The following is a 144179-nucleotide window of genomic DNA, read 5'->3' as shown; positions in this document are numbered from 1 at the left end:
TTCAGGCTCTACTACAAAGCCACAGTCATCAAGATAGCATGGTACTGGCACAAAGACAGAAATATAGATTAATGGAACAAAATAGAAAGCCCAGAGATAAATCCACACACATATGTCTTCTCCAACACCACAGTTCAAAAGCATCAATTCTTTGGCACTCAGCCTTCTTCCCAGTCCAACTCTCACATCCATACATGACCACAGGAAAAACCAGAGCCTTGACTAGATGGACCTTAGTCTGCAAAGTAATGTCTCTGCTTCTGAATATGCTATCTAGGTTGGCCATAATTTTTCTTCCAAGCAGTAAGTGTGTTTTAATTTCATGGCTGCAATCACCATCTGCAGTGATTTTGGAGCCCCCCAAAATAGAGTTTGACACTGTTTCCACTGTTTCCCCATCTATTTCCCATGAAGTGATGGGACCAGATGCCATGATCTTCGTTTTCTGAATGTTGAGCTTTAAGCCAACTTTTTCACTTTCCTCTTTCACTTTCATCAAGAGGCTTTTTAGCTCCTCTTCACTTTCTGCCATAAGGGTGGTGTCATCTGCATATCTGAGGTTGTTGATATTTCTCTGGCAATCTTGATTCCAGCTTGTGTTTCTTCCAGTCCAGCCTTTCTCATGATTTACTCTGCATATAAGTTAAATAAGCAGGGTGACAATATACAGCCTTGACATACTCCTTTTCCTATCTGGAACCAGTCTGTTGTTCTATGTCCAGTTCTAACTGTTGCTTCCTGACCTGCATACAGATTTCTCAAGAGGCAGGTCAGATGGTCTGGTATTCCCATCTCTCTCAGAATTTTCCACAGTTTATTGTGATCCACACAGTCAAAGGCTTTGGCATAGTCAAGAAAGCAGAGATCGATGTTTTTCTGGAAATCACTTGCTTTTTCGATGATCCAGTATATGTTGGCAATTTGATCTCTGGTTCCTCTGCGTTTTCTAAAACCAGCATGAACATCAGGGAGTTCACGGTTCACGTATTGCTGAAGCCTGGCTTGGAGAATTTTGAGCATTGCTTTACTAGCATGTGAGATGAGTGTAATTGTGTGGTAGTTTGAGCATTCTTTGGCATTGCCTTTCTTTGGGATTGGAATGAAAACTGACCTTTTCCAGTCCTGTGGCCACTGCTGAGCTTTCCAAAAGTGCTGGCATATTGAGTGCACTTTCAAAGCATCATCTTTCAGGATTTGAAATAGCTCCACTGGAATTCCATCACCTCCACTAGCTTTGTTTGTAGTGATGCTTTCTAAGGCCCAGTTGACTTCACATTCCAGAATGTCTGGCTCTAGATGAGTGATCACACCGTCATGATTATTTGGGTCATGAAGATATTTTTTGTACAGTTCTTCTGTGTATTCTTGCCACCTCTTCTTAATATCTTCTGCTTCTGTTAGGTCCATACCATTTCTGTCCTTTATTGAGCCCATCTTTGTATGAAATGTTCCCTTGGTAGCTCTAATTTCCTTGAAGAGATCTCTAGTCTTTTCCATAGTTATGGTCAATAAATGTGTCAGGGAACAGAGTCCTAATTTAACATTTGTCTAAAGTTCAATCACTAAAATGTGTATTAATATTCCTAAATATAACTTTCATAGTCTAGAATTGCATTTGTTTTTATGATAATACTCTAATGACAGAAAGTGAAGAGGGACGAAAGAGCCTCTTAATGAGGGTGAAAGAGGAGAGTGGAAAAAGTTGGCTTAAAATGCAACATTCAAAAAACGAATATCATGGCATCCAGTGCCATCACTTCATGGCAAGGAGAAGTGAAAAGGTGGAAACAGTGACAGATTTTCTTTTCTTGGACTCCCAAATCCCTGAAGACAGTGACTTCAGCCATGAAATTAAAAGACACTTCTTCCTTGGAAGGGAAGCTATAACAAACTGAGACAGCATATTAAAAATCTGAAACATCACTTTGCCGGCAAAGGTCCAGGTCATCAAAGCTATGGTTTTTCAGGTAGTCATGTAAGATGTGAAAGATGGATTATAGAGAAGGTTGAGCAGAGAAGCACTGATGCTTTTGAGCTGTGGTGCTGGAGAAGAATCTTGAAAGTCCCTTGGACTGCAGAGAGATCAAACCAGGCAATCCTAAAGGAGGGCAACCCTGAATATTCACTGGAAGGACTGATGCTGAAGCTGAAGCCTCAATACTTTGGCCACCATATGCAAAGAGCTGTATCTTTGGAAAAGACCCTGATGCTTGCAAAGATTGAGAGCGGGAAGAGAAGTGGGCAACAGAGGATGTGATGGCTAGATAGCATTGCTCAGTCTGAGCAAACTCTGGGAGATGTTGAAAGACAAGGAAACCGGGCAAGGTTGCAATGAGTCAGACACAATAATACCAAGGGAAAATATAAAGAGTTTCCATTTGTTTTTGAAAATTTTGACCTTGAATGCTAGACTCAACCAAGTTATCAAGCTGTCAATAGACTTAATAAAGTATGCTATATAACATCTTTCCTGGAAAAAAAAAAATCATCATTTGATGCACTTCCTTCCTCTTGGTAACACTTCTTCACTTGCCCAGCAGGACAACGGCCTCTATGGTTTTCCTTCTCCTCAGTGGTGTCTTATCCACAGTCTGTTTTGTTGATCCCTGCAATTCTCCCCAATTTTGCAGTATTGGTGGTACCACCAGGGCTAAGTCCAATGCCCCTTGTCCATCAATATTCTCTCTCTTATGATCTCATTTAGTTCCTTAGTTTTATATGCTATTGAAGTGAAGTGAAGTGAAAGTCACTCAGTCGTTTCTGACTCTTTGTAACCCCAGGGACTGTTGCCAGCCAGGCCCCTCTGTCCATGGAATTCTCCAGGCTAGAACACCGGAGTGGGTAGTCGTTCCCTTCTCCAGGGAATCTTCTCAAGCCAGCCAGGCTTGAACCCAGTCTCCAGTATTGCAGGCAGATTCTTTACCATCTGAGCCACCAGGGAAGCCCAGAATACTGAAGTGGGTAGTCTATCCCTTCTCCAGTGGATTTTCCTGACCCAAGAATTGAATCGGGATTTCCTGTATTGCAGAAGGATTCTTTACCAGTTGCGCTATGTTAACCCCCAGAAACTCAGCTGTAGTCCGGAGTTTTCTCCCTAACTGCAAACTCATGCACTGAGTTATGTCCTAGGAATCTGGAGTTGCGTATCTAATGGATATCTTGATTTCATTCAAATGAATGAATGGAGGTGCTAAAGCATCTCCAAAACTGCTCTATCCAAAGCCTTTCCACATTTCACTTGATAAGTCTCCCTTTCTCCTGTTCCATAACATCTGGACTCACTCTCAGCTGTCCATTATCTCTCATATCCCACACCAGTCTGTCAGCAAATGCTGTTAATTTTGCCTTCAAAATACATCTGTAACCCAAGAACCTCTGATGATCCCCAAGGCTATCACACTGCTTGGAACCTCAATCATCTCCTCCTTATTTTATTATTATTGCACCATAAACTTCATCTTGATTTTTTTTTTTAATTTGGTCCATGCCATGTAGCATGTGGTATCTTAGTTCCTCAGAAGGGATGGAACCCTTATCCTTGTGGTGGGACCACAGATTATTAACACTGGACCCCCAGGGAAGTTCCTAGAGAAGGGAAAGCCTAAAGTAAAATTTCCCCCCTTAAACCCAACTTTGCCCTCCGCAGTCTTTTGTCAACACAGAAACCAAACTGATCCTCTAAATCTAAAAGACAAGCCAGATCAAGTTCTTACTGTGTCCTTCAGCCCCACCTGGGTTTTCCATTCTCTTCAGAGGAAAAGCCTTACAATAACCTACAGGTATTATATGGTCTGACCTTGTCGCCTTGCTGTGTCATTTACTCAGCTCCAGTGGTTTTCACCTTCTCCCTGTTTCTGGAACATACCAGCCATATTTTTATTTTTGTTGGCTCATCGTTCTCCCTAAAACTCTCTTTCATAGGGGGATATTGCCTAACTCTCTTATCTTTTTGATATTCTGTTGGCTAAATCTCTCACCCACTCCTAGTCCTTGCTTGCTATGTCTGATCTTCACCATTTTACTTAGTACAGCAGTCCACACCTCCATCCTTCACATCTTTCACCTTTTCTTACCTTTTTTTTCTGTCCTTCGTACTTATTTGGAGAAGGAAATAGCAACCCCCTCCAGTACTTCTGCCTGGAAAATTCCACAGATGGAGGAGCCTTGTATGCTACAGTCCCTGGTGTCACAAAGAGTCAGACACAACTGAGCGACTTGACTTTCACTTTCATACTTATTACCTTTTACACGTTTACTTATTGTTATTATTTATTGTTACTCTGTTTGAGAATGTAAACTCTATGAAACCTGGGATCTTCATGTATTATCTTCACTGATATATCCCAAGAGACAAAAATATTGGTGTCAATTGTATGTCAATAGCTATTCAATGAATAATTGCTTCTGAACTTCAATGGAACACACGTATATAGTAAGAATATCTACAGAAATGTTGTTCTAAAATATATGTGGAAGATTCAGGGACAAAATTATGGTGGGAAGCTTTGCTCTAGCACACGTTATACTTGTGAGTTTCACTTGATAAAAGATTTACTAGGATCAGTTCAGTTAAACATAGTTCAGTCACTCAGTCATGTCCGACTCTTTGCCACCCCATGAATCCCAGCATGCCAGGCCTCCCTGTCCAACACCATCTTCTGGAGTTCACTCAAACTCACATCCGTAAAGTCGGTGATGCCATCCAGCCATCTCATCCTCTGTCGTCCCCTTCTCCTCCTGCCCCCAATCCGTCCCAGCATCAGAGTCTTTTCCAATGAGTCAACTCTTCGCATGGGTGGCCAAAGTCCTGGAGTTTCAGCTTCAGCATCATTCCATCCAAAGAACACCCAGGGCTGATCTCCTTCAGAATGTACTGGTTGGATCTCCTTGCAGTCCAAGGGACTCTCAAGAGTCTTCTCCAACACCACAGTTCAATAGCATCAATTCTTTGGCATTCAGCTTTCTTCAGAGTCTAACTCTCGCATCCATACATGACCACTGGAAAGACCATAGCCTTGACTAGACGGACCTAGGATATAACAGACCAAACAAATATTTATGAGCTTTGCGAATTGTGCACTTTTATGAGCACAGTTATGAGCAAATTTATGAGCTTTGTGAATTGTGCACCTCATAGAGCATATAATTTCTTTCAAATATAGACTTAAATATTTTGTAATTATTTTAGAAATTACTAAAACAGTTCAAATAAAAACCTCAGTAGTTGGAAGAAAGAAAAATCACTCCTCTAAATATTTCTTGAACTGAGAAGAATTTCAAATGATAAGTACGGAGTACGTCAAGGCTGTATTTTGTCACCCTGCTTATTTAACTTTTATGCAGAGTACATTATGAGAAACTCTGGACTGGAAGAAACACAAGCTGGTATCAAGATTTCTGGGAGGAATATCAATAAACTCAGATATGGAGATGACACCACCTTTATGGCAGAAAGTGCTGAGGAACTAAAAAGCCTCTTGATAAAAGTGAAAGAGGAGAGTGAGAAAGTTGGCTTCAAGCTCAACACTCAGAAAAAGAAGATCATGGAATCCAGTTCCATCACTTCATGGGAAATAGATGGGGTAACAGTGGAAAGAGTGTCAGTCTTTATTTTTTAGGGCTCCAAAATCACTGCAGATGGTGACTACAGCCATGAAATTAAAAGACGCTTACCACTTAGAAGAAAAGTTATGACCAACCTAGACAGTATATTCAAAAGCAGAGACATTACTTTGCCGACTAAGGTCCATCTAGTCAAGGCTATGGTTTTTCCAGTAGTCATGTATGGACGTGAGAGTTGGACTGTGAAGAAGGCTGAGTGCCGAAGAATTGATGCGTTTGAACTGTGGTGTTGGAGAAGACTCTAGAGAGTCCCTTGGACTGCAAGGAGATCCAACCATTGCATTCTAAAGGAGATCAGCCCTGGGGTTTCTTTGGACGGAATGATGCTGAAGCTGAAACTCTAGTACTTCGGCCACCTCATGTGAAGAGTTGACTCATCAGAAAAGACTCTGATGCTGGGAGGGATTGGAGGTAGGAGGAGAAGGGGACTACAGAGGATGAGATGGCTGGATGGCATCACTGACTCGATGGACATGAGTCTGAGCGAACTTCTGGATGAAGGACAGGGAGGCCTGGTGTGCTGCAATTTATGGGGTCGCAAAGAGTTGGATAAGACTGAGTGACTGAACTGAACTGAACCGAGTACTTATATAAAAAATGATAATGTCAGCATAATCTAAATGTGTCCCTTGTGACCTACGTCTACCCAGAACAAACATCACTGTCTCAAATGCTTTTATTATTGATGAGCAAACTAAATTTCTAAGATATCTACATACCTATTTAGCATCACACAGTTCAGTTGGCTGGATTAGGACTTGAACCTACTTATTTTCTCATTTTGTTGAGAAAAGTCAGTAAAGAGACAAGGTTTGTTGAAAAGGAAGTTTGCTTTATTTCAGGGGCCAGCTACCTGGGGCAGCGGGGTGGAGGTGGGGTTGGGGGTGGGGGTGGGGAGACTCGTGTTCAAAGGCTGACTCCTTGTTGCTGACGATCACTTGACAAGGGCTTTTATAGATGGAGGGAAGGTACTACATGCAGGAACAGTGCAGTCAGTTCTGATGGTCATCAAGAAATCCGTCATTGCAGTCTGACCAGTGTCACCTTGATTGTTTCAAAGACCATCCATCTTCAGTTCCAGGGTTGGATTGTTTCCATTTCCTTGAGGCCATTTTTCAGAACTGTGCCAGCTTATGTCATGACTACAGTCTGCTCCTCATGTAGTTCACTTCTCCACTTGGGGTTTCAGGGTATGTAACACAGCTCACAGTATATGGCTCAGAATAACATCTATAGCCTTGGAGGAGGAGCAAAGGGTCCTGGAAGAGGAAGACGATAGGGCTCTGCTCCATTTCAGCCTTGCTTATAAGCTTAGAGGCTGACTTCCAACAGCAAGCCTCCCAGGAACTTCTCAGTGGAAGTTGAAGCAATACTGATTTTCATGATCTAGCAAGAGATGTTATGTTGGTTGAAAACACATTCAAGGGCAGTGCGCACAGACCTCTAATCTCAATGGCAAATGTCAAAGAAACTGGAGGTTTCATTTTAAAATTGATGCTAACATTTAAAGAAACAATCAAACCACGATCCATAATGCAACAATGCGTTTTTATTTTAATGCAATTTTATTGACAATAATATTGACCTTGACTCCTTAAGAAATGAATTCCAAGGTAAAACGAGCAAGAGTAGAGGGACAATTCTTTAATAAAACACACCAAAGTGATGTTGGAGACAAGTAAAGAAAAATCCAAATGGATTCACTTGTGTTAAGCACGATGTCACTAAACCAAGATTTAATTACTGTTTATTCCTAGGTTTCTTTTAAACAGTGACAGTAACCAAATGCAAAGTGTAAACTTTGATTGGCTCCTGCATTGAGGAGGAAAGGGGTTCTAAAAAACATTTTGGAAGGACTAGGATATAAAATATATATTAGAATATATATTAGAATATTTTGATTTCCTTATAAAGTGAAGTTGCTCAGTCGTGTCCGACTCTTTGCGACCCTGTGGACTGTAGCCCACCAGGCTCCTCTGTCCATGGGATTCTCCAGGCAAGAATACTGGAGTGGGTTGCCATTTCCTTCCCCACGGGATTTTGCCCACCCAGGGATTGAACCCAGGTCTCCTGCATTGCAGGCAGACGCTTTAACCTCTGAGCCACCAGGGAATTTTATGTATATATGAAACTTACTAATCATCACATTCAGAAAAAAAGGTAATAGAAAGCAAGTGAGAAGAGGTAAAGGCTATACAGGAAAACTGTAATAATTGTTCAATCTAGGTGAGGAAAGCATTGGTAGTGAACAAACTATTCTTGAACCTTTTTGTGCACATGAAACTGCTTCTACGGTTACAGAAACACTCCTGTGAAAGGAGAGTCCAGAAAGAAATATTTCTCAACATAACATCCTTAAATGCTGGCTCTACGAGGAGAAATGTGAAAATCCCAGAAGGCAAAAATCATGGAGAAAATTCACGCCTTATTTGAGTAGTTAACATTGAAATAAGTGTTGGAAAGTAGAAAAAACCCTGAAGTAGGAAGAAGGGATACTTGCTTCAGAGAAAACCTAGTCTCTAGTCGTGGCTTCATTAATGTCTCATTCTGTGGCCTTACTCAAGTCGGAAATGAGTAGCTGTCATGTGGAACATGAGGGACATATCTGAAGAAAAACTTGGAGAGTGACTTCAGTTAGAATTGGAATTGCCTTTGAAAATTATGCTTATTAGAGGACTTTGCTTAGAAATTTTTAGCCACGTAGCAGTTACCTAATTCTTAAAGTATAACATTGACAATTTCTCATGAATCACAGAGAGTAAATCCAAAGCACATTGTGATTATGCAGCCTTCTAAGTTTATTTTGAAAGGACCCTTACAGATTGTTCTGATAGAGAGTGCAGTTGGATCCATACATCTGGGTGGTTGTATTTGGGTTCTAACCCTGTTAGTGGCTCACCTCCTGTGCTCACATCCTCAGTTGTGTCAGACTGTTTGCAGCTTCATGGAATGTAGTCTCCAGGCACCTCTGTCCATGGAAATTTTGCAGGCAAGAATATTGGGGTGGGTTGCCATTTCCTCCTCCAGGGTGTCTTCCTGACCCAGGGATCAAACCTTCATCTCTTGCATCTTCTGCTTTGGCAGGTGGATTCTTTAGCACCACCACCTGGAGAGACTCAGATCACCTCCTAAATGCTGATGCATCATTCTATGCTGCTTATTATTTGAAGAATGATCCTTTCAGAAAACTGCTCTTGTAACTCAGTCATCCTCCTGAGGTTTCCAGTAATCAGTCACCACATATACGAGCAACACAGACTTTGAACTAACCCCAGTCCAGTAACCATCTTACTCCCATTGCACGAGAGGCCTCAAGCAAGAATCATCTAGGAGAGCTCGTTCAGTAAACAAATTCCATCTGATAATTATGTGTTTGTTGTTCAGGAAATACTTACTGAACAACTACTATGTGCCAAAACCATGCATTGACTTACAATACTACAAAGGTACTTGATCTCATGGAGCTCAAATGGCAATAGTGGTATGCAAAATAACAATAGTAAAATGAGAGATAAATAAATTATCAAATCTCATATGTGATGAAGGAAATAGATAAGCTGTGCAAAAGGACAAAACAGATTAAGCACTTCTTTTTGATATACAATTTTCTTTTCTTTTTTTTACTTTGGTTTTGCTTTGTCGCAAGGGAACAAGCATACTTACACACACACACACACACACACACACACACACACACACACACAACAAAACCCAATAAGCCAACAAGAGGACAGAATGGAGTTTACCAAACACCTGCAGATGCAAACCAGCTGCTGTCAAGGCGTGAATTAAAAACTATGCCCATCACACCTGGTTACTTTAGTTGCTTCAAGAGTTTCTAAATGTTTAGAATTTAAAACTATTTTATAATTAACTCATAATCTTAGATTTTCCTCTCCCACACTGCTTGATAAGAATGTAAAAACTTACTCTTGTTTATCCATACCTGAAACAGAATTTAATTGGCGGCTACTTACACATAATAGATCGGAAAAAAATGGCTTAAAAAAAGCTAGGCTCTTGTGCTATGCTTTATTTTTAATTTTTCCCATGATAATTGATTTTTTTAAAAAAATTGAAATACGGTTACTTTACAATGCTGTGTTAGTTTCCAGCGTACAGCAAAGGGATATACAGTATGTCCTTGCTGTTTATTTTACATGTAATAGTGTATATATGTTAACCATGATACTTGCTTGAACACAGACTGTGTATATGGAGGAGCTCTGTCAATGGGTAGAACATGAAGGTAAAATAGTGGGAAATGAATTTCAAATTCAAATACATGGCCCAGAAAATAAACGGAAGATATGTCACTGGTCCAGTCTCAAGGGTGATTCAATGCAGCATAAACAGACAATTGTTATGCCCTTACTCTTGTAATTGAGTCAGAGACCTCCATTCATTGTTCTATCATGATATTTGTCCAACTTTAGCCAGGAAAGAAGCAGAGCCAGTCTTACAATCATAAAATGATCAGATTATAACATGGCAAAAGTGAAAGGAAAGTGAAAGTGAAGTCGCTCAGTCGTGTCCGACTCTTTGCGACCCCATAGACTGTAGCCTACCAGGCTCCTCTGTCCATGGGATTTTCCAGGCAATAGTACTGGAGTGGATTGCCGTTTCCTTCTCCAGCGGTTCTTCCAAACCCAGGGATGGAACCCAGGTCTCCCACATTGTAGACAGACGCTTTCCTGTCTGAGCCACCAGGAAAGCCCATATAACATGGCAAAGAAGAAGCTAAATCCTGTTTTAGAAAAGTGGGGAGAAGAAGATTAAAAATGATGAGAACCAGGGAGATTTGAGGAAAGTTCAGAAAGAAATGAACCTTCGATTAGCGCTTTCTACAATTCCTAGGCTTTTCCTAGGCAAAGCATCAAAGGGTTATATGAAAGGAATGTGTTATACATATGGGGCAAAAGTGAAATCCTTAAACATCAGGATCCGTTTGGAGAGTGGTCAGGAACCTGCATCTGAAGCATGGGCTCCACAGAGGAAGTGTAAATGGCTGATCCTGGATGACATAATAGGTTGACATGACTTGGCTTTGCAGAGTTTATTGTCAGGAAACGTTGACTCAATACTGCAAACAAAAACAGGTTCTCCTATCTGATATTTTTTTAATCTGTCTATAATATGGTTTAGACTAACCTTCCTCCTGGAATTGCATCTTTATAGTTTGAATTTCAGAGATGACCTCAGCCTTAATATATCCAAGAATGAATTCACATAATTATCTAATAGTGCAATAGCAAACGACAGAGGAAGAACCTAACTTCTTGGGCTTCGTTTCATTGTAAAAGGTTCATACAGATGTGTGCTTTAGGGGTGCTTGATTTCAAATCTCAGAAGTATAGGAGAATGAACTTAGCTTTACCCTGATTTGCTTTAGAAGGTTACTTTGAACGTCATTCCAAGGAGGTAGGAATGTATATTGTCAATTGTGGGAACATTTTTTTCTAAAGTATCTGTTCTTTACAGATCTTTTCCCCCAAAGTATCAAACACTTCAAAAATCTCACTTTTATCATTTATTACTTTGTAATGATACTCTTGTCTAGAATCTGTTTCTAAAAACTGATTAATATTCCCTAAGTAATTGGTACAAAATGAATTATACTTTGAATTTTTGATGTGTTCAAAATTTTATATGAATAATTATTATAAATCAACATGCATGGAAAGCAGAAACTCAAATTTTATTTTGGTCTTTATACTATTATTTGAATTTATATGATTCAGGTTGGCATTGACTTACCAGAGTAAATAGATATCTATTTTTCAGGAATTTTATTATGAGTCTCCTTAAAGGATAAATTCAATATTACCATTTATTTGGTTTCCACAGAAAATTTGCCACGTGTTTTTTGTTAAACAGAATACTCGAGCGATCTATCAGAATAAACATGTCTTTTCTGTAACTTTAGCTTCCCCAACTGTGGAGATGGAAAATAAAAGTCACATTTTCCACGATAGCAATGAAAAGTTTGATTACATATTTCCTATATCATGAACCATAGAAAGAAGTAACAAAAAAAGAAGTAAACATAGAAGAAAAATAAGCATTGAAGAGAAAATCATAATTGAAAAAGACACATGCAGTACAATGTGTACAGCAGCACTATCTGCAGTAGCGAGGACACAGAAACAACCCAAATGTTCATTAGCAGAAGTGTGAATAAGAAGATGTGGTGCATGTCTACAATGGACTATTACTCTGTCATATCAAGGAATGAAGTTGGGTTGCTTGTAGAGAGATGGATGGATCTAGAGACTGTCATATAAAGTGAAGTAAGACAGAAAGAGAAACATAAATTTTGTATTATTGCATACATGTGGAATCTAGAAAAATGGTACTGGTGATCATATTTGCAAAACAGAAGTAGAGACACAGACATAGAGAACAAACGTTTGGACACCAAAGGAGAAAGGGGATGGTGGGAGGAAATGAGGCATTTGATTGACATATACCCACTATTGATACTATGTAGAAAACAGATAACTAATGTGGATATACAGTATGGCAGGGCCCCCAACATCCTGGATCTAATGCCTGATGATCTGATGTAAAACCAGGTGGAGCTGATATAATAATATAGAAGTAAATAAACAAATGAATAATAAAAATCACGTACTTGAATCATCCTGAAACATACCCCCTTCCCTGGTTGGTGGAAAAAATGTCTTCTCAAAATTGGTCCCTGATGCCAAAAAGGTGTAGCACAGTGCATAGCACATGGAACAGTACTTAATGCACTGTTGGAAGGAAGTCCTAAAGGGAGGGGATATATGTATATGTATGGTTGGTTCATTTTACTGTACAGTAAAAACTAATACTGTACCAAAAAGATCTTCATGACCCAGATAACCATGATGGTGTGATCACTCACCTAGAGTTAGACATCCTGGAATGCAAAGTCAAGTGTGCCTTAGGAAATATCGCTATGAACAAAGCTAGTGGAAGTGGTGGATTTCCAGCTGAGCTATTTCAAATCCTAAAAATGATGCTGTGAAAGTGCTGCACTCAATATGCCAGCAAATTTGGACAACTCAGCAGTGGCCACAGGACTGGAAAAGGTCCGTTTTTATTTCAATCCCAAATAAAGGCATGACAAAATTACTCAAACTACCACACAATTGCACTCTTCTCACAATGCTAGCAAAGTAATGCTCAAAATTCTCCAAGCCAGACTTCAATAGCACATGAACCAAGAACTTGCAGATGTTCAAGCTGTATTTAGAAAAGGCAAAGAAACCAGAGATCAAATTGCCAACATCTGTTGCATAATCCAAAAGCAAGAGAATTAGAGAAAAACATCTACTTCGGCTTTATTGACTGTGCCAAAGCGACTTTATTATCTTGGGCTCCCAAATTACTGCAGATGATGGTTGCAGCCATGAAATTAAAAGACTCATGCTCCTTGGAAGAAAAGCTATGATGAACCTTAAAAGAATATGAAAAAGCAGAGATGTTACTTTGCCAATGAAAGTCTGTCTAGTCAAAGCTATGGTTTTTCCAGTAGTTATGTATGAATGTGACAGCTGGCTATAAAGAAAGCTGAGCAGTGAAGAACTGGTGTGGTTTTATTTTAATTGGAGGTTAATTACATTACAATAATGTATTGGTTTTGCCATACATCAACATGTATCTACCACAGGTATACACGTGTTCCCCATCCTGAACCCCCCTCCCTCCTCCCTCCTCGTACCATCCCTCTGGGTCATCTAAGTGCACAAACTGTGGTGTCGTTGAAGATTCTTGATAGTCCCTTGGACTGCAAGGTCAAATCAGTCAATTCTAAAGGTAATCAGTTCTGAAAATTCACTGGAAGGACTATTGCTGAAGATGATAGTCACAATACTTTGGCTATCTGATATGAAAACTGATTCACTGAAAAAAACCATGATGCTGGGAAAGATTGAAGCAGGAGGAGAAGGGAACGACAGAGGATGAAATGGTTGGATGGCATCACTGACTCGATGGACATGAGTTTGAGTAAAATCCGGGAGTTGGTGATGGACAGGGAAGCCTGGTGTGCTGAAGTCCATGGGTTCGCAAAGAGTCAGACATGGCTGAGCAACTGAACTGAACTGAGAAACTAACACAACATTTTAAAGTGATTACACTACAACAAAATTTAATTTAAAAAAAAGCAGGGATAAAATTAAAATGAAAAGAACTTTGCAATGATGGGGAAGAGTTAAGTCCCCTTCTTCAAATTCCTTTAGTAATGGATCTCTGATATAAAAATCCAGAGAATTGATTTTAGTCAGTCCTCTACCACAAAATATAAAAGCAAAACATAGAGGCTGTGGAAGAAGCAGAAGACTTTAGAAATATTGACTAAAACTTTTTGGAGGTGAGATAAGGCAGAGAAGGGGGTGGGTGAAAGCTGCTGGATTAGAAATCATTCCCCTTAGCTGGTTTGGGGTTTTATCCATAGTGCATCACTGTCTCTTAAAATGAGACTTTTCATGAGAGTATAATTATTTTACAATATTGTGTTAGCTTCTGCTGTACAATGAAGTGGATCAGCTATAAGTATATATATGTATCCCCTCCTTCCTGGGCCTCCTGCCTGCCCCCCTCCTCATCAGACTCTTCTAGGTCATCACAGAGCACTGAGCTCAGTTCTCTGTGCTGTATAGTAGCTTCCCACTAGCTATCCATTTTACATATGGTTGTGTACTTATGTCCAAGCTAACACACCGGTCAGAATGACCATCATGAAGAAAATCTACAAACAGGAAATGCTGGAGAGCATGTGGAGGAAATGGAGCCCTCCTGCACTACTGGTGGGAATGCTTGATACAGCCACTATGGAGAATGGTATGGCAGTTCCTTAAAATACTGATAAATAGAACTACCATATGACACACCTATCCGATTCCTCAGCACATGCCCTGAGACATCTTTTCTTTAGGTATATGTTTTCTCAGTTATTTAATGAGGAGGTTAGACATGAACTTTTGTAAAATTCACAAAAATTAGAATCCTCAGTGTGTGTTCACTTTGTACCACAAAATGTACATGGAGCCACTATCACAATATATACAGTTAAAATGACAGAGATCTGAAATGGAAATTAAAGAGATGGAGGGGGATATCTGCTGGGGTCCAGTCCCAGTGGATCTAGGGTGATTCGAAGGGGAGATGGATAGGCGAGGAAAACTTAATTTAATTAGAAATATAAGATTAGATTTGGAAAAAAATGGTGTAGTAGGAAAATGAGTGGAGGAAAGAGGCTGATTAACTTGGTTTATGTGGAAAACCAAAGTTTCAGACAAGGAACTTGCACCATCTATGCTGGGCCACAGGCTCCCGCTTAAATAGCAGAGGGTGCCCCACCTTGGACTCCCTCTCGCATGGGTCTCAGAAGCCCGGGCAAGTAAGTAGACTTGGTGAGCCTCCACGTTCCAAGGGATCGGCCTGAAAAGGAGAGGGAGGGAGAGGGAGCAAGAGAAAGAATTGACACCGGGGAGGCCAGGCTTGTGCAAAAACCCCCTCCAACTTTATTATTCAAAAGGTGTTTATATACCCTAAATTTTACCTAATGGAAGATACAGAGTCATGCAGGGGCAGCAGTCCTGACCCTTTCTGTATATCTTTTTGTATACAAAAGGTCTCAGGTGATTTACATTATCTACTGGCCAAGAGGCTTGTTAACAATTTTTGGCTCTCTTTCTTAATGAATGTTGATCTCCTTTCCCCTGAAGTGTTTTTCTTTAATCTGCATCTCCTTAAAGCACTAAAGTTACATCTCTATAGAACAAAGGTGCAGTGGGTTATAACAAAGAAGGTACTTAACTCAAAGATCTAATGTTGCTACTTGTTTTTTCTATATACCAACTATATCAACAAATAAAAGATATGAAAATTTGGCAGCACCGTTTGGCTCAACAATGAAGCGCTTAATCAGTTTTATTCTAATGATCTTGACATCTCAAAAGCCCCTGCATTTCTAGGATGTTTTAAGCTTCCTGTGCCTCTGATGGTTGGGAGACTGTAAGCAATTCACAAGCTGTAAAAATTCCGGGGGAACCTGTTAGGCAAGCTAGAGAGTTATCAGAGGGGGTTTTAAGCTGAGACATTCTTTTGCAGGAGACTGAAGCCCTGAATTAACTTTTTCCAGAGAGTGTCAGAAAAGTAGAAAAGCACAATACAATAAGGCAGGTGTATTCTTATTTTGGGGGGGTACATGCTCAGGAAATACCAGGGGGAAAACCTGAGGCCTGATTCGCCTTGCCCATCAGGCCTCTGCCACATGACCTTGTCATGGGTGGGATTCCTCACGCTGGCTCCTGGCAGATATCTAGTCAATTGGAGGAACGTATGACTTTACTTCTAACAGGTTTAGTTCTTTTTGGCAGATCCCTCTATATTTTACAGCACAGTAATCAGAAATAAGTTGTGTCCTTGATAGGCAAACACAGCCGTCTTCTTTAACATCACCAGAAATGGGTAATCTGTAGAGCAAAAGAAAAGACTCTCTTTAGTGTTCATGATTTTCTCACATAATTCTCCTCATCCAGCCAGTATTTTCTGTAACTTTCAGGAAACAATGAGATGCTCAGTTACTAAGCACTGGGTAAGTAAACAGTCTAATGGCAGAAAGTGAAGAGGAACTAAAAAGCCTCTGAAAGAGGGTGAAAGAGGAGAGTGAAAAAGTTGGCTTGCAACTCAATATTCAAAAGCTAAGATTTCAGCATACAGTTCCATCACTTCATGGCAAATAGCAGGGGAAAAAATGCAAGCAGTGACAGACTTTGTTTGCTTGGGCTCCAAAATCTTTGTAGACAATGACTAAAGCTCTGAAATTAAAAGACACTTGCTCATGGGAATGGCTACCCACTCCAGTATTCTTGTCTGGAAAATTCCATTTCTGTGGACAGAGGAACCTGGAGGGATATATCCATAGCATGGGAAAGAGTCAGACCGGACTGAGGGACTAACACTTCCACTTTCATTTTCTTTTCACTTGCTCCTTGGAAGGAAAGCTATGACAAACCTAGACAGCATATTCAAAAGCAAAGACATCATTTTGCCAGCAAATGTCAGTATAGTCAAAGCTACGGCTTTTCCATTACTCATGTGCTGATGTGAAATTTATACCATAAAGAGAGTAAGTGCTGAAGGATTGATGCTTTCAAATCGTGATGCTGGAGAAGATTCTTGAGAGTCCCTTGGACTGCATGCAAATCAAGTCAGTCAATCCTAAAAGAAATCAACACTGAATTTTCCTTGGAAGGACTGGTGCTCCAATACTTTGACCACCTGATGGGAAAAGCCAACTCATTGGAAGAGACTCTGATGCTGGGAAAGACTGAGGCCAAAGGAGAAGGGGAAGGCAGAGAATGAGATGGTTAGATAGCATCACTGACTCAAATGGACATGAATTTGAGCAAACTGGGAGACACTGGAGGACAGAGGAACCTAGGGAGCTGCAGTCCATGGGGGCCACAAAGGGTTGGACATGACTTAGCAACTGAACAGTGATAACTACACAGTCAGTCATAAATATAAACTTTTAATAGAAAGCTAATATAAACATCTGGAACTTGTAAGTTCATCTTCACTGGAAGTGAAGCATTCTAAATAGAAATATTATCATGATAGATACAAAATGAAGCTTTGAAAATTGGAAACTGAATCTATTAACATATCACACGAAAAACTTATTGCTTTCACTGAACTTTGATTTTCTTAAATATTTAGGATATAATAATCTAGTATTTGGGGAGGCATCGAGATGATACCTATAGAAGTGTGATCAGGCTTAAACAGAGTATGTGCTCAGGAAATGTAGTAAGTATGTATAGATATGCAGGGTCTGCAGAATTTGAATGTGGCCAGAAAAGGAGGCTCAGTTCATGTTGTATGTAGTGGAAGGTTCCTTTTTTCCCGTTCCAAACAGTTCACGAGTGTCTGCTGTGATCAATGTTCTCTTAGTTCCAAAGATGCAGGAGTGTTGTGGCTTATTGCAGATGTGGTGTGAGTAGCAGTCAAAGAATGGGATGGCAACACAGAACTGGCATGCTAGGATGGGGTATGGGCAAGACGTTCACCTGCTTGTCCTAAATTGAAAGTGAAGTGGTATGGTGGGCAGGGCTCCATCACAGATTTCCTTTGTTCCTTTGTTTCTTTTCTTCATAAGGGCCCCTGGCCCTGAGAAGTCCACCTGATTCCCTCCTAGCGCCTGACAGTCTAGTCACATCAGTATTTCTTTCAAGCGAGTAATAGCAAAAGTCCCCTGTGTTTTATCTCTTTCACCCTTCTGGTCCCCTTCTTCAAACTTCAAGATAACTTTTTAAATGCTCATTTGACTTTTTTCAAAAGACCGTCAGTGACTTCCCAGGCCTTCTTTGACCAGATCTCTGCCTAGTTCTTTAGTATTATCTTCTTAATCCCCAAAACAGTGAAAAAAAAAAATACTGTTTATGTTTTTCATTACTTGAAAACCAGGGTAGAGAACGAAATAAAAGCAGAATCTAACTGCAACTCTTTCTACTATCATATGATACCTTTCAGGGTTACCTGATCACTGTCTTAACCAAAGCATCCTTTCAGTCTTCAGAATAGAATAGAATGTTAATTGAATTTAGTTCATTAACTTTGCCTATATTTCTTCTCATAGACACTACAGAGATTTCTAATTTTATCATAAAGTTTAATAGAATAAACGTAATGACCCAATAAGAAACATACCCACGCAGAAACCAAAGTTAACCCTTTCTATGTTCAGAAAAATAGAAATAAGTTAATATCAGAATTGCATTTATATGTAAATAAAGTAGAGAATATAATCCCTGGAAAACAAATAAAAACCAGAATAGATTTTATGTAACAAAATATATTTGCCTTTTCATACATTTATTCTTGTCCAGGACCCTTTATTTTAAACTGATATTCATTTTTAAGTACTATATTTAAAAATATTATATTTTAGAACATGAGCAAAACAACATAAAAATTTGCTAATTAAAGCAATATGTCTATCAAATTTTTGTAAGTTTCCACATAACAAAGTATTGCTCTGTTTTAGATAAATTTTTACCTGCTCCTGTGTCTTCAATTTTAATGTCTTATTTTTTTGAATGATAAAAAATCAATTTTAACTGTACTTTATACAAATGTAAATAAATCATTCACAGACTCAAAAATCATAACAGGATATCATCTGTTCTGAAACGCTTATCAGAATTTCTTTATAGAGCCTGTGCTCTGCAGCAAGAGAAGCCACTCCAAGGAGAAGCCCACACACTACAGCTAGAGAGTGGCCCCTACTCTGAGCAACTAGAGAAAAGTCTGAGCAGCAGTGAGACCCAGCACTGCCAAAAATAAATACAGAAATAAAAAGTTTAAAGAAATAGCAAATAGCTCTTTTGTGGCTTATGCAGTGTCATTGCATCTCCTCAAACAACTCTCTCTCTACACCACTGATTAAAATAGGCTACAATATTTGTCACAATTTGGCCAATTCTCTCAAATGCCTGGATTCCACAATTAGATATTTACTATACTTTTTTCTTCTCATATTCATATTTCAATGCTGTATGTGGCCTACTTATTTGGTCCCACAGTTTGAAAAGTTCTACTTAAATTCTTTATATTTAATAATATTGGCACAAAAATTCTTTTTCCAATAGCATCCAGCTAGAAATTTCTTTATTTTTAAATTTTGTTATTAGAATTTTTTTTTTGGTGTCCCTCCCAAAGGAGTTGGTTTATCCCCTGTTTCCTAAAACTCCACTGCAATTAAAAATATACATTGTGACAAAGAGTGATGTCTTTTCATATATGGAGATTTTCAACTAACTTCAAAGTCATTCTTCTTCTCAGACTATACTGCTTCTTTTGAAAATTTCTAAACTAAATTAAAACTATAAATCTCAGTCTTCAATAGCAATGATACTATCTTGCCTTGCAAACCTGATACAAATAGAATATTCAAATTAGCTTATCTAATACTTACATATTAGAATTTAAAATGGATCCATTTATCCACTTCCAGTTCTTCTCTGATAATGTAAAATTTAATCCAATCCAAAACAGAATTCCTTCTTTGTTTATCAGGTTTTGTATGAGTCTCTGCAAATGAAACAGAAGAAATGAGTATTGAATCCATTTATCTATTGCTGGTTTGCATTCTTCTATTCATCCTCTGAAACCCAGTTCAAGTATCACTTCCTCACAAAGCCTTTCCTGACACCCCATTGGAGTTAATTATTCCTTACTTGTGATATTTCTATTCCATTCATTTATACATCCAAATATTTATGTTTATATTTTTGTATTCATTAAATAATATTTATTTTGCTTATATGTCCATTTAGTCTCTCAGATTGTAAGCTCCTTGAAGTCAAGGTTAATACTTCCATCTGCATAGAACCCTCGAGACTAGAGCACAAAAATCTTGATATGGTTAGAAGCCAATGCTGAGTGTTATTGAAGTATTTTACTTATTAATAATTATTTACCAATTCTTCATGATCTTGAATAAGCAGTAGACTGGATTCTCTTGTGTAACAGTCAGCTAGACTGTCATTTGAAAGTTTGAAAGTTTCAGTAAAATATAAGCATTTATCTCGGATTTGTTGCCAGTGCATTGGACACCTTAACAGAACTGGTCTCTCTAAAGTAACAAAGAAGAGGGAAAATAAAAATAAAGTAAGAAAGAGGAAGAAAAGAAATGAATGTTATATTTCTAACCTGTCCCCATCCCACTAACACTAACCACACATACACAGTTCAGTTCAGTCACTCAGCAGTGTTCAACTCTTTGTGACCCCATGGACTGCAGCACGCCAGGCCTCCCTGTCCATCAAAAACTCCCAGAGTTTACTCAAACTCACGCCCATTGAGTCGGTAATGCCATTCAACCGTCTTATCCTTTGTCATCCTCTTCTTCTCTGGCCTTCAAACTTTCCCAGCATCAGGGTCTTTTCAAATGAGTCAGTTCTTTGCATCAGGTGGACAAAGTATTGAAGTTTCAGCTTCAATATCAGTCCTTTCAATGAATATTCAGGATTGATTTCCTTTAGGATGGACTGGTTGGATCTCATACAAGTTATTATAAATTCAGGAAAGTCTTTGTCATTGTGAGAACAATTCATGAATTTAATATAACTGAGGGTTTTGAGACCACTGTTCATTCTGCTATTAAAATTTGAAAATTAGTGACCAGCTAAAACACTGACAGACAGAATAACTTGTTCAATTCCACACAAGCAGGTAGTGATAGAGCCAAAACTCTTTTTGAGATTCCTTAAATTCCTTATCATTGCTCTTCCTACTCCATGGACAACTATATCAAATGCTCTTTAAAAAAAGTCTACTTGAAACAACATGTAAAATGTAAAGCAAATAATAATTCGTACCCACAATTAATGGCAAGTATCATGGAGAGAAATTATTTGAAAGTTTCTAATTGCTAAATTATATATTTGCCTAATAATGAGATCTATTGGATAGCATTTTTTAGAGGGATATTCTCATTTTCTTAAAATTTCTCTTCTATACAAATGTATATAATAAATGATCGCATTTTGCTATAGTCTCTCAACAATAGAGTATTAACACACACTGCTTAGTAAGCATAAGGACAAGATCAATATCTTAATGATTAATACAATAAGTATTAACGAATTCATTACATGTTTGTGTTCTATTCATTAGCTTTAGTCAAAGGTTAGCTGTTTGACATATTAAAATCACCAAATATCTCACTTAATGTATATTTTACTTTATGGCTTGGATTTTGACTAATAATTATTGACTCTCCTAGCCTGAGTACTCAGAAGGCAGTATTATCTGGTAGTTAAGGTCATAGGCTCTGACAATAGACCACTGAAGTACAATTCTCAGTGTCACCCCTTAGCACATGTATGACCCCAGATGAATTGCTTAACCTTTCCATGCCTCAGCTTTGTCAAACATAAAATCAGAGTGATAAAACTAATCTTAACACATGGGTTGTAATGAGCCTTAACAAAAATAATACAATGATAACCATCAAATTTTAGCTGTTATTCTTAGAAAATTCAACCACAAAATATACCTGTTGCTTCCTTGCTGTTCTCTTGAGCATCCATGCTGGTTTTTTCTATTGATGTATTTTGTCTTATGAGTATCACTGGTAAATAAAGAAACACCATTAAGAAGATAAAATGCTAAAAGGTGCAATGAAGTGGATATGCTATATTTATCACTTCAGGAAATTGTTATCTTAGTACTATCTCAACAAGCTTGAAATGAACAGAAGATAAGAGCAATAGCAATTTAGTAACAGTGGGTCTGCTTAGAAGACAACATAAACAAACACATAAGTAAACATGGAGTTACTTGCATCTAATATATAAGTAATCTGGAGAAGGGAATGGCAACCCATTCCAGTATTCTTGCCTGGAGAATCCCATGAACAGAGGAGCCTGGAGGGCTATGGTCCCTAAGATCTCAAAGAGTCAGAAATGACTGAAGTGACTTAGCATGCACACACCCACTATATAAGTAAAATCCCAGGTGTTATTTAAATTCTTAAATTGCTTACACTCCTATCTACATGTTCCATTTTCAGAATGAGTATAATAGTGTCTGTCCTATGGGAGACATTGCCTAGGACAATCTAGAATTTAGTAGGCACCTAAGAAACTGTAGGGATGTCCCAGGAAGTCCAGTGGTTAAGACTTCACCTTCCAATGCAGAGGATGCTGGTTTGATACCTGGTGGGGAAGCTAAGATCCCACATGCCTTGGGGCCAAAAAACAAACAAATAACAACAACAACAAGAAAAACCCAGAACATAAAAACAGCAGAAGCAGTATTGTAACATATTCAATAGACTTTAAAAATGGTCCACATTAAAAAAAAAAAAAAAAAACAAAAAACCTCTAAGCAATTATAAACTTATTTTCTTTGTTATTATCAAGCTTTTATCATAATTGCAATTTTTAAAAAAGTTCTTGGAGCACATGTAAATCCCCTATGAAGATTCTCAGAATAATTAGGAAGAGAAATGTGAAAGCCTAAGGTTTGCAAAGTGGATGTGGGCTGGGCACTGTTAGAGCACTCTTTTATAACTGTTTTTATTTCATCAATCTTCCACTAAGTTTGGGGTGGCCAAAGATGTTTAACATACTTTACTATTTATGGCAGAAGGAGAATAAGTAGAACAAGAAATAAATGGTCTTGCATCACTTACCTGAAATACTCAACCCAGTCACAGTCAAGGCAAGAAGTATAATCACAGCACAACCAAATTTCAGGGAAAAGTTGTGCCAACGTGGACCCTGACGAAGATCTGAGACATTAAGAAAACATGCTTGGTTAACTTAGTTGAGTTCATCTGGTACAAAAAGCAAAGGCTGTTTGGCTCACATAAGAAAGAGCTAGATTCAGGTTGGGGGTTAGGGGCAGAAAAGAACATTTATCAGTTATCTTACAGTAGGGTCCTAAGGACTTTCCTGGTGGTCCAGTGGTTAAGAATCTTCCTGCTAATGCAGGGGACACAGGTTCAATCCCTGATCCAGGAAGACCCCACCTACTGTGGCAGGGTAACTGAGCCTGTGGGCCACAAGTATTGAAACTCAAGCACCCTAGAGCCTGTGCTCCACAATAAGAGAAGCCACTGCAATGAGAAGCAACTAAAGAGTTGCTCACTACAACTAGAGAAAGCCCACACAGCAACAAAGATCCAGCACAGCCAAAAATAAATAAAATTAATTAATTGATTAAAAAATAATGTTCCAGAGTGACCTGCAAGTCCATTTATTTCTACTTTAGTTTTTCACAGTCCCCCAGGCGACTGAGTTGTGTGATCCAGTTTTCAGCCAACTACTACAGATCTCTATTGTTAGGATGTTGACATTTGTATAAGATTTAGCCCTTTCTAAAACATCCTTGTAGAGATGGAATTTTAAGATAGCTATATGTGATAAAAGATTAAGGTAGGAAACAGAATGTATTAAATTTTAGATAGTGACACGTGGATAATCATGTGGAGGAGAGAGAGAAAAGATAACACCTAAAGGAGCTCCAAGGTCCCGGGTGTAATCTGAAAATGAGAGAAACCGCACTGGAGAATATTGACCTAGAACTTCTAATGTGATCCTGTGTGACACAGAGCAGCTAAACTTAGTGAGCCTGAGACTTAGTCCTAGGTGAACTTTCCTGACAGCTGTATGGTATTTTACCTTTCTGTCTCTTTTCTTCCTTATTCTTTCCTGCCTTGAAATTTTGAAACATGGAGAAAGTTTCATATAGTCACTATCTTATTTATTACTGAAGGAGAGCAGTGGTTAAGAGCAAAGGCTCTCAAATGTAACAGATTTGTATTTGAGCATGTTGCTTTAAGCCTGTAACCTTCATAAAATACTAACTTCCTCACTTGTGAAACATAACATAAGTTACTTGGTGAGGTTTTGGAAAGGGTTAAATGAAAAAATTCTTCTCAACATGGAGTCTAGTACACAATAACTGTTCATTGAAAATTTATGGAATTGAGAGGAGGGTTTTATGACTCTTCTGAGTTGTTTTTCTGCAACACTTCATGACTTTAGAAATAACGAACTTACAACAAATTGAAGATGCCAGGTAAATTTTCAGTTCACTTCAGGTCAGTCGCTCAGTCGTGTCTGACTCTTTGCGACCCCATGAACCTCAATATGCTAGGCCTTCCTGCCCATCACCAACTCCTGGAGTTTACCCAACCTCATGTCCATTGAGTCGGTGATGCCATCCAAGCATCTCATTCTGTCATCCCCTTCTCCTCCTTTAGTCATCTGGAAATATCCATGCAGGGCTATTTTTTGTTTGAATATAAACAATATGCCAAGGATTTCCTGGTGGTGTGGTGGATAAGAATCTGCCTGCTAATGTAGGGGACTCACGTTCAATCCCTGGTCTGGGAAGATTCTGCCACAATTACTGACCCCATGCTCTACAGCCCACAAGCCCCAGCTGCTGAGATCCCATTCTGCAACTACTGAAGCTGTGATCCATAACAATGAGAAGCCCTTGGACTGCCACGAAGACCCAGTGCAGCCAAAAATAAATAAATACATAAAATTAAAAAAATAATAAACAGTATGCCAAATCATCTCACTCCATTGCTCTAAACCTTTCCTTGGCCTTCTCTCAAGCAGATTTAAGACTGTATATCTGTAAAAGAGTCTACAAGTTCCTGTTCAATCCATTTCCCATTACATCTCTGACTTTATCTCCTGCTGCTTTCAACACAGACATGCTCCATCATTTCACACCCAACCTATGTGCTCCTCCTACAAAAGGACAGGAACATTCTCATCCCAGGGAACTTGCCCTTGCCCTGGTCCATCTTCTAAAAAGCTCTTCTCCAAGGAAACATATCTTTGTCCTTTAATTCTTTCAGGTCTTGGCTCAGATGTCATCTTGTGAGGCAGGCCTTCTTCTACTTGATATCATACCCTCTCTGAAGTTAACTCTCAATTCCATCACAAATAAAAACAGTTTCTCAGGACTTTTCTAGTGGTCCAGTGGTTAAGAATCCACCTGCCAAAGCAGGGGACAGGGATTCTATCCCTGATCTGGGAAGATTCCACATGCTGTGGAACGACTAAGCAGTGCACATCTGGTACCAAGTCTGAGCCCTGCAACAAGAAAAGCCACCACAATGAGAAGCCTGTGTACTACAGCTAGCGAGGAGCCCTTGAATAGCCCACAACTCGATAAAGTCCACAGGCAGCAGCAAAGTCCCAGTGCAGCCATAAATAAATAAATAAAGGATAAAAAAAGCAGAGGGGTGAATATTAGAGTACAAAATATAGATAAAATTTTCTCTCTTGCGTTTAATATTATCTAACCCACATATATGTATATACTTAGTTTTTTGTTTATTTGTATGTCTTCCTAGCAGTATAAAATAAACACACAAAAAAGAAAATATTTTTCAACTATTTTTTTCACTTGTCCTAACCTCAGCACCAGGGCATGCCTGGCACAGGTGCTTATTTTTGGATGAATAGATAGACTCTAGAGGCATTTTGTGAACACTTATCTACTTTTTTAAGAAATCAAGTGCTGGGCCATAAACTAGGTGGCGACTCACATCTCTGGTTTACCTGAATGCCTTTGATATGATCACTGTTCTACAGTTCCCACAATGGCACCCCACTCCAGGACTCTCGTCTGGAAAATCCCATGGACGGAGGAGCCTGGTCAGCTGCAGTCCATGGGGTCGCTAAGAGTCGGAGATGACTGAGCGACTTCACTTTCACTTTTCACTTTCATGCATTGGAGAAGGAAAAGGCAACCCACTCCAGTGTTCTTGCCTGGAGAATCCCAGGGATGGGGGCAGCCTGGTGGGCTGCCGTCTATGGGGTCGCACAGATCGGACACGACTGAAGCGACTTAGCAGCAGCAGCAACACAGTTCCCACAGGCTGAACAGTTCAGCCAAAGAGCTCAGGGGTAGTTTCACAATAATTGTAATAACAGGTCAATCTGTGGAGAAAGAATGTCACCTGCCATTTCAATAGACAAGGGACATTGTGACCATAAAGCCATCAGCCAGGGTAGCTGCCCCGATGTTGAAACCCGAGTGGAATTCAGAGTGAAGGAACACAGGATACTAGCGCTAGATAGTTAAAATGGGCATCACGGGAATGATTTCAGTAAGCCCAGACTCTTGCGTCTTCTCACACATAAGAAAACACTAAAATCATTAACTCGATATGTCTGTTTTTGTGATTAGCAGTCATCTTTTGGTAGTCAACTATATATTTTTTTTTGTTTGCAGCAAAAACTCCTATATGTCCTGGCTTCTCCCTTACCAATGGGAACAGTTCCTCGGAGTTATCTAAGAGGCTGCCTTCCCAGGTATGGTCCTTGATAAAACCACCAAATACAAAATTCTCAACTTATAGGTTATACATTTTTTGCAGTCAAGTGTTTTGTAACCACATATTTTGTTCTGACTTTATTCTGCTTTGTTTTTCAGATTTACTTTTATAATGATATTTTGAGGAATAATGATTATGAGCAGAAGAGACACATTTTCTGACCCCTTTGATTTGGGATCTTAGATCATAGCTTTTGAGGAAAATCTTGCTTTTTCTATATTCATCCTGCCACATCTCCTTTCAACACCATCCTCCTTTCTCTCTACTTTTGCTAGATTTGAATAGGGAACAGAAAGCTTTGCTATTTCCCACCAAAAAATATAGCTTGACCAAACTGTCACTGTAGTTATCAAAATTCTCCAATTTTCCATAACCCCCATTTGAAGGGTCTCGTGAAACTATTTGCTAACCCTAAGACTTTTCAGTCTCCAATTTAGAATGTTGATAACTGAATAGTTTGAAATTATCCCACGTCATCCTGAAAGGATGCAGCACACCTGCTAAGCACACAATGGAATGAATATCAGGTGGCATAAAAATTGCAATAGTAGTAAATTTGGTTTGACATCAGAAGGCAGTACTATATTATGATCATTTTATACATTTTTCTACTTAGTTTCTAGTTTCTTTTCAGCCATGGAATCCATCACCTGTTACCTCTCATTAGAATCCTCATCTCCTTCACTCAGAATACTAGCTCCTCTGACACACAGAAAATTGCCAAATTCAACAAATATCAAGTAGGTTTATCAGGGATATTCTCCTGTGTCTTGTGGCTTATCTCCTTCTAAACTGATACATTTTTAAATTTAAAAAATAATCAGATTGTGAGTATATTCACATCAATCTTGAATATAATTTTCTTTTGGAACATTTTTTCCTTCCCTTTGAAAAGTGGAAGATGTTCATCATTAACATCTTTAACACTTTGTGTTAATTAATTAGCAAAGTGTTAATCATTAACACTTTGTATTCTGAAAGGAATGCTATGGGTGCAAATGCATTGGAACTTAACCAGTATTTTACAGAGAGATTTGAAATAAAGTAGGTTACTATTACAACAAGGTAGCAGAATATTTCTAAAAACATTTCTTTGTTAAAAACAAAAACAAAAAAGGGACTTCCTGGCTGTTCCAGTGATTAAGACTCCATGCTTCCACTGCAGGGAGCACGGGTTTCATCCTTGGTTGGGGAACAAAGATCCTGCATGCCACATGGGATGGCAAAAAATAAAACAAATATTGGATGCTTGGGGCTGGTTCACTGAGACAACCCAGAGGGATGGTACGGGGAGAGATGAGGGAGGAGGGCTCAGGATGGGGAACACATATATACCTGCAGTGGATTCATGTTAATGTATGGCAAAGCCAATACAGTATTGTCAAGTAAAATAAAGTAAAATTAAAAAAAATAAATTTATATTAAAAAAGCCCAAGAACAAAAATAGAAAAACTGCTTTTATTTCCAAATAAAATAAAAATACTCCTTTGTTCACACTTGTAAAATATTTATTCAGGTTCTTTTAGCCAAGGCTCAGTAACAGGAATGATGTTCACTTTTCACAAAAGTATCTTCACAAAAAGAAATCTAAAGGTATGCACTTTTTTCCACACCTGTGATTACCTACAGACAGGCCATGCTATATCAACTTAATACATGACTACTGCTCATCTTCAAAGTCATGATTTAAAGCCACAAATTTACAGGAACATCTAACTATTGGAAGATACACAAATGCCAAAAGGAAAATTAAAGCCACTTACTCTGAAGACAAGATGGAGGTGATGACCTTCCAATGCCAGAATCCCTGGGTAAGTTTAAATCAGCATATGCCACCTGACTCTCCATTGCAAACAGAAGAATGTAGTACTATACTCGTATAAGAGGAAAAATTCCAACTTCTCTGAGGCAAGATCAGCTGAAGGAAGTGACCAATTTAAAAAGTTTTGCTGGTCTCTCTTATAATCAGCACCTAACCACAATGGTTACTGTGGGCTTTGTCTATAAATTAGTGAGGAAGTCCACTTACTGGGTGTCCAGTGTACTTAGACATGTAATATTAGGTTGGCCAAAAAGTTTGTTCAAGTTTTCCATAACATGGAAAACTCCAAAGGAACTTTTTCACTATTTTCAATATCTGCTTTGTTTAGTTAATTGGCCTATTGTTTGACAATATTCTGGAAAGATTGTTTGTTGTCTTTGTAAGTATCTTTTTTCAACAACTTTTTCTGGGCCAGGACCAGAGTGAAGGAAATAAAGCACTCTGATTTGGCTCAAACACACACACACATGCACACACACACACACAGAATCAAGATAAACTATATTTAATGCCAGGTTGTAAAAAGTAAACACTAACACACAAAAAAACTGTAGGACACTTTTCTAAAGCTCTCAAATCTTCCTGAAATATTTGTGCCCCTGGCAAGAGCTGAAAAATGTGGGAAAAGGAGCTGTAAATGTGGAAAAGGTCACTGAGTAATACAACAGAGACAGCAAAGAGCCAAAGATCCAGACTATTCTTAGCTTAAAAGAATGCTTTCAGTGCACTGAGGTTTAACTTCAAGTTAGGAAGCGTGACTATGACCACGAGGAGTCCACAATGGCCATGTTAAAAACAGTTGACTGAGGAAAGAGTATTCTCTTCAACCAGAAGCTTGCAAAATTATGTGAGCTTCAAAAGTACAAACCAGCCAGAAATATAAACCAAAGGAGACTTTTCACTTGTGCATATGCAGTGCAAAACATATTGATGGATGTTTTCATTCGTTACAACCATTTTATAGGACGGAAGAACCTTACTATGCAATCACTATTGTATACATATAAAATGGACTTCCTAGGTGGCTCAGTGGTAAAGAAGCCGCCAGCCAAAGCAGGAGATGCAGGAGACAGGGGTTCGATTCCTGGGACAAGAAAAGCCCCTGGAGAAGGGAGTGGCTACTTACTCCATTGTTCTTGTCTGGACCACCCCATGGACCAGAGGAACCTGGCAGGCTACAGTCCATTGGATCACAAAATGTCAGACACAACTGAGTGACTAACATACCTCAACATAATAAAGACCATTTATGAAAAGCCCACAGCACAGTCAGTGGTGAAAAAAGAAATAAAAGCATTTCTTCTGAGGTCAGGAACAAGCAAGGATATCTGTTCTCACCACTCCTATTCAACACAGGTATGGAAGTTCTAGCCAAACTAATTAGACATGGAAAAGAAATGAAGTCATCAAAGTTGAGAAAAAAGAAGCAAAATTACATCTGTTCAGAGAACACCTTATGTGTAGAAAATCATCAAGACTCCAGACACACACACTCACAAACTATTAGACTAATAAGTGAATTTGCTTAAGTTTCAGAATAAAAAGTCAATACACAGGAATCAGTTGCTATACACTGATTAATGATTTGGAAAGAAAATGAAATTCATTGGCAACAGTATCAAAAAGAATAAACTACTTCAGAAAAAAACCCGATTAAAACTTGTACTGAAAACTGTAGAATATTGCTGAAAGAAATTTAAAAAGACATAACTAAATGAAGAGACATCCCATGTTTGTTACTTGGAAGATTACTATTGTTAACATATGTCTACTAGAACTACCATATGACCAAGCAATTCCAGTCCTGGGTATATGTCACAAAAAAACAAAAACACTAATTTGAAAAGATACATACCCCTCAATGTTTATAGCAGCATTACTTATACAATTGCCAAGATATGGAATAAACCTATGTCTAGGGCTTCCCAGGTGGTGCCAGTTGTAAAGAATCTGCCTGCCAATTCAGAAGACATAACAGATGTGGGTTGGATCCTTAATTTGGGAAGATCCCTGGAGAAGGTCATGGCAACCCGCTCTATTCTTCTTCCCTGGAGAATCCCCATGGATAGCAGAGATGGGCGGGGTATAGTCCATGGGGTCGCAAAGAGTAGGACGCAACTGAGCACCCGTGCATGCACGCACATAGAGTATTGATTGCTACAGTAAAACTTGCGTAGTTGCTCCAAAAACTCAAGTGTTTTTTGCTTTGCAGGTTTTGTTGTTGTTGTTGTTGTTGTTGTTGTTATTGTTGTCTGGTTGGCTGGTTGGTTTTTGTTTGGGGGTTGCTTTTTGTAGTTCAATGTTTTTAAAAACCTGAGTTCATCTACTAACAGTTCCTACCAGGGGGCGCTGCTGGCCTTTCTTTTTTATATCCTTAAACCTTCTGTATACTGAAATCAGAAAGCTCAAGTTATTGGTAAATGCTTCAATCCACATTGTTTCATTTGATACATTAATATCTGCCTTATCCAAGCATTGGATTTTTTTGAATTTACAGAGGAGCCTGTTGGGCTTCTGTCTATGGGGTCGCACAGAGTCGGACACAACTGACGCGACTTAGCAGCAGCAGCAGTAGCCGCTCGGATGAGTAAGGAGCAAGAATGATCATCTGTTTCCTACCTCAAAACCCAGGCTCTTTTTTACAACCTACCGAAACACATTTTGCTCCTGTAATACCTACAAAACCAAGTTATAGAGAGGGAAGAAAAGCTAAAATAAATTTTGCTCAAGGCTGGCAATTATACTGCAAACAGTAGCTCTGCTCCTGGATAGGTAGTTTGTCTAAATTCGAGTGGATGAAAACAATATTTACTGTGTTGCTTATTGTGCCAGGGTACCTCTGAACAAGATTGATGTATATGTATATGGTGACCTGGACAGCCTTGATATTTCTTTAACTTTGTTTACACTTTGTGTTTAGTCATTCAGTCATGTCTGACTCTTTTGTGATGTTATGTACTGCAGCCCGCCAGGCTCTTCTGTCCATAAGGATTCTCCAGGAAAGAACACTGGAGTGGGTTGCCATGCCCTCCTTCAGGGATCTTCCCAACCCAGGGATCTAACCCAAATCTCCTGCATTGAAAGAGGATTCTTTACTGTCTGAGCCACCAAGGAAGCCCATGGATAATGGAGTGGGTAGCCTATCCCTTCTCCAGGGGATCTTCCTGACCCAGAAATCGAACTGGGGTCTCACACATTGCAGGCAAAGTCTTCACCAGCTAAGCTACCAGGGAAGCCCCTTGTTTAAGCTCTGGACAGGTGTTTGCCTAAGTCAAAAGATACCTTCTCCAGGAGATCTTCCCCACCCAGGTATCAAACCCACAATTTCTGCAGTGGCAGGTGGATTCTTCACCAAAGCGCCACCTGGGAAGCCCAACTTTATAGATGGATACCACCATCAGATTAATTATATTATTTGCAGCTGAAGATGGAGAAGCTCTATGGTGGTGGTGGTTTAGTTGTTAAGTGAGTCTTAGTTGCAGCACGCAGGGTCTTTTTTTGTGGCACGGCTATTCTCTAGTTGCAGCCTGAGGGTTTAATTACTCCACAGCATGTGGGATGTTAGTTCCCTGAGCAGTGACTGAATCTGCTTTCCCTGGATTGGTAGGTGAATTCTTAACTACTAAATCACTGGGAAAGTCCCAATTATACTTACCCTTCAGCAAGGGTAGTTGGATGGATAACAATTCTGTTTCAAAGGTTACTGTGGTCATAGCAAAGCAAAAGTAGAGATTTCAGCCTCTCTTTTTCTCTTGATGGCTTCGTGCTTTGATTTGCTCAGCATTGTCTCCAGTGGTTTCTAACGTGCCTTTTTCAGACTTACACTTTAAGTTTAGAGGATTCTGACAGCAAATAATCACTGACCCTTAACTCATGTCACACAGAACACACTAGAGCTCCGTATATGTCGCATGTTTAACTCCCAGTTCTAGTTTAAGGATGAGAGCGGGTTCCTAGGTCACTGAGCTAAAAACATGATAATGCTGACTAAGAGTCAACTGCTCTTTTAAGTTAAGAGACTCCATTTTAGGTTTATGGGGGAAAAAAAAAAGCACTTTTAAGTTCGGGTAAAAAGCAGAAATGCAGAGTTTCCACAGGCATTTCTTCCTCATACACAGTTTCCCCTGTTTTAAACACATTGCATTAGTTTGTTTTATTGGTTAAAGCTGATGAACAAATTTTGCTCCAATATTATGAACTGAAGTCCATAGACTACATTAGGGTTTGCTCTTTATGTTCTATATGCTATGGCAAGCTTGGGCTTTCCTGTTGGCTCAGACAGTAAAGAATTGGCCTGCGAGGCAGGAGGCTGGGGTTCAATCCTGGGTCAGGAAGAGCCTCTGGAAAAAGGAATGGCTATCCACTCCAATATTCTTGCCAGAATTCCTTGGACAGAGAAGCCTGGTGGGCTACTGTCCACGGGGTCGCAAAAAGTCAGACACGACTGAGCAACTAACACTTTCACTTTTATAATGACATGAATTTGATAGGGATAGAGTAAAGGGACAAACAGGGTAATTAAATGGTTAATCCCACTGGGGATTGTAAGTAAAAAAGTATGAGAATGGGAAACCCCTGTATGTTAATGATTGCTTAAAAAAGCAGGTTTGCTTAATTACAAAACCAAGCAGGGTTGTTTAGCAACAAAACCTTGCAAAACAGAAGCATGAGACATCTCTGAAAACAATAGAACAATGACGGCATGAGACCCACATCCCACCTAGTGAGCTCAGTAAGTTAATGGCCCACAGGACAAGCTCTTTGCACATAGGTATGGGGAGGGAGGTGGGAGGGGAGTTCAGGACTGGGAACTCATATACACCCGTGGTGGATTCATGTTGATGTATGGCAAAATCAATACAGTATTGTAAAGTAAAATAAAGTAAAAAAAAAAAAACAAAAACAACACAACAACAACAACAATAAAATAGAAAGGTGACATTCAAAGTGAAAGAGCCTCATGGTACTGAGACTTGAAACAATTTTCCCATAGTGCCATGACTGTCCTGGCTTAACCATGTAGGGACAAGAAAACTCCCCAGCCTGACGTGAAGGCAGAGCTGACTATGGAAGCTTGACATCTACTCAAGAATGAGGGAAAAAGTGGTATTTTCCCCTCCCCATTTTTCCTTTGATTTTTAAAATAAAACTATAGCCCACTAAGTTCTCAGGCACAGCACCCTCTCATCCATCCACTTGTTAACCTCACAAACCTCCTATTCTAATAAATCACTTCTCATCTATCACTTTGCCTCTCACTGGATTCTTTCTGTGCTGAGACATAAAGAACTAGAGATCTTGAGAATCCCCCCAAACACCACCTAGTAGTTTTAAATCCATCATTACAGAATCACAGAGTGTAGTTTCATTGAATAAAAACCCCCTGGCCTCCCCCATTCATCCCTCTCAATCTCTCCACCTTGGCCCTTCAGACATGTCTTTTCAACATCTCCATAGTTTTGCCTTTACGTAAGTGTCAAATTGTTGCAATCTTACAGTATGTAGATTTATCAGATTGCCTTCTTTCACTTAATAACCTGCATAAAAGCTTCTTTTTATGTTTTTTTTTTTCTTCACTTGAGAACTTTTCTTAAAGTCCCGGAACATTATGCCATTGTTTGGAGAGTCTACAGTGTGTTTAGCCATTTATATATTAACAGGCATCTTGGTTGCTTCCAAGTTTTGGCAATCATAATTACAGCTGCTATAAACACACCTGTGTAAGTGTGCATAAACATCAGTTTTCAACTCATTTCTGTAAATGCCCAAAAGTGAGACTGTTGGATCACCTGGCAAGTATATTAATTTCATAAGAAACTGACAAACTGTCTTCTAAAGAGTCAGCTTTTTATTGTCACCACTTGGTGAAACTTCTAAATCACTTCAAGGATCAAAATAATTCACCAGGAAAAAAATTTTTTGTTCGTCAAAGACTGATTTCTGCCATTACTGTCTTGTTTTAAGAATCTGTTTGTAAACTCTGTTCCAACTGGACCAAATCTCACTGTAGCAGATCCTCAGGGTTGAAATCTTATCACCCCACAAAAGTCCAAAAAAGGGTAATGTAGACATTATATATATTATATTATATTATATATATATTATATATATATATATAATATATATATATATATTTGCTGCTGCTGTTGTTTAGTCACTAGTCCAGTTCAGTTCAGTTCAGTCGCTCAGTCGTGTCCGACTCTTTGTGACCCCATGAATTGCAGCACCCCAGGCCTCCCTGTCCATCACCATCTCCCTGAGTTCACTCAGACTCATGTCAACTCTTCACATGAGGTGGCCAAAGTACTGGAGTTGTTTAGTCGCTAAGTTCTGTCCAATTCTTTTGCGACCCCATGGACTTTAGCCCACCAGGCTCCTCTGTCCATGGGATTTCGCCAGCAAGAATATTGGACTGGGTTGCCATTTTCTTCACCAAAGGATCTTCCTGGACTGAGGATTGAACCTGCTTCTCCTGCATTGTCAGGAAGGTTCTTCATCACAGAGCCACCAGGGAAGCCTGATTATGTATTTAAGATCTTTCAAAAATAAAAATGGAGTAACTATAGTTCACACATACAAAATGGAGCCAGATGGCCTTAGGTGGAGGTAGTTTCAGATGCAGTCTTGCATCTGAGAACTTGCAGATGCATCACTGAGAACTTAAACTTTCTGAATTCTATCAAACTCAAGACCATCACCAGACATTTTCAAAATAGTATCTGCAGGCAGTGCCAGGTGCAAACACAGTTTCAAAGTGCCTCCCTCCTACACCTGCAAATGTGTAACCGTTTTGAACCCCAAACAACTCCTGTTTAAACAAGCATTCCTATTTCTTCCCAACTCTAGTCCTAGTTCCTAACAATTTATATGACCTTGTAGTTTTTGGCCTTTATAACCTTTCCTCATTTTGTAGCCTCAGAACATATTAGCCTGGGGTTTTGATCTGTGTATGATCCCCTGAGAACAGTGGTGCTAACAAGCCACAAATCAACACCTTTTAGAGGAGGTTTGTGTGTGGGTGACTACATACAACAGGGTTTCTGTTCTCAGGGGTCTTGGTTACCACAGGTTGAACCTCAGAGAGACAGACAGAGCCTTGTCCCCATCTCTGCTAGGCCAGGGAGACTCGCAGGCTGTGGAGCTTCATGCAGACTTTCTCCTGCTAGGAAGGGACCCAGCCTGGCAGACAGCCTGAGCAGAGGGCTGTCCTCTTAGATCCCCCGTTAGTCCACCAGGTCCCCATCAGGTGTTTGGCAGGTTGGAAAGGAGCCAAAGACCTTTCAACGGCAGGCATACTGTTTACAAGTGTTCTGACTTTCTTTTCTGCCTCAGCATCCTGAGAAATGAAACACAGGAAGTGGGGCCTAACATCTAGGGCGGAGCACGGAAGGTGGAGGGTGGTGGGGAGGGAGCATTATCTAGTACCATCTGCTCTATGGGCGTAATTTCCCACGCCCTGCATCCGGTGTCTCTTAGACCTTGGCAGACAGTTGTAACCTGAATGTGGGAGACAGCCGCGGATGGAGAGGGATGTGGTCACCCCACAGGGAAGCTAGAGGTGCCGGGAGAGGGTGACTGTTGCAGCCCTGAGACGCCGCATCCCCCTGTTTGGCCACCTCTGGTCCAGAGCAAAGCCATAGTGAAAAAGAAACCGCTACCGAGAGGAGAAGAGAAAGAAGAAACTGCCTTCTTGGTCTCAAGTAGGTTGCACTCTCCAGGGCTGTCCCAATACGGGGTGAACATCTGGCCTGGTTGCGTGATTTGAAAAATATTTGACTTGATTTCTCCCCAGATGGCTGTGCACCTAAGCTTCCCTCTTCATAGGAGTTTGCACAACTTTAGTGGGTGACTGGGAGATTCCTTAGGGTGAGCTCTGTGGTCTAGGGATTAAGGGCTTTGAAAGGCTGAGAGGGGGCAGCAGGTGTTCTTAGGGACCTGGTTCAGTCTTTCCCCTTTTTATGTCTCTGTCTGCCTAGCTCCCATGATTGTATCTTAATTGAAAAGTTGAGATCCCTTTGGAGCTGGCCTGAATTATGCTCCTTTCCAGAAACACGAAGGTCCCAGTGTTCTTGGGGAGACTTGTCTTTCCGCTTTGACTGAAGAGCCTTAAGCTTCCCGGGACAGAATAAGGGTGTGTTAAAAAAAAAAAAAAAAAAGTTCCCTTCCTGGTGTCATGCAGGTTAAGTATGTCGCCATTTTCATAATGCATTGCTTTTAGTAACTGAAATTTCAGAAACAAAGACCTGATTGAGAATAAGAGGCATTTTTTTTGGCTGGATTGTTAGAGCCCCAGCTTGGAGACACAGATGCAGGAAGCTCTGAGTTGTGACTGACACACTTAAAAAAAAAGGAGGAAGTTTATTTATTTTTCTAAATGAGAGAAGCCATGGGTTCATTACAGAACTTGTTTCTCAAGCATTAAAACTTCAGTTGATGAGAAGTGAAGTGTGTTAAGCAAGGACTTGTTCCATGAACACAGGAAAGGGAGGGAGGGAGATCTTTAGGGATACAACAAGATTTCTCGGGTACCATGAGGCCACAGAAATCGGCAGGTGTTGCTCTGTCCTTTTTTATGGCACAATACAAAGATACAAAGAAGTTCTAGTCCTTGAATTCTGAAATTGGACCCATGCCTTCCAACTCCATTTTTGTATGCTGACCACTTCATTATAATTATAATGATCACTATTATAATTTCAATTTGTCATTGCTCTTAGCTCTGTCAGGTTTTCGGTGGTACTATAAACCGTGATCTTTTAAAATGTTCCTGTCTTCACTAGACACCAGAGAAGATACTAACCTTGCCTCAGCTATTCTGGAAAATCCATCCAGACCTCTCCCACACAAGACCCAGGTGCCTGCTTCATCCTCTTCATCAGAATTTGCAGAGCTTTTGTTTCTCAGCACCTACCATAGTAGTAACAATCTGCAGATATTTGGTGACTGGATAAGATGCAAAAAACTATGGAAAAAATGAGGCTGCCACTCTGACTAGATATATTACACAGCTGCTACAATAGATAACCTAAATTTTGTTGATAGCACAGTGTATATTTACTTAACACTCATGTAGCTGTGAAATATAGGTGTTTCTAGTTAGAACGCAGCTTTCTTCAACATGGAAATTCAGGGACATAAGTTTCTTTTATCTTGAGGCTGTGCTACCTCTAAGGTCTCCTTGTTGTTGTTGTTGTTGTTGTTGTTGTTTTCACGAACAGAGAAAGACAAAGGTTTTTGTGAAGACATATCTGAGCTTAGGTGACCTCAACCTGCAGGGACTTGAAATAGGACTTTGGTTTCTGGCCAGAGATTGAAGTCTGGCCAAGTGCTGAATCCTGGCCATTAGGATTCGTTTCCAGAAAATGAATTTCCACAGAGAAACAAAAACCAGTGAAACAAGTGAAGCATTTATTAGGAGGGAAAAGAGTACACGTGCATAGGCACACACTGGCAAGTCCAGAGCATCAGGTCCTTGCAGTTCGAATCACTTTTATGCGATTTTCTTCTGGGTTTCCTGTGGCCAAACATCTTGCTTTGGCTGATTCTGAGTCCGTATTTGGTATACATCAGTGTCTTCCCATGTGCGTACCCACATTTCTTAGCCAAGATGGGTTCTAGTGAAGAGGCCTGTGGACAGGTTGACATTACTCCCTTTTTGATCTACAAAGAGCCTTGCTGCAGGTGTATCCTTGGAAAGGTCCTCTGAACCTTGAGAATGAGAAAAGTACTATCTCATATCTGGGCAGGGCTCAGCTCCTCCTCCTCTTTATCTTGGGGTATCTATCCACAGGGGACAAAGTCCAGCTGTACAGCCCCAGGTCCATTTAGCTCCTGCCTCATGTACATTTCCGAAAGCACAAGAGATGACTCTACATATGGCCACCTGATGTGAAGAGTCCAGTCATTGGAAAAGACCCTGATTCTGGGAAAGATTGAAGGCAGGAGGAGAAGGGGATGACAGAGGATGAGATGGTTGGATGACATCACTGATTCAACAGACATGAGTTTGAGCAAGCTCCAGGAGATGGTGAAGGACAGGGAAACCTGGTGTGTTGCAGTCCACGGGGTCACAAAGAGTTGGACATGACTGAGTGACTGAACAACAAAAACATGTACATTTTTGGAAGGTCTGCACCCAGTGACATAGTGACTAGTTGCTAAGTCACGTCCAACTCTTTGTAACCTCGAGGACTGTAGCACACCAGGCTCCTCGGTCCTCCAGTTTCCTCCAGAGTTTGCTCAGATTCATGTTCATTGACTCAGTGATACTATCTGACCATCTGATCCTCTGGCACCCCTTTCCCCTTTTGCTTTCTGAAAAGACCCATCATTGGGGTCTTTTCCAATGAGTAAGTTCTTCACATCAGGTGGCCACAGTATTGTAGCTTCAGCAACAGTCCTTCCAATGAATGTTCAGGACTGATTTGCTTTAGAATTGACTGGTGTGATCTTCTTGCCATCCAAGGGACTCTCAAGAGTCTTATCCAACACCACAGTTCAAATGCATCAGTTCTTTGGTGCTCAGCTTTCTTTATAGTCCAACTCTCACATCCATACATGACTACTGGAAGAAACATAGCTTTGACTAGATGGACCTTTGTTGGCAAAGTAATGTCTCTGCTTTTTAATATGCTGTCTAGGTTGGTCATAGCTTTTCTTCCAAGGAGGAAGCATCTTTGAATTTCATGGCTGCAGTCACCATCTGCAATGATTTTGGAGGCCAAGAAAATAAAGACTGTCACTGATTCCATTGTTTCCCCATCTATTTGCCATGAAATAATGGGACTGGATGCCATAATCTTAGATTTTTGAGTGTTGAATTTTAAGCCAGCTTTTTCACTCACTTTCATCAAGAGGCTCTTTTGCAATGAGAGGTGGAGTCTAAACTGAGAGGTTACTAGTTTCCTTTTCAGCCAAATGTTAACAGAAGTTCCTTTCAATTCACATTTCCTGCTTTGCAACTGCTGAGGAAAGATACCACCAAATCCCTTTTTTCAAACAGAAACATGACAACGACAGAGGTGTCTTTAAAAATCTTAGAGACAGACCCTACCTATAGAGCGAACATGGAGGAGAGGAGATCTGGTAAGGTAAAATTGATAAACTTTGACAAAACAAAACAGGAGTTGGGGAGGGGAGTTCTTATACTACTGATCACTGACAGCATAGTAGCAATTGTGCTTCAGAGGTATCAGTACTTCACAGTTAACCTCCATAGCAGAAGAGATGTTTTGAGGGACTAGAGGTGGGTGAGAGGGCAGGTGTGTAATTGTTACGTTAGTTATTCTGGTACTGGATATGTTACTTAAATATTACTGCCCAGTGAATTATGTTATAGGAGGTTAAGAGAAAAATGGTCTGTGGCTTTTGTTTTCAATTAGTCTTCGTATTTTCTCCAGGTTGCTGGCTACTTGCATTCTGGCAACTCACATTATGATGTTAAATAACAGATGATTATATCCCAGAGTGATGGCAAACAGACACCAACAATTTTGTAATGCATAAACTAATAAAAGTTACCCATACCTCCTATATAGCACAGGGAACTCTGCTCAATATTATGTGACAACCTAAGTGAGAAAAGAATTTGAAAAAGAATAAACACATGTATATGTTTAAAAAAATTAACCATTATGCTGTAGTCTGTTTGAAACTAGTAATAATATATTTGGAATCTGTTATTTGTTAGACACAGAGCTGCAAAGACAAATTGTATTTAGACTCTGCCTGCAGGGCTTCATTACCTCAGGGACAGACAAATTAGTTACTACAATTTGATGTGATTTGTACTACAAGGTATTTAATAAAACCTAGGGAATTGGTGATGGCTTTACTTGTGAAGTGACTTTTGATCTGGGCTTTGAATGAGTCGTCACATTTTCTGGAAGAAATATGAGTAAAAGTCACAATTTTTTGTTAAAAAAAAAAAAAACTAAACAAATATATATTTTCTTACCCTTGGGCACAAAACTGTCCTGAAAAATTTCCTTTTGGAATTAAGGGTAAATGTGATTTTCAGTGATATCATTAAGTGTTCCAGATGAAATCTATTGAGGCTCATTTATGTGTTCAAATGACTTTCCCTTTGTCTCTCCCTCTGGCTTTCTCCAGCTTTCCCAAGTGGTTCAGTAGGTAAAGAATCTTCCTACAATTGAGGAGATGCAGGTTTGATCACTGGTTGGGGAAGATCCTCTGGAGTAGGGCATGGCAACCCACCCCAGTATTCTTGCCTGGAGAATCCCATGGACAGTGGAGCCTGGCGGTCTATAGACCATGCGGTCACAAAGAGTCAGACATGACTGAAGTGACTGAGCATGCATGCACTGTCTCTCTCTTGCTTTATGTCTCTCTCTGTCTCATGGGCTCTGGTGTACTTCTGTGTTCTCTCTCTTGTTTTTCATTCTCTGGACTTTTGATTATAGCACATCTTCAGCTAAGCTTTATATCATCCTATTTAGAATACATTACCAAAGTAGTTTATATAATGTGTCTTACCAGAAATTTTCAGAAGTGATCATAAAAATGAAATGAGCATCTTTTAAACATAACCATTTTAGTTAAATTAAGAGATTTCCTGGTGGCTCAGATAGTATAGAGTCTGCCTGCATGTGGGAAACCTAAGTTTGATCCCTGGGTCAGGAAGATTCCCTGGAGAAGGAAATGGCAACCCACTCCAGTATTCTTGTCTGGAAAATCCCCTAGAAGAGGACACCAATCTCTTCTGTTTATGAGAATCTAAAGGCAAGAATCCTGGAGTGGGTTGCCATGTCCTCCTCCAGGGGATCTTCTGGACCCAGCGATCAAACCTGGGTCTCTAATGTCTCCTGCATTGGCAGGTGGGTTCTTTACTACTAGTGCAACTTGGGAGCTGAGAATTAATTTCTTATTGTTCTCTAAAGAGACTTTGTTTGATAAAATCATGAATAATTATTGACTTTTAAAAAGTTACCTGCAAAAACTGAGACTATTGGTGTATAGATCCTTTGTAATTTAATTTCTGTTTTTTTAAATTTTAATCTTTGATAATTTAAAAGCAGATGTAGAGTTTGAAAGTAGGAATTGGACCTAAATCTATCCACCAGCAAATTCTTTAGCATTTTTAGTTTATATTAAATTTGATGATGAAGAGAAAGAACATAGCTTATGCATGTTTGCTCTTCAGTCCAGTAGAAAGGATACTTTTTATAGCTTTTACTGAACTTCTATTTTCTGCTCAAAATTTGCATTTCCTTCTTTCTTCTTCCATTCTCCCCTCTCTCTGAGCTTAACTTTTTATCTGGGACAATAGGATATTGTAGTTCCTGAAACACAAGGGCTCATGCTTAATGCTTAGTGAAAGCAAAAGTTCTTGCCAAATGTTGATGTCTTACTAGCTAAGCCACGTAGGTGAAACTACTTGAGCAGCGCAAAGGTGAAATCTATTTTCTTTTAAATTTAAACTGTCCCTGTAAGTTAAATAAGTTTTCTAGGACATGAAACTAAAAATTAAAACCAGTAGATCAGTAATTATGCTCCAATTAATATAAATAAATAAATTTAAAAAGCAAGCATCATTCGGTTCAGTTCAGTCACTCAGTCGTGTCCGACTTCTTTGCGACCCCATGAATCGCAGCACATCAGGCCTCCTTGTGCATCTCCAACTCCTGGAGTTGACCCAAACTCATGTGTATCGAGTCAGTGATGGCATCCAGCCATCTCATCGTCTGTCGTCCCCTTCTCCTCCTGCCCCCAATCCCTCCCAGCATCAGGGTTTTTTCCAATGAGTCAACTCTTTGTATGAGGTGGCCAATGCATTGGAGTTTCAGCCTCAGCATCAGTCCTTCCAGTGAACACCCAGGAGTGGTCTCCTTTAGGATGGACTCGTTGGATGTCATATATTAATGCATATGTATGGAATCTAGAAAAATGGTACTGATGAATGCATTTACAGGGCAGGAATGGAGACCCAGGGGAAGGCGAGTAGGACAAACTGAGAGAGTAGCATGGACATATATACACTACCATCTGCAAAATGGATAGCTAGTGGGAAGCAAATTGAATATTCAAATTAGCTTATCTAATACTCACATATTAGAGTTTAAAAAGGATCCATTTATCCACTTCCAGTTCTTCTCTGACAATGTAAAATTTAATCCAATCCAAAACAGAATTTCTTCTTTGTTTATCAGATTTTGTATGAGTCTCTGTAAATGAAACAGAAGAAATGACTGAATATTGAATTTGTTTATCTGTTCCTGGTTTGCATTCTTATGCTCATCCTCTGAAACTATCACTTCTTCTATGAGGCCTTTCCTGACTCCCTGTTGGAGTTAATTAATCCTTATTTGTGATATTTCTATTTGTTCATTTATATATTTATACAAATGTTTATGTTTATATTGTTGTATTCATTACATTATATTTATTTTGTTTTCATGTCTATTTAGTCTCTCAGATTGTGAACTTCTTGAAGTCAAAGTTGATATTTTCATCTGCATAGAACCCTTAAGGCTAAAGCACAAAGATCTTGATGTGGCTAGAAGTCAGTGCTAAGTTGTATTAAGGTATTTTAGTTAATTATTTACCAGTTCTTCCTTATCTTGAATAAGCAGCAGACTGGATTCTCTTGTGGAACAGTCAGCTAGACTGTCATTCCAAGGTTTGGAAGTTTCATGAAAATACAAGCATTTATCTCGGATTTGTTGCCAAGGCATTGAGCACATTAACGGAACTGATCTCTCTAAAGTAAGAAAGAAGGGGGATAATAAAGTAAGAAAGAGGAAGAAGAAATAAATGTAATGTTTCTAACCTGTCCCCACCCCACTAACACTAACGCATGCACTAGTCATCATAAATTCAGGAAAGACTTTGCTCATCACTGTGAGGACAAGTATGTATTTAGAATTTAATATAACTGTGAAGCTTTTGAGACCATTGTTCATTCTGCTACTAAGGTTTGAAAAATAGTGACCAGTTAAAACACTAACAGACAGAATAACTTGTTCAAGTCCACACAAGCAGTTGGTGATAGAGACAAAACTCTTTCTAGGATTCCTTAAATTTCTCACCTGTGCTCTTTCTACTCCATGGACAACAATATCAAAATCATCTAAAAAATACACTTGAAACAATATAACTTGAAAGCAAATAATAATTCATAAGTTTATGGCAAATACCATGGAGAAAAATTATAAAAAATTTCTGATGCTAAATTATATATTTGAATATCCAGTTCAACTCAGTTACTCAGTCTTGTCTGACTCTGTGAACCCATGGATTGAAGCATGGGGGTTCCTTGTCCATCATCAACTCCCAGAGCTAGTTCAAACTCATGTCCATCAAGTCGGTGATGCCATCCAACCATCTCAACCTCTGTCATCCCCTTCTCCTTCTGCCTTCAATCTTTCCCAGCATCAGGGTCTTACTTTGGTCAGGGCTCTGTGATGATCTAGAGGGGTGGGATGGGAGGGTGGGAGGAGGCTCAAGAGGGAGGGGATATATGTATATTATAGCTGATTCATGCTGTTGTATAGCAGAAACCAGCACAACATTGTAAAACAACTATCCTTCAATTAGAAATAAATTTTTTTAAAAAGTCATTCTTTTGGTATACACTTCTAGTTTTGACAAATACATATAGTTGTGTAGCCACATCACAATCATTATAAAGAACAGTTCCACCCGCACCCACACCTTTGTAAACATTGCTTTCCTCCTTTAATAAAAACTGATCTGTTATCTTTTCTTATACTCTTGCTTTAGAAGAATGTCGAGGGGGTCTGACTTTTTTCACTAAGCATCGTGCATTTGAAATTCATCCATATTGTACTGTGTTATCAATAGCGTAGTGTTAAGAAAGAGAGAGATTATTTACAAGGACTCCTGCAATAGGAAGAATGCTCTAAAAAAGGTTCTCATTTTATAAATAGGTCAAGAAGTGGGTTGGACACTTGTGGGGGAAGAGAGCATGAAGTGTAAAGAGTAGATGATATCCTGAAGTTGGCACTTCCCACTTTGTGCCGGGGACACGAACTCATGGTCACACATGAGCTATGATGCATCTCACTTCTCTTTTTAGAGCTGGTTTACATTTTCAGGCAAGCCAGAGTTTGGGAATTTTGAGGGGAGACTGAGCCACACTAAAATTTAGCAAGCCAAAGAAAAACAAGAAATGAGCAATTGTGAATATAAAGTCAAGTTTTTCTTTTCTCCTAGTATCAAATGGTATTTATTTGTCTTTCTATCAGCTGAAGGATATTTGAATTGTTGCCAGTTTTGGTGATGATGAATAAAAAGGTAAAGCGAAAGCCACTCAGTTGTGTCTGACTCTTTGTGACCCCATGGGCTATATAGTCCATTGAATTCTGCAGGCCAGAATCCTGGAGTGGGTAGCCTTTCCCTTCTCCAGGGGATCTTTCCAAGCCAGGGATCGAATTCAGGTCTCCCACATTTACAGGTGGATTCTTTACCAGCTGAACCACGAGGGAAGCCTGATAATGAATAAAGTTAATATAAATATTCAAGTCTAGGTTTTTGTGTAAATGGAAGTTTTCATTCCTCTTGCATAGATACCAAGGGATTCTTACATTGCTAGGGCATATGGTAAGGATATGTTCACCACACCTAACTGCCAAGCTGTTTTCCAAAGTGGCTATATAGTTATATTTCCAACAGTTCATGAGAATTCCATTTGTATCTTTTCTTCCCTGTCACTTAGTTTTGTTATTTTAACTTGCCACTTTGATGCACATATTGTGGCAGCTCACTGTATTTTCTGTTTCCCTAATGACTAGTTATATTGGTTTCTTGATTGGTGGCAGCCAGCAGGGAAGTCACAGGAGCTGCCTAGGGCTGCTAGAGTCAGCAGTCACTGGGGTGAAAGGAGGCCTAGTTCCCAGAAGCCTGCTGGGGACCTGGTGTCACAGGACTCACTTGGGTCACTGGAGCTGGTAGGCACCTGAGAGAGGGGGGCCTTGGTTGGTGAGTCTGCAGGGAGTCACACAGGGCTGCAGGAGTCAGACGGCTGGGAAAGGCAGATCTGGGATGTGTAGTGAAGGCAGGTGCTGTCTTCCTCCCCTTTTCCCACGGGGAATGGGTCTCTCTCTGTGCTGGACTGCCCAGTCCTGAGGGAAGAGTTTCGGGGGCTTGGTCCCCAGGAGTTCACTAGGAGCCAGTGTCACAGGAGCCCCACCTGGAGCTGCTGGAGTTGGCAGGTGCATGGGGAAGACAGGAGCCTGGAGCCCACAGGAAGCTCTGGGTGGAAGCTGTTGAAGGCTGCATTATCTGCCTGGAATTGCTAGAGTACACAGGAGCTGGGATGAGGCAGGGGGCGGGTGTACCTGGCTCTGGGGAAGGTATTTTAATGTGCAGATAATTTTCAAATTGATATTTCTACTGGGAGGAGAGTGGATGTGACTTCTTGAAACATTTTCACTTCTTTCTAATCTCTTTGCCTTTTTAACTTTTGCCTTATTTACTTTTCTTGCCTTATTGGTACTCATAGAAACCCTAGTAAAACGTTAAATTGGATTGGTGAGAACAGGCATCCTTGCCTTGTTCCTGACCTTTGGAGGAAGGCCTTCACTTTTTCACCATTAAGTATCATGTTAGCTGCACTATTTCTATGAAAGAGAAAGTTCAGTTCATAATTTGTTGGGCTTTGTTATTTTGTATGACTGTTACATTTTTCCATATTTTATGTCATACTTACCGACATGGTCATATCCATTTCTCTTCTCTTATTCTGTTAATATGATGAATTATAGTGATTAATTTTCTAATGCTCTTCTCAGAACTTCTATTTGTTATTTAAGGAGGTAAATCTGGATTGTTTATATGTTTCATTTTCATTCTGATTTCTGCTCTTTTCATTTCTTACTCTCTTATTAGCTCTCCAGGGGAAAAAGCTTCAGTTTCTCTTCTCTCTAGTCGCTTTTGGGCTGTGCTCATCTCTCCTGGACATGGACCTTTCGTGAGAGAGTTTGGCAATAGGGGAGGTGAGGTACAGTGGACTTTGCATGTTGATTCTGTGATAAATTTAAGTTTTTCTTTCTAATACCTCCGTGAGATTGAGATTATGACATTTGTATTTACAGGTAAAGATCTCCGAAAGAAATGCCCAGCAATTGGCTCTCCTGTTACACCTGCCAAGCTTTGCTGCTACATCCTGATTATCTTTATCCTTGTGGCTCTAAATGTGGTGACACTTTCCACTCTTGTGGCAGGTGAGTTACCTGTTCTCCAAACCGTACCATGTTCTTTGCACATTCACATTGTCAATAAATATTTATTGAGCTCCACTATGTGCCAGGGTGTGTGAAATGCTTGAGGTGTATCAGTGAACAAAACACTCCTATTCTATTAATAGTAGGAAGATGCAGATGTTATAATATAGGGTAACATATTGAGTTGAATGTAAGTATCCAGGGCAAGCCTCCTTGAGAAAATGACTTTTCAGCAAACTTGAAGGAGATGAAGAAGCCATTGGGTTTGTGGGGAAAGCATTCCAGATGGCAGTAGAATGAAAGGAGGAATCTCCTGGTAGGTTTGAGGAACAGCATGGAGGCTTCTACAGCTGAAGCAAGGTAAGAATGAGGAAGAGTAATGGGCTGAGGGTCAGGGAGCTCACAGCCTAATGAGTCAGGTAAAAACTGTGGCTTTTAATCTGAGTGCAGTGGGGGTATCAGGAAGAGGGAAATTATAGGAGAGAAATGCCATGATCTGAATTCCATTGTAGAATAATATTTTGACTGCTACATTGAGAATCATGTACTGTGTATATTTATTAACATAATAGTTTTCATGGAACATTCTATTCTAAGGCAAATCCTCAATATAATAAAATCACTTGGGAAAAGCAACTGCCGCTAGTTTGTACTCAGCAAGTGATCACAGATCTCAATATTCCATTTCCCCAGAAACCGAAAAGAGTTGTTGTTTTGGCAAGCAGTGAAGTGAAGTGCAAACACATTTCCAAGTATTGAGTTTAACAGTTGGTGTTTTATAAATGACTAAGGCTGATAACATTCTAAGAGGCATTAGAAATGCACTTGAGAATATGTTCCTGGAAGTAAAATGAGAGAAAATTATGTAATTGATGGTGCCAAAATACATAAAAAGGAAAACTGTTCATTTGGAAAAAACAGACAAATTTGGGCTTGGAAAACATTTCTAAGAGTCTGTCTACCTATAGAAAATAGGCCCTGTTCAGATTTTGAGAAGAGCAAAAGATTATTAGCCAAGGCCATGAAAGTACAAGAGTCTAGTTGTTGTTTAGCATGCTCTTCTTCAAACCCCTCATTTTGGAATTCAGTTATACTGTACCTACATATACATGTACACACATGTATATTTGCATATATTAATACATACATATGTAAAAAAAGACTGACCTCAGGATGGTAAGTGGAAAAATAGATAAAATGGAAGGGAAAATTTATTTGTTATGCTTCACTGTGTCTGTCCAACTTTTAGTGAGAAGCAGAGCAACAGACTTACAAGTTCTGCTTGCCGCCTGCCCAGAAGGGTGGATTGGATTTGGGAGTAAGTGTTTTTATTTTTCTGAAGACTCAGAAAATTGGACATTCAGTCAGACATCCTGTACTTCAGTGGGAGCTGTTCTTGCTCAGTTTGAAACGGAGGAGGAGTTGGTAAGGAATATTTTTGGATCATGTTCTTTGTTAAATTCTTAGCCCCTGAGAAGGATATAGGCTGCACAGGGTGACAGCTGAAAGAAGAGGAAGGCTCCCATTCCAGGCAGACTTACGGGCTTGGAGTGCATATTAGTGCCTGATATTTCTTGGGTATGTTCTCTGCCTGGAACTCTGTGAGTCAATTTGGACACACTCTCTCATGTAATCCTCATAGTTAACCTTCAAATTAGATATATTCTTACCATTGTAAAAAAGAAGTATGGTGATCATGTAATTTATCATCCAAGTTGGGACATTTTGGGGAGTGAAAGTGACAATATTATGTTGGAACCACAGGCATAACCTGGGACTTTACCAGTCAAATTGAGATGTGTGATCACTTTAATGTAATTTAGGGTCAGAGACATTTGAGTGATTTAAGCTGAGAACTGGGGACTAGTCTTCTCCCTTCAATGTCTAAGCTTCTCAACCTTACCAGGCTGTCATCCAAAGAGAGAAGGCTGGGGGGAAGAGGACTCAAGGGTAAAATGAAGGAGACATGTGTTTTTGCTTTCTGTGTTTTATAATAGAACTTCCTGCAAAGATACAAAGGCCCTTTTGACCATTGGATTGGCCTTATCGGAGAACCATCACATCATGCTTGGAAGTGGACAGACAACTCTAAACTTGATGCCTCGTAAGTTTTTAGGCTGCCTTCTATTGTAGGAATATGTAGTTATGGGTGTGAGTTGTACTTATGGGAATGTAAATTTAATATCATGGAAGGTTTCAGGTGTAAGAAATAGAAATCCTTTGTATGCTCTTCTGTTTATTAGCAGTGCCTTTGGGAAAAGTTTGCATATCATGTTTTCAATTGAAATCTTTAGCATGAGGATGACATTAGACATAGTTCTGCATTCACTCACTGACTTAAGCTGTGCTGAAATCCATATTTAGAATGTAGAGAGAACAGCTGAGGCACTCCAGGGTCCTATAGTCTTGGAAAGCCAGGGAAGAATTGGTATCTGCAGACCCTCAGTCCACTCTGCCAGCTGCTATGTTTATTACTAAAAGGAAGGTTGTCAGGGACCCAGAGGGAATCCCTCCTGTGATAATTTATCCCTGGAAGAAACTTAGTAACACACCTTTGGTTCTGAACACTTCAGTGAAGATATCTTCACTGTAACCATTACACTGGGACAGACAGAATGAAAAAGGGCAATTGCTTCCCTCAATCAAAGCCAAGCCTGTTTAAGAATTTACTAGTAAGTACATAATTTTATTTTCACACAGGTATAGAACAGGTCAGAAGAACAATGAAAATCATCTTCATTGAAGGCCAATGAAAATAATCAATAATGAACAAAAATAAAATAATAGGGAAGAGTTTTATATGAGCCAAGCTGAGGACTAGGCTGGAAGGCCACCTCCCAGATCACTCTGAGAAACTGCTTCAGAGAAACAGGGTTTCTAGCCCAGTTTTATATTTTATCAGAAGAGAGAACATTAAACAAGTCAGGATCACATTCCTTCAAGATTTCAAATGAAAAAAATTGACCAGCATATACAAGCGGGTCAGTATGGCCTTGGCACCTGGGAAGGGAGTCTTATCACTGAAGGAGGACCAGCACTAGTGTCCCCAGAAGAGAGACATTTAATCTTTATTTTTAACATGGACACTTTTTTACTTCTGGTCAATGTGCACTTTTCTTTAGTCGTTAAAGCAAAACTACAATATATGTTTGATAGGCCACAAACAGGGTATTATAGATGGCCTAAAATTCAAGTTAACTCATGTATAAGCCAGAATGACTTCCCTATATTTCAACATATGAAATTTTTTTTAAATCTCCACCATGGCAGCAGTTCACTTGGCCACAACAGCGAGCACTAAATTACTAGTCAATAGAATAACTGGATTTGGGATGGGCGATGATCAGTTCAGTTCAGTCGCTCAGTCGTGTCCGACTCTTTGTGACCCCATGAATCACAGCACGTCAGGCCTACCTGTCCATCACCAACTCCTGGAGTTCACTCAGACTCACGTCCATCGAGTCTGTGATGTCATCCAGCCATCTCATCCTGGGTCGTCCACTTCTCCTCCTGGCCCCAATCCCTCCCAGCACCAGAGTTTTTTCCAATGAGTCAACTCTTCGTGTGAGTTGGCCAAAGTACTGGAGCTTCAGGTTTAGCATCATTCCTTCCAAAGAAATCCCAGGGTTGATCTCCTTCCGAATGGACTGGTTGGATCTCCCTGCAGTCCGAGGGACTCTCAAGAGTTCTCTCCAATACCACAGTTCAAAAGCATCAATTCTTCGGTGCTCAGCCTTCTTCACAGTCCAACTCTCACATTCATACATGACCACAGGAAAAACCATAGCCTTGACTAGATGGACCTTAGTTGGCAAATTAATGTCTCTGCTCTTGAATATACTGCCTAGGTTGGTCATAACTTTTCTTCTAAGGAGTAAGCATCCTTTAATTTCTTCTGATATTCAAGTAGGGAGTTTGAGAATATAAGGGGAATTAAGTATAGAAATGATGTATATGTACTAAGAAGCCATATGAAGACAGATTTTCACATTTCTCTGGTTCACATTAAAAATACCTGGAGTGGGGGTGTGGAAGAATATGAGGAAGAAAGAATGCAGATGTCCAACCTATGCTTTTTAAAATTTTTGTGTTTGGTTTTAGGTTTGTCGTCAGAGGAAATGGGGAATATGCCTTCCTGAATAACTTTGGAATTACTGCTAGTATCAACAGAGCTATACAGAGAAGATGGATTTGCAGCAAGACAAACAGTAATGTCTCCATACCCTTACATACTTCAAGGCCTTTTTAGGGAATTTCACACACCATTTCCAAGAGATGCATTATAGATTGCTATATACAGTTGCCACTGTATTGCCTCATCTGCCAAAAATTTATCATCAAAATTCATTTATAATATTTGCTAACAGTTAAGAAGTAAGCTATTCTAAAAAAAAAAGAAAAAGAAAAAGAAAAAGAAGTAAGCTATTCTTGAATGATATAGGGATTTGGAAGAGCATAATTCTAAGTGTCAGACTTTATTTTGGGGGGCTCCAAAATCACTGCAGATGGTGATTGCAGCCATGAAATTAAAAGACGCTTACTCCTTGGAAAGAAAGTTATGACCAACCTAGGTAGCATGTTAAAAAGCAGAGTTTGCCAACAAAGGTCCGTCTAGTTAAGGCTGTGGTTTTTCCAGTGGTCATGTATGGATGTGAGAGTTGGACTGTGAAGAAAGCTGAACGCCAAAGAATTGATGCTTTTGAACTGTGGTGTTGGAGAAGACTCCTAAGAGTCACTTGGACTGCAAGGAGATCCAACCAATCCATTCTAAAGGAGATCAGTCCTGGTGTTTATTGGAAGGACTGATGCTAAAGCTGAAACTCCAATACTTTGGCCACCTCATGCGAAGAGTTGACTCATTGGAAAAGCCTCTGGTGCTGTGAGGAACTGGGGACAGGAAGAGAAGGGGACGACAGAGGATGATATGGCTGGATGGCATCACCGACTCTATGGACATGAGTCTGAGTGAACTCTGGGGGTTGGTGATGGACAGCGAGATCTAGCATACTGTGATTCATGGGGTCGCAAAGAGTTGGACACAACAGAGCAACTGAAGTGAACTGAACTGAACTGAATTCTAAGTGTTAAATATTGTATATGCTAAGTTACTTCAGTTGTGTCTGACTCTTTGTGACCCTATGGGCAGTAGCCCATCAGGCTCTTCTGTCCATGGGATTCTCCAGGCAAGAACTCTAGAGTAGGTTCCATGTCCTCCTCCAGGGGTTGAATAATATGAGTTGATACTAATATTTGAACCTCATAACTGTGAATGGATAGAGAAGCCTGACATGCTGCTGTCCATGGGGTCACAAAAATTTGGACATGACTTAGTGACTGAACAACAAAATATGAATGAATTCCTCTTTTGTTAGACAGACAGCACTTTTCTTTGCACAAATGGGACTATAAAAATGACTATGATAGCTGAAGCCATGCAAAATGATAATGAGAAATTTATAACTGACCAACGTAGATAGCATGTTGAAAAGCAGAGACATTACTTTGCCAACTAAGGTCCGTCTAGTCAAGGCTATGGTTTTTCCTGTGGTCATGTATGGATGTGAGAGTTGGACTGTGAAGAAGGCTGAGCACTGAAGAATTGATATTTTTGAACTGTGGGGTTGGAGAAGACTCTTGAGAGTCCCTTGGACTGCAAGGAGATCCAACCAGTCCATTCTGAAGGAGATCAGCCCTGGGATTTCTTTGGAAGGAATGATGCTAAAGCTGAAACTCCAGTACTTTGGCCACCTCATGTGAAGAGTTGACTCATTGGAAATGGCTCTGATGCTGGGAGGGATTGGGGGCAGGAGGAGAAGGGGACGACAGGATGAGATGGCTGGGTGGCATCACTGACTTGATGGACGTGAGTCTGAGTGAACTCCGGAAGTTGGTGATGGACAGGGAGGCCTGGCGTACTGCGATTCATGGTGTCGCAGAGAGTCGGACACGACTGAGCGACTGAAATGAGTTGCTTCTGCTGCTAAGTCACTTCAGTCGTGTCCGACTCTGTGTGACCCCATAGACAGCAGCCCACTAGGCTCCTCTGTCCCTTGGATTCTCCAGGCAAGAATACTGGAGTGGGTTGCCATTTCATTCAAAATTCTCTTACTATCATTTACAAATATATAGGGAAATTTTCAAGAGCACTGAGACTAAGGACTCCCTGGTGGTCCAGTGGCTAAGACTCCATGTTCCCAATTCAAGGGGTCTGGGTTTGACCCCTGGCCAGGGAACTAGCTCCCACGTGCCACAACTAGAAGATCCCATGTGCTGCAACTAAAGATTCCCACATACTGTACAACAAAGTGAATTAGCTGTACAGCAAATGGAATCTTTAGTTGCGGCATGTGGGATTATACTCCAATGGCGGTGGGGGGGGGGGGAACTTTACCACAAAAAGCAAAAAAAATAAAAAAAATCACAGAAATTGGCAAAAAAAAAAAAAAGATTCCACATGTTGCAAGGAAAATTGGAGATCCCACATGCCATGACTAACATGTGATGCAGCCAAATAAATTTTTTAAAAATTACCAAGACTGGAACACATGTATACCTGTGGCAGATTCATGTTGATGTATGGTAAAACCAATACAATATTGTAAAGTAATTAACCTCCAATTAAAATAAATAAATTTATATTAAAAAATTGCCAAGACTAACATTTCTTTTATATTTTGTATTTTAAAACAGTAGTATTAGAAACACTGAAAAAAAAAAAGCTTTTTACACTTATTCTCAGTGTTCATGTTTTTACATGTTTTACAGTGTGCTAAATAAATGTATATAAATATCAATGTTTTATTTTTTACTAGATTTAAAACATCCTGCTTTTATCCCACTTAAATCACGAATAGTTAAATACTTCTACTAATGAAGGCTGTGATACCCAAATCTCAGAACTGTTACATATTATTGAGTTTTAAGAAACAAAATATTTTAAATTTTACAGCATTAGCTACACTGTACTGATGAGTCCCAAAAAGGATGAAATAGCAATTTATAATGCATTCTCTCTTTCTGTGTTATTGGGTTGGCCAAAAAGTTTGTTCCAGTTTTTCCATAAGATTTTATGGAATGGAAAAACCAGAATGAACTTTTTGGTCAATCCAATACTTCCATTTCTCCCATCTCACTTGTATATTTCTTGGTTTCTTCTTTTGTAAAATTTTTGATTTACAGCTATACTCTAATAAAAATTGTTAATTTCAGGTATACAGCAGAGTTAATTAGCTATGCACGTATACGTGTGCACTCTTTTATAGACTATTTCCCCTATAGGAATTCACAGAGTATAGGGTAATGTTCCCTGTGCAATATAGTACATCCTTACCAATCATCTCTTTTGTAGAGAGTTGTGTGTATACGTCAGTCTCAATCTCCCAATTTATCCCTTTCCACTCCTTTACCACCAGGTAACCATAAGTTTGATTTCTACACCTGTGACTCTATTTCTATTTTGTAGATCAGTTCATTTGTACCGTTCTTTCATATGATGTTTGTCTTATCAGTTTCTTCTTGTTGTGCAGTCACCCAGTGATGTCCGACTTTTTGTGACCCCATGGACTGCAGAACTGGAGAAGAAAATGGTAACACACTCCATTATTCTTGCCTGGAGAATCCCATGGACAGAGGAGCCTGATGGGGTCGCAAAGAGTCAGGCACAACTGTAATGACTTGGTTTGGTGTGGCAGGGACTGCAGAACACGAGGCTTTGTAATTCTATGCAGTTTTTGACAATATTTAGTTTTGTATCTATATTTATATATTGTACACCAATATTTTTATACATACTTGAGATTATGTCTTTGTTTTATTTTTTTCTTGTCTTACAATCATTTTGCCTTAGGTTTTCTTAGATGCCTAGACTATATCTAGCTCAATTCTATATTCTATTTTCTTGGTTTCTGCTACTTTTTTTTTTTTATAAAGAAAGCTAAATTTCCACAGAAATCTGGAAGATAAAATAAATTAATGAATAGATTTTGTATTGATAAACTTGATGTGATTAGCTTACAAATGATATTTCAGTCAAATTGTGACCCTAAATGACTTAGTATTCTTTTACATACTAGTTTTCAAACCATGTGTCTAAAGCATGCATTCCATTTTTTAGCTATGAACTTTAAAATTATATAGCCACTCAAAGCAGAGTTTCTTCACATGAAAAATAAATACAATTACTAGTTTCACAGGATAGGCTCCCCTCTAGTTGCAGTATGGGGGCTACTCTCTAGTTGTGGTGTGTGGGCTTCTCATTGCAGTGGCTTCTCTTGTTGCAGAAAGTGGGCCCTAGGGCACCAGGGCTCAATAATTTTGGTACACAGTCTTTGTTGCCCCAAGGCACATGGAATCCTCTCAGACCAGGGATCAGACCTGTGTCCCCTGTCTTGGCAGGCAGATTCTTAACCACTGGTCCACGAGGGAAGACCAATAAATAGTTTTCTCCTATCACTGCTCTATGGAAATAAAATTGAAAAGAACAGCAATTATTCTGGAACATCTAAGAGATGACAAGTCCACTGTCACTTTCCTATCGGCACTAGCAGAAAGTCAAGGAAGAGAATGAATCAGTTTCTAACACATCAGTGGAAATCACTGCTGATTGAATTAATCATTCAAATGTCATGTAGGAACAAGCTTGTAAAATTACACAGAAACACATCTATATCATTTGAGACTTACCCATTCTTCCTCTTTACGTTTATTTTGATTCATTCTTTATCTTATAACCAGAGGGATTATTCCAATCCAAAGTATGATCTGGTCACTCCTTTGAATAAAATATTTTAATGACTTCTCCTTTACTCTCACTATACTACGCAAACTCCTAATAGTAATCACGGTCATATAATATAATTATGTCACTGCCTCCCCCAAATATAAAAAAGAAAAGCCTCCTAGAATTAATGAGTGAACCCAGCAAGATTACAGAATACAAGTCCAAGACACAAAAAATTAATCAGATTTTATATACTAATAGTTAACATGGAAACAAGTGAAAAACACAATAGTATCTATAATCATTCCTAAGAAATGAAATACTTGTGTACAAAATTTAAACATTTTCAGGATATGAATGCCAAAATTTTAAATTGCCAATGAAAAAATGAAACAAAACTAGATAAATGGAGCTGAAGACTGTATTTGTGGATTTGAAGGCTTTGTTGTTGCTGTTCAGTCACTAAGTTGTGTCCAACTCTTTGTGATCCCATGGGCTGCAGCATGCCAGGCTTGCCTGTCCTTCACGGTCTCTCTGAGTTTGCTCAAACTCATGTCCACTGAGTTGGTGATGCCATCCAGCCATCTCATCCTCAGTCACCCCCTTCTCCTGCTGCCCTCAATCTTTCAGAGTATCAGAGTCTTTTTCATTGCCTCAGGTGGCCAAAGTTTGGGGCATCAGCTTCAGCGTCAGTTTTTCCAGTGAATACTCAGGGTTGATCTCCTTTAGGATTGACTAGTTTGATTTCTTCATTGTCCAAGGGACTCTCAAGAGTCTTCTTCAGCACCACAATTCAAAAGCGTCAATTCTTTGGTGTTCATCCTTCATTATGATCCAACTCACATAATTTATACATGACTACTGGAAAAAACATAACTTTCACTATATAGACCTTTGTCGGCAAAGTGATGTCTCTGCTTTTTAATATGCTGTCTAGCTTTCTCAGCTTTTCTTCCAAGGAACAAGTGTCTTTTGATTTCATGGCTGCAGTCACTGTCTGCAGTGATTTTGGAGCCCAAGAAATAAAATTTGCCACTGTTTCCATTTTCTCCACATCTATTTGCCATGAAGTAATGAGATCAGTTGCCAGGATCTTAGTTTCGTGCCAGGATCCAGCATGGGCCATCCCACCCATGACAAGGTCATGCAGAAGAGACCTGATAAGCAAGGCTTAAAGCTCAATATTCAGAAAACAAAGATCATGGCATCCGGTCCCATCACTTCATGGGAAATAGATGGGGAAACAGTGGAAGCAGTGTCAGACTTTATTTTTTTGGGCTCCAAAATCACTGCAGATGGTGACTGAAGCCATGAAATTAAAAGATGCTTACTCCTTGGAAGAAAAAGTTATGACCAACCTAGATAGCATATTCAAAAGCAGACTCCGTCTAGTCAAGGCTATGGTTTTTCCAGTGGTCATGTATGGATGTGAGAGTTGGACTGTGAAGAAGGCTGAGTGCTGAAGAATCGATGCTTTTGAACTGTGGTGTTGGAGAAGACTCTTGAGAGTCCCTTGGACTGCAAGGAGGTCCAACCAGTCCATTCTGAAGGAGATCAGCCCTGGGGTTCCTTTGGAAGGAATGATACTAAAGCTGAAACTCCAGTACTTTGGCCACCTCATGTGAAGAGTTGACTCACTGGGAAAGACTTTGATGCTGGGAAGCATTGGGGGCAGGAGGAGAAGGGGACAACAAAAGATGAGATGGCTGGATGGCATCACTGACTTGATGGATGTGAGTCTGAGTGAACTCAGAATGTAAGTAAGAAATGGAATATAAGAAAAACAAGCGTAGCCTTGAAATTAACCACATCAGACCTTTGACCTAATTGGTTCTTTCTTGTAACTCACTGTACCTTTGCTCCGTGAGAAATGTAACTCTGTTTAGCATTTTCTGAGGCTGACATAGATTAGAACTATAAAGAAAAAACACTTTGAGGGAAAGTAAGTTTTCTGGTTGAGCAGCCTTTATCAAAAGAGGGTCATAAAATGTCCACAGGCCTCCAAGGCCAGAAGGTAATGTACACAACATCATTTGTGGGAAAGGTATGCAGAAAAAATCCTGGCTTCAATAAGGGCAAAACTGCTGGAGTGTTTGGGCTGATTCTGCATGACCTTGTATCTTTCATTTCCCTCTATGTACAAGTCAAGGTATAAAAGTCCCTTTTGAAAATAAAGTTACAGGCCTCACTCACTGAAGCTTTTTCACCCTGTGTCTTTTTTTTTTTTTTTTCTTTCTCTCTCTTACTCTCTTTTTCAGGCTGATCCCTTGGAGCATAGAGGCTCTCTGCATTCACTTATCTACCTGGGTTTCTAAGACCTGTACGGGAAGGCATTCTGCATCTTCACTCCCTCGGGAGACCGAGGAGTGAAGGACTGAACTGAAGGACTCAAGGGGCTCCCTAGACCAGCTCGAGCATCTACCCCCAAACCATAATCTGTCTGTCTTACTATTTTGTGCCTTTCACCAACTCTCCTGACATTAACAGGGGGCTATCCTGTTAGGTAAGTGATGCTTTAGTTTTGTTGCAAAAGCCTGTAATCACAGCCCCTGCTCATAGAGGGATAGCCATGCCTAAGTTTATTGATAGTTGTGTGGTTGGTGTTAATGAGCGGGGTAATAGGCCTAATAGGTTTGTTGACCCAATAAATAGAATTAAGGATATTAACATTAATGCCCATGTTTGTCCTTTGGCATTGTGAATACTTATCATTTGTTTTGACACAAGTTGAAGCATTCATTGTTGGAGGGAGATGAGGCGGTTATTAACTAGTCGATTTGATGTTGGAAATAATAAGCTAGGAAATAAAACAATGAGGGTAACAAGGGGGAGGCCTAGTATTATAGGGGCAATGAAAGAGGCAAATAGATTTTCGTTCATTTTGTTTCTCAAGGGGTGTTTTGTTTTGGTGTTTTGTTGATGTTAATTCTGGGTTGTAGTAGAAATTATGTTTTGAAATTTTTAATTGGAAAATAATAAAGAGGACTAAGAATATTGATAGGATTATTGTAAATCATGTTGATGTGTCTAGCTGTGGCATGTCACCAAGGAGAGTATTGTGCTCTCAGTCTTTAACTTAACAGGTTAACGCTGGCATAACTTCTTGATGATTTTATAGTATTGATGCAGATCATTTTTCAAAATATTTTAGTGGAACTAGTTCAAGAACAATTAGCATAAAGCTATGATTTGATCCACAGATTTCTGAGCATTGGCCATAGTATAAGCCTGGTCAGGTTGATATAAGAGTTGTTTGATTTAAACAACCTGGAATTGTGTCTGTTTTTAGTCCTAAGGAAGGTACAGCCCATGAGTGTAATACGTCTTCTGAGGAGATTAACATTCGAATTGTTATCTCTACAGGTAATACAATTTGGTTATCTATTTCCAGTAGTCATAATTCTCCTGGTTTCAATTCTGATGTTGGAATTATGTAGGAGTCGAAGCTCAAGTCTTCATAGTCTGTATATTCATAGCTTCAGTATCATTGATGTCCTATAGTTTTTACTGTGAGAGATGGGTTATTAATCTCATCTATTATGTACAGAATTCCTAAAGATGGAAGGGCAATTAGAATCAAAATAATGGCTAGTAAAATGGTTCAGATTGTTTCTACTTCTTGTGCATCTATAGTGCTGGTATGAGTTAATTTTGTTGTTAGTATTAGTGAAATAATATAAAGTACTAGTGAGCTGATTAAAAAGACGATTATTAGCGTATGGTCATGGAAATGCAATAGTTCTTCTATAATAGGTGATGTTGCATCTTGAAATCCTAGTTGTATAGGATATGCCATATGAGGTGTACAGGATTTTCACCTGTAATTTAACCTTGACAAGGTTACGTAATGTTTTAACATCTCATTAATTGAGAGAGACATAGTGGCTATGGTGTTGGCTTGAAACCAATAGCAGGGGGTTCGATTCCTTCCTTTCTTATTTTAGGTTAACATATGTAGGTTCTTCAAATGTGCGGTATGGTGGAGGACATCCGTTTGATCACTCTAGGTTTGTTGTGGTTAGGTCTACAGTTAGGACTTCTCATTTAGATGCGACTGCTTCTCAAATACTGAAAATTATTAGTATTACTGCTGTTAGTGAGATAAAGGAGCCTATGGATGAAATAGTATTTCATATTGTGTATGGGTCTGGGTAGTCAGAGTATCGTCGTGGTATACCAGATAGTCCTAAGAAATGCTGTGGGAAGAAAGTTATGTTTACACCTACAAATATTATTGCAAAGTGGATTTTGGCTCATGTAGTGTTAAGGGTATAGCCTGAGAATAGTGGGAATCAATGTACAAACCCTCCTATGATGGCAAATACAGCTCCTATTGATAGTACATAGTGGAAGTGTGTGACTACAGAATATGTGTCGTGAAGGACAATATCAAGGGAAGAGTTGGCTAGGATGATTCCAGTTAGGCCTCCAACTGTAAAAAGGAAGATGAAGCCCAGGGCTCATATTATAGTGGGAGATCATTTGATATTGCCTCCGTGAAGTGTAGCTAATCAACTAAAGACGTTCACTCTGGTTGGAATAGCAATAATCATAGTAGCTGACGTGAAGTAGGCCTGTGTGGCCACATCTATTCCAACTGTAAACATATGATGAGCTCATACAATGAATCCTAGGAATCCAATTGATATTATAGCTCATACTATTCCTATGTACCCAAATGGTTCCTTTTTCCCTGAATAATAGGTCACGATATGAGAAATTATTCCAAACCCAGGTAGAATAAGAATGTATACTTCAGGATGTCCAAAGAATCAGAATAGGTGTTGATACAGGATAGGGTCTCCTCCTCCTGCTGGGTCAAAGAAGGTTGTGTTTAGATTTTGATCTGTTAGTGGTATTGTAATACTGGCCGCTAATATAGGAAGTGAGAAGAATAGTAGTACGGCAGTGATCAGTACAGATCACACGAACAGAGGAGTTTGATATTGTGATATTGCAGGGGGTTTTACGTTAATAATTGTTGTAATAAAATTAATGGCCCCTAGGATTGAGGAAACACCTGCCAGGTGTAAAGAAAAAATGGTTAAGTCTACTGAGGCTCTTGCATGGGCTAGGTTGTCTGCTAGAGGTGGGTATACGGTTCAGCCTGTTCCTGCTCCAGCTTCGGCTATAGAAGATGCTAGAAGTAACAGGTAAGAAGGGGGGAGGAGTCAAAAACTTATGTTGTTTATCCGAGGAAATGCCATATCAGGAGCTCCAGTTATTAGGGGAACTAGTCAGTTGCCGAATCCTCCAATTATAATAGGCCTTACTATAAAGAAAATTATTACGAATGCATGTGAAGTTACAACTACATCGTAGATTTGATCATCTCCAAGTAGGGTTCCGGGTTGGCCTAGTTCAGCGCAAATTTGCAGGCTTAGGGAGGTTCCTACTGTGCCAGCTCAGGCACCAAATAGAAGATATAAGGTACTGATGTCTTTATGGTTAGTTGAAAATAATCAGCGGTTGATGAACATGGGTAAAATGGCTGAGTAAAGCATTAGACTGTAAATCTAAGGACAGAGGTTTGATCCCTCTTTTTACCAAGCCCTGTGGTGAATTAACATATTGAATTGCAAATTCAAAGAAGCTGCTTCAATTCTGCCAGGGCTTTTCTGGCCTTTTTTTTCTCCCAGTGGGAGAAGTAGATTGAAGCCAGTTGTTTAGGGTATTTAGCTGTTAACTAAAGTTTCGTGGGGGTGGAACCCACCAATCTAGTGAGGACTTGGCTTAATTAAAGTGGTTGATTTGCATTCAGTTGATGTAAGATGTGATCTTGCAGTCCTTATCAGGAATTAAGTAAATTATACTTGCTTAGGGCTTTGAAGGCTCTTGGTCTGTTTAACCTAAATTCCTATTCTAGGACTGATAGAATTGGTGTGAGTGGCAGTAGTAGAGTAGATAGTACGACTATTGTTGGTAAGAGGGTTATTTGTTTTGTGGTAGAGAATTGTCATTTTATCTTTATGTTATTTGTGGAGGGGAATATTGTAAGTGCAGTGGAGTATGTAAGTCATATGTAGAAATACAGATTTAGTAGGGCTGTGATTGCTATAAGGGTAGGTAAAATAATATTGTCATTTTTTGTTATTTCTTGGATAATTATTCATTTTGGTATAAATCCTGATAGTGGGGGGAGTCCTCCTATTGATAGGAGGGTAATAAGGACTAGGACTGTTATGATGGGTGCTTTGTTTCATGTATGTGATAGTGATGGGGTAGTTGTGGTTGAGTTAGCTATAAATAGTGTGAATATAGTAGAGGTTATAATAATATAAATGATTAGGTTTAGTAGTATTATGGTGGGGTTACATAGTAAAACTGCTATTATTCAGCCTATGTGGGTGATTGATGAGTAGGCTATGATTTTTCGCAGCTGGTTTAGTCCTCCCCAGCCTCCAATTATAATTGACAGGATTGACAGGGTTAGGATTAGATTTAGGTTAATGGATGGAGAGATCTGGTAGAGTACTGATATAGGTGCTAGTTTTTGCCATGTGAGTAGGATTAGGCCTGGGGATAAGGAGATGTCTTGTGTTACTTCTGGGACTCAGAAGTGGAATGGAGCTATTCCTAGTTTTATGGTAAGGGCTATTGTTATGAGTATAGAGGCTGTTGGGTTGAATAGTTTTATTACAGTCCACCAGCCTGAAAATATTGTTAATAATGCAGCTATTATTAATAGATTGAGGCTGTTGATTGGGTCAGGAAGTATTTGGTTGATGCTTCTGTGGCTCATGGGTTATATTTTTTTGTTATAATAGGAATGATGGTGAGTATATTTATTTCAAATCCGATTCAGATAAGTAGTCACTGGGAGCTAATTATAACGATAATGGTTCCAAACATAATGGTTGCTAGGATGATAATAAAAATGATTGGGTTTATTAGTACAGGAAGGATAAAACCAACATTTTCGGGGTATGGGCCCGATAGCTTAATTAGCTGACCTTACTGTTAGAATTTGGTGTAATTGGGAGCACGAAGAGTTTTGGGTTCTTAGGAGTAGGTTCAATTCCTATAGTTCTAGAAATAAGAGGGTTTAAACCTCTATTATTTACTCTATCAAAGTAACTCTTTTATCAGACATATTTCTTATGTTTGTGGAGGGATGCTTGATAGAAGAATAGGTAGTGATACATGTCATATGCATAGAGCTAGTGTTAGGGGCAGGAAACTTTTTCATAGTAAGTGTATCAGTTAATCATAGTGGAATCAGGGGTAGGATGCTCGGATTCACAGGAAAATGACTGTGAGTAGTAGTGATTTAATGGTGAAGTTGATTGTGTAGACTTCTGGTATATATGGGTTGTGAAATGCTCCTAGGAATAGGGTTGTTGTGAAAATATTTATTATGATGATATTTGCATATTCTGCTATGAAAAATAAGGCAAATGGTCCTGCTGCATATTTTATGTTAAAGCCTGAGACTAGTTCCGATTCTCCTTCGGTAAGGTCAAATGGTGCTCGGTTTGCTTCTGCTAGCATTGAGATAAATCATACTATTGCTAAGGGTCATGCTGGGAAGATTAATCATACTTGTTCTTGTGTAGTACTTAATGTGGAGAGAGTGAAGGATCCATTTATTAGAAGAACTGATAATAAGATGATTACTAGCGTTACTTCATACGAGATTATGCTACTGCCCGTGGGGCTCCGATAAGTGGGTATTTTGAGTTGGAGGCTCAGCCTGATCAAAGGATTGAATATACGGCTAAGCTTGATATGGCTAATATAAATAGGACTCCTAAGTTTATGTTGATGAGGGGGTAGGGGATGGGTAGGGGAATTCATATGGTTAGGGCTAGGCTTAGGGCTAGAATGGGTGCTAAAATAAATATTGAGATTGAGGATGTGGCAGGTCGTAGGGGTTCTTTAATGAAAAGTTTGATTGCATCAGCGATAGGTTGAGGTAGGCCACATGGACCCACAAGATTTGGGCCCTTTCGGAATTGTATGTAGCCTAGGACTTTTCGTTCAACTAGTGTGAGAAAGGCTATGGCTAGAAGAATGGGAATGATTAGTATTAGAATAGTAACTATAAATATTTTGTTAAGGAGAGGATTTGAATCTCTGAATATAAAGGGTTAAGTTTTATGCAATTACTGGGCTCTGCCACCTTAACTAAGCCCTTTTCTAGGTCAGGGTTTATTTGTGAGGTTAATTGAGATGAGGTCATTAATTAGTTTAAGGCGCTTTATTGAAGTTGGCCTTATTGCTCTTGTCCTTTCCTACTGGGAGAAATACATAACAGATAGAAACCGCCCTGGATTACTCCGATCTGAACTCAGATCACGTAGGACTTTAATCGTTGAACAAACGAAACTTTGATAGCGGTTGCACCATCGGGGTGTCCTGATCCAACACCGAGGTCGTAAACCCTATTGTCGATATGGACTCTTGAATAGGATTGCACTGTTATCCCTAGAGTAACTTGTTCCGTTGATCAAATTTTTGGATCAATAAGTGATAGTTTGATTTGACTTGTGGGTCTAGTCTTTAAAATCACTCGGAGGATTTTTTGTTCTCCGAGGTCACCCCAACCAAAACTGCTAGTCCATAAAGAGTATTGTTATCCCCTAATGGTTAAGTCTATTTTCTTTGGGCTAGTTAAAGCTCCACAGGGTCTTCGTCTTGTTTGTTTATTCCCGCCTCTTCACAGGGAGGTCAATTTCACTGATTGATTGGAAGTAAGAGACAGTAAAACCCTCGTGTGGCCATTCATACAAGTCCTTATTTAGAGAACAAATGATTACGCTACCTTTGCATGGTCAGGATACCATGGCTGTTTAACGTTTGTTACAGTATTGGAGGCAGGCAGTGCCTCCAATACTGGGAATGCTGGAGGTGATGTTTCTGGTAAACAAGCGGGGTTTGTGTTTGCCGAGTTCTTTTTACTTCTTTTAATCTTTCCTAGGTGCACTCCTGTGTCGGGTCAACAATGTAATTAATACATTATTTATTGTTGGGTTATTTTTATTTACTGTTAATAGGGTATTATCAGATACTGACTTAAACTTATGCAAGGAGAAAATATTTCTTGTTACTCATATTAACATTATTGCTTCTATTTTATAATAGAATAGTCCAGTATTAGGGCTAGGAGTTAGCTGTTTGTTGTTGGGATTAATATTATTTTTATTGTTGAGCTTTAACGCTTTCTTAATTGATGGCTGCTTTTAGGCCCACTATGGTGTTGTTAGATCTTACTCTCTAGTGAAGGTTGTACCCACTTCTAAAAGGCTGTACCTTTTTAGACTAACTTTTAAAGATACAGTGAGATTTGTTTAGATTTTTGGTATCTTTAAAGCTGAACTAAAATTCATTTTCTGGACAACCAGCTATCACCAGGCTCCTTAGGCGTGTCACCTCTACTTATGGATCTTCTCACTATTTTGCCACATAGATGAGTTGGTTCTAATAAACTGTCCATGAGTAGCTCGTCTGGTTTTGGGTTACTTAGCTAAAATTCGTTTTGTTAAGTTTTTTGCTAGTTAACTCATTATGCAAAAGGTACAAAGGTTAGTCTTTGCTTTTTTGTACTTTGATTTTTTCTTTCATCATTCCCTTGCGGTACTTTCTCTATAGCGCCATACTTAGAATTTCTATCTCCTATATTTTAAATTAGGATAAATGTTTTCTTTTATTTTGGTTGCTTAATTGAAAGATGGGAATTTTGGGCTAGGTATAGTTCAAGATATTCATAGTGTGTGAAATCTTCTAGGTGTAAACTAGATGCTTTACTTAAGCTATATCTTGGTTTGTCCAAGCACACTTTCCAGTATGCTTACCTTGTTACGACTTGTCTCCTCTCATATGGCTGGTGCATGTAAATAGGTTTGAGTGCATCATAGTTACTTGAGGATGATGACGGGCGGTGTGTGCGTGCTTCATGGCCTGATTCAACTAAGCACTCTATTCTTAGTTTACTACTAAATCCTCCTTTGGTCATTAGTTTCATAATAACTTTCGTATTGGGTTTTCTTGAGATAGAAAATGTAGCCCATTTCTTCCCATTCCATAGGTTACACCTTGACCTAACGTTTTTATGTGCTATGGTTGTGCTTACTTTTATTCTTTTTCAGGGTTTGCTGAAGATGGCGGTATATAGACTGTATTAGCAAGGATTGGTGAGGTCTATCAGGCTTTATCGATTATAGAACAGGCTCCTCTAGAAGGGTATAAAGCACCGCCAAGTCCTTTGAGTTTTGGGCTGTTACCGGTAGTACTCTGGCGAATAATTTTGTTTTTATAATTATTTGTGTTTAGGGCTGAGCATAGTGGGGTATCTAATCCCAGTTTGGGTCTTAGCTATAGTGTGTCAGCTGTTATAGAGTTACTTTCGTCATTTATTTTTATTGTAATTATGGCTTTTTACAGTTTAATTAAAATGTAACTCTGTAGCGCTTTCACACGTTTTACGCCGTATTCCTGTTAGCTCGGGTTAACCGTATGACCGCGGTGGCTGGCACGAGATTTACCAACCCTAGTCAATATAACTTAGTCAAACTTTCGTTTATGGCTTAATTTTTGTCACTGCTGTCTCCCGTGGGGGTGTGGTTAAGCAAGGTGTTATGAGCTACAGATGTGTGCTTGCTACCCGCTCCTCTTAGTCTTACTGACTCAGAGGGCATTCTCACCGGGGCGTGGATGCTTGCATGTGTAAGTCTATTGAAAGTTAACAGGAAGGCTGGGACCAACCCTATATGTTTATGGAGTTGATATACTCACCTAGGCATTTTCGGTGCCTTGCTTTAATTTTAAGCTGCATTAACTATGTGTCATGGGGGAGACCCAGGCACTTATATACTTACTTTGGTTGGAGTGCTAATTTGAGTATTGAAGATGTGATAAGTTTAAATAAGTATCTAGGGGGAAGCATGTTGAAAATAATGGTAGGTATTTAAGGGGGAAAAAGAAACCGGGGGGAAAGTAGTAAGGTAATGTACGATACAACATTATATGTCTTGTGACCATTAACTATGATGCTCGTGCCTACCATTATGGTGATGCTCAAGATGCAGTAAGTCCAGCTACAATACATGCTCTGGGTCAGGGCCTCAGATGGCCATAGTTGAGTCCAAGCATCCCCAGAAATTAAAATATACCAAATGTATGACAGCACAGTTATGTGTGAGCATGGGTTGATTAGCCATTAGTCCATTGAGATGGCTTATTTAAGGGGAAAGAATGGGCGATTTTAGATGAGATGGCCCTGAAGAAAGAACCAGATGTCTGATAAAGTTCATTAAATAGTGACTGCCATGATTAATGGGCCCAGAGTGAGAAGAGGGATCCTTGCCAAGTGGGTTGCTGGTTTCACGTGGCATGGTTGTTAAGCTCGTGATCTAATGGACGGGATATGCGTGTTGACAAGAATGGATTTGACTTGGATGCGCTATGTATGATGAACAGTTATATGTCCTATGTACTATCAATAGGTTTCATGTACTTGCTTATATGTGTAGGGTAAATCATGTAATGTACTATATACGTATTATGTCTATATTGCATTAATGTTTATATGCTTGCTTATATGCATGGGGCAAGTCATGTAATGTGGTATATACATACTATGTCTGTGTTACATTAATACTTATGTCCTTACCCGCATGCATGGTAGACCATGTGATGTGCTGTATACATGTTATGTTTTTGTCACATAAACACTATATACGTATATTTCGAGTGGCGCTATGTAATATATGTATGGGAGTGTAAGCATGTACTATTGGGTATACAATCACGTGTGCAGGGTTATGGAGTGTGAAACTTGTGTTGAATTTTTAGAAGCTTTGGTGAATTTAACACTGGGAAGGCCCTTGATGTTTGTGGGGGTATATTGATAGTGCCTCAGGGAATAGTTTAAATATAACTTCAGCTTTGGGTGTTGATAGTGGGACTATAGCTTCGTCCTTGAGTCTTAGGGAGGTTAGTTGTTCTCCTTCTCTGGTTTACAAGACCAGTATATTTAATGTACTACAAAGACTTGTCTTCATTTTAAGAGGTTATTTTCAATAGTGCTAGCCATTGGTATTAGTACTAGAATGAGTAGGAAATATATAATAGATGCTAGTTGTCCGATGATGATATATGGGTGTTCAACTGGTTGTCCTCCAATTCATGTGAGTGTTAGTAGGTCTGCTACTAAAATTCAGACTAGACATTGACTAATTGGCTGGAATATTATGCTTCATTGTTTGGATGTGTGGAGTAGAGGTATAAGCACTAGGATCAGAATTGAGAGGACTAGGGCTAGAACTCCTCCTAGTTTTTTGGGAATTGATCGTAGAATTGCGTATGTGAATAGGAAGTATCATTCAGGTTTGATGTGAGGGGGTGTGTTGAGTGGATTTGCTGGGGTGTAGTTATCTGGATCCCCAAGCAAGTCAGGTGTGAATAGTACTAGGAGTATGAGGGCTAGGACTAACAGTAAGGTGCCTAGAATGTCTTTAATGGTGTAGTAGGGGTGAAATGGGATTTTGTCTGCATCTGATGAGATTCCTGTAGGGTTGTTGGATCCTGTTTCGTGGAGAGAGAGTAGATGGACTATGGTGAGGGCTGCGATGACAAATGGAAGGATAAAGTGAAAGGCAAAAAATCGGGTGAGGGATGCTTTGTCTACTGAGAATCCTCCTCAGATTCACTCGACTAGGTTTGTGCCAATGTATGGGATTGCTGAGAGGAGGTTGGTAATGACTGTTGCTCCTCAAAATGATATTTGTCCTCATGGTAGGACATACCCTGTGAATGCTGTGGCTATTGTTGCAAATAGAAGGATATTTCATGTTTCTAGGAAGGTATATGATCCATAGTATAGGCCTCGTCCTACATGCATGAATAGACAAATGAAAAACATTGATGCTCCATTTGTGTGTATGTACCAGATGATTCAGCTGTAATTAACATCTCGGCAAATGTGAGTGACAGAAGAAAGTGCTGTTATTGTATCAGATGTGTAGTGTGTTGCTATGAATAGGCCTGTTAGGATTTGTAGGATTAGGCAGATGCCTAGGAGAGAGCCAAAATTTCATCATGATGAGATGTTTGATGGGGCCGGGAGATCAATGAATGTGTTATTTACAATTTTTATCAGTGGGTGAGTCTTTCGAATGTTGGTCATTAGTGTTCTTGTAGTTGAATGACAACGATGGTTTTTCATATCATTAGTCGTGGTTAAATTCCATGAGAGAATAATGATAACATACATTGTATTTATTTTGAGTATCATTTTTGTGATTGGTTTTGTAGGGTTTTCTTCAAAACCTTTACCTATTTATGGGGGGTTAGGTTTAATTGTGAGTGGTGGAGTTGGTTGTGGTATTGTATTAAATTTTGGCAGGTCTTTTTTAGGCTTAATGGTTTTCTTAATTTATTTGGGGGGTATGATGGTGGTTTTTGGTTACACAACGTCTATGGCTACTGAGCAGTATCCTGAGATTTGAGTCTCCAATAAGACTGTTTTGGGGGCATTTATTACTGGTTTGTTAATGGAGTTTTTGATAGTCTATTATGTATTGAAGGATGAGGAGGTGGAGATTGTATTTAAATTTAATGGTTTAGGGGATTGGGTTATTTATGACACAGGGGATTCTGGGTTTTTTAGTCAAGAAGCCATAGGAATTGCTGCTTTATATAGCTATGGTACTTGGTTGGTTATTGTGACTGGTTGACCTTTGTTAATTGGTGTTGTAGTTATTATGGAGATTACTCGTGGAAATTAAATAAGATTTTGCTGATGAGGATTGTGACTAGGAAAGAGAGGAAATACAATTTGATTAGGCCCTTTTGGCTTGTAATTATGGTGGATATTTTTATTTGGGTTAGTGAAGTAGTCTTTGGTAAAATATTTTCTAGTCAGATTAGATCTAGAAGGGAAGATGCTGATTTTTGGCTTATTGTTAAATTTATGTAAGGAGTTAGGCAGTGTATGATTGTGGGGTAGTATCCTAACAGGTTGGAGAATTTGAAAATATTTGATGGATAACTAAATTTTAGGTTGCAAGTTATGTTGCTGATTTCTAGTGCTAGGATAAAACCTAAGATTGTAACTGCTAGGGCTGCTATTTTTAGTAGTAGGGTATGGTGATTTGGGGAATTGTTGTTGGAGGAATATTGTTGGAGATAATAAATCCTGCAAAAAGGCTTCCAATTAGCAGGCGTTTGATTGAGTTAATTAGGAAGGGGTTGTTTTCATTGATAATAATGAGGGTTGGGAATCGGGGTTGTCCTAGGAGTGCAAAGAAAATAATACGAGTACGGTAGATGGCGGTGAAAGAGGTGGCGATTAGTGTTATTAAAAGGCCTCAGGCGTTGGTATATGACATGTTGGAGGATTCAATGATTAGATCTTTAGAGTAGAATCCGGTGAGGAAGGGTATTCCTGTTAGTGGGAGACTGCCAATAACGAGGGCTGTTGTAGTAAATGGTATTGCTTTGAATAGGCCTCCTATTTTTCAAATGTCTTGTTCATCATTTAGGCTGTGGATAATAGAACCAGAGCATATAAATAGCATGGCTTTGAAGAAGGCGTGGGTGCAAATGTGGAGAAACGCCAAGTAGGGCTGGTTGATGCCAATTGTTACTATTATAAGGCCTAGTTGGCTGGATGTGGAGAAGGCAACAATCTTTTTAATGTCATTCTGGGTGAGGGTGCGTATTGCTGTGAATAATGTGGTGATAGCTCCTAGGCATGATATAATGGATTGGGTAAATTTATTGTTTTCTGTTAACGGGTGGAAATAGATTAGTAGAAAAATACCCGCTACTACTATTGTGCTTGAGTGAAGTAATGCTGAGACAGGACTTGGGCCTTCTATTGCAGAAGGTAGTCATGGGTGTAGGCCGAATTGTGTGGATTTTCCAGTTGTGCCTAGTACCAGGCCTATGAGGGGTAGATTTGAGTTGTCTGGTTTTAATATGAAGATTTGTTGAAGGCCTCAGGTGTTAAGATTGGCTAGGAATCATGCTATTGCTAGGATAAATTCAATATCGCCAATGTGGTTATACAGAATTGCTTGTAAGCCTGCTGTGTTTGCATCTGCTCACCCATACCATCATCCGATAAGTAAAAATGACATAATTTCAACTCTTCAGCTGATAGATAGTTTAAAGAGGTTATTTGCAGTGACAAGAATGAGTATTGTGATGAGGAATAGAAGTAGATATTTGAAAAATTGGTCGATGTTGGGGTCTGAGTGTATATATCATATTGAGAACTCTATGATGGATCATGTGACAAATAGCGCTACTGGAACAAATATTATTGAGAAGTAGTCTATTTTGAAACTAAGTGATAATTTAAGGGTTTGGGTGGTCAGTCAGTGTCAGTTTGAAATGACTATTTCTTGTCCTGTGTGAATAAATATTATTGTGGGAATTATGCTGGTAATAAAAGCATGAGATGGTTTTTTTTTTACGTAGAGTGGGTAATTAGAAGTTTTGTAGGTGTTGGAGCTTGTTATTATGATGGGTACGGTTAGTAGAAGTAGGGTTGTTAATGTGAAGGAAGAGAATATGTTTATTACTTTTATTTGGAGTTGCACCAATTTTTTGGTTCCTAAGACCAATGGATAACTACCATCCTTTAAAAGTTTGAAAAAGCCATGTTGTTAGATATGGGGGCATAGAATTAGCAGTTCTTGCATACTTTTTCGGTAAATAAGAAAATAATGGGCTTCTGTTGTTAGATTCACAATCTAATGTTTTTTTTTTTTTAAACTATACTTACAGTACAGGGGTCCTACAATAATTTTTGGGTTCAGGGATAGAAGTAGTAGTGGTAGAATGTGTAATGATATGAGTGCATTTTCTTGTGTAAAGGAAGGTGAAATGTTATTGACATGGTGAGTGTATTTACCCCGTTGTGTTGTGATTAGCATATAAAGGAGTATAGGGCAGTAATTACCGTGTTAAGTCCTATTAAAATAATTGTAATATTAGATCATGAGAAGGTTGATATTACTACAAATAATTCTCCAATTAGGTTAATCATTGGGAGTAGAGCCAGGTTAGTTAGGCTCGCTAGGAGTTATCAGGTAGCTATTAGTGGGAGAAATGTTTGTAGGCCATGGGCTAAAATTATTGTTTGGCTGTGGATTCATTCGTAGTTGGAGTTTGCTAGGCAGAAAAGTATGGAGGATGTAAGGCCATGGGCAATTATCAGGGTGGTGGCTCCTATATAGCTTCAAGGTGTTTGGATGAGAATAGGTACAATAACAAGTGCTATGTGGCTGACAGAAGAGTATGTGATGAGAGACTTCAGGCCCATTTGGCGAAGGCAAATTGAGCTAGTCATGATTATGCCTCATAAGGATAGTATGATGAATGGATATGCTATAAAGTCAGTTACTGGATTTCGGAGTAGTGTGACTCGTAGTACGCCGTATCCTCCTAGTTTTAGTAGGACTGCTGCAAGGACTATGGAGCCTGCAATGGGGGCTTCTACATGGGCTTTGGGTAGTCAAAGGTGGAGGCCATATAGTGGTATTTTTACTATGAAAGCTATTATGCATGCTAGTCATATGAAAACATTGGATCAGGAGTTGGGTATTGGTTGCACTCAGTATTGGAGGATTAGGAAGTGTAAGGATTCTACTGTATTTTGAATATAAATTAGTGCTACTAGTAGGGGTAGGGATCCTGCCAGTGTATAAAATAGGAAATAAAGGCCAGCATTTAGGCGTTCTGTTTGGTTTCCTCATCGAGTAATAATAATGAGTGTTGGGACTAGTGTTGCTTCGAATAGGATATAAAAAAAGATTAGTTCTGCAGCAGTGAATGTTATGATTAGAAAGAGTTGTAATAGGGTTAATATAGTGATAAATAGTTTTTTTTTTTCGGATTAGGTTTTCTTTTGACAAGTGATGTTGACTGGCCATTAACATCAAGGGAAGAAGTCATATGGTTAGGATTAGCCGTGGTGTGGATAAAGAGTCAGAGAAGAAGATTAATGCAAAGTTAAGGCTGTTATCACTGAACTGATTTATAAGGTGCAGACTTGTGAGGCTAATTAGTAGGCTATGTAGTGTGGAATTAACTCAGATTATATTATTTTTTGATAGTCAGGTTAGGGGTATAAGTATTACTGTGAGGACAATATATTTTAGCATTGTAGTAGGTTAAGGTTTTGTCAGTACCATATGTGTTTGATACCATTACTAGTAGAGATAGGCCTAGGGCTGCTTCACAGGCTGTGAAAACTAGTAAGATGATGGGTATCATGCTGGCTAAGGTAAAGTGTGAGTTTAGGATTATTAGGGTGGCTATAATGAATAGGGACAATATCATTCCTTCTAGGCATAAAAGGGATGATATTAGGTGGGATTGATATATTAGTAGTCCTACAAGAGATACTGTAAATGCTATTATAATATTTATATATACAAGGGACATGTGGTAATTATGGGCTTAATCATAATCTAATGAGTCGAAATCATTTATTTTGCTTTAAACTAAATACCATATTCTGTTCATTCTAGTCGTGTTTGGGTTCATTCGTAGGCTAGGCTTACAGCTAGTAGGAAAATTAGGAAAAGAGCTATGGTGAGCATTGTGTTTAGGTTAGTTGTTTGTGAGGCTCATGGTAGTGGCAGGAGTAGTGCAATTTCTAGGTCAAATGGGAGGAATGTGATGGCTACCAGAAAAAAATTTTATGGAGAAAGGGAGGCGGGCTGATCCTATGGGGTCAAATCCGCACTCATATGGGCTTGTTTTTTCTGAATATACGTTGAGTTGAGGGAGTCAGAATGTGATAGTGACAAGTAGTGTAGCTAGTGTGAGATTGGTTAGGAGAGCTATTATTAGGTTTATTGTTCTTTTTCAGATTAGACCAAAACTAACTGACTGATTGGAAGTCAGTCGTACTGATTGATACTAAAAGGACATGAGCCTCATCAATAGATAGAAACATAAAGGAAAAGTCATACTACGTCTATGAAATGTCAGTATCAGGCAGCAGCTTCAAAACCAAAGTGGTGACTAGAGGTAAATGGAATTTTAGTTGGCAGAAAAAGCAGACGATTAAGAAAGTGGATCTGATGATGACATGGAGGCCATGGAATCCTGTGGCTACGAAGAATGTTGAACCGTAAACTGCGTCTGAGATGGTAAAGGGTGCTTCATAATACTCTGAGGCTTGTAGTAATGTAAAATATACACCTAGTGCGATGGTGATAAACAGGGCTTGTAGTATGTGGTTACGGTTTCCTTGTATAAGACTATGGTGGGCTCAGGTAATAGAGACTCCTGAGGCCAGAAGAACGGAGGTGTTGAGTAGTGGGACTTCTAGGGGATTAAGTAGGTGAATGCCTGCTGGGGGTCAGCAGCCACCTAGTTCGGGTGTAGGGGCAAGACTTGAGTGATATAATCTTCAGAAAAATCCAGTAAAGAATAAGACTTCGGAAATAATGAAGAGAATTATTCCGTAGCGAAGACCTTTTTGAACAGTTGGAGTATGATGTCCTTGAAAGGTACTCTCTCGGATAACATCTCGTCATCATTGATATATTGTGAGTATGTTTGTTGTTAGGCCGAGCATTAGTAAGGTTGTTGAGTTGAAGTGGAATCATATAATTAGGCCGGATGTTATTAAGAGGGTGGATAGTGCTTCTGTGAGGGGTCAGGGGCTTGGGTTTACTATGTGGTAAGCACGGGTTTGGTGTGTCATTATGTGTTGTCATGCAGGTATAGGCTAACTAGGAGGGTAAACACATAGGCTTGAATAATCGCTACTGCGAATTCGAGAATCATTAGTAGGACTAAAATAATAAATGTAATAAGAGCTGTTGCAGCCTCTGTGAACAGAGCAAGCTCCTTGTCTCTGGGCTTTATTGGCTTTCTGTGTAAACCAAGGAATATCAGCTTTTTTTCTCTCCTCTATTTTCTTATCTACAACATCTCTTCTTTATTTCTCTCTAAATCATTCACCAACACCGTTTCTCTTGAGGGTTCCCCTGGATCCTGCAGGGGCTGGACTGTGGCAGTTTTGTGAATTTTGAGTTTTAGGCCAGCTTTTTCACTTTCCTCTTTCACCTTCATCAAATAGCTCTTTAGTTCCTCTTTGCTTTCTGCCATTAAGGTGGTATCATGTGCATATCTGAGGTTGTCGATATGTCTCCTGGCAGTCTCGACTGCAGCTTGTGTTTCATCCAGTCTGGCATTTTGCCTGATGTACTCAAGTTAAATAAGCTAAGGTGACAATATACAGCCTTGGCATACTCCTTTCCCAATTTTGAACCAGTCCATTGAAGATTTAACTGGTAGTAAAATATTAGTTTTTCTCAAAGTGATCTATAGGTTTTATGAATTATTTTTTCAAAATCCAGCAGGATTTCCATAGACATAGACTATGGACAAACTTATTTCTGAATTCAAATGGAAAGATAATAGGCCCTAGGATAACAAAACAACCTTGAAAAATAAGAGAAAATTGGGAGGAATTATTTTATATGATGTTGAGGCTTACTATATATTTAAGGTCATTATACAATATTGGCAAAGTGCTGAACACATAGATTAATACAACAGAATAGAGAACCAATAAATAGACCCTTGCAAATATGACCAATTAAATTTTCACAAGCGTACCAAAGAAATTCAGAAACTAAATAATTTGGAGGACTTGGGCATCTACTGGCCAAAAATTTAAAAAATGAACTTTGACCTAAACCTTACATTTGAAACCAGTATTAGCCCCCCAAAGGGATGCTAGGCTTAAATCTAAAATAGAAAATTAGAAAACCTTTAGAAAAAAATATAGGATAAAATCTTTTGGATATAGAGCTAGGCAATAAATTCTTGGGCTTCCTTGGTGGGTTAGATGGTAAAGATTCTGCCTGCAATGCAGGAGACCTGGACTCGATCCTTGGGTCAGGAAGATCCCCTGGAGAAGGAGATGACTACCCACTCCAGTATTCTTGCCTGGAGAATTCCATGGACAGAGGAGCCTGGCTGGCTACGGTCCATGGGGGTTGCAACAGTCAGACATGACTGAGCGACTAACAATCTCACTTCAATAAATTCTTAGACCTGACACCAAAAACATGATTCATAAAAGAAAACATTAATAAACTAGACTTCATCAAAACTGTTTTTTGATTTGTGTGTGTGTGTGTGTGTGTGTGTGTGTGTGTGTTTTGCCTGATACCCTGAGGAGAGAATGAAAAGACAAGTTAGAAACTGGGAACAAAATTTGCACAAAGAACCAGTATGTGACAAAGAACTAGTAACTAGAATATAGAAAGAACTCTCAAAACTCAGTAATAAAAAATCCAACTAGAAAATAGATAACTTTTTAAAAAAAGTTTTTTATTTTTTTTAGGTAAGTGTCAGGTTTACAATGAAATTGAGAGAAAGGGATAGTTATTGCATATACGCCCTAAAAAAACCCCACATACATAGCCTCCCTCATTATGAATAATACCCACTAGAATGGTACATTTTTCATGAAGGATGAACCTACACTGACACATTACAATCACACAAACTCCACAGTTTACTTTTGGGTTCATTCTTGCTGTTGTGCATTCTATGGGTTTTGGCAAAATATATCAATGTACCAATATAGGCACAATAACATTTCCACTGTGGTAAAAATCCTTTTGGTTTTTGTCAGTTTAATATCCTTCCATTCCACAACCCCATAATCATCAGTTTTTTAAATTTGTCTCCTGGAGTCAAACAGCATTTTCAGATTGATTTCTTTCATTTAGTAATATGCATTTCAGTATTCTTCAGTATACTTCCAGAACCCCATTAACAGTATGAAAAGGCAAAAAGATATGACACTGAAAGATGAACTCCCTAGGTCAGTAGGTGCCCAATATGCTACTGGAAATCAGTGGAGAAATAACTCCAGAAAGAATGAATGGAAGAAGCCAAAGCAGAAACAACACCCAGTTGTGGATGTGACTGGTGAAAGAAGCAAGGTCCAATGATGTAAAGAGCAATATTGCATAGGAACCTGGATGTTAAGTCCATGAATCAAGGCGAATTGGAAGTGTCAAACAGGAGATGGCAAGAGTGAACATCAACATTCTAGTAATCAGTGAACCAAAAAGGACTGAAATGGGTGAATTTAACTCAGATGACCATTATATCTATTACTGTGGCTGGGAATCCCTTAGAAGAAATGGAGTAGCCATAGTAGTCAACAAAAGAGTTCAAAATGCAGTACTTGGATGCAATCTCAAAAACGACAAAATGATCTCTGTTCCTTTCCAAGGCAAACCATTCAATATCACAGTAATCCAAGTCTATGCCCTGACCAGTAATGCTGAAGAAGCTGAAGTTGAATGGTTCTATGAAGACCTGCAAGACCATTTAGAACTAACACCCCAAAAAAAGATGTCCTTTTCACTATAGGGGACTGGAATACAAAAGCAGGAAGTGAAGAAACACCTGGAGTAACAGACAAATTTGGCCTTAGAGTACAGAATGAAGCAAGGCAAAGGCAAATAGAGTTTGGTCAAAAGAACACATTGGTCATAGAAAACACCCTCTTCCAACAACACAAGAGAAGACTCTACACATGGACATCACCAGATGGCCAACAGTGAAATCAAATTGATTATATTCTTTGCAGCCAAAGATGGAGAAGTTCTATACAGTCAGCAAAAACAAGACCAGGAGCTGACTGGCTCAGACCATAAACTCCTTATTGCCAAATTCAGTCTGAAATTGAAGAAAGTGGGGAAAATCATTAGACTGTTCAGGTATGACCTAAATCAAATCCCTTATGATTATACAGTAGAAGTGAGAAATAGATTTAAGGGACTAGATCTGATAGACAGAGTGCCTGATAAACTGTGGACAGAGGTTCATGACATTGTACACGAGACAGGGATCAAGACCATCCCCAAAAAAAGAAATGAAAAACGGCACAATGGCTGGCTGAGGAGGCATTACAAATAGCTGTGGAAAGAAGAGAAGCAGAAAACAAAGGAGAAAAGGAAAGATATAAGCATCTGGGTGTAGAGTTGCAAAGAACAGCAAGGAGAGATAAGAAAGCCTTCCTCAGCGATCAGTGCAAAGAAATAGAGGAAAACAACAGAATGGGAAAGACTAGAGATCTCTTCAAGAAAATTAGAGATATGAAGGGAACACTTCATGCAAAGATGGGCTCAATAAAGGATGGAAATTGTATGAACCTAATAGAAGCAGAAGATATTAAGAAGATGTGGCAAGAATACACAGAAGAACTGTACAAAAAAAAAGATCTTCACTACCCAGATAATCATGATGGTTAGATCACTCACCTAGAACCAGTCATCCTGGAATGTGAAGTCAAGTGGGCCTTAGGAAGCATCACTATGAACAAAGCTAGTGGAGGTGATGGAATTCCAGTTGAGCTCGTTCAGATCCTAAAAGATGATGCTGTGAAAGTACTGTGCTCAATATGTCAGCAAATTTGGAAAACTCAGCAGTGGCCACAGGACTGGAAAAGGTCAGTTTTCATTCCAATTCCAAAGAAAGGCAATGCCAAAGAATGGTCAAACTACGTCACAGTTGCACTCATCTCATACACTAGTAAAGTAATGTTAAAATTCTCCAAGCCAGGCTTCAGCAATACATGAACTGTGAACCTTCAGATGTTCAAGCTGGTTTTAGAAAAGGCAGAGGAAATAGAAATCAAATTGCCAATATCCTTTGGATCATCGAAAAAGCAAGATAGTTTCAGAAAAACATCTACTTCTGCTTTCTTGACTATGCCAAAAGTGGATCACAAACTGTGGAAAATTCTTCAAGAGATGGGAATACCCGACCACCTGACCTGCCTCTTGAGAAAACTGTATGCAGGTCAGAAAGCAATAGTTAGAACTGGACATGGAACAACAGACTGGTTCCAAATAGGAAAAGGAGTACATCAAGGGTATATATTGTCACCCTGCTTATTTACGTTATATGCAGAGTACATCATGAGAAACACTGGGCTGGAAGAAGCACAATTTAGAATCAAGATTGCTCTGAAAAATATCAATAACCTCAGATAGGCAGATGACACCATCCTTATTGCAGAAAGTGAAGAACTAAAGAGCCTCTTGATGAAAGTGAAGGAGCAGAGTGAAAAACTTGGCTTAAAGCTCAACATTTAGAAAACTAACATCATGGCATCCAGTCCCATCACTTCATGGCAAATAGATGGGGAAACACTGGAAACGGTGGCTGACTTTATTTTGGGGGGTTCCAAAATCACTGCAGATGGTGACTGCAGCCATGAAATTAAAAGATGCTTACTCCTTGGAAGAAAAGTTATGACCAACCTAGATAGTATATTCAAAAGCAGAGACATTACTTTGCCAACTAAGATCTGTCTAGTCAAGGCTATGGTTTTTCCTGTGGTCATGTATGGATGTGAGAGTTGTACCGTAAAGAAGGCTGAGTGCCGAAGAATTAATGCTTTTGAACTGTGGTGTTGGAGAAGATTCTTGAGAGTCCCTTGGCCTGCAAGGAGATCCAACCAGTCCATTCTGAAGGAGATCAGCCCTGGGATTTCTTTGGAAGAAATGATGCTAAAGCTGAAACTCCAGTACTTTGGCCACCTCATGCGAAGAGTTGACTCATTGGAAAAGACTCTGATGCTGGGAGGGATTGGGGGCAGGAGGAAAAGGGGACGACCGAGGATGAGATGGCTGGATGACATCACTGACTCGATGGACGTCAGTCTGAGTGAACTCCGGAAGTTGGTGATGGACAGGGAGGCCTGGCGTGCTGCGATTCATGGGGTCACAAAGAGCTGGACACGACTGAGTGACTGAACTGAACTGAAGATACAAGAATCTGGACTCATTGAAATTATTCCTTTGATAGGCATTTAAACTATGTAGGACCAGTGTCCTAATTTTCTCCTTGAATTTCTATCAGAAAGCACTGCTTTGGGCAACTGTTGTGACTGATAGAGTTATGGCCACTGCATCCTTTGTTTACTGAAATGACAGGTGTCATTCTTTGTCTACTCTAACCAGTATGTTCCTGTTAGTTGGGAAAATCTGAAAGTTTTGAAGTTACCTCCGGGAACTGGGACAAAGGCCAGACCATGGGCAAGAGACATGAGCAGACATTTCCCAGAAGAGGCATAGTAAACATTTTCCAGAAACGACGTGAACAGACATTTCCCAGAAGAGAATATCCATAGAGCAACAACCAAGAATAGATGCTTATGGCCATTAATCACTATAGAAGTAAAAATTGAAACCATATGATAAATAGGTAAAACTTGCCAGAATTTAAAAAAAAAAAAAGAAAGAAAGAAAAGACAATGTGAAATTCTGATGAGGATGCAGAGAAACTGCATTGCTGATGGGAGTATAAAATATTACAGATACTCAGGGAAACAGTTTGACAATTTTTTTTTTAAATTGTGATAAGAATACTTAACAGGAGACCTCCTCTCTTAACAGATTTTTAAATACATAACATAGCATTTTAATCTATAGGTACAATGTTATACAGCAGATACCTAAAATTTATTCATCTCGCATAACTGAAATTTTATGCATGTTTATTAGCAACTCCAGTTTTTCCTTCCCTCCAGTTTCTGGCAACCACCATTCTATCCTTGGAATCTATGAGTCTGATTATTGTAGATACCTCAGGTAACTGGAATCATGCAGTTTGTCCTTCTATGATTGGCTTGTAGAACTGGGGATTCTCCAGGCAAGACTACTGGAGTGGGTTGCTATTTCTTACTCCAGGGGTTCTTTCTGATCCAGGGATCGAACTCATGTCTCTTGGGTCTCCTGCATGGTAGGCAAATTCTTTACCACTGTACCTCCTGGAAAGACCTCTGGCTTTCTTTAATTAACAACAATCTGGGATATCTGGTTCTCTTTAATTAACAACAATTGTTTGACGTTCAGATTACCTGCCCTTTGTTGTAAAACTTCCATTTAACCAGGCTCTTTACTCTCCTCAGAGCAGTTCTCTCAGGGCCACTTGAGAGGTTGCCTCCAAGACTTGAAGTCCTAAAAATTCCCACCAAATAAAACATAACTCTCAACTTTTAGATTGTGAATATTTCTCTAAGGTGACAGCAGGAGGCTCCTTCCTTCTCTTTTTAGCAAGCCTTATTATAACTAAATTTAATTGGGTACCCCTTACTTCCCTGGTGGCTTAGACGGTAAAGTGTCTGCCTACAAAGCGGGAGACCCAGGTTCAATCCCTGGGTTGGGAAGATCTCCTGGAGAAGGAAATGGCAACCCACTCCAGTATTCTTGCCTGGAGAATCCCATGGATGGAGGAGCCTAGTAGGCTACAGTCCATGGGGTTGCAAGGAGTCGGGCATGACTGAGCGCCCTCACTTTCACTTTCACTGTTCTACTCATTTCTGACCTAAGCCCGACTTTCAAATCTTTTAATCACACAACAGCTTGCCTAGCTTGTCGGTTCTTCCCATAGATCAAAGAAGTAGGTATGAAGAATAAGATGACCAGGTCTCTTCTGTAGCTTCCCATTATATGACCTCCCAAACAAACCATGTGACTAACCTGTGATCAAGATAAAGGAACAGGTCTAGAGGAAGATCAGGAAGAGACAGGCCTGTACTCAGTGGAGGATGGTGATGACTCTGATCCACTTCCTCAATGATTAACTGAGGTTACTTCCCCCTTTTTCTTTAAGACTTTCATGGCTAGCAGCATCTTTGGAGGTGGTTCTAAGGGGACTAAGCCCACAGACTTCCCAGATTGTGGGCATTCTGATTAAAGACACCTTGTCACTGTACCAATGTCCATGAGTTTGATTTTTGTAAGCAATGAGCAGTCACCCTCAATTCAGTTGGTAACTTGCTGAGAGCTCTTTCCTGCAAAGAACTCTTTCCTGCCAAAAGATGCTTACAAAAAACACAAACAAACAAACAAAAACCTAGATAAAGCAATATATATATATATATATATATATATATATATATATATATATATATATATATATCCCTTTCAAAATTTCAAGCTCATATGTAGTAAAAAACCTGCCTGCCAATGCAGGAGATATAAGAGACATGGGTTCAGTCCCTGGGTTGGGAAGATCCCCTGGAGGAGGGCATGGAAACCCACTCCAGAATTCTTGCCTGGAAAAGCCCATGGACAGAGGAGCCTGGTGGGCTACAGTGCATTGGGTCACAAAGAGTCAGACATGGCTGAAGCCACTTAGCACATATGATCATATAGTCAGAACCTGCTACCTAATTTGCAAGTGTAAAATAAAAAGATTGGAGTTCTTTGTTTAAAAAATCATTAATAATTTCAAGATATTGATGGCAGGGCATTATGCCAAGTATGAAACCCTTTTTAGCCAGAGAACTGTGCTCCTGAATGGTCTGTATGTCCACATAGCTGATGGTGCATACAGAATCATTTTTATGTCCAGTTCCAGTTCACCATTTTCTGTGAAATTTTAGTATTCTTCCTTCTTGAAGAGTGCACTTTTCTCTGCTACCTAACAAGAGTTGTTTGGCTTAGCAAGAGGCAGGAAATAAATGGACTTAGGGTGGTCATTTATAACTAGCCTTCTTTTTTTAAAAAAATAAATTAATTACTAATTAATTTACAATTACAACTAATTTACAATTACTAATTACTTCACAATATTGTAGTGGTTTTTGCCATACATTGACATGAATCAGCCATGGGTGTACAGGTGTTCCCCATTCTGAACCTCCCTCCCACCTCCCTCCTCATCCCGTCCCTCAGGGTCATCCCAGTGCACCAGCCCTGAGCACCCTGTCTCATGCATCGAACCTGTACTGGCTATCTGTTTCACATATGATAATATACATGTTTCAATGCTGTTCTCTCAAATCATCCCACCCTCACCTTCTCCCACAGAGTCCAAAACAATGTTCTATACATCTGTGTCTCTTTTGCTGTCTCACATATAGGGTCATCATTACCATCTTTCTAAATTCCATATATATGTGTTAGTATACTGTTCACTCTGTATAATAGGTTCCAGTTTCATCCACCTCATTGGAACTGATTCAAATGTATTCTTTTCAATGGCTGAGTAATACTCCATTGCGTATATGTACCACAGCTTTCTTATCCATTCGTCTGCTGATGGACATCTAGGTTGCTTCCATGTCCTAGCTATTATAAACAGTGCTGCGATAAACATTGGGGTACATGTGTCTCTTTCAATTCTGGTTTCCTTGGTGTGTATGCCCAGCGGTGGGATTGCTGGGTCATAAGGCAGTTCTATTTCCAGATTTTAAAGGAATCTCCACACTGTTCTCCATAGTGACTGTACTAGTTTGCCTTCCTATCAACAGTGTAAGAGGGTTCCCTTTTCTCCACACCTTCGTCAGCATTTATTGTTTGTAGACTTTTGGATACTAGCCATTCTGACCAGTGTGAGATATTACCTCATTGTGGTTTTGATTTGCATTTCTCTGATAATGAGTGCTATTGAGCATCTTTTCATATGTTTGTTAGCCATCTGTATGTCTTTGGAGAAAAGTCTGTTTAGTTCTTCGGCCCATTTTTTTGATTGGGTCATTTATTTTTGTGGAATTGAGCTACAGGAGCTGCTTGTATATTTTTGAGATTAAGTCTTTGTCAGTTACTTCATTTGCTATTATTTTCTCCCATTCTGAAGGCTGCCTTTTCACCTTGCTCATAGTTTCCTTCATTGTGCAAAAGCTTTTAAGTTTAATTAGGTCTCATTTGTTTATTTTCGCTTTTATTTCCATTACTTTGGGAGGTGGAGCCTGCTGTGATTTATGTCAGAGAATGTTTTGCCTATGTTTTCCTCTAGGAGTTTTACAGTTTCTGGCCTTACATTTAGATCTTTAATCCATTTTGAGTTTACTTTAGTGTATGGTGTATAATTAGCCTTCTATTCCAACTTGCTGAGACAAGAAACAAGTTGTCTCCAGACTACATACTTATGATCAACTTTCTGTCTGCATTTTGAGATAATAATAGCCACAGGAAAAGGCTGAATAGCTGGGCTTTGCTTCTCATGTTCACCTTAAGATAACAATTATGGCAGTGATAAAGAAGGGCTAAACCTTGTTTGAGTAAAAGATCAAGAGATCACATATTTCCCATCCTTGAAGAAAGAAAAATCTCCCCATCTACACATGTGCAGAAAGGCTCCTTGCGGTTCCAAAAGGAGGGAGCACCCCCAGAAAATATGTGATGCTAAGCCCCTCCCCTCCCCAGGCCTCTGGGTGAGAATCCATCTTGGAAAAAAAGTTGTGCATTCATGTTGGGGACGGGCCTTGGGTATGGCAGCTGTGCAAAAAGAAGCGAGATAATTAACCAAAGATAATCAAAGACCCAGTAGAACTGCCCTGTATAAATCATTTAACCACCTCTTTACTGAACTCCTCCTCATGAAGGGGGATGTCCACACCCTCTCTCTTTGGGTGCATATCTCTGCCTTGTTTCTCCCTTAAACTGTTTTTCTGAGGGGTTTCCACTTGTACTGTGTCTCTAATTAAACTTTACACCTGGTTTTACAGTTTTTGCCTCCTTGAGAAATGCATTTTTCATTGAGGGTAAGTGGAATTTTGCTTCTGTCTTCTAACCCCTAGTGGACTATCAGCCAGGATTCCAGGTTTCCATCCAGGCTGTGCTGTGTGCTAAGTCGCTTCAGTTGTTTCCTATTCTTGCAACCCTATGTAATGTAGCCTGCCAAGCTCCTCTGTCTATGGGATTCTCCAGGCAAGAATACTGGAGTGGGTTGCCTTTCCCTCCTCCAAGGAATCTTCCTGACCTCAGGGATCAAACCTGTGTCTCTTATGTCTTCTGCATTGGCAGGTAGGGCTACCTAGGTTCAATTACTGAGCAGGGATGTAAGATCTCGCTTGTTTTAAGCCATCAGTTACTGCTGTCTCACTGAGATCAAGTGGGCTTTGCTCATTTCTCTAAAATTCTTTGCATGATGCACTAGGGTGAAATATACCATTTCTCCTACTCTTGAAGAAACACTGCTGCTGCTGCTGCTAGTGTTCAGAGTATTTAAACACAGGCACTTGTCAATCAGAAGAGTCTCTAGTCTGTGTTCTAACCTGAGGGTTATAGCTTTATCCGAGCCCTGAAGAAAAAAGGTTGTAGGTATTCCCCAGACCAAACTTCACTGGGATTTTAGATAATAAAGTTCATAATATTTCCTTAAGCAGGCATGAATAATTGTAACTGAGCAGGACCCTATGGTGGCACAGTCGTAAAGAATCCACTTGCCAAAGCAGGAAACACAAGAGACCTGGGTTCTATCCCTGGGTTGGGATGATCCCCTGGAAAACAGGAAATGGCAACCCCCTCCAGTATTCTTTCTGGAAAATTCTTTGGACAAGGAAGCCTGGCAGGCTATAGTCCATGGGGTTGCAAAGAGTTGGACATGACTGAGTGTGCACACACACACAGGACCCTATGGTATCTTCCTGGGACAGACCCTCCCCTCATGTCCTCTGCCCACATCTCCTTTGCAGAAAAGGTGTAGTCTCCAAGCCTCCCCGAGTCACAAAAGCCTGGCTCAAGAATAAATGATTGAATAGATGTAAACATTTAGTGATAAAACAGCTGTTGGGTGGAAGGAATGGATAACAATTTAAAACAGTTCAGTTCAGTCGCTCAGTGGTGTCCAACTCTTTGCGACCCCATGAATCACAGCACGCCAGGCCTCCCTGTCCATCACCAGCTCCCAAAGTTCACTCAGACTCACGGCCATTGAGTCAGTGATGCCATCCAGCCATCTCATCCTCTGCCGTCCCCTTCTCCTCCTGCCCCCAATCCCTCCCAGCATCAGAGTCTTTTCCAATGAATCAGCTCTTTGCATGAGGTGTCCAAAGTACTGAAGTTTCAGCGTTATCATCATTCCTTCCATAGAAATCCCAAGGCTGCCGCCCCTGGCCTCAGGAGTGGGGTGGCTCCTCAGGGCCACCGCCCCTGGCCTTGGGCGCAAGGTGGCTTCTCCCGGCCACCCCTGGCCTCGAACACGGGGTAGCTGCTCTCGGCTGCCGCCCCTGGCCCTAGACACGAGGTAGCTCCTCTCGGCCGCTGCCCCTGGCCTCCGACACGGGGTAGCTCCTCTCGGCCGCCGACCCTGACCTGGGACACGGGGTAGCTCCTGCCCGCCGCCGCTGACTTCGGACACGGGGTAGCTCCTGCCCGCCGCCGCTGACTTTGGACACGGGGTAGCTCCTCCCAGCCACCTCGGACATCGGATGTGGGGTAGCTCCTCTCGGCCGCGCCGCCCGCGCCTAGCGCGCCGGGTCGCAGCCGCCCGCGCCTAGCGCTCTGGGATCAGCCATATGGTGGTCACAGAGTCTTACGTCCTCTCTGAATTACCTAGGTAGTAACATCTGACCCCATATCCTGATTGGTTTCACAGATCCTTAACTCTCTACCAAATAGAAGAAGTTAACTGCTTGTTGCCCCATGAGTAGTAGCCCCCAGAGCTACTGGAGCTCTAGGGTTGATAATGTTAACCCCTGTTCCTCACCACCCTGGTTCCTCACCATCAATCAGAGAATTGAGAGGATCACACATCCTTACTCCCCTCCCTTGCTTGGCCTTTAAAAATGCTTTTCTGAAATGCATCAGAGAATTTGGGTTTTCCGAGCACTAACTGCCCTGGACTATTTGTCTGGCGACCTCAGTAAACTTGGTGTTTTCCTTCATCACAACCTGATGTGAGTAAATTGGCTTTATTGCATATGGGTGAGCAGACTCAAGTATGGTTTGGTAACATTATTAGTAATTGAATAATAAATGTATTAACAGCTAAAGTTTTTTGGACACCTTTAACAAAATCATAATTTTCTTTCTCAGAACACTCCTGTCACCATACAGATCATGAGAGTGAAAGAACTTAATGTGCTGTGATAATTTGCATGTATGCTCTGTGGCTCAGTCATGTCAGACTCTTTGCGACCTCATGGACTGTAGCCCGCCAGGGTGCCCTGTCCAGAGACTTTTCCAGGTGAGAATACTGGGATGAGTTGTCATTTCCTACTCCAAGTGATCTTCCCATCCCAGAGATGGATCACACATCTCCTGTGTCTCCTGTTATGGCAGGCAGATTCTTTATCACTGAGCCACCTGGGAATCCTGTAACAATTTAAGCAATAATAAATTACCAGGAAGCCCCTGATTGTCCAATGGTTGGGACTCTGTACTGCCTTTACAGAAGGCCTGAGTTCAATCTTTGAAGGAGGAACTAAGATCCTTCAAGCCACACAGCACTGCCAAAAATAAATTAATTAACCTTAGAAAGTTAATGAGTTGCAACAATTTAGTGGTTTCAAACCTACACTAATGATTAGTTTACAGTTCTGTAGGTCAGCAGTTCAAAATGAATCTTACTGAATGAAGGTTAAGATATATTAGTAGGGCTGAGTTCCTTTTGCAGGCTTTAGGAAGGAATATGTCTCCTTGTTTCTTATAGCTTCTAGAGGTCACCTGCATCCCTCAGCTCTGGCCTCTTGCTTCATCTTTAATGCCATCAGCAGAGCATCATCAAATCTCTCCATGACAATGACACTGCTATCTTCCTCTAATAAGGAGCTGTGTGACTAAATGTGACCAACCTAGGTAATCCAGGATAATCTCCCCATCTCAAGATCCTTAATTAATTACATCTTCAAAGATTCTTTTTTTTTTTTTTTTCATGTAAGGTAACAAATCCACATGTTTAGGGGCTTGGGACATGGTATCTTTGATGACGGGCATCCATTGCTTTGTCTACCACATATGTGTAAAGTCAAACACTTAACAAGCTAACGATTTGTTACTTACATTGAGTTTATTTTGCTCCAAAGACTGTTTTTTTCCTGTCTCTTACATTGAGTATATTCCTCTTTCATCAGCTACATTAACCATCCATTCTGTTGTCAAAGTTAGAAAGGCCCAAGGGAAGCAGGGCAGAGGTAAACTGGGAGTAAATTTTCATGCTCTTTGTGCTCAGTCATGTCCAACTCATTGTGACCTCTGGACTATTGCCCGCCAGGCTAAAAATCCATGGGATTTTTCAGGCAAGAATACGGGAGTGGGTTGCCATGTCCTTCTCCAGGAGATCTTCCCGACCCAGGGATTGAACCCACGTCTCCCGCATTGTAGGCAGACGCTGTACCATCTGAGCCACAGGGAAGTCCACTGCTCTTATGTAATCACATCTCACTGATTATTTTATTTTTATGTTACTCATTTAGACAGTCACTTCTGTTGGGTTTGTTGACATAAAAAATAGTCACAGTCTAAAAGTTGAGAGTTATGTTTTAGTTGGTGGGAATTTTTAGGACTTCAAGCCCAGGAGACAGCATTTCAAGTAACCCTGAGAGAACTGCTCTGAGGAGGTGAGGAGAAGGGCCAGGTTACATAGAAGTTTTACAACAAAGGGCAGGTAGTCAGAACATCCAAAGATTATTGTTAATTAAAGAAAACAAGATATTCCAAGATGAGGAATTTGATGTTTTTCTATGTCTGGGAGGATGCAAGAATCTGGGCTCAACTGAAATCATTCCTTTCAAATGTGTTTCAGTTCTCTGGGACCAATATTTTGTGTTTTAACATCTTGAAGTTGTTGGAGTTCACCTTAGGAAGTGTGGCAGCAGCCTGATGGCTGTTAGAGGGCAGGTATTCTTCTCCTTCCTGAGTTCCCTTAGTGCTCACAGGCTCACATTGGATGGCTACGATCACTGACAACTGTGACATTCTTTTTTACTGATCTGGCAGGAAATCCTCCATTTCTCAGGTGGTAATGTGTAACTTGAAGAACTTTTTCTTACCTTTTCACACTCAATTAGTTACTCACTTCCATCTCCTAAATGTAGGCCCAATTAAATTCTTTTGGAAAATAAAAAAAGTTTTTATCCTCAATAAAATTAAAATAACTCTCCTTGTACTTTCTTCCCTCACACTGCAGCCCCCCCACGAACCACGTAAAACAATGTCACTTCATCTTATGTGTCATGTCGGGTATCAGGTATAGGGTTTCATAACAAAGTAAATAAGACAATAAGATTTAGGAATTATAAAATTCACATATTTAATAAAGAGCCTTTGGGTTATTTGGAAAGTTATTTTCTCATATGTTTTCTTTCCTAATGTGTGGTTGAGTTATTTTTAATTTTAGGGGGTTTCCTAACAGCCAGATACATTCTCTTCTCTTTTGCAGTTCCCTTCAGATGAAATATTTCCTTCTTCAAACTCAATTGCCTTGCCCTTTCATATAGCAAATGTCTACTCAAGTTATTGGTTTGGAAATTTATTTAACACTTCCTTGGAAGACTTTCCACTGAGTAGATATATCTCATTAAGTTCTCTCATAATATACTTATTCCACTGTCTTTTGCAATTTGTCACAATGAATCATTTATACCCTGTTAACTTTGCAGTTTCCTATTAAACTGCTCAGCGAGGCCTGGTGACTCAAAGGTATTATTTTCAAAAATATGTTCTAAATGGCAAGTGAGTAACCATACAAATATTCAAGTACTTAGTTTTCAGTTTCTTGTTCTCAGAAAGGAGAGAAGTTAAGCAATGCGGAGCAGAGCTTTCATGATAAAGGTGCTCTGTGTCTAATTCAGAAATCCCATGACCTGGTTTAGTCACTGACCTTTTACTGCCTTAATGGAATTTCCAAAACAGACCATTTACTCTGTTGCTGTCAACTTACAACAAATTTACTTGGTTTCTCACTCAAGGAGCTCATCTTCAATGTAGTTGAACCAATTATATGAGATACATTTAAATCTTTTATCAATGTTTCTGGCTCGTGGTAAATGATGATAAACTGTAGCTTTATGTTACCATGTCATGATAATAATGGTCAAAGTAATGTTATTAGTTCTGTCAATTATTTGGGAATTCCAAGAATATGAAATTTACTAGGGTTTGTTCCATTTCTCTTTGACAGCAAAATGATGAAATATGTAAAAAGGATAAACTTGAAAGCTCATAAGTACTTCTGTTTATAATAAACAAGCTGAGAGAGGCCAAGCTGATGCTGCGAAGAATTAGAGGAGCCAGATTAAAACAAACAAGTTTTTAAAAAGGCATTGGAAAATTTCCAAGGTAATTGGAGGAGCAGTAAAGATTCAAAGTGAATAAAGATTTTGAGGGTCACTCTTCTAGCAGTATCTTGGTGAAGGATCACCTGCTCAGAATCTGAGCAGAGTCATGGCCAGCAGGCACTCTGCTAGGTGAGATAAAAATTGCTACCAATGCGTTTGAAGGACCAAAATCCTGAAGCGAAAAATGGGTCAAAGAAAGCTTGATATTTTTCCTTTAAGCCATTTGCCAAATTATTAACCTTCACAGGGAAAGAGGCTAAGAAGAAAAATGTGACAAGCAGAGTGGCATTTTGACCATCATGTAGTTTTGAGAAGAAAAAAAAATCAGATTCACTCTCCAACAAGACAAGGAACTTCAGTAATAGTCCATGCTCTGAGATGGAATTTCTAGAGGGTTTAGCCACCGGTGCTAGGATAAATAAGAAATGGTGGAATGGTTGATAAATGGAAGATAAAATCTTGCAGAAACTGCAATAGATGCAAATCAACTCAGTCTTTATTGGCTTCAGTATCAATGAATGTAATACTTAGCAGAGGATAATGTGAATACTTTCTGGAAGCAGGTTTCATATTTCATACATGTGTAGGTACACTGACAACATTCAAGCAAAAATTTTCTTATTGTACCAACAGCTAAAACAAACAGATGCATAAATAAATAATAGACACATAGATGACTCAGGTATAAGAATCACCAAACTCAAACTTTAAAACAACTATGATTAACACATTCTAGAAAGTAGTTAACAAAAATGATGCATTTTGCTAGAGAAGTGGAATCCCTAAATATAAATCAAATGGAAATTTTATAAACAAAAATGGCAATAAAAATTGATGGTTTAATAAGTTTAAAAGCAGATTGATCTCAGCAGAAGACACAATTACAAAAATGTAAGGTAGGTCAGCAAAAATTCCACACTGAAGCACAGAGAAGCAATAGAGAAAATATTATTCAGATATAAGGACAATAATAAAAAATACTATAGACAACATATATAGGGGTCATGTTTTTGTATCCAATCAGCCAGTCTTTATCTTTTGGTTGGGGCATTTCTGCACAACAAAGGAAACTATAAGCAAGGTGAAAAGACAGCCTTCAGAATGAGAGAAAATAATAGCAAATGAAGCAAATGACAAACAACCAATCTCAAAAATATACAAGCAGCTCCTGTGGCTCAATTCCACAAAAATAAATGACCCAATCAAAAAATGGGCCAAAGAACTAAATAGACATTTCTCCAAAGAAGACATACGGATGGCTAACAAACACATGAAAAGATGCTCAACATCACTCATTATCAGAGATATGCAAATCAAAACCACAATGAGGTACCATTTCACACCAGTCAGAATGGCTATGATCCAAAAGACTACAAGCAATAAATGCTGGAGAGGGTGTGGAGAAAAGGGAATCCTCTTACACTATTGGTAGGAGTGCAAACTAGTACACCCACGATGGAGAACAGTGTGGAGAGTCCTTAAAAAACTGGAAATAGAACTGCCTTATGACCCAGCAATCCCACCGCTGGGCATACACACCAAGGAAACCAGGATTGAAAGAGACATGTGTACCCCAATGTTCATTGCAGCACTGTTTACAATAGCCAGGACAGGGAAGCAACCTAGATGTCCATCAGCAGGCGAATGGATAAGAAAGCTGTGGTACATATACACAATGGAGTATTACTCAGCCATTAAAAAGAATACATTTGAATCATTTCTAATGAGGTAGATTAAACTGGAGCCGATTATACAGAGTGAAGTAAGCCAGAAAGAAAAACACCAATACAGTATACTAACACATATATATGGAATTTAGAAAGATGGTAATGATAACCCTGTATGTGAGACAGCAAAAGAGACATAGATGTATAGAACAGTCTTTTGGACTCTGTGGGAGAGAGAGAGTGTGGGATGATTTGGGAGAATGGCATTGGAACATGTATAATATCATATATGAAACGAGTCACCAGCCCAGGTTCAGTGCATGATACTGGATGCTAGGGGCTGGTGCACTGGGATGACCCAGAGGGATGGTACGAGGAGGGAGGAAGGAGGGGGATTCAGGATGGGGAACACGTGTATACCTGTGGCGGATAGATGCTGATGTATGGCAAAATCAATGCAATATTGTAAAGTAATTAACCTCCAATTAAAATAAATAAATTAAAAAAAATCTTAATATAGATGCAATTGTATACTCAGAAGTGAAAAAACTGGAGAAAGGCAAAAGCAGTAATTTAAGAGATAGCAATCAATAAGTTTTCAAAAGAGAAGAAAGACATCAAGCTATAAATTTAAGAAGCTTGGCAAATTAGAAACAAGATAGACTTTTGAAAATCTTACCTAGGAAAGTTATAATAAAATTATTGCAAAATTAAAAGAAAAAACAGCAAAAAAGTAGGTATAGTAAGAATGCCCAGTGCCTTCACAATGGAAACAATGACAAAATGACTTTTTTTTTTTTTACAGTGGTGAAAGAAAACAACAGGGTTCTATCCCTGGGTCAGGAAGATACCTTGGAGAAGAAAATGGCAACCCATTCCAGTATTCTTGCCTGGGAAATTCCATGGACAGAGGAAACTTGTGGGCTATTGTCCATGGGGTCACAAAGAGAGTCAGACACTAGTTAGTGACTAAATAAAAGCAACAAACAACAACAAAATAAGATTATAAAACATGGTACTTGGAAAACTATAAGACACTGATGAAAGAAAGTGAAGATGACTCAAACAGATGGAAAGATATACTATGTGTATGAATGAAAACAATTAGTATTGTTAAAATGACCAAACTACCCAAGAAGATCTACACATTCAATGCAATATCTATCAAAATATGAATGGCATTTTTTCACACAGAACTAGAATAGATAGTTCTAACATTTGTTCAGAAGCACGAAGCCACCTGCTAAATAGTAAAAACAATTTTGAGCAAGAACAAGAGTATCACACTCTCTGTTTTCAAACTGTACTGCAAAGCTATAGTAATCAAAATAGTATGTCAGTGGCACAAAAACAGACACATAGATCAGTTAAATAGAGTAAGATCACAGTAATTAATCCATACTTATATGGACAATTAATCTATGACAAATGAGGCTAGGATATACCATGGCGGGGGGGGGGGGGGACATCATCTTCAACAAATGGTGTTGGGAAAACTGGACATTTATATGTGAGAGCATCAAACTAGACTACTCTCTCACACCACACACAAGAATAAGTTTGAAATAGATTAAAAACTTAAGTGTAAGACCTGAAGTGATAAATCTAGAAGGCAGCATAGGCAATATACATTTTGACACTGATATTTATAATATTTTTTCATATGTATCCTCAGGCAAGGGAAGCAAAAAGCAAAAGTAAACAAACAGGACAACATCAAACTAAAGAGTTTTTGCAAGCAAAGGAAACTATCAACAAAATGAAAAAGACACCTACTGATTGGGAAAAGATATTTGCAAAATATAAATAAGAAGGGATTAATATCCAAAACACAACTCAACATTAAAAAAAAAAGACATACAAATCATCAACAGGTACACTAAAAGATATTCAACATTACTAATCACCAGGGAAAAGCAAGGCAAGCAAAGATTAGATATCACTTCACACCTCTCAGTGGAGAAGGCAATGGCAACCCACTCCAGTACTCTTGCCTGGAAAATCCCATGGGCAGAGGAGCCTGGTGGGCTGCAGTCCATGGGGTCACTAAGAGTCGGACACGACTGAACGACTTCATGTTCATTTTTCACTTTCATGCATTGGAGAAGGAAATGGCAACCCACTCCAGCATTCTTGCTGGGAGAATCCCAGGGACGGTGGAGCCTGGTGGGCTGCTGTCTATGGGGTCGCACAGAGTCAGACACGACTGAGGTGATTTAGCAGCAGCAGCAGCAGCACACCTGTCAAAGACAGCAAATAACAAGTGCTATCAAGGAGACTGAGAAAAGGGAAATATCATGCACTATTTATGGGAATGTAAATTTGTGCAGCCACCATGAAAAACAGTATGGAGATTCCTCAAAAAATTTAAAATAGAGCTGTCATGTGATCCATCATTAGTATTCCTGTGTACTTATCTGATGGAAAAAAATACTAATTAGAAAAGGTACATGCACCCCTAGTTTAATTGAAGCATTATTTACAATAGCCAAGATATGGAAGCAAGCTAAGAGTATGGATAGATAAATGGATAAAAAAGATGTGATATATAGAATACAATGGAGTATTAGTCATAAAAAGGAATTAAATCTTGTCAATTATAATAAAATAGATGAACCTAGAGGGTATGATGATAAGTGAAATTAGACAGAGAAAGACAAATACTGGATGGCTTCACTTTTATATAGAATCTAAAACAAGCATAACAAAACATAAACATAAACAGCTATAAATTTTGTATAGTGTTACTGATATTGAGAAAAAAATAAAAAACACAGTGTTTTCCAAAAAAGAATGGGGGGTGGGGTGCACAGAAGGGAAGACATAGCTGAGAGAGATTGAGAGATAAAACCTCTAGTTACAAAATAAATGAGTTACAGTAAGTCCCCGACATACAAAACTTCAAGTTGCAAACTTTCAAAGATGCAAACGTGTTGACATGTCTAATCATGTAAATTAGTTCACATGTTTATCATATATTGTCACTCTCAGTCATGTCTGACTCTTGCGACCCGATGGACAGTATCCAGCAAGGCTTCTGTATCCATGGAATTTTCCAGGCAAGAATAGTGGAATGGGCTGTTATTTCCTACTCCAGGGCATCTTCCTGACCTAGGGATCAAACCCACATCTCTTGAGTCTCCTGCATTAGCTGGCAGATTCTTTACCATTGCATGCTTGGGAAGCCCACAAGGTCCTGTACTATAAGGTTAAAATTGCTTTCTTTATTTTTTGTGTTTTTTTTTTTCTTGGTGTACTATTTGTCTGAAAATTATTCTAAATCTATTACAGTACAGTATAGTACTATAAAGCTAATTGTGCTGGTTGAGTACCTAGGCTGTTTGACTTATGAACAAACTGGATGAACATGCTCTCAAGCAGATCTTATAGGGGACTTACTACATATAGGTATGCTGCTGCTGCTAAGTCACTTCAGTTGTGTCCGACTCTGTGCGACCCCATAGACGGCAGCCCACTAGGCTCCCCCGTCCCTGGGATTCTCCAGGCAAGAACACTGGAGTGGGTTGTCATTTCCTTCTCCAATGCATGAAAGTGAAAAGTGAAAGTGAAGTCGCTCAGTGGTGTCCGACTTGTAGCGACCCCATGGACTGCAGCCTACCAGGCTCCTCCATCCATGGGATTTTCCAGGCAAGAGTACTGGAGTGGGGTGCCATCGCCTTCTCCTATGTATATATATACATTTTTTTGTGTGGCAAGGAACCTTATAAAAACGTGAGTCTTTGATCAATTTAACTTCACTTGACATTTTTAGTTACTCGGGAATTTCTGAATCAAATGGTTACCTGTGGTCTTAGTTCTCTCATGAAAACCTGAGGCAAAATTAACGACATTAATATTGTAGAGGAAGACTTTCTTCCAACTGGATGGACTGCAAATTGAGCTAAGTTGGGCTGTACGGAATGAGGGTGGGATTTGAGGTGATAAGGCAATGATGCTGATGGACTCTAGTTTCTACACAGGGAAAATGGTTGATGGGTACAGAGCATTCAAAGATGAGAGATGGAGTGCTAAAAGTCATATATATGCTTATAATTTGTGTAAAAATAGGCAGATATTGAAATTCTTGTCCTAACAGGGAAGGAAAGGGGACTATTAAGAGAAAGAGGATATAATCAGGTTAAATTTATAACTGAGAATGAAATGATTAATTTCACAGAGAACAACACATACTGTAAAGTGTTACACAGATGCAACATATTATTATTATGAAATAAGATAGAAAATTCTATCATGGAAGATTATAGGAGAGAAAACATTACAAGGTAAGTAAAGAACAGTTACAAAAAAAGAAAAGTGCGCAAGTCCAAGTAAAAACTTAGAAGAATGAAATATATTCCAGGTACTATAAAAAGAAAAAATATTTTGTGTGTGTGTATGTGTATATATATATATATACACATGCACACACTTGAAATTAAAAGAAGAAACTTGTATTTGAGATTTTCTATAATGATTTAATGAATGGAAAAAGTGATTTTTGCCTGTTGGGGAAATTTGAGGTGTCATAATTTAGGATGGAAATTTTTATTTTTCCTTGATAAAAGTAGATAGAATTGCAATTCAGGTGAGGGGAAAAAATTATTTCCAATTCATGTTAAATGATTTATTTCTTCATTCTTCTGGTATTTTGAGTAACTATAAAAGCTGCTTATATTTGCTAGATAATTCCAACATTTGTGTCACCTCGTCACAGCTTCTGTTGATTGTCTTTCCCCATGCGAGTCCAAATTTTCATGGCTATTCATATGCTGAACAACTTTGGATTGTCTTTTGGACATTTTGCTGTGAGACTCTTGATGTTTAAATGTATGCAGCATATTCAAATTTTTTGCTTAAGTAGGCAGTCACTCTGGCTAGTTTCAGGCCTTCTGGGGACTCTGGTTCCAGTTCAGTTTTCAGAGCTTTTATACTGTTTGGGGATATTTCTTGCAAGTGGGTTTTCACCCAATGACCAATATGGACTTTAAGCAATGGTCTAATATGAAGAGTTCAGGTCTCAGTGTCTTGGCACATTAGAGTAAAATGTGCAACTTCTGCATGTGTGAGCAGGGGGAGCACAGGAGCTTGTTAATAAGATTCAGAGGTCTCTTTACAAAGTTCCTCTCTCTTCATCATCTGCCCAATACTCAGTTGTTCCCAGAAACTTCTCTTTTTTTCCATCCTCCTGCTAGAAGTTTGTGACTGTAATTATCCTGGTCTACCATGCACTTTTCAACTGTGGCTGCATCTGTAAGACCATATCACAGGGAGAAAGAAAGAAAGGAGGGGAAAAAAGCAGAGGATTTGATTGAACCTTGCTGGAACTACAGCTCATCTATACAAATAAGAAAAAATCTGAAAACCCAAAAATCAGTATCTCTTCTTAGATTGAACAGAGGACTAAGGTTACATGGAAAACCATTGCTGACAAATTGAAGAGAGACAGTGGTGGATACAGAGACCACAACTCACTGGAGCAGAAGCCTGGGAACTGGAAAGTACCAGCTTCCTTTTACAGCATATCTTCTCTAGCTTTGTGTTCTTACACAACTGGGTGTTCTATAACTCAATCCAATTCAGTTCTGACACTAACTGTAGTTTGTACCAAATCCCGCAAATTAAAGACCAATGTCCCTAACAAGACTGACAGCCACAAGTCAGGTCCACAGGCTATTCACACTTCTGCCTGGATGACTACAAATTTAAGGCTTCCCACAACCCCCTTAGGTTTGATACAACTCTCAGAGCTTACTGAATGTACTAGACACGTGATAATAGTTTTGTTATAAAGACTGCAACTCAGGAATAGCCAAATGAAAGAGGCGCAAGAAGCAAGGTTTGAGATGGGGGTAATGATTTAATCACTTATGCCTATAGAGTAATACTTGGATAAAATGCCCTTTCTTGGCAGAACACAGGTGCATGAGAATGCCAGCATGGAGTCTGTGTCTGGAGTTTTATCCAAGTGTTACTGTATAGGCATAACTGAGTAAGTCATTGGTTACATGATTAAATGTAATGTTCAGTCTCCCTCTGTCTTTGAAGGTCACAGATCAGGAGGCTGAAAGACTCTACCCTCTAATCACATGGTAGTTGGTTTTCCTGGGGACTAGCCCCCACGCTAAACTTATTTAAAACCTCCACAATGAGTAATCATATTAGCATAACAAAGATACTTCTCTATCACTCAAGAAATTATAACACTGTTTGAAATTCTTTACCAGGAATAAGGGGTAAAGACCAGGTATATTTACTGCAACACAGGTTTTAAACCACAAATTATAGCCATACTAAACCACAAAAACAAAACAAAACAAAAAATGAAGCACAGTTTGAAAAGTATCAGAACTTAGATATGGCAGCAATATTGGAATTATCAGACTGGAAATATTTAAAAAACTGTGACCAATATGCTAATGACTTTAATGCAAAAGAATAGAGACCATGCAAGGATAAATAGGTAACGTAAGGAGAGAAATAAAAATTATAAGAAAGAAAAATAGAGAAAGTCCGGAAAATAAAAAACACTAACAAAAATGAAGAGTGTCTTTCGTGAACTCATTAATAGATGACACATGGTTGAGCAGAGAATCTCTGAGTTTAGACTATGGTAAGAGAAACTTCCAAAACTGAAAAGTTAAAAGAAAAAGATTAAGAAAAAAAGCCCCAAAATCCAAGAGCTGTGGGACAGCTACAAAAAGTGTAGCATCTATAATGGGGACACCAAAAGGAGAGGAAAGAAATAGAAGCAATATTTGAAATCATAATGACTGCGAATTTCTCCAAATTAATCTGAACCATACATCCAGGAAGCTCTGAGATCACCAAGCAGGACAATTGTCAAAAAACAAAACAAAAACAAGAAAACACAAACCAAATACACCTAGGTATATTATAGTTAAACTGCAGAAAATCAAAGATTAAGAAACATTTTTGAAAGAAGACTAAAGGAAAAAGATGCCTTACCACTTTTCTTTACCTAAGAAACAATGTAAATAAGAAGAGAGTGAAGGGAAATGTTGAAACTTTGAAAGAAAAAAATACAGCAACCCAGGATTCTATGTCCTGTGAAATCACCCTTCAAGGTTAAGAAGAAATACTTTCCCAGACAAACAAACATTAAGGGAGTTAGTAGCCAGGAGACTAGTCTTGAAAGAATTACTAAAAGAAGGAAGAAGAAGGAAAGAGAGAAGGAAAATGATACAGGTCAGAAACTCAGATCTACTTAAAGAATATTACAGAAAGAATAATGAAGAGAAAATTAAAAATGTATCTTTTGTTCTTAATTGATCAAACTAATAAAAGCTTGTTCAAAATAATAATAGTAACTGTATTTCTTGTAGTTTATGCATCAGTGGAATGAATGACAGTTATGATATAAGGGATAAGAATATAATTAGGATTATTTTGTTATTATAAGATATTATGCCACTCTTGAGGTTTTATAATGTTACTTGAAAGCAGACTTGAATTAGCTATAATTTTGTGTTACAAGTTCTAGGACAATCAATAACAATATTTTTTGAAAGAGAAATAAGTCCAGTGAATATAAGATAGAGAAAATGAAATAATCTAAACTGCCCAACTAAAACCATGTAAGGCAGAAAAATGAAGGCAAAAATGGAAACAAAGAACAACAGCAACAAATAGAAAATTCTTACACACATATTCAATATTAATTCATCTGTATAAATAATCACCTTCATGTCGATGGTTAAATACACCAGCTAAAAGGCAAAAATTGTTAGAGTGGAATAGAAATAAGATCCAATTATCTGTTGTCTATAAGAAATCCATTTTAAATATATAAAGGCACATGTAGATTTAAAAATAAGAAAGGGATGGAGAAAGATATTCCATATGAACACTAATTAAAAGAAAGCTGGAGTAGCTATGCTTTATTAATTTCATGCAGAGCAACTCCTAAACAAGAAAAATTATCAGGGATAAAATTATCAGGGACATTATATAATTATAAAACAGTTAATTCTCCACAAAGACCTAAGAATTCTTTACATATGTGCATCTAAGAACAGAGTCAAGATGTACGGCAAAAACTGATAGAACTGCTAGGAGAAACAGGTGAATTTGCTGTTATATTACTCATTGAAGACTTCTATAACCCTCTATTAGAAATGGACAGATCCAGCAGACAAAATCAAAAGGAGGTAGTTGTATTAACAACACCACCAGCAAACTGTATATAAAATAATTGACATTTATAGGCTACCGTATTTCACGTTGAACATCTGCCAAGTTAGACCGTATTCTGAGCTTCAAATCATACAATGTATGCTCTCAGTCTAGTATCTGTCTGTGGCCTGGGGATTGAGGACACCTACATTAAGGGATTGCAACTGAAACAACAAAGCGACCACTCCATGTCTATTAGAACAGCTGAAATCCAAATGACCAAATGCTGATGATGTAGAGCAACAGAAAGTCTCATTCACTGCTGGTGAAGTGCACAGTTACCTTGGAAGATAGTTTGGTAGTGTTTTACAAAACTAAACATATTAATCATATAACTGGAAAATTGCATTCCTCGGTATTTATCCAAATGAATTGAAAACCTACATCCACACAAAAATCTGAACATGATTATATATAGTCACTATTCATGATTGCCAAACCTAGAAGCAATCAACATGTCCTTCAATAAATGAATTCATAAGCTAGTGCATCTATACTATAGAGTATGTTAAATGACAATAAGAAATAAACTACTGCTGCTGCAGCTGGTGCTAAGCTGCTTGAGTCATGTCCGACTCTGTGCAACCCCATAGATGGCAGCCCACCAGGCTCCCCCGTCCCTGGGATTCTCCAGGCAAGAACACTGGAGTGGGTTGCCATTTCCTTCTCCAATGCATGAAAGTGAAAAGTGAAAGTGAAGTTGCTCAGTCCTATCCGATTCTTAGCGACCCCATGGACTGCAGCCGACCAGGCTCCTCTGCCCATGGGATTTTCCAGGCAAGAGTACTGGAGTGGGGTGCCATTGCCTTCTCCGAAGAAATAAACTGTCAAGCTACAAAAAGATATGAAGGAACTTTAAATATTAATACCTATTGCTAAGGGAAAGATGGCCATTTGGAAAGTCGTATAGTATAACTCCAGCTATATGATAATCTGGAAAAGGCAAAGGAGATAGTAAAAAGATTATTCCCTCATAGGCCAATGGTTTAAGAATCTGCCTCGCAAAGTAGGGGGCATTGGTTCGATTCCTGGTCTGGGAGGGTTCCATATGCCACAAGGCAATTAAGTCTGTGCATCAGAACTACTGAGCCTGCATGCAGCAACTACTGAAGCCTGCACACCTAGGGCCCATGCTCTACAAGAGAAGTCATTGCAATGAGAAGCCTGAAAACCACAGCTAGAGAGTCGCTCTTGCTCTCCTGAAACTAGAGAAAGCCTGCACATAACGGCAAAGACCCAGGCAGCAAAAATAGATAAATAAATACTTTTTAAAAAGATTAATGGTTGCCAAGGTTTTGGGTTGGGAAGAGAGAGAGAAGAATGCATAAGTCCTAAGCACATAGATTTTGGGAGCAGTGGAAACATTCTGTTGTTCAGTCACTCAGTCATTTCTGACTCTTTGCAACCCCATGGACTGCAGCATGCCAGGCTTCCCTGTCCTTCACCATCTCCTGGCATTTGCTTAAACTCATGTCCATTGAGACGGTGATGCCATCCAACTATCTCATCCTCCATCGTCCCCTTCTTCTTCAGTGAACTGACTTTTCTTTGCTTTTCTTTAAAATATAAATTTATTTATTTTAATTGGAGGTTAATTACTTTACAACATTTTATTGGCTTTGCCATACATCAACATGAATCCACCACAGATATACACGTGTTCCCCATCCTGAACTCCCCTCCCCCATCCCTCCCCGTACCATCCCTCTGGTTCGTCTCAGTGCACCAGCCCCAAGCATCCAGTATCATGCATCAAACCTGGACTGGCGACTCATTTCATATTATACGTTTCAATGCCATTCTCCCAAATCATCCCACCCTCGCCCTCTTCCACAGAGTCCAAAAGACTGTTCTATACATCTGTGTCTCTTTTGCTGTCATTTAAGGGTCTTTTCCAATGAATTGACTCATTGCATCAGGTGGCCAACGTATTGGAGCTTTAGCTTCAGCATCAGTCCATCAGAATATTCAAGGTTGATATCCTTTAAGATTGACTGCTTTGCTCTCTTTGCTCTCCAAGGGACTCTCAAGAGTCTTCTCCAGCACCACAGTTCAAAAGCATCAATTCTTTGGCACTTGGCCTTTTTTATTGTCCAGTTGTTACATCCATAAGTGACTACTGGAAAAAATCATAGCTTTGACTATAAGGACTTTTGTAGGCTAAGTAATGTCTCTGCCTTTTTAACACACTGTCTAGGTTTGCCATAGCTTTTCTTCTAAGAAGGAAGTGTTTTTTAATTTCATGGCTGCAGTGACCATCCACAGTGATTTTAGAGCCCAAGAAAAGAAAGTCTGTCACTGTTTCCATTGTTTTCCTATCTATTTGCCATGAACTGATGGGACTGGATGCCATGATCATCTTCTTTTGAATGTTGAGTTTTAAGCCAGCATTTTCACTCTCCTCTTTCACCTTCATCAAGAGGCTCTTTAATTCCCCTTTGCTTTCTGTCATAAGGGTGGTGTCATCTGCATATCTGAGGTTACTGATGTTTCTCCCTGCAATCTTGACTCCAGCTTGTGTTTCATCCAGCCTGGCATTCACATGATATACTCTGCATGTAAGTTAAGTAAGCATGGTGACAATATACAGCCTTGACATACTCCTTTCCGAGAACCATTCTGTATAATATTGTAGTGGTGGGCACCCGTCATTATTCATCTGTCAAAACTCAGAATATGCAACCAGAAGAGTGAATTCTAATGTGCACTGTTGTGCAGTCTTAGTCACTCAGTCATGTCTGACTTTCTGTGACCCCATAGACTTGGGCTCACCAGGCTCCTCTGTCCATGGGGATTCTCCAGGCAAGAATACTGGAGTATGTTGCCATACCTTCCTTCAAGGGATCTTCCCAACCCAGGGATCGAACCCGAGTCTCCTGCATTGCAGGTGGATTCTTTACTGTCTGAGACACCAGGGAAGCCCATGAATACTGGAGTGGGTAGCCTATCCCTTCTCTAGGGGATCTTCCCATCCCAGGAACTGAACCAAGCTCTATTGCATTGCAGGTGAATTCTTTACCAGCTGAGCTAGCAGGTAAGACCCTAATGAACTTCAACTAATAAGCAAAAGATATTAAGAAGAGGTGGCAAGAATATTCAGAAGAACTACACAAAAAAGATCTTAATGGCCCAGATAACCAAGATGGTGGGATCACTCACCTAGAGCCAGACATCCTGGAGTCTGAAGTCAAGTGGGCTTTAAGAAGCATTACTATGACCAAGGCTAGTGGAGGTGATGGAATTCCAGCTGAGCTATTTCAAGTGCTAAAAGATGATGCTGTTATAAAGTGCTGCATTCAATATGTCAGCAAATTTGGAAAACTCAGCAGTGGCCACAAGAATGAAAAGTTTAGTTTTCATTCCAGTCTCAAAGAAAAATGATGCTAAAGAAGGTTCAAAATATGATACAATTGCAGTCATTTCATGTGCTAGCAAGGTAGTGCTCAAAATCCTTCAAGCTAGGCTTTAGTAGTACATGAACCAAGAAATTCCAGATGTACAAGCTGGACATGAGTTTGAGAAAACCCAGGGTAATAGTGAAGGACAAGGAATCCTGGCATGCTGCAGTCCATGGGGTCACAAAGAGTCCAACACAACTTAGCAACTGGATAGCAAGAATAAATGCATTGATATTTCTCATGATTTGTGACAAATGTACCAAACTAGTTCAAGGTGTAGCAAGGTTAATCCATAGTTTGTGTGTTTGGGGTCAGTTTTGGCCTCCATGAACAGTTAAACTTTGGAGATGCAATTTTAAATTCATAAAATGATAGGATAATTGACTCCCTGGTCAAAAGGGAAGAATTAGGTGGAAGTAATATTTTGATGGTTAATGTTTCTAGTAGTCTGTAACTAATACAAACATGTTTTCGAATAATTTTTTCAAGTTGTCTGATTTCAAAAAAGCATTTGGATAAATTTATCCTGAATCCAGTTTTGGTTTTTCCTATAATCATATGTCTGACTGCTGCAATATGTGTAACGGGTACTGTCTTTGGTCAGAGAATTTCAATTTTTGTTTATCTACAGAATTTCACTTTTTTGAGAAGTTTTGATGTTAACAGAATAATTCAGAAGTGTATAACTTTGGGTAATTTAAGACAAAATCCATAATAGCTTATGGAGATGCATGCTCAGGCTTTCCCATATTTTTATGCCTTTTATTATCCTCATCACACCTAAATACATACAGGTTCATCCTTTATCAAATTCTTCTTAGGTCACTAAGTTGCCAGGTAAATTATAAATGAGAAAGTACAGAGTTTGAAAACCCAGATTTGAGTGTAGATTCTAGATTTACATTGCCTGGGCTTGAATTTCAGCTCTTTTGCTTGTGATGCCCTGTTACCTTGGACAGCTCTAATAACTACTCTGTGCTTCAGGTTAGTCATTGTTGTTGTAATGATTAAATGAATGTATATGAATGAGGTTGGACAATAGAAGATAATTTCTTTACCACTAGCACCACCTGGGTAGCCCAATTAAGTATGTTCAGTTCAGTTCATTCACTCAGTCGTGTCCGAATCTTTGCGACCCCATGGACTGCAGCATGCCAAGCCTCCCTGTCTATCACCAGCTTCCAGAATCTATTCAAACTCATGTCCATTGAGTCCATTCACGACAATTAAGTATGTAGTGAATATTATTACTGGTCAGAAAACTTAAATTGTTTTTAGTTAAAACACAATACTGAAGCTATTGGCATATTGCTAAAAAAGTCAAAATTTTCTAAAATTATGTGAATCCACAGTATAATGACATCTGATGAAAATCAGAAATGGCAAAAATTGGCCCAAAGCCATATAGTTCACATACAACATAGAAAATATTTTGGGCCAGTTATTGTAAATGCACTAGAATTTGCTTCCCAAGATGGAGTGACTTCACTTTCACTTTTCACTTTGATGCATTGGAGGAGGAAATGGCAACCCACTCCAGTGTTCTTGCCTGGAGAATCCCAGGGATGGGGGAGCAAGGTTGGCTGCCGTCTATGGGGTAACAGACTCGGACACGACTCAAGTGACTGAGCAAAGCAAATTTATTTTCCAACAAATTTATAAAGTACTTCTATATTTCAGAAAAAAATTAATGAATATTAATTGCAGCCTCTGAGTTATCATAGAATTTGTTACCTGATAGTGTAATTTTCCATTTATCTTTGAGCTTATTATGCTTGCTATAAGCAATTTGAGGGAAAAGTATTATACTTTTCTATATCTTTAGTCTCTAGCCTAGTCCCTAGCACAGACTAAACATTCAATAAATGATCACCAGTTGAAAAAGTATCTAATATTTTATCCTTTTTAATACAATTTTAAAAATCTGTACTTTAGTTTTCAGTTTCTCTGACCATACTCTGTTGTGTGTTCAGTCATTTTTTTCCCCATCTAGAGTTAGGAAAAGATTGTAATCCAGTATTTAGCCATATGTACATTTTACCACTAAGTTATCTGTTTTCATATCCCAAAAGTGTGAACTGTGGAATTTTGAGAAAATTAATTAAACTCTTATTCCTAATTTCTTTGTGAAATGAGCATGATAAATAGACTTCATAGGGTTGTTTTGAGGATAAATAAGCTATTATAAATAAAATATATAGATAATGTTGCTGTTGTTTTTGTGCCTAACTCTTTTGTGACTCCATGGACTATAGCTCACCAGACTCCTCTCTCTATGGGATTTCTCACGGAAGATTACTGGAGCGGGTTGCCATTTCTTTCTCCAGGAGATCTTCCTGACTCAGGGACCAGACCCACATCTCTCGCATTGCAGGTGGAGTCTTTACTAACGAGGCACTTGGGAAGTCTGACATAGACAATGCCTGACATCTAATAATACACTTAAAAGACAATTTTTGTCATTTTTTTTCTTTGGCTTTCTTTTGCATAGTCTGTAAAACCATTATGGCTGATTTTCAAGGAGCTAACTTTCTAATCCTGTGTAGACTATACTCTTGCTTATTTGTCTCAAATTTCTTATGTAGAGTAAGACATATGGTACAACCTCAGCAAGATATGTCATGCAAAACAACGTCCTAATAATATCTGTGACTTTTGCTTTCGTTCAGTTACACCATAAACTTTGAAATCTGTGACTCTGCCCTTTGCTGTCAGTAGGAGATTTTGCAATTTTAGAATTGAAAAAAAATCTATTTTTTAGTGTCTGGGTTATAAAAGGCCACTAGTAGACAAGGGTTACAGAGTTTATACTTAGCTTTAGCATAAAAAGGTAATGGAATAAATTTGTAAATTTAGTGTATTAAAATTTAATTAAATGATTATATACTTCATGCGTTTGCAGTGATTCAGTACAGTTCAGTCGCTCAGTTGTGTCTGACTCTTTGCGACCCCATGAATTGCAGCACACCAGGCCTCCCTGTCCATCACCATCTCCCGGAGTTCACTCAAACTCACATCCATTGAGTCAGTGATGCCATCCAGCCATCTCATCCTCTGTCGTCCCCTTCTCCTCCTGCCCCCAATCCCTCCCAGCATCAGAGACTTTTCCAATGAGTTAACTCTTCGCATGAGGTGGCCAAAGTACTGGAGTTTCAGCTTTAGCATCAGTCCTTCCAAAGAACACCCAGGACTGATCTCCTTTAGAATGGACTGGTTGAATCTCCTTGCAGTCCCAGGGACTCTCAAGAGTCTTCTCCAACACCACAGTTCAAAAGTATCAATTCTTCAGTGCTCAGCCTTCTTCACAGTCCAACTCTTACATCCATACATGACTACTGGAAAAACCATAGCCTTGACTTGATGGACCTTTGTTGGCAAAGTAATGTCTCTGCTTTTGAATATGCTGTCTAGGTTGGTCATAACTTTCCTTCCAAGGAGTAATGGTCTCTTAATTTCATGGCTGCAATCACCATCTGCAGTGATTTTGGAGCCCCTAAAAATAAAGTCAGCCACCGTTTCTGCTGTTTCCCCATCTATTTGCCATGAAATGATGGGACCAGATACCATGCTCTTAGTTTTCTGAATGTTGAGCTTTAAGCCAACTTTTTCACTCTCCTCTTTCACTTTCATCAAGAGGCTTTTTAGTTCCTCTTCACCTTCTGCCATAAGTGTGGTATCATCTGCATATCTGAGGTTACTGATATTTCTCCCAGCAATCTGGATTCCAGTTTGTGCTTCTTCCATCCCAGTGCTTCTTATGATGTACTCTGCATATAAGTTAAATAAAAAGGGTGACAATATACAGCCTTAATGTACTCCTTTTCCTATTTGGAACCAGTCTGTTGCTCCATGTTCACTTCTAACTGTTGCTTCCTGACCTGCATATAGGTTTCTCAAAAGGCAGGTCAGGTGGTCTGGTATTCCCATCTCTTTCAGAATTTTCCATAGTTTATTTTGATCCACACAATAGATGATACCACCCTGAATAAAAATAAAGCCTCCAAAACTATTTTATGCTATTTTTATTACCATGAGCAATATCACCACCACCATTATCATTTTTAGTAGAAATATTTTAAAGTTGCTGCTGCTGCTAAGTCGCTTGCATATTTAATAAATAGAAGTAATATTTAACTCATTATGGTCATCCTCATGGTTAGCTATCAAAGATTTCTCAATGTGATATTTGCTCAGAGTCATCTCTGGACAGAAATCTGGAGCAGAGTGATTACTCATTACTTTCTCTAGCAAAACTTGAATTTTTTAAAAACAAATATGAAAAGGAAAGATGTGTTTGGATTTGGCCAATATGTTTGTCATTTGTTATCTATAGTATTCTCTACTCCGTGAGAGACAGAGTTAAAGACTTTATTTTACTTCAGCAATATACATGCAGTGTGAATAAGAGTGGATCAGATGGTATTTTTAATATTTCACAAGACTATTAGACTACTGCAAAGGCCTTGTGTTACTGAATTGAACTTGGGTCTACTCATCTGATGCACAGCAAAGCCAACTTACTGACATCACCTTGTGGTGAAGGAAAGTAGTGTAGACTACAAAACATCGAGCAAGGAGAATGAGAAACTGATGCTCAAACTTGAACTTCCTGACCCCTTTCAGAGAAGACACAGAGAAGACACTTTCAGAGAAGATACAGAAAGAGGTTGCAGGGTGCATGATCAGCTCCTACACCATTCTCTGATTGGCTGATAGTAAGTTACCTGGATACTGTTTCAGGAATCGCAAACAAAGCTAGTGTATGTGAACTATTTCAAATCCTAAAAGATGATGCAGTGAAAGTGCTTCACTCAATATGCCAGCAAATTTGGAAACCTCAGCAGTAGCCACAGGACTGGAAAGGTCCGTTTTCATTCCAATACCAAAGAAAGTCAATGCCAAAGAATGCTCAAACTATTGCACAATTGCACTCATCTCACACGCTAGTAAAGTGATGCTCAAAATTCTCCAAGCTAGGCTTCAGCAATATGTGAACCATGAAATTACAGACGTCCAAGCTGGTTTTAGAAAAGGCAGAGTAACCAGACATCAAATTGCCAACATCTGCTGAGTCATTGAAAAAGCAAGAGAGTTCCAAAAATAATAATAATAAAAAAATCTATTTCTGCTTTATTGACTATGCCAAACCATTTGACTGTGTGGATCACAGTAAACTGCGGAAAATTCTGAAAGAGATGGGAATACCAGACCACCTGACATGCCTCTTGAGAAACCTATATGCAGGTCAGGAAGCAACAGTTAGAACTAAACATGGAACAACAGACTGGTTCCAAATAGGAAAAGGAGTACATCAAGGCTGTATATTGTCACCCTGCTTATTTAACTTATATACAGAGTATATCATGAGAAGTGCTGGGCTGGATGAAGCACAAGCTAAATCAAGATCGCTGGGAGAAATATCAATAACCTCATATATGCAGATGATACCACCCTTATGGCAGAAAGGGAAGAAGAACTAAAGAACCTCTTGATGAAAGTGAAAGAGGACAGTGAAAAAGTTGGCTTAAAGCTCAACATTCAGAAAACTAAGATCATAGCATCCGGTCCCATCATTTCATGGCAAATAGATGGGGAAACAGCGGAAACGGTGGCTGATTTTATTTTTGAGGGCTCCAAAATCACTGCAGATGGTGATTGCAGCCATGAAATTAAAAGACACTTGCTCCTTGGAAGGAAAGTTATGACCAACCTAGACAGCATATTCAAAAGCAGAGACATTACTTTGCCAACAAAGTTCTGTCTAAGGCTATGGTTTTTCCAGTAGTCATGTATGGATATGAGAGTTGGACTATAAAGAAAGCTGAACGCTGTATTAATGCATATATACGGAATTTAGAAAGATGGTAATGATAACCCTGTATGTGAGACAGCAAAAGAGACACAGATGTATAGAACAGTGTTTTGGACTCTGTGGGAGAGGGAGAGGGTGGGATGATTTGGGAGAATGGCATTGAAACACGTGTAATATCATATATGAAATGAATCACCAGTCCAGGTTCGATGCATGATACTGGATGCTTGGGGCTGGTGCACTGAGATGACCCAGAGGGATGGTACAGGGAGGGAGGGGGGAGAGGGGGTTCAGGATGGGGAACATGTGTACATTTGTGGTGGATTCATGTTGATGTATGGCAAAACCAATACAACATTGTAAAGTAATTAACCTCCAATTAAAATAAATAAATTTAAAAAAGAAAAAAGAAAACAAACAAAAGAATTGATGCTTTTGAACTGTGGTGTTGGAGAAGACTCTTGAGAGTCCCTTGGACAGCAAGGAGGCCAAGCCAGTCAATCCTAAAGAAATCAGTCCTGAATATTCATTGGAAGGACTGATGTTGAAGCTGAAACTCTAACATTTTGTCCACCTGAAAGAAGAACTGACTCATTTGAAAAAACCCTGATTCTGGGCAAGATCAAAGGCAGGAGGAGAAGGGAATGACAGAAGATGAGATGGTTGGATGGTAGCACTGACTGAATAGACATGAGTTTGAGTAAATTCCAGGAGTTGGTGATGGACAGGGAGGCCTGGCGTGCTGCAGTCCATGGGGTCACAAAGAGTCGAACACAACTGAGTGACTGAACTGAACTGAAGCACCCTGGACTGGACATTGGTAGGTTCTGAAAACTAGATCTTATCATTAGCTCTTTGACCTTGGACAGATGGCAAGTTTTAATAATTAGAACTTATACACCATGGTATCTGCACTGCCTAACACATGGTGGATACTTGTATGTGTGCATGCTATGTTGTTTCATTCATGTACAACTCTCTGTGACCCTATGGACTGTAGCCCACCAGTTTGCTTTGTCCATGGGATTCTCCTGGAAGGAGTACTGGAATGGGTTGCTATGCCCTTCTCCAAGGGATCTTCCTGACCCAGGGATTGAACCTTATCTTCTTTCTACCTGCATTGGCAGACACGTTCTTTATCACTAGCACCAGCTGGGAAGCCTGATGCTTGATGAGTACTTAAAATTAACCTTTATTTCTTCCTTTACAATTCTGAGATAGTAATATTTAGTCTGTCTAATTCTTAAAGTGTTGTAAGATTCACATACATTATTAACTAGTCAGTTGTTGAAAAGGGATCATTACTATAGAAAAGAAAAGTATTATATTTCTTAAGAACTAGCATGTCTCAATAATTAGCAAACCCAATCAGACTATCACTATTTTAACCAGCAAGAGGAGAAACTTAGAGTCTAAATGCTGAGCCAAATGTTTGTGTCAGGCTGTTGAAATTCAGCTGAAAACACTGAATTTTCAGGACTAGAAATATAGGGAAGCAAGAAGACTATAAAGAAACATAGAAAAGAAGAAGCTATTGAGATAATCAATTTTTAAAGGAAAAAGCTTAGAAAAAGCTGCTGAAGTCTTCAGTTACATAAGGAAATAGAATACTGCTGAAACTCTGGACAGAAAACAAGTGTCTGAAGACAATTTCCATGAGTGCTTTGGATGTAGTTGGAAAAACACTATGGTTACAGATGTAAGACAGATTTGACTCACTGTCCCTATGATTGATTTATTATATGTCCAGATTATTAAAGCCCATCAACTAGTCAGTGGTAAATGTATAAGCCAGGAGAAAATCTAAGTCTATGAACATAAAAAATTACCTGCAACATAGCAAGATTTCTTCACTCTTCTCTTTCCCAGAGTAAAGAAGATAGATATAGCCCTGTCTCTATAGTTTCATCAAGTTAGGTATGAATCTTAGTTTTAGTTTTTAGTGACACTTTGGGGAATTCAGTTTCTTTTTGGTTATAAAAAAGATAATAATACATATCTTACAGGATAGTCACTAATATTAAAGAGATGATTTGTGTGTCTTGTTTAATAAACTTAAATTTTTTAAATTTTTATTTATTTTTGGCTGCATTGGATCTTAATTGCAGCATGTGGGGTTTTCGCTGTGGACACAGACTTCTTCCTGCTTGTGTGGGCTCCAGAGCACATGGGCTCTGTGGTTTGCAAGATACAGGCTCTCTAGTTGAGGTGCGCAGATTCAGTAGATGCAGAGTGTAAGCATAGTTGGCCTGAGGCATGTGGGATCTTCATTCCCTACCCAGGGATTGAACATGCATTTCCTGCATTGCCAGGTGAACTCTCAACCGTTGGGCCACCAGTGAAGCCCCATGTGTAATGCATCTTTTATTTAAAGGCTGAATTAATGTTTGCTTATTTTCCCATCTCTATTCTCTCCACTCTCGAGAAAGTATCCAGTGGCCAGCCAATTAATTCTGCTTCTTTCATTGCAGTTTTCCAATATAAGGAGGGGCAAATGTGCCTATTTGAATGACAAGGGGGCCAGTAGTGCCAGGCACTACTGGGAGGAAGTGGATTTGTTAAAAAACAAAATGCATATGCCCAGATGAGGAAGTAAAGCTCTCTAACTGATTTTCACACACACAAATAAGATACAGAGTAAATTGCTAATTTCTTTTTAAAAACATTTACTTATTTTTAAATTGAAGGATAATTGCTTTATAGAATTGTGTTGGTTTCTGCCAAATATCAACATGAATCAACCACAGGTATACATATGTCCCCTCCCTCTTGAACCTCCCTCTCACCTCCCTCCCCATCCCACCCCTCTAGGTTGTTACAGAGCTTTGGTTTGAATTCCCTGAGTCATACAGAAAATTCCCATTGCCTATCTATTTTACTTATGGTAATGTACACTTCCATGTTACTCTCTCAATACATCCCACCCTCTCTTTCCTCTCCCAGCCACCATGTCCATAGTCTGTTCTCTATGTCTGTGTCTCCATTGCTGCCCTTCAAACAATTTCATCAATACCATCTTTCTAGATTCCATATATATGTATTCGTATATGGTAGTTGTTTTTCTCTTTCTGATTTACTTCACTCTGTATAATAGGCTCTAGGTTCATCCACCTCATTAGAACTGACTCAAATGCATTCCTTTTTATGGCTGAGTAATATTCCATTATATATATGCTTCTTTATCCATTCGGCTGTCAGGAAACTATAAACAAAGTGAAAAGACAAGCCTCAGAAGAGGAGAAAATAATAGCAAATGAAGGAACTGACAAAGGATCAACTTCTATTTCCAGAGTATACAAGCAGCTCATACAGGTCAATACCAGAAAAACAAACAACCCAATTAAAAAGTGGGGAAAAAACCTAAACAGACATTTCTCTGAGGAAGACATACAGATGGCTAACGAACACATGAAAAGCTACCCAACATCACTCATTATTAGAGAAATGCAAATCAAAACTACAATGAGATATCACCTCACACCGGTCAGAATGGTTGTCATCAAAAAGCCTACAAACAATAAATTCTGGAGAGGGTGTGGAGAAAAGGGTACCTCTTGCTAATTTCTAGTTACATTCTTATACACTGATAAATAAATAAAGATGTTTCTGATAATGTTTCTTTTCTAATGAGTTGGCTCTTCACATCAGGTGGCTAAAGTATTGGAGCTTCAGCTTCAGCATCAGTCCTTCCAATGAATATTCAGGATTGCTTTCCTTTAGAATTGACTGGTTTGATGTCCTTACAGTCCAAAAGATTCTCAAGAATCTTCTCCAACAGCACAGTTCAAAAGCACCAATTCTTCTGTTCTTGAAATTCAGTGCTACTTTCCTTGAAATTCAGTGTTTTCAATTTTTTTCAGATTTCTAGGTTTATAATCCTGATTGTCAGCTGAAAGTCTGTTGTAATTATTGTTTTTATAGTGAACCCCTTTTGTCACACAAAGCAAAAGAGACAATGTGTGTTGGGCTTTACCCAGCTGTCTTCTTGAGCCATTCTGTGTGTACTTGCACATGTCTGTCACTTGAGGCCTCAACCTGGGGCTTCTTTCTGCTTCCATTGCTTTTCAATCTGGAGAAAGCGCTATGATTCATGGCAAGGAATTTGACATGTTTTCTACTCTGTTGAAGTGAGAAGACCCATCACTATTGCAGAGTGTGATGCTTAAATTAGTGTCAGCTTGGCTCAGCCAAATATATTTAAATCAAATGTCTTTGGTCAAGCATTGTTTCGGACAGTTTTGCAAGGACTTTTTAAGATGAAATTTAAATCAGTGGAGATTGAGTAAAGATTTCCCTCAGTAATGTGGATGGGTCTCATCCAATCTGTTGAAGGCCTTAATAAAACAAAGACCGACTACTTCCAAGCAAGAGGAAATTCTGGCAGCAGATGGTCTTTGAACTTGAACTGAAATATCCACTCTTACTTCATTTTGATGGTCTTTGGACTTGAACTGCAACTCTGACCCTTCCCTGAGTCTCCAGTCCGTTGACCTTCCCTGCTGATTTTAAATTTACCAGCCTTTGTAATCACATGAACCATTCTTCAAAGTAAATCTCATACACATTCTATCACTTTTGTTTGGAGAACCCTAACTGTTATAGGGAATTATTTCCCTACCAAGAAAACTTACTAAAGGGGATAGGAGACAGCAAGAATGCAACATGTATTCTCTATTTCCTTGGCTTCTTTGGCTGGATGATTTGAAAGCATAGGTGTTTGATAGAGGCTCGCTGGAAACATTGGAAAGAATGCTTAGCTCTTTCTAAAGTCATAACATTAAACAACTTATCTCTTTAAAATTTATCTATTTATATGCTTATGTGTTAGATTTACTCATATTCATTGTGCATTTAACTGTATAAAATTTTAAACTGCAGAAAACAATCTACATCAATAGAAGTGCTGCTAAATAAAAAGTGATATTTCCATAAAGTGAAAATAATATGCAGCATTAAAGTTAAACTGTAATGCTGTCATGGAAATAGCTACAAGACATTGAGGAACTTACTTGGTCATATGATTGTTCTATTTTATATCTTTTTGTGGAAACTCCATACTGTTTTCCACAGTGGTTGTACCAATTTACACTTTTACGAACAGTGCACAAGGGTTCCCTTTCCTACACATTCTTGCCAACACTTGTCTCTTGTCTTTCTGATAATGGCCATTCTAACAACTGTGAGCAGTATTTCATGGTGCTTTTGAAAATTTCCTCTGATGATTAGTGATGTACAATGTCTTTTCATGTGTCTGTTGGCCATCTGTATATCTTCTTTAGAAAACTGTCTATTCAGCTCCTCTGCTCATGTTTTAATTAAAGTATCTGTTTTTGTATCTGTAGAATTTTTTAACAGAAAATATGTGGTTATTGATAAAAGTAAATTCATTAAACAAATTTTAATCTCACTTAGATTTGTTTTAGTCCTTATTCAGGTATTTTCTTTTTCTCGTACGTGGTCACACATCATATGATTCTATGTGTATGAAATATCCAGAATAGGCAAAGCAGTAGACACAGAACAGATGGGGATTTGACAGGGGCTGGATGTCCTGGTGGAGAATGGGAAGCAACTTCTTAATGGGTATGAGGTTTCTTCTTGAGGTGATTAAAATGTTTGGGAAATAGACAGAGATGGTGGTTGTATAACATTGTGGATATACTTCATACCACTAAATTGTTCGGTTTAAAAGATCGAATTTACATTACTGTAACTCCCCTGCATACCAACTTTTAAATTGTGAACTTTCAAAGATGTGAACACGCGCTGAAGACCTGATAAAACCAGAGGCCCGGAGTAAGGATGAAGAGAGACAAGAAGAAGAAGTAACTTAAGAAATTAAGAGATTCATGACACAGAAAATGGCAAGAGGTTTTTCTTTATTTGAGGAGGCACTGTTAGTTTTTAATAGTATGGACCCAAATGTAGACGGGGACATGAAGTTTGTAGCAGCCATTCAGAATGAAATAAAGTGCTACCATATCATCTATGATAAGAAAAGAATTACTACCCAGGCACCACTGAACTGTTTGTCTTTTTTTTTTTTTTTTAAGAGGGAAGAGAGAATTGAATCGAGCAAGGAACCATAACTTGTGCCATGAATGTCAGGTGTTCGTGAAGCTGCAATTTGCCCTCCATCTCCTATTGCTAACAATCCTTCAGCTCTACCATTTCCCGCCTCCTCTCCCCACTCCAGTCAGTAACTCTTCTTGCCTGGTTTCACTTGATGCCAGCCCTTCTATGCCAGCTGTTGTACTGTACTACTAAACTTTTCAAGGTAATGTTCTATAAGACTAAGATTATTTTCCTTTTTTTTTTTTGCTCTATGATTTATTTATTTTTAATATAAATTTATTTATTTTATTTTGCTCTATGATTTATTTATTTTTAATATAAATTTATTTATTTTAATTGAAGGTTAATTGCTTTACAATATTGTATTGGTTTTGCCATACATCAACATGAATCTGCTACAGGTATACACGTGTTCTCCATCCTGAACCCTCCTCCCTCTCACTCCCCGTACCATCCGTCTGTGTCGTCTCAGTGTACCAGCCTTGTTTTTTATGTATTATTTGTCTGAAAAATATTATACACCCATTACAGTTCAGCGTCATATAGCCACTTATGTTTGTTGGGTGCCTATGCTAACTTTTTGTGACTTCTGAACAAATTATTCTTATGAATATGCTCTCAGAACAGAACTTGTCTGTATGTAGAGGTATTACTGCATTCCAATTTTATTTTAAAATTTTTAAAAGAACTCCTCCAGAGTGGCACTTCTGCAATGTGGGAAAATCCACGTTTGGGGTGATTTCACAATAGAAAATTTAAAAATATATATTGTTTAAGAGAGTCAAATGAAGCAACAAACAGGAAGATTCAAATCAGAAGGACCCAATATTATATAAGGAATGACCTGAAAGAATATATTACAAAATAAAGGAAACAAAAGCAGAACTTTTTTTTTTTTTCAAGGAGAATTCAAGGGCTTAATTCCTGGACCAGACTCCAGCTGTGACACCTTGACTTCACATTTTTAAAATAACTAAATGGAACTTTTAGAAATGAACCATCTATTAACTCTTTAATAAATGAAATAAATAGCTAATTGATCTGAAGTGGTAATTAAAGTACTGCAACTTAAAGCTGAGGATAATAAAGAGATTTTAAAAATGTGAGACATTTAAAAAACTTGGAAGATAGAATGAGAAGATGCCAGAAAACATTTAATAAGCATCCCATAAGAAATAAGTGAAATAAAAAGATAGAGAGGCAATCTTTGAGGTTGTTGCTGTTTAGTTGTTAAGTTATGTCCAACACTTTTGAGACCTCATGGACTGTATGTAGCCCACCAGGATCCTCTGTCCATGGGATTTCCCAGGCAAGAATGCTGGAGTGGGTTGTTATTTCCTTCTCCAGGAGATCTTCCCAACCCAGGGTTCCACTCTGCCTCTCCTGGGCTGGCAGGCAGATTCTTTACTGTTGAGTTACCAGAGAAGCCCAGTTTTTGAGGTGTCAATGACAAATAATTTTCTAGAATTCTCATTATTGGCTAATGAAAATATAAGTTGCTACAATTTCTTCTAAGAAAAATTTGTCAATATCTAATGAAGTTGAAGAATGTTCATGTTCTATAAACTTGTAGTTTTCTACTGGAAAAAAATTCTCAGAATAAGCACCTGTTCAGTAATGTACTTTGCAGCTTTGTTTGTAGCAGAGAAATTATAGAACTGCATTGGCTGAGTCTTCCACAGGGGAAATCTCCTGACATATTCTGCTTTCACACATTAGGAGATCTGCATTTCATCATGGGGGACAGAGTACAACTCAAAAGTTAATCACTATGCTAATTGATTTAACTGCGAGGAAAACCTCACTAATAGAGTTAAGAATCAAGTATATGAATAATACCTAAATCCATCAAAGAATTTATTAATTTTATAGAGACCTGCTGAAACATTGTGCTCAGAATAAAGCTCTTAAAATAAGTACTATTCAGAAGTGTGTACCATTCTGATCCTGGTTCAAAATCAGTTATGTAGTTACATTATGCACAATTCTGATGGGTTTGATTATTTGAGTAGTTCACAAACTATAAATGGTAGATTAGAATAAGGGATGAAAATATGCCTAGGGTGAAACATAAGACTACACAGCAGGAAATGACGGTTGGGAAAAAAGAGAGAAAGCAATGTAAAGAAGAGGTATTTAACAAAAAATCTTGTCATTTTGAATCCCTTCCTTTGGAGGTGTATAGTAGTAGGTATTTCTATTTGTCTTAAGTCCATGTTCGTAGAAGCAACCCAAATGTCCATCAACAGATGAGTGCATTAGGAAGATATGGCACATATATACAATGGAATATTACTCAGCCATTAAAAAGAATGAATAATGCCACTTGCAGCAACATGGATGGAACTAGAGATTCTCATATTAAGTAAAGTAAATCAGGCAAAGAAAGACAAATATCATCTGATATTTCTTGTATGTGGAATCTAAAAAATGATACAAATAAATTTATTTACAAAACAGAACAAACTTATGATTACCAGGCAGAAGAGTGGAGGGAGAGGAGGGAGATAGATTGGGAGTTTAGGATTGACATACATACATATATATGGGTTTTCTTGGTGGCGCAAGTGATAAAGAATCTGCCTGCCATATGAGAGACTTAAAAAGACTCTGGTTTGATCCCTGGGTCAGGAAGATTCCCTGGAGGAGGGTACGGCAACCCACTCCAGTATTCTTACATGGAGAATCCCTTGGACAGAGGAGCCTGGCAGGCTATGGTCCATAGGCTGTATATACAGGGAGGATGGAGATGGACATTTCAACCAAGATGTATTCAGTACGGTGCTGGTTCTGGTTTGGAATGCAGGTAGATACGGCCACTCTAAGGGTGGTCACTTCCAGGCAGGCCATTCTGCCTAGCTTGGAGGACCTACTGTACCACATCTTCCCACTGGACAATTGATAATCTTCTGAGTCCAGGCAGGAGCCCCTGGTGCAGACAGATGTACTCCAGCCATTCTCCTCATCAGTTCTGTGTGTTCTGGGCCCTGGGTCCATGGGAACAGAACTGTGGTTGCTCCATGCTGTGGCTCACTCCTCATCTTCATCTTTGTTTTCTAATGGTGGGTCTGACAAATGAAGCCCCAGGGCTCGCAGAGCCTGAGAAGACAGTTAAGGGCCTTCAGGGACTCCAGTTCCATCTGCTCAGGAACAATGCCTCCTCCATCACACATGGATCTGATCCTGGATATCAGCAACTACATCTTCTCCGTCACCCACTGGTGCTGGCTCTACCTCTTTATGTTCAGGATCTTGGTTCAGGAGTAGCCAGCTGGTCTTGCTCTCATTTCCTCTGGTTCCTCACTGCTCCAATCCCCAGTGCCTTCTGTAGGGCCTCGGTGTAGTCTGAGTTCCTCAGTCTGATTTCAGGACACATGGCATCTGCCCCCTAGAACTAGAACTGCTGCTGGCAATGGGCGGGTGCCACTCAGAGCCGAAGGTTGAATCCCAGGCCCACTCTTCAATGATCCTGTGTGCCTGCATCAGCTCCTGGTCCGTCATTAACCATTCCATCCAAACTCACCTGTTTCATTACCTAGGACCTTGGCTCTCTAGTGAGACTAAAACAATGGTTTCAAACTATCTGATTTAACTCCTAAATAAGTTAACAAAAAATAGCGTCTGGAACTAAAATTAAGGATCCCTTTGAGTTAAATACCTTTAACCACAATTTCACTGTAATGATTACAATTTTCAGCTATCTTGGTACTCTTTTTTACAAAATACGTCTTCTAAAGAGTTGTCTATAATCCCCTCTCGACTTACTCCTCTTAGTCTCTTCCTTGAACCCACATGAATGTCTGGTTTTGTTCGTTTGTGTATAGTGTTCTTTTTCTCTACCATTTCCCCAAAACTGCTCCTGTCAGAGTCACAGGTGACCTTCCCTAACTTCTGACCCTCTCTCTGGCCAGATGTATCCCTTGGTAGGATGGAATCAACCTCACCCTCCCTTCTGACTGATGGTTGGAGGAGGTGTGATCACATCCTGAGTTCTGATAAGAAAATGCTGTGGTTGGGGAAGCCCTCACAGTGCCTTGCAAATGTGTGAGAACCTTGTGGTCTGCACTGAACTACAAAGCAGCCCCCAGCCACAGCCACCACTCTTTCCAGCTGAAGTTGACCTGTTGTATTTTTTGTTGAAAGTTCTGTGAAATCTCCTTTCACCAGAAAAATAAGGCCAACGTGATAGACATTGGCCTCTCTACAGGAAGCACTGAAAACCTACTATGCCTCCAAGCAGTAAAGACTCGTTGACACTCCTGTATGCACAGCATCATTAAATCTTTCAATCTGCATGGTTGATCTTCTGCCAGTTGTAAACCTCACTATCTGTCTCTAAGCCAAATACTCCAACTGGAATTTTGGAAGTGGACAAGGTAATTTTTAAGCAAATAATGTTGGATTTAAAAAGTGCCCTGCACCCATAATAGAAGAAAGGCATGATCTATTATAAGAAAACTCAGAGAAATTCTATATCTCCGTGGGTTGGGGTGGCTCTGTCTCAGCCCTGAAGGGACAGACGAGACACACTTTAAAAAGCACGTTCACCACCAAAGAAGTGCATTTTTCTCATGTGTACAAAGGGGACCTCATGGCTAGCAGGGATCTTGTCTCAGCCCTTCAGTGTTCACAGAGGTTGGCCTTGGAGATAAATTTGTTCCAGGCTTATTTGGAACAACTTCAAACCATGGGCCTCCCGGGGCTTACTTGAAGAAGATACATCGACAACAGCACCTCAAAATGCCAGAGGGAAGGTTTCAATTGAGATAGTGAAGGCTCCTCAGAAGATAAGTGGCTTTGCCAAGTGCACCAGCATGTGTGTGTGTGTGTCTGTGTGTGTGTGTAGGAGGTGGTAGTGGTACATCTTACAGTTAGTTGTTTGGGATAATAGTATAGGAACCAGGTTTCCTGGTGGGAATTCCTGACTCTTTGCTTATTGCTTCTGTGACCCTGGGCAAAGTACTCAACTTCCATGTAGTCCAATTTTTTGTGTGTGTGCTCAGTCGCTAAGTTGTGTCTGACTCTTCTGCAACCCCATGGACTATAGCCCATCTGGCTCCTCTGTTTACAGGATTTCCCAGGCGAGAATAGTAGAGTGGGTTGTCATTTCCTTTTCCAGGGAATCTTCCTGACCCAGAGATAGAACCCATGTCTCCTGCATTGGCAGGCAGAGTCTTTACCACTCTACCAGCTGGGAAGCCCCACTCCAATTTTACCTGTTGTAAAATGAGCAAAAAAAATGTATCTATGGAGAAGGCAATGGCACCCGACTCCAGTACTCTTGCCTGGAAAATCCCATGGATGAAGGAGTCTGGTAAGCTGCAGTCCATGGGGTCGCTAGGAGTCAGACACGACTGAGCAACTTCATTTTCACTTTTCACTTTCATGCATTGGAGAAGGAAATGGCAACCCACTCCAGTGTTCTTGCCTGGAGAAACTCAGAGACGGGGGAGCCTGGTGGGCTGCCGTCTATGGGGTTGCAGAGTCGGACACAACTGAAGCAACTTAGCAGCAGCAGCATCCCTCTACAGGCAGTTCTGTTTTATTCTGATGCTTATACAAAGAGCCTGAAACCAGCTAGAGGCCAGAATTGAAGAAGTAGCACCTTTGAGCCCCATGGAAGAACACAGAAGCAGACACCTCAAAGTCCCCAAACTCCCCCTCCAAACAATAGACTTTTGGGGAGAGGCTTCTAATGTGCTTACTTGGACAATATTCAAATCTTTCTAGTGTGTTGATCAAGATTTCCAGAACTCTTTTTAATTAAGAAACAACTTTATGAAACTGCTGACCAAAAGTGCAGTAGAATAATTAATACCTTGGTTTGATCCCTTGGAAGATTCCCTGGAGAAACGAATGGCAACCCACTTCAGTCCCATTAACAGAGGAGCCCGGCAGGCTACAGTCCATCAGATTGCAAAGAGTCAGACATGACTGATTGACTGACATTTCATTTTCATTTAAGGCTAAATGAACTGATGAGGGATGTTTTACTGTGGTTGTTTGGAATAGTATTGATGGTTTCTAATGCTTGATGTTTCTGTATCTATAAAGAAGCCTTTTTTTTTTTTTCATTCCCTGTAACTCTTAACAATCTAATAGATTATTTGGTAAACTGAAAATGACACATTTCAAAATGATTTTCCAGTTTTTACTGTCTACCCTTGTCTACCGCAACCTCAGAAATGTTTTGTCTTTACTTCTCATGGAAATACAGTCATCACAAAGTTTCAAAGAAAAGAAAACCAAGAAGCAATACCACATTCTTAGAAAATTCATCTTTTTTTTTTTAATTCATCTTTGAGAAGAACAAAGCAAAAAGCATCATCTCCATCCTCTGAAATACTACTCATGAATGAAGAGCCATCTGAATTCTATTTCAGTCTGTAGAATGTGTGGATGACTTGGAAACAAATTATCCTGAAAAGTTACCCAACACAGATGTCCGCCTTAGGTTATGGGATAACAAATCATGAAAGGCACCCAGTGTCCACAATGACAAGTGCTACTTCTGTTTCTGATTGCCCAGAAACGACTGATACAATTTTAGCATTGCATGCTGAAATCTGGAATAAGCTCTTATCCAGCCTTTAAGAGGTAGCTAAAAATAAGCTAAGTGCAAAGCCTAAATGAGGCTGAAAACATTCTCTGAATCCACAAGGTATTCCCTTTGTATCTTTGTGAGATATATGTCAAAATGATCTGACTCAGTCCTTGGCAATTACACTGGAGAGTCCTCACAAAACTCCATGGGAAAAATACCAAGAAACTAGAAATATAGATAGAGAAAGCACACATGTTATGATAGGACAAGATGGCAGTTGGCTGTGTAAGAAAATAGAAGTTATTGAAACCAAACCAAGAAAATGATAAAATGAATTGTTTCTTTTCAATTAACACAGAAGATAAAATGACAAATGGAGCGAGGAGAACAGAAACCAGTGTAGGGATGTTGGAGAAAATAACCATGTGGTCATGAAGTTGACAGCCTACCAAGCTATCAGACATGTAAAACTGATGTTTCAATTGTTACAAGGAAAACATTCTAGCAGCTTCATTAGCACTGGATTAAAAAATGGAATCAACTCCAAGTAGAAAGGACATAAGGCAAGATGCACTGTATAATAACAATTTTTTGACTCCTTTAAATTGAATTGATAAAAATTATCAGCTGCTTCTTATATGAAAAAGCATTCATTTTATAGACAAGACTACAAACCCAAGTAAGACGTTCAAATGAAATTATAAGAGAGTATACATCCAGATTCAGAATGGCTACTCATTTAAACAGAAGTCTTACGTTGTCATGGGGTCTCAGGAGCACAGTGCCATGAGCATGACTAATGGCAAAGTGGCTCATTTCTGAAATCAACTTCCAGGTCACTTAGAGATGCTGGTTCAAAAGTCCATTTGTGCCAAATTTGGAAGACGCAAAAACAATGTTTAAACAATATTTTGGAACTGACACTTTCGATCAAAGTTTTCAAATTACCAGGACAAATCAAGCTTGTTTTTTACCTTTTCTTGTGGAAGCAGAAAAGGCAATGTGACACCCACAGCTGCTCGAGGTGTCAATACTCCTCCTAACCCTGCTTAAAGTGAATAAAATACAGTAGTGGGAAGAAATATGTGGTTTTCACCGGGGTAAACTCCTTCTCTCTCATTAATTCATTGAACAACTAATTTTCCTCCCCATTCTCATATTAAAAAAAAATAAAACAGGAAAAAGCAAACTAATGATGGAATCAGCTGGAAACCTATAGACATCTATATCCCTCCAATAACTCTAAAAACTGCTCTTCCATGACCATTCTGAGTTTCTTTGCCTTCAATTTTTACCCTTTCTGTAGTGGAAAGGTCACAGTCTTTCTGCGACAAATTTCTTTTACATTTCAAAAATCTGACCTAATACATATTCAAATGTATTTTTTTTCTTATTACAGTCCATTCTAAAGAATCCCATCCTGTCAAATCAAAAGAAGTTACTTTCCTTTAAATAAAATATATGAATAGATGATTAAGACACATGTCTCCTGAAGTACAAGAGAACTGTTAAATATTTCACAAGCCCACCTCATGCTACTGGAGCCTATTGACAAAATTCCATGAACTTGATCTATCTCTTTACTGAAGTCTTCTTATATATTTTTATTGCTATTGTTGTTCAGCTGCTCAGTAATGTCTGGCTCTTTGTGACCCCATGGACTACAGCCCACCAGATTCTTCTATCCATGACAAGGATACCAAAGTGGGTTTCCACTTCCTTCTCCAGGGGATCTTCTTGACCCAAGCATTGAACCTGCGACTCCTGCATTGGCAGGCAGATTCTTTACTGCCAGGGGCCAGTGTGAGGAACTCCGCCCATGGCAAAGGTCATGAGGAAGGAGGCTTGGCATACGCAAAGGCATGATCAAGCCTCAGGAGACCCCCTGTTCCTGAGCATCTAACCCCAAAACCAGAGTCTGTTTTATGCTCTCACCTACACCTCTGACTTTACGGGGGCTCTCCCCCATAACCGTTTCTCTCAGAGAAGGAGTAAACGTGCAGCTCCAAGGCAATAAAAATTCTTGGGCGTGACAAGAGTGTTTCAGCTTACGGACTCCTCTGAAGGTTATCTAGCCCACCTGTATAGGTTCCTAAGGCCACATGTGATTGATTACAGCCTCCCAACCTGAGAGGCACAAGATGTTTTAGACTTACTAAAGGCAAATTCTTTTGGGGAGTTAGAAATTATTAGTATAGTGGGTTGGTTAGGAATTATATTGGTGAAGGGTTTTTCATTTGTTGTGTCAATAACTGCTGCTAATTCCCTGCTCTGGGTGGGACAAGGATGTCTCAGGTCAAACCTCTCTGCTGACAGACTAGCTTGTGTGACAGGATTATCCATACTCCTGCCACATGACTGTTTACTACCTCTCAACCATAAACAGCACAGAGAGTTTTAGAGTATTTTGAGAGTCTTAATTAGCACAGGGCTTTTTCTTCTTGTTGAGTCAATGATTACCGCCAGGCCTCCATATCCTTAGGCACCTGGAAATATATTAATCAATATATTTGGACTATAGAAAAGGAAATATAGTAGTTTTTAAGGTTAGCAATACTAGACTTTTTGAGTTAATGAATTTTCTCCTTTGTAATAGATCACTGTTCTTTGTCATAAATCACTGTGTCCTTGTTATGTAAAAATGTAGCTTTATCACTATCTTAAGACCAAATAGATCTTAAGGGGAACATTGGTGAAAGGATTTTCATTTGTTGGGCTGATGTTTGCTGCTAAATCTCCATGTTCCCTACCCTTATAATGAATATAACTAACATATAGGAGAAATAAGTATTAACCTTTAAGCATATAGGAGAAATAAGTATTAACCTTTAAGACTAATCATGTTAACCTTGGGTTAAATAAATTCCTTTCTTGATTGTAACTCACTACACCCTCACCCTATAGGAATGTAACTTTATTTGGAGGGTGGTGCCTGGTTTAAGAAAAAACACCCTTGGAAGAAATAAGTTTTTTGGTTATCAGAAAGAAAGGATCATAAAATGTCAGCAGGTCTCACTCATGGCCAGAAGATGATGTACCTTTTTTATACATTTATGTGAAGCACCTGATTTTAATAAAGGTCAGGACTGCTGACTCCCACCTGACTCTGTATTCATCCCTATGTGTAACAAAAGGTATATAAGCAAACCCAAAAATAAAGAAATCGGATCAGTTTCCAGAAAGAGTGATTCCCCCATGTCGCTTCTTTCTTGCTCCCATTTTTCTGGCTAAATTCCCATCAGGAGCATGGATGCAATTCCACGTAATCCAAGTTATTCAGCCTCTTTTTCTCCACTAATCTTCCTCCTGCACTATCCGTTTCTAATATCTCTATATATCTGTATTTAAATATGTAGTTTTCCAAAGACAGCGACTCTGTCCCCACCTTCGAATTCCCTGGATCCACCGGGGCTGGACCCTGGCACTTTACTTCTGAGCTACGAGGGAAACCCTATCTTTTAGTACCATTTTGTAATTATTAGGACTCACATCTTATACACATATTGTTAGATTTCTACTTACTTCATTTTCTTTAGAATAATCATAAATAGTATTCCCACCAGGAATCCTGCACAAGCCTCTACACCAGCCTCATCTACTAGGGGTCAAACATTAGAAGCAAGAAAAATACAGTGTCACAGCCTTTGAAACTAGCCAAATATGGAATTTTTCATGAAAAGGAATGTTACTCTAACATTCAATATTTAAGGGAAAAAAATAAATGTGCAGGAAAGGAGGATAATCCAGTGAGAAAGTAAGAAACGATAGAAAATTTATTTGGTGGTCAATCAGTGTTTTCTAGGGAAGAGGGAATCTTGACAAAAGACATACATTATCTCATTGGAAAGTGTCTCTGTAAATATTGGCTGAGAGACTTTTAGTAAGTTAGATGTCCTGTACACAGTCTTTTATGTCTTCCAGTCAGATAGTCAGATTCTTGATCTGGGTATCCAGTTCACCTGGAGCTAGTTTTCTCTTATTGTGAGAAGGACAAAAGCTGCCTTTGAAATGTATGAAATGCTGCCCCCAGCTGACAGGAATAGCTAGACCTTGACGTCGCTAGGAGATGACGTGGCAGTCACAGTCAGGACTGGATATTTTTCTGTTGGAGAGGTAGTAACATCATAGGACACCAACCTCATCAAAGCCGCTCTGTGACCATAAGAAAATGAAAGAAAATCTCCAAAACAGTGACAAAAAAGCCAAGGCCATCTTATAATTTTCTAATTGGACACAACATTACCTGATTTTTGATTTCTAAGTTTCATCATTCTACAGTGGGGGGTGGGGGGTGGGGGTGGGGGTTGGGTAGTTATCTTGAGAATTAATGCTTTTGAACTATGGTGTTGGAGAAGACTCTTGAGAGTCCCTTGCACTTCAAAGAGATCAAACCAGTCAATCCTGAACGAAATTGATCCTGAATATTCTTTGGAAGGACTGATGCTGAAACTGAAGCTCCAATACTTTGGCCACCTGGGGCAAAAAGCCAACTCATTAGAAAAGGCCCTGATGTTAGGGAAAGATTGAAAGCAGGAGGAAAGGGGGATGACAGATGATCAGATGGTTGGATGGCATCACCAATTGAATGGACATGAGTTTGAGCAAGCTCCAGGAGATGGTGAAGGAGAGGGAAGCCTGGCATGTTGCAGTCTATGGGGTCTCAAAGAGTTGGACACGACTGAGTGTCTGAACAGAAACAATGATTTTATTGATTCCATCATATTCTATCAATTGAATTTCCCATAGTTTACTTCATCATTCTCTTATTGTTGGATACAGAGTATTTCCATGTGTTTACTTTTATAATTATTGAGACAATAAATGTACCTGTGCAAATTGTTTTTACATTTATGATTTCTTAAAGTTGTAGATTCCTGGGCTTCCTTGGTGGTCAAGTGGTTAAGAATCTGTCTGGCAATGCAGGGGACACTGGTTTGATCCCTGGTGCAGGGTGATCCCACAAGCTGTGGGGCAAATAACCCCAGGTGCCACAACTACTGAGCCAGCACTGTAGAGCCCTTGAGCTGCAATGACTGAGCCCACGCGTCACAACTAAAGAAAGTCTGGGTGCAGTAACAAAGGCCCACCACAGCCAATAAACAAATAAATCTTTACAAAGATATACATTCCTAAGAGTATAACTTCTTGGCCAAATTATTTAAACATCTAAAATCCTAAGTAACTAATAGTTATTACTTAAACAATAAGTAATGATTTGTTATCATTTTAATTATTGCCAAATTATTTTTAAAACAACTTACATGACCTCAAACTATTTCAGAACAGTTAAAGGATAAAATTTAGCATCTTTCCATGTTAATTTGATAGAACATTGTAGATGTAACTTCACTGAGAGTATGATTTTATTGTCTTTGATTAATAAAATTGAGTTGTACCTCATCAATTGAATTATTTGTATTTCCCATTTTATTCTTTTTTTTTTTAACTTTTTTTCCCATAAATCTATTGGGATGTTAATGTTTCTCTTTTCAATTTGTAAGTGCTATTTAGAAACTTTGTTTTGAGGTTCCAGAAGCAGAAGAGTAATGTACAAGGACAGAGTATTTAACATTAAAGGAAAATCTTTTTTAACTCAGAAAAACTTTCTCTTTAAACGTAAATGTTTGGGAGGGAGATCATGGAAGAGTTATAAACAAAAAGAGCAATTGTCTGAGCATCCAGGTTGGCCAAAATGAATCTTAACACATTTATAACACTGATATCACAGAAAATGAAGTGAAAGTGAAACTTGCTCAGTTGTGCCTGACACTTTGCATCCCCATGGACTATACGGTTCATGGAATTCTCCAGGTCAGAGTACTGGCATGGGTAGCCTTTCCCTTCTCCAGGGGATCTTCCCAAATCAGGGACTGAACGCATGTCTCCCACGTTGCTGGCAGATTCTTTACCAGCTGAGCCACAAGGGAAGCCCAACAATGCTGGAGTGGGAAGCCTATTCCTTCTCTGGAGGATGTTCCCAACCCAGGAATTGAACCAGGGTCTCCTGCATTACCAGTGGATTCTTTACCAACTGAGCTATCAGGGAATCCCCTGCTCCCTTCATATCCTGCCTGAGTTCTTTATATAACTGATGTACTGGGGCTTCCCTGCTGGCTCAGCAGTAAAGAATCTGCCTGTAGGGAACAAGGGTTCAATCACTAATCCAGGAAGATTCCACATGCCATGGAGCAACTAAGCCCATGTGCCACAACTATTGAGCCTGTGCTCTAGAGCATGGGAACCGCAATTACTGAAACCCTCCTGCCCTAGAGCTCATGCTCCACAAGAGAAGCCACCACAGTGAGATGCCTGTGCACTGCAATGAGAGAGTAGCCCCTGCAGCAATGAAGACCTAGTATAGCCAAAAGTAGATAAATAAATTAAAAAAAAATTGAAGTATTAATTTGTTGTCAATAGTCCTGAAAATTCTTGATACTTATTGTTCCATTTAAAAATTTAGCTATTTTCATCTATATAGTTCAATATACTGAGGTTAAGTGAGCCATTTTTCTATTATGCAATTTTTTAAAATATACGTTTAACCCACCTCAAAACAAGGGACACATACAGACTGAAAGTGAAGGGCTAGAAAAAGATATACCACGCAAATAGAGACCAAAAGAAAGCAGGAGTGGCAATACTCATATCCGATAAAATAGACTTTAAAACAAAGGCTGTGAAAAGAGACAAAGAAGGCCACTACATAATGATCAAAGGAACAATCCAAGAAGAAGATATAACAATTATAAATATATATGCACCCAATATAGGAGCACTGCAATATGTAAGACAAATGCTAACAAGTATGAAAGGGGAGATCAACAATAACACAATAATAGTGGGAGACTTTAATACCCCACTCACACCTATGGACAGATCAACTAAACAGAAAATTAACAAAGAAACGCAAACTTTAAATGATACATTAGATCAGTTAGACCTAATTGATATCTATAGGACATTTCACCCCAAAACAATGAATTTCACCTTTTTTCCAAGTGCTCATGGAACCTTCTCCAGGATAGATCACATCCTGGGCCATAAATCTAAACTTGATAAATTCAAAAAAATCGAAATCATTCCAAGCATCTTTTCTGACCATAATGCATTAAGATTAGATCTCAATTACAGGAGAAAAACTATTAAAAATTCCAACATATGGAGGATGAACAACACACTTCTGAATAACCAACAAATCACAGAAGAAATAAAAAAAGAAATCAAAATATGCATAGAAACTAATGAAAATGAAAACACAACAACCCAAAACCTGTGGGACACTATAAAAGCAGTGCTAAGAGGAAAGTTCATAGCACTACAGGCATACCTCAAGAAACAAGAAAAAAGTCAAATAAATAACCTAACTCTACAGCTAAAGCAACTAGAAAAGGAAGAGTTGGAGAACCCCAGAGTTAGTAGAAGGAAAGAAATCTTAAAAATTAGGGCCGAAATAAATGCAAAAGAAACAAAAGAGACCATAGCAAAAATCAACAAAACCAAAAGCTGGTTCTTTGAAAGGGTAAATAAAATTGACAAACCATTAGCCAGACTCATCAAGAAGCAAAGAGACAAAAATCAAATCAATAAAATTAGAAATGAAAATGGAGAGATCACAACAGACAACACAGAAATACAAAGGATCATAAGAGACTACTATCAGCAGTTGTATGCCAATAAAATGGACAACGTGGAAGAAATGGACAAATTCTTAGAAAACTACAATTTTCCAAAACTGAACCAGGAAGAAATAGAAAATCTTAACAGACCCATCACAAGCATGGAAATTGAAACTGTAATCAGAAATCTTCCAACAAACAAAAGCCCAGGTCCAGATGGCTTCACAGCTGAATTCTACCAAAAATTTCGAGAAGAGCTAACACCTATCCTCCTCAAACTCTTCCAGAAAATTGCAGAGGAAGGTAAACTTCCAAACTCATTCTATGAGGCCACCATCACCCTAATACCAAAACCTGACAAAGATGTCACAAAAAAAGAAAACTACAGGCCAATATCACTGATGAACATAGATGCAAAAATCCTCAACAAAATTCTAGCAATCAGAATCCAACAACACATTAAAAAGATCATACACCATGACCAAGTGGGCTTTATCCCAGGGATGCAAGGATTCTTCAATATCCGCAAATCAATCAATGTAATTCACCACATTAACAGATTGAAAAATAAAAACCATATGATTATCTCAATAGATGCAGAGAAGGCCTTTGACAAAATTCAACATCCATTTATGATAAAAACTCTCCAGAAAGCAGGAATAGAAGGAACATACCTCAACATGATAAAAGCTATCTATGACAAACCCACAGCAAACATTATCCTCAATGGTGAAAAATTGAAAGCATTTCCCCTAAAGTCAGGAACAAGACAAGGGTGTCCACTTTCACCGCTACTATTCAACATAGTTCTGGAAGTTTTGGCCACAGCAATCAGAGCAGAAAAAGAAATTAAAGGAATCCAAATGGGAAAAGAAGAAGTAAAACTCTCACTGTTTGCAGATGACATGATCCTCTACATGGAAAACCCTAAAGACTCCACCAGAAAATTACTAGAGCTAATCAATGAATATAGTAAAGTTGCAGGATATAAAATCAACACACAGAAATCCCTTGCATTCCTATACACGAATAATGAGAAAGCAGAAAAAGAAATTAAGGAAACAATTCCATTCACCATTGCAACGAAAAGAATAAAATACTTAGGAATATATCTACCTAAAGAAACTAAAGACCTATATATAGAAAACTATAAAACACTGATGAAAGAAACCAAAGAGGACACTAATAGATGGAGAAATATACCATGTTCATGGATCGGAAGAATCAATATAGTGAAAATGAGTATACTACCCAAAGCAATTTACAAATTCAATGCAATCCCTATCAAGCTACCAGCCACATTTTTCACAGAACTAGAACAAATAATTTCAAGATTTGTATGGAAATACAAAAAACCTCGAATAGCCAAAGCAATCTTGAGAAAGAAGAATGGAACTGGAGGAATCAACTTGCCTGACTTCAGGCTCTACTACAAAGCCACAGTCATCAAGACAGTATGGTACTGGCACAAAGACAGACATATAGATCAATGGAACAAAATAGAAAGCCCAGAGAGAAATCCACACACATATGGACACCTTATCTTTGACAAAGGAGGCAAGAATATACAATGGAGTAAAGACAATCTCTTTAACAAGTGGTGCTGGGAAAACTGGTCAACCACTTGTAAAAGAATGAAACTAGATCACTTTCTAACACCGCACACAAAAATAAACTCAAAATGGATTAACGATCTAAATGTAAGACCAGAAACTATAAAACTCCTAGAGGAGAACATAGGCAAAACACTCTCAGACATAAATCACAGCAGGATCCTCTATGATCCACCTCCCAGAATTCTGGAAATAAAAGCAAAAATAAACAAATGGGATCTAATTAAAATTAAAAGCTTCTGCACAACAAAGGAAAATATAAGCAAGGTGAAAAGACAGCCTTCTGAATGGGAGAAAATAATAGCAAATGAAGCAACTGACAAACAACTAATCTCAAAAATATACAAGCAACTCCTGCAGCTCAATTCCAGAAAAATAAACGACCCAATCAAAAAATGGGCCAAAGAACTAAAGAGACATTTCTCCAAAGAAGACATACGGATGGCTAACAAACACATGAAAAGATGCTCAACATCACTCATTATTAGAGAAATGCAAATCAAAACCACAATGAGGTACCACTTCACACCAGTCAGAATGGCTGTGATCCAAAAATCTGCAAGCAATAAATGCTGGAGAGGGTGTGGAGAAAAGGGAACGCTCCTACACTGTTGGTGGGAATGCAAACTAGTACAGCCACTATGGAGAACAGTGTGGAGATTCCTTAAAAAATTGCAAATAGAACTACCTTATGACCCAGCAATCCCACCGCTGGGCATACACACCTAGGAAACCAGAATTGAAAGAGATACATGTACCCCAATGTTCATAGCAGCACTGTTTATAATAGCCAGGACATGGAAACAACCTAGATGTCCATCAGCAGATGAATGGATAAGAAAGCTGTGGTACATATACACAATGGAGTATTACTCAGCCATTAAAAAGAATTCATTTGAATCAGTTCTGATGAGATGGATGAAACTGGAGCCGATTATACAGAGTGAAGTAAGCCAGAAAGAAAAACACCAATACAGTATACTAACACATATATATGGAATTTCGGAAGATGGCAATGACGACCCTGTATGCAAGACAGGAAAAAAGACACAGATGTGTATAACGGACTTTTGGACTCAGAGGGAGAGGGAGAGGGTGGGATGATTTGGGAGAATGGCATTCTAACATGTATACTATCATGTAAGAATTGAATCGCCAGTCTATGTCTGACACAGGATACAGCATGCTTGGGGCTGGTGCATGGGGATGACCCAGAGAGATGTTATGGGGAGGGAGGTGGGAGGGGGGTTCATGTTTGGGAACGCATGTAAGAATTAAAGATTTTAAAATTTAAAAAATAAAAAACTAAAAAAAAAAAATATATATATATATGTTTATTTATTTTCATTGGGGGTTAATTACTTTACAATATTGTATTGGCTTTGCCATACATCAACTTTTTTTTTTATGTTTTCTTAGCTTATAAGGCATCGGTGAAAGTGAAAGTTGCTCAGTTCTGTCTGACTCTGCCACCCCATGGACGATACAGTCCATCGAATTCTCCAGGTCAGAACACTGGAGTGGGTAGCCTTTCCCTTGACAAGTATAAGGCACTGGTATTCCTAGAATATTCCTTTTAAATTAATACCTATGTATAGATTTCATTCATTCAGAAATGACTTTCTGCCAAGTTACTTCAGTTGTATCCGACTCTGTGTGACCCCACAGACGGCAGCCCATCAGGCTCCCCCGTCCCTGGGATTCTCCAGGCAAGAACACTGGAGTGGGTTGCCATTTCCGCCTCCAATGCATGAAAGTGAAAAGTGAAAGTGAAGTCTCCCTGGCGTTTCCAACTCTTAGCGACCCCATGGACTGCAGCCTACCAGGCTCCTCTGTCCATGGGATTTTCCAGGCAAGAGTACTGGAGTTGGGTGCCATTTCCTTTTCCAGAAATGACTTTGGTGTTTAGTAAAAAATAAAATATTTTATTTCACAAAATTTTCACCCATTTGACTCAAGACACTGAGCAACGTCTTTATTCTCCATCAATTTATTTCATCATCTTTAAAAGAAACTTAATAGTAATATAAAATAATACATTTATAGATGATCTCTTTTGTTTCATTTATCTGTCTCATGTCAGATTCACATAGAAAACTTGCTTAAATATTGAAACATGTTTAGTGTCTGAGGAGAGTATTCACTTGTTATTCCTTTCAGCATTATCTTTGAAATTTTTGATGTCTATTCTTTTTATCTCAAGTATTCCAAACACTCAAAATTTTCAAATTTGGGGTTAGCTGAAATACACACTTTTCAGAGTAACATATCTCTACTTTTTGTTTTTATAACGTTATTTGTCATCTGCACAGAAATGTGAGTTCACAAAATGCATATTTTTTTCTGTTTTCTCATCATTGAATTGAGTTATATCTTGCTACAAAATGGGACGCTATTAAATTGGAAAGGAGAGCCCTCAGTTTTAGGATGTTTTCATTAAAGAGCTGTCAACTTTCTTTAATATAAAACTGGAGAACAGTTTGATCATGTAGTGATATGAAAATTTTTACTGATGGTGTTACCAAATGTTGCTACTCTTCTCCACAGGTAAACCTGAGCAGCCTCTTGAGGCCAGTAGAAGACCATAAATTGTGGATTCAATTCAGAGAAGGAGGCAGGCAGCACAGATAAGACCAAGCCCAAGCAAAGGGGCTTTTTGCTGAAATCTATATTCCAGCTCTCTAAATGGAGGTATGAGCTGTCTTCTACACTCAGTTGTGAGAATTCTATGACTTACTTATTCCATCTCAGAGTTGTAGTGAAGCAAGTGTGCAAAGGAATCCTCAATTCAAGCAGGGACTCTTCACTGACTTTCTGCACTGTCCTTATGCCATTTCCTAAGTCAACAAAGCTTTTTTCATCTGGGCAGTTTCTCCTTCAATCCTCCAGGCTTAGTTTAAAGACTGTGGTTAGAAGTGCTCAAAAACTACCTTTAGGTCACTTCCCCAAACTCTGTGTGTCATGGTTCAGGTGGGAAAACTGCCAGTCATGAAGGAATTTGATGAATATATCCCATCAACTGCATAGCTCTAGAAATTTCTGACATATTCTGACACATATTCAATTTAAATTTTAATTTATGGTACCATGCTGGACTTTCCAGGACTTTCAGCTGGTTCAGACAGTAAAGAATCTGCCTGTATTGCAGGAGAACTCTGTTCAATCTCTGGGTTGAAAAGATCCCCTGGAGGAGGACATGGCAACCCACTCCAGTGTTCTTGCCTGGAGAATTCCATGGACAGAGGAGCCTGGCAGGCTACAGTCCATGGGGTTGCAAAGAATCGGACATGACTGAGTGACTAACACACTGGACTTTCCATAAGTCATATATATTCAGGAGTATTTTACTGAGAAATTCTAAGAGTAGACAAATCATTCTTCACCAAAAGTCTCTATCATTTTGAGACATGTGTTGTTATTTACTTTAAGGGTATTTACCTGATCTCAGTAAAGTATTAAAAACTGAGCACACACATGCTATTGCTCTCCTGTATTCAAGTTCTGTCTCTCTTTTTTTAAGATATTTTTGATTATAAGGTCTTTATTGAATTTATTACAATATTGAGTCCATTTGCTCTTTTGTTTTTTTGGGCTGCAACCCGCCAGGCCTCCCTGCCAGTCACCATCTCCCAGAGCTTGCTCAAACTCATGTCCATTGAGTCAGTGATGCCATCCAACCATCTCATCCTCTGTCGTCCTCTTCTCCCCCACCCCATTCCCCTGCCCCCGCCACCTTCAATCTTTCTCAGCATCAAGGTCTTTTCAGATGAGTCAGTTCTTCAGAGCAGGTGACCAAAGTATTGGAGTTTCAGCTTAAGCATCAGTCCTTCCAATGAATATTCAAGATTGATTTCCATTAGGATGGACTGGTTGGATCTCCTTGCAGTCCAAGGGACTCTCAAGAGTCTTCTCCAACACCACAGTTCAAAAGCATCAATTCTTCAGTGCTCAGCGTTCTTCACAGTCCAACTCTCACATCCATACAAGACTACTGGAAAAACCATAGCTTTGACTAGATGGACCTTTGTTGGCAAAGTAATGTCTCTGCTTTTTAATATGCTGTGTAGATCAGTCATAGCTTTCCTTCTAAGGAGCAAGCGTCTTTTAGTTTCAAGGCTGCAGTCACCATCTACAGTGATTTTGGAGCCCAAGAAAAGAAAGTCTGTCACTCTTTCCACTGCTTCCCCCTCTATTTGCGATGAAGTGATGGGACCAGATGCCATGACCTTAGTTTTTTGAATGTTGAGTTTTAAGCCAGTTTTCTCACTCTTCTCTTTCACCTTCATCAAGAGGCTCTTTAGTCCCTCTTCACTTTCTGCCGTAAAGGTGGTGTCATCTGCATATCTGAGGTTATTGCTATTTCTCCTGGAATCTTGATTATTATTCCTATTAAAGTAAGAATGGTAATAATAGGTTAATAAATTTTAGGATATAATACCTTGGATAAAATAAATACTATACATGTTAACCTTTTCATATAATTAAGTTCTCCTTGTGTATCTAAAGCATAAAATCATACAAATTCAGAAATATGTGAACGTTAAAGAAGAGCATCCCTGGTACAGAGGAAAAAATTACTTTGCTAATAGACAAGTAAAGAGATCGTCAATATTCCCCAGTTCATAAGAATGGAAATAACCTGTTTATTTACAGATGTATGCGAATAAAAGTTCATACCCCTTGGTGGCAGTATAATACATTGGATTAAACAGGAATTTAGCACAAGAACTGAATTAGGTTCAAATCTCAGTTACCTTATTCAATGATTCTATGAATTCAAGCAAATTTTGTAACCTTTCTAAGTCAAGTATATAGTGGAAATAATTATGTCTGTCTTGACGGCATCACCTTAAAGCTGTGAGAATCACTTAAGAATTATGTCAAAGCATCTTCAATTTTAACATACTGTATAGAATGTCCCCAAACTTTCATTCACAGAATCACTGCAGTTATGAGGCTGTATAAGAAAGTAATAAATGTCAAAAGCAATAGAAGCAAAATTATTCACTGAGGAGCTGACACTTGCAAAATTGGCTGCCACGCACCTGCTCTTCCCACCTGGCATTAGCCTCCATCTATGTCATGACATCCAGGAAGTTGTTGACTGTATTTCACCAGCTGGCAGATGCTAAAACTTAATGCACACAGAGTGTGCTATGCAAAATAACCTTGCTTTCAAAGTATTTAAGATATTCTGAGAGCTTTGAGATTTGTTTAATAAAATTAGAAACTTGTTTAAATCACAGGCACATTTACTGAAATATGGGAGAGCAACAGAATTATACAAATTAATACTTTAAATATACAAAATCAACAGGGACACTAAGATTAGTAGCTGCTTCAAAGGAGAATGAAATGAAGATTGAAGTATTAAGAGACACTCAATAAAAATAAAATCAGAGAGGTATTCTATTTTTTTCTGCAAAAATGACACATTATATGATTATGTTGTAAAACTCAAATAAGAGCTAGAGTTATGCTACTCTGCTATTATAAAATCAGGTTGAAAAATAATGGCCCTCCTTAAATCTCAACACTTAATTCTTTCCATTCTAAAAATTATTGAATATATACAATTGTAGCTTAAATCTTAAATATAAGATAAAACATTTTCCAATAGTATCGTACTTTACTTTTCAAGATAAAGCCTACTTAACTCTCCTCCCCCACCATTTATTATGAAATGTTAGTTTTTCTTTTAGATCAGTTTATGCAAGTGTACTTTATCTAGTATTCAATTATACAATGAGGACTTCTAGTACGTTTTAAGATGATTTATTTAGGAAAAAAATTAAGTTAGATTTGGAAATTGATAAAATAATTTGATATGGTTAGATACATATCTTGGTGAGGTTTTGTTTTCTTGTTTTTTTTTTTTTTTTCACTCTGACTTTGTATTAACTGTGCTTTTCTCACAAACAAATGGAGAGACAGCTAATGCTCTCAGATGGACTGTTTATTTATACACATATGAATTTTTTGCAAAAGCTTATTGACAATATTTTTTTCTCATAAATTGTCACCTCATGTTTTCTTCTAGTTTTATATTGCTATTTTTTAACTGATTAGAAAGAACCCCTCGTATATTAAGACTATGATTCCTTAATTGACATATACATTTCAAATGTTTTCTGTGTTACTTGTCTTCAATTTTTGTTATAGTGTACACATGATTTACACTTGGTTTTCGGTATTTTTCTTTATTGTTCCTTTCTTTTTTGACAGTTACGGAGGATCATTCTCTACCTAATGTATTTCTCTTTTGGTCTAGCCTCCACTTGAATCATTGCAAAAGACCCTGATGCTGGGAAAGACCCAAGGCAAAAGGAGGGCGGCAGAGGATGAGATATTTAGATAGCATCACTAACTCAATGGACATGAATCTGAGCAAACTCTGGGAGATGGTGAAGAACAGAGAAGCCTGTCATGCTGCAGTCCCTGAGGTTACAGAGAATTGGACTGGACTTAGCAACTGAAGAGCAACAATCACATGACTCGGTGGTTTTATGGCTGTACAAAGACCACTTTGTTCTGCTCTCTTTTGCCTAGACACCCTAAATTTTCTAATGCTCTTTTTGATTATTTTACCTGTCACAACGTTGCTTCCTCAGTAATCTGTAATCAGGAGAATGTCATTCTTGGCTGAACGAGATTCACAGTAGGTAATCAAAAATGATGATTATTCAGATGTAAATATTCACTGGTAAAGTTTCTCCTAGGATGAAGGAAAATTAAACAAAGACATTTAGGTGGTGTAGAATAAGTATCTTTGGGAATATTGCTTTAATTAATTTTTTTTTAATTGAAGGATAATTGCTTTACAGAATTTTGTTGGTTTTTGCCATGAATCAGCCACAGGTATACACAGAAATTATGAAAGAACATGTTGAAGGGTCCAGACACTACATCAGATAACATGGATATAAATTCTAGCTTCAACACTACATTAAGTTGCTCATTCTCCTTGCCACTCAGTTTCCTCACCTGTAAAATGGGAATAATAGCCCTGAGAGAGTGGTTTAAATGGTTGAAGGGGATGGGGCATCTCCATAATATCATAAGTATGCAATATTATTTTAATAATGCCATTTAAGTAAATTATAAAAATCTTTATGTTTGCTATTTCCAAGTAGGTGAATGCCTCTCTCATCCTTTTCATTCTTAGCTCTAATCATTTGTATATTTAAAAGAACAAATTACTCTTTACATTCCCTGGGCTTTGTCAACTCCATTAGTGTATTTTTAAATATAAATTTTTTTATTTTAATTGGAGGTTAATTACTTTATAATATTATATTGGTTTTGTCATACATCAACATGAATCCACCACAGGTATACACGTGTTCCCCATCCTGAACCCCACTCCCTCCTCCTTCCCTGTACCACCCCTCTGAGTCATCCCAGTGCACCAGCCCGAAGCATCCAGTATCATGCGTCGAACCTGGACTGGCAATTCCGTTCATAAATGATATTATACATATTTCAATGCCATTCTCCCAAATGATACCACGCTCTCCGTCTCCCACAGAGTCCAAAAGACTGTTCTATACATCTGCATCTCTTGCTGTCTCACACACAGGGATATCGTTACCATCTTTCTAAATTCCATATATATGCATTAGTATACTGTATTGGTGTTTTTCTTTCTGGCTTACTTCACTCTGTATAATAGGCTCCAGTTTAATCTACCTCATTAGAAATGATTCAAATGTATTCTTTTTAATGGCTGAGTAATACTCCATTGTGTATATGTACCACAGCTTTCTTATCCATTCATCTGCTGATGGACATCTAGGTTGTTTCCATGTCCTTGCTATTATAAACAGTGCTGCGATGAACATTGGGGTACATGTGTCTCTTTCAATTCTGGTTTCCTTGGTGTGTATGCCCAGCAGTGGAATTGCTGGGTCATAAAGCAGTTCTATTTCCAGTTTTTTAAGGAATCTCCACACTTTTCTTCATAGTGGCTGTACTAGTTTGCATTCCCACCAACAGTGTAAGTTCAGTTCAGTTCAGTTGCTCAGTCATGTCGGACTCTTTGTGACCCCATGAATCGCAGCACGCCAGGCCTCCCTGTCCATCACCATCTCCCAGAGATCACTCAGACTCACATCCATTGAGTCCATCATGCCATCCTCGGTTGTCCCCTTCTCCTGCCCTCAGTCCCTCACAGCATCAGAGTCTCTTCCAATGAGTCAGCTCTTCGCATGAGGTGGCCAAAGTACTGGAGCTTCAGCTTTAGCATCATTCCTTCCAAAGAAATCCCAGGGCTGATCTCCTAGTGTAAGAGGGCTCCCTTTTCTCCACACCCTCTCCAGCATTTATTGCTTTTGGATCACAGCAGTTCTGACTGGCATGAAATGGTAACTCATTGTGGTTTTGATTTGTGTTTCTCTGATAATGAGTGAGTGAAGGAGAAGGCAATGGCATCCCACTCCAGTATTCTTGCCTGGAAAATCCCATGGACAGAGGAACCTGGTAGGCTGCAGTCCACGGGGTCGCTAAGGGTCAGGCACAACTGAGCGACTTCACTTTTGATTTTCACTTTCATACTTTGGAGAAGGAAATGGCAACCCACTCCAGTATTCTTGCCTGGAGAATCCGAGAGACAGAGGACCCTAGTGGGCTGCTGTCTATGGGGTCGCACAGAATCAGACACGAGTGAAGTGACCTAGCAGCAGCAGATAATGAATGATGTTGAGCATCTTTTCATGTGTTTGTTACCCATTTGTATGTCTTCTTTGGAGAAATGTCTATTTAGTTCTTTGACCCATTTTTTGATTGGACCATTTATTTCTCTGGAATTGAGTTGCAGGTGTTGCTTGTATATTTTTGAGATTAGTTGTTTGTCAGTTGCTTCATTTGCTATTATCATTAGTGTATGTTTTAAAGCTACATTTGTTAGGTATTCTGCTAGATGATCTAAATCTAAAGTTTAAAACAAAGTTATCCCTTATATTTACAAAGATAACTTTAATAATCATATACTAAGTAAAAAGATTTAAAAATTCATACAGTAACTGAATGATATTGGGGTCAACGTTTAGCTTTTTACTCTGCTCTTTTAGTTAACACCATAAATTATATTGCTATAATATTATTATTTCCTTTCTTTCAGGGCTTCCCTAGTAGCTCAGCTGGTAAAGTATCCACCTGCAATGCGGGTGACCTGGGTTGGGAAGAACCCCTGCAGTAGGAAACAGCTACCTACTTCAGTATTCTGGCCTGGAGAATTCCATGGACTGTATAGTTCCTGAGGTTGCAAAGAATAATGTTGGAATTTGAATGCTATTGGGGTCAACCTTTAGCTCTTACTCTGCTTTTTAAAATTAACACCATAAATTCTATTGCTATAATATTATGGTTTCCTTTCCTTTAAAGCTACTATCCTTTTTCTTCACTTCTTTGCCATATTCTGCTCCCTATTTCCCCCTTAATCCCTTACAGCCCCTTGAAGAATAGTCTTGAAAGATCCTTCCTTTAATTCCAAACCTTCTCTTTTTTCATAGCAATTCTTTTGGCAATACACTTGGCTCTCAACCACTTAGTTTGCTGATTCATATCTACTTAACACACATGCTGATCTAAATTATTATTTTTTGTGCAAAATGTCAAACAAATCAGGAAAGCATATTTGATAAAATTTTAAGTGAACCACAGTTTTCAAAATACTTCAGAGAAATGCCATAAGCATTGTTGGAGAGGAAGTAAGCTGCCAGGAAAGGTTATCCATCCATAGTTACTTTTCTTTGATGTAGAAAAGAATAATTTAGAAATTTGCACACAACTCTTGGCCGAAATTAAACTAAGTGTGTCTAGAATTCAAAGCATAGAATAATCTCTATTCTGTTACAGTGGAAATAATATTTTTGCTCATGTAAAAAGCCAAGCCCACCACTTATACTCTAGAATCCATCTCCTCTTGATTTTTCTGAAAACATTACTTTTGCAATTATTTCTCACCCACCCTTTTTTACAGTATTCATTTTAATCTTTTCACTGATTCATTTCCATCATCCAAAAAAAAAAAAGCAACCTAAAGAAACAAAACCCCCATGCTCTAAAGTCCACCATATTTAAAATAAAATCATTTTCCTTGATCATATATTTTCCTCCAGCTATTATTCCATTATTCCTTCCTTCTCACTATATTTGTCAAAAGATTTGGCTAAATACACACTCTCAAATTCTTCATTTTCTGTTGTCTTTTCAACTCATTCCATTCTCTTGTCTTCAAAAAACCATTTCTAATCAATATCACTTGGGACTTCCACATTGCCAAGTTAATGGCCATTTAACTATCCCTGTATTTCTTGACCTCTCAGCATCCTTTGACATAGTTTGCCACCTCTTGCTTAATAAAAACTTTCTTCTCTGTGTTTCCGATCACATCTCTTTCTTTTTTCTCTGACATCCACAGCTACCCTTTATTTTTTTTAAACAAAATGTATTTATTTATTTTAAAATATAAATTTATTTATTTTAATTGGAGGTTAATTACTTTACAATATTATATTGGTTTTGCCATACATCAACATGAATCCACCACAGGTATACACGTGTTCCCCATCCTGAACCGCACTCCCTCCTCCCTCCCTGTACCATCCCTCTGGGTCATCCCAGTGTATCAGTCCCAAGCATCCAGCATCATGCATTGAACATGGACTGGCAATTCGTTTCATATATGATACTATACATGTTTCAATGCCATTCTCCCAAATCATCCCACACTCTCTGTTTCCCACAGAGTCCAAAAGACTGTTCTATACATCTGTGTCTCCTTTGCTGTCTTGCATACAGGGTTATCGTTACCATCTTTCTAAATTCCATATATATGCATTAGTATACTGTATTGGTGTTTTTCTTTCTGGCTTACTTCACTCTGTATAATAGGCTCCAGTTTCATCCACCTTATTAGAACTGATTCAAATGTATTCTTTTTAATGGCTGAGTAATACTCCATTGTGTATATGTACCACAGCTTTCTTATACCCTTTCTTAATCTCACTTACTTGCTTCCTCTCTATTTTAGCTCTAAATGTTGGAGTTTCTCAAGGACAGTACTTAGCACTGTAAGTACACTCTTTGAGTGAGCTCATTCTGCTTCATATATTGTTCTTTTTCTTGAGTTACAGTTACAAATATCTAAATGCATATTAAGCATTTCCATTTGGATGTCTAATAGGCATCTCAAACTTATGTCCAAAATCAGATCACTCTTTTTACAAACACAGTTCCTCCTTTCTTTCCTCTTGTCTTCTTGATTTTAGACAAAAGTCATATTTAATTTCTGTTATTACACATTTGGTCTTTTCTTGTGGCTCAGAGGGTAAAGAATCTGCCTATAATGTGAGAAACTGGATTCGATTCCTGGGTGGGGAAGATCCCCTGGAGAAAGCAATGGTAACTCACTCCAGTATTCTTGCTAGAGAATTCCATGGGCAGAGGAGCCTGGTTGGCTGCAGTTCCTCGGGTCATAAAGAGTTGGACTCGACTGAGTGACTAACACACACAAACATACATGACACATTCACTCCTTCTGTAATTTCCTTGGTTTTTCCTCAAAAATAAATTCCAAAGATAGGAATAACTGTATCATGTAGAAAAACGCCATTATTATACTTCTATATGTGAGATGCAGTGAGTAGTTAGAGTGAAATCTATGTCTTGAAATGGATACACTGAAAAAGAAGTAAGTAAGATCTAAAATCAGTTTAAAGTTGTTTCCATTAAGGAACTAGAGAAGGGAGAATATTTTAAACCTAAAAGACACAGAAAAAAAGAAATAGTAAATATTTGAGCAGAAATAAATGAAACAGAAAAACAATAGAGAAAATCAGGGAAACCAAAAGCTAGTTTCAATAAGATTCATTAAGAACCTTGGTATCAGTGAGATTCATCAAACTCCAATCAGGATAAGAAGAAAAGGGAGAAGAGAGAAATTACCAATATCAGGAATAAGAGATTTCATGGCAATGAAAAGGTAACCTAGATATACCAGAGACAATTTTATTCCCACAAATTTGATAACAAATAAAATGTGTTAATTCCTGGAAATACACAAATTACCAAAATTCATATGAGGAGAAATAGATAAATTGAATAGTCCACATCTATTGAAGTAACTGAGTCAATTACTAGTATCCTTCCAAGCTATTAAAAAAAAAAAAAAGGCCAAATGATGTCACTGGTGAATTCTACTAAAGGTGTCAGAAAGATGTAGTACCAATTCTCCACAATCTCATAAAGGAAATAGAAACAGAGAAAATACCTCCTGAGAAGACATTCTATGAAGCCAATATTACTGAAAGTAGAACAAAGACATTAAAAGAAAGTAAAACCACAGATTTATATCTCTCATGAACACACCAACAAAACAGTCAAAAAAAATTTACAAATGAAATCCAAAAATCTACAAAGGAAGTATACATCATGGACAGCTGGGTTTTATTTCAGGTTTGCAAAGCAGATTGGACATTCAAAAATCAATAAATATAATCCAATATATCAATAAGCTGAGAAGAAAAAGCATGTAATCAAATCAGCTGGAAGAAAAAAAAAGTGACAAAATTAATACCCATAAGCACTCTGAGCAAATAGAAAGCTTGATAAACAACTCTTATTTAAAAATTTACTGTTAACATCATATTTCATGGTGAGGTACTTTTCCTTTTAGGCTCAAGAAAAAGGCAAGGTGTCTACTCTTACCACTCCTATTCAGCATTGTATTACAAATTCTAGATCATGCAAGAAAATCAAGAAATAAAACGCATACAGATTAGAGAACAAAAAATAAACCTATTTCTTTTAGCAGATGATATAACTATCCAGTTAGAGAACCCAAAAGAATCAACATAAAAAATTCTTGGAACTAAGAAGTGAGCACAGAATATTTGCAAGGTTCAAGGTTAATACATAAAAAGTCAATTTCATACATACACACCAGCAATGAACAACTTGAATTTAACATTTAAAAATACCATTTACATTAGCTCAAAATTTGAAATATTTAGATATAAATCAAGCAAAATATGTACAGAATCTATATGTGGAAAACTATAAAGCACTGACAAAATGAATGACATCAAAGAAGATTTAGATCAATGGAGAGATATTTCATGTTCACATATTGGAAGACTCATTACTGTAAAGATGTTGATTCCTTCTGACTTTATCTATAGACTGTAATCACAAATTCTCTTCGAACCTTTTCATAGAGATCAACAAACTAACTCCAATTATGTAGGAAGACAAAAAGTTCTAGACCAGTCAACACAATGCTGAGGAAGAAGAGCAAAATTGAAGGACTCACAGTACTTGATTTCAAGACTTATTATAAAGCCAAAATAACTGAGACAAAGTGGTATTGGTGAACATATAGACATATAGATCAACAGAACAAAATGAAAACCCCTAAACTAGATACCTTATAATATAGTCAACTCATTTTTGAGAAAGACACAAATACAATTCAATTGAAAAAGGAATGGGCTCCATTTTAAATAAAAACTTCTGTTCTGTTAAAGACACTTTTAAGTCACAAAGCAGTAAAATTTTTTTTGCAAAATACAAATCTCATTAAAGGACTTGCAGTTAGAGTAAGTAATTCAATACTCAACAAAAAGTAGCCGAACAACTCAATCAAAAAATTGGCAAAAGATTTGAAAAGACACTTCACCCAAGAACATATAAAAATGGAAAGAGCACATGAAAAAATACAGAGCATCACCTGTTGCTAGGAAAATGCAGACTGAAATAACACTGAACTTCCATTAGACACCTGCTAGGATGCTAAAATCAAAAGTCCTGACAATACCAATTGCTAATGAGGATGGGAAGCAACAGGGACTCATTCATTCCTGGTGGAAATGCAAAGACATTCAAATTGAAAGACAACTGGCATTTTTTTTTTTTAAAATAAAACTAAGCATAGTCTATAATGTGATCAAGCAACTACCATTCTAGGTAGTTACAAACTGATTTGAAGACTTATATCCGCAAAAAAACT

At 38.8% G+C, this 144179-nt stretch overlaps 1 protein-coding gene, 1 non-coding gene and 2 pseudogenes across 9 annotated transcripts; 2 read left to right on the top strand and 2 right to left on the bottom strand.

The window, feature by feature from the left end:
* Positions 1 to 15938: 15938 nt before the first annotated feature.
* On the bottom strand, positions 15939 to 28342 carry LOC138437838 (killer cell lectin-like receptor subfamily B member 1; annotated as a pseudogene).
* A 7319-nt stretch (positions 28343 to 35661) lies between these two features.
* On the top strand, positions 35662 to 138009 carry LOC138437834 (C-type lectin domain family 2 member D11-like). 8 transcript variants are annotated; one of them, XR_011256179.1, is made up of 10 exons: positions 35700 to 36016; positions 46391 to 46519; positions 47769 to 47944; positions 48517 to 48623; positions 50621 to 50727; positions 57497 to 57741; positions 83701 to 83736; positions 86012 to 86162; positions 89097 to 89254; positions 91726 to 93447. XR_011256179.1 is itself a non-coding variant. In XM_069585790.1 (6 exons), exons 1-6 carry the CDS (start codon positions 35818 to 35820, stop codon positions 54054 to 54056), a joined length of 729 nt encoding a protein of 242 aa, XP_069441891.1. In that variant the 5' UTR covers positions 35681 to 35817; the 3' UTR covers positions 54057 to 55315. The 8 variants fall into 8 exon arrangements, 4 of the variants coding, with proteins under 4 accessions (XP_069441888.1, XP_069441891.1, XP_069441892.1 ...); XR_011256181.1 differs by lacking the exons at positions 83701 to 83736; positions 86012 to 86162; positions 89097 to 89254; positions 91726 to 93447 and adding exons at positions 114377 to 114600; positions 132719 to 132862; positions 136443 to 138009; XR_011256178.1 differs by lacking the exon at positions 83701 to 83736.
* TRNAC-ACA (transfer RNA cysteine (anticodon ACA)) lies at positions 80341 to 80412 on the top strand. Its single transcript has one exon. It is a non-coding gene; the product is annotated as a tRNA-Cys (tRNA).
* On the bottom strand, positions 117230 to 117930 carry LOC138436418 (male-enhanced antigen 1 pseudogene; annotated as a pseudogene).
* Positions 138010 to 144179: the final 6170 nt, after the last annotated feature.

This window comes from Ovis canadensis, chromosome 3 (assembly GCF_042477335.2).
Source record: "Ovis canadensis isolate MfBH-ARS-UI-01 breed Bighorn chromosome 3, ARS-UI_OviCan_v2, whole genome shotgun sequence".
Taxonomy (NCBI): Eukaryota; Metazoa; Chordata; class Mammalia; order Artiodactyla; family Bovidae; genus Ovis; species Ovis canadensis.
Note: the sequence above shows the minus strand (reverse complement) of the source record. Positions and strands in the feature narration are given on the sequence as shown.

Bases quoted from the DNA above. Each gene is read 5' to 3' on its own strand.
- LOC138437834 (XM_069585787.1), top strand. From the start codon at position 35,818: ATGTGGGAGACAGCCGCGGATGGAGAGGGATGTGGTCACCCCACAGGG. The intron at 36,017-46,390 runs GTAGGTTGCACT...TTGTATTTACAG, and splicing joins AACTGCCTTCTTGGTCTCAA to GTAAAGATCTCCGAAAGAAA. The intron at 48,624-50,620 runs GTAAGTTTTTAG...GTTTGGTTTTAG, and splicing joins AACTCTAAACTTGATGCCTC to GTTTGTCGTCAGAGGAAATG.